The 144179-nt window shown below is 35.0% G+C and overlaps 1 protein-coding gene, 1 long non-coding RNA gene and 1 other non-coding gene across 3 annotated transcripts; all 3 read left to right on the top strand.

Annotated features, from left to right (window-relative positions):
• Nucleotides 1–59648: 59648 nt before the first annotated feature.
• On the top strand, nucleotides 59649–66091 carry LOC141553693 (uncharacterized). Its single transcript, XR_012485587.1, has 3 exons — nucleotides 59649–59730; nucleotides 60609–60814; nucleotides 65977–66091. It is a non-coding gene; the product is annotated as an uncharacterized LOC141553693 (long non-coding RNA).
• A 4366-nt stretch (nucleotides 66092–70457) lies between these two features.
• CYP19A1 (cytochrome P450 family 19 subfamily A member 1) lies at nucleotides 70458–132665 on the top strand. Its single transcript, XM_074294507.1, has 10 exons — nucleotides 70458–70567; nucleotides 109056–109235; nucleotides 112555–112705; nucleotides 117983–118137; nucleotides 120202–120378; nucleotides 122302–122416; nucleotides 126703–126817; nucleotides 128876–129038; nucleotides 129594–129835; nucleotides 131682–132665. Exons 2-10 carry the CDS (start codon nucleotides 109091–109093, stop codon nucleotides 131928–131930), a joined length of 1512 nt encoding a protein of 503 aa, XP_074150608.1. The 5' UTR covers nucleotides 70458–70567; nucleotides 109056–109090; the 3' UTR covers nucleotides 131931–132665.
• LOC141559218 (U6 spliceosomal RNA) lies at nucleotides 123941–124045 on the top strand. The gene has a single exon (XR_012487287.1). It is a non-coding gene; the product is annotated as a U6 spliceosomal RNA (small nuclear RNA).
• Nucleotides 132666–144179: the final 11514 nt, after the last annotated feature.

Raw genomic sequence — 144179 nt, 5'->3', positions numbered from 1 at the left:
ATTTTATACTATCAACCATTATTTTGAATGGAATTTCTCTTTGTATCTCTTGCTATTGGATTGTGTTGGTAATGTATAAAAATGCTGAGGATTTATGTGGATTTATTTTGTATCCTGCAACTTTGCTAAAAGTTCTGAATTATTTCTAATAGCTTTTTTAGCAGAGTCTTGGGGTTCTCTAAGTATACCATCATGTCATCTGCAAAGAGTGATAGTTTGATTTCCTCACTTACTCTAATTCCTTGAATCTCTTTCTCGGCTCTTATTGCCAAGGCTAGCATTTCTAGTATTATATTGAATAGTAATGGTGATAGTGGGCAACCTTGTTTCACTCCTGATCTTACAGGGAAAGGTTCCAGTTTATCGCCATTACATATGATGTTTACTCATGATTTTAAATATATGCTCCTTATTATTTTAAGGAATAGTCCATTTATTCCTATATTCTCAAGTGTTTTTAGTAGGAATGGATGTTGGATTTTATCAAATGCTTTTTCTGCATCTATTGAGATGATCATATGGTTTTTGTTAATTTGGTTATTGATATAGTCGATTATGCTAATAGTTTTCCTAATATTGAACCAGCCCTGCATTCCTGGTATAAATCCCACTTGGTCAGAGTGTATTATCCTGGGGATGATTTTCTGTAGTGTTTTTGCTAATATTTTATTTAAGATTTTAGCATCAATATTCATCAGGGAGATTGGTCTATAATTTTCTTTCTCAGTTTTCAGCCTACCTGGTTTAGGTACCATGTCTGTGTCATAAAAGGAATTTGGTAGGACTCCTTCACTCCCTATTTTTCAAATAGTTTATATAGCATTGGAGTTAGTTGTTCTTAAATGTTTGGTAGAATTCACATGTAAATCCATCTGGTCCTGGGGATTTTTTCATAGGGAGTTGGTTAATAGTTTGTTCTATTTCTTTTTTCTGAAATGGGACTATTTAGACTATTTACTTCTTCCTCTGTTAATCTGGGCAAGCTATATTTTTGAAGGTATTCTTCCATTTCATTTAAGTTATTGAATTTATTGGCATAAAGGTGAGCAAAGTAGCTCCTAACTATTGTTCTAATTTCCTCTTCATTAGTGGTGAATTCTCCCTTTTCATTTTCAAGACTAACAATTTGCTTTTCCTCTTTCCTTTTTTAATCAGATTTAATAAGGGTTTGTCTATTTTGTTGGTTTTTTTCATAGAACCAACTCTTAGTTTTATTAATCAATTCAATAGTATTTTTTTTACTTTCAATTTTATTAATCTCACCTTTTATTTTTAGAATTTCAAGTTTTGTGTTTGTCTGGGGGTTTTTAATTTGTTCTTTTTCTAGTAATTTTAGTTATAAGCCTGATTCATTGACCCTCTCTTTCTCTATTTTATGCAAGTAGGCCTCTAGAGATATAAAACTTCCCCTTATTACTGCTTTGGCTGTATCCCACACATTTTGGTATGATGTCTCATTATTGTCATTTTCTTGGATGAAGTTATTAATTATGTGTATGATTTGCTGTTTTACCCAATCATTCTTTAGTATAAGATTATTTAGTTTCCAAATATTTTTTGGTCTATTTTCTCCTGGCTTTTTATTAAATGTAATTTTAATTGCATTGTGGTCTGAAAAGGATCCATTTACTATTTCTACCTTACTGCATTTGATTTTGAGGTTTTTAATGTCCTAGTATATGATCATTTTTTGTAAAGGTTCCATGAACTCCTGAGAAGAAAGTGTACTCCTTTCTGTCTCCATTTAGCTTTCCAAAGATCTATCATATCAAACTTTTCTAGTATTCTATTTACCTCTTTGACTTCTTTCTTATTTATTTTGTGGTTTGATTTATCTAATTCTGAGAGTGCAAGGTTGTGATCTACCACTATTATAGTTTTGCTGTCTATTTCTTTTTGCAGTTACTCTTTTAAGAATTTGGATGCTGCACCACTTGGTGCATATATGTTTAATATTGATACTGCTTCATTATCTATGCTACCCTTTAGCAAGATAAAGTATCCTTCCTTATCTCTTTTAATTAGATCAATTTTTGTTTTTTCTTGATCTGAGATGAGGATGGCTACCCCTGCTTTTTTGGCTTCACCTGAAGCATAGTAGATTCTGCTCCACCCTTTTATTTTTATTTTGAATGTATCACCTTTTTTCAGGTGTGTTTCCTGTAAACAACATATAGTAGGATTCTGACATTTCATCCAGTCTGCCAACTGCTTCCTCTTTATGAGGGAGTTTACCTCATTCATATTTATGGTTAGAATGACTAATTCTATATTGCTCGCCATCCTGTTAACCCCTGCTTATACTTTTCTCCTTTCCTTCCCTCTTATCCCCCTACCCAGTATTAAACTTGTGAACACCACTTGCTTTTCACAGCCCTCCCTTTTTAGTATCCCTTCCCCACCTTAAAGTTCCTCTTCCTATTTTATCCCTTTTTCTTACAATTTCTGTATTCCCTTCCCTTAGCTTACTCCTTCCCTCTCACTTTTCAATGAAATGGAAGAAATTTCACCATAAATTGAATATGTCTATTTATACATACTATGTTCATCTCCCTCCTTTCTCTCAGATAAAATAGGTTATCTTTGCCTCTTCATGAGATGTAGTACCACCACTTTACCCTTTTTTATGATATAATTTCCTTTCCACCTCTAGTTTCTAGGACAAATTATACATGTGTTCTTTACATATCTTTATGGCAGAAATATAGTTTTCAAGATTTCTTTTTACCTTTTTAGAAATCTCTTGAGTTCTGTATTTGAAGATCCAATATTTTGTGTTGGTCTGGTTTTTTCATCAAGAATAGATGGAATTCATTTATTTTGTTAAATATCCATCTTCTCCCCTGGAAAACGATGCTCATTTTTGCTGGGTAAGTTATTCTTGGCTACATACCAAGTTCCTTAGCCTTTCAGAATATCATATTCCAGGCCCTTTGTTCCTTTGTTGTGGACGCTGCTAGATCCTGGGTTATACTTATTGTGGCTCCTCCATATCTGAATTGCTTTTTTCTAGCAGCTTCCAATATTTTTTCCTTCATCTGATGATTCTTGAACTTGGCCAGTATATTTCTTGGTGTTTTGATTTTAGGGTCCCTTTCAGTAGGTAATTGATGAATTTTTTCAATGTCTATTTTACCCTCTGTTTCCAAAATGTCTGGGCAGTTCTCTTTGATAATTTCCTGGAAAATAGTGTCCAGGCTCTTTTTTTCCTCACATTTTTCAGGGAGTCCGATTATTCTCAATTTGTCTCTCCTGGATCTGTTTTCCAGGTCTGTTGTCTTTCCAATAAGGTACTTGACATTCATTTCAATTGTTTCATTTTTCTGGTTTTACTTCACTACTTCTTGGTTTCTCCTTGAGTCATTCATTTCTACTTGTTCAAGTCTAATTTTCAATGATGTATTTTCTTCACTCACTTTTTTTATATCTTTTTGTAATTGTCCAACTGAGTTTTTAAGTGAGTTTTTTTCTTCTATGGAATCTTTTTCCATTTCATCCATTTTATTTTTTAGAGAGCTGTTTTCTTTTTCCAGCTCACTAATCCTGTTTTCCTTGGAGTTGTTTACCTTTTCTAATTCACTAATTTTATTTCTCAATGATTTGATCTTTTTATCCACTCTAGATGACTTCTCCAGTCTCTCTTGCCAAGCTTCCCTTTTCTTTTCCCATTTCTCTTCTAGCTCTCTTGTGAGAGCCTTTTTGATTTCCTCTATGAGATTCTTTTGTATTGAGGAGCAGATCATATCCCCCTTAGGGGATTCCTCTGGAGACAATCTGCTTTTAGTCTCCTCAGTATTTGAAGTCTGCTCTCTCTCCATACAGAAGCTGTCAATGGTTAGAGCCCTTTTAAATTTTTTATTCATTTTGTCAGAGCGGAATCGAAGATTGATGAGAGAAACATTTGGTGTTTCTGGGGGGGATGGGGCTGGATGGTGTTACCTGGCTTCCTCTACAGACTGAGGGAGACAGCAGCGAGGCACTAACAGAACAGCGATGGCTGTGCTGTATCTGTGCTCTGAGGCTCTGAGAATGCTGAGCCACTCCAGGTAGGGGTGGGGGTGGCCGGGTTCTGAGAGGCTAGCTTGCCGGGGTTTTATTCTTCACCTCTGGTGTTTACACCCTCTCTGCTGCTCCTGGCTTGCTGCCAAGACAGAATATACACACTGGGGTAAAAGTCTTTTTGCAGAAACAGAAGAGATCTCACCCCTCACCCCTCCAGTCAGAGCTATGTGAGCTGCCTGTCTTGCTCTCGCTGCCTGCCCTCAGTCTGCGCCCAGTCTGTTCAAACCTCCCCCAAGCAAACACAGACCTTCTCTGGTGAATTTCAAGGATGTCTTCTGTTGGTGATTATTTGTGGGTTTCTTTTCCAGTCAAGCATTAACTCCAAGGCTTCTCATGAAGTAAATTCTGAGAGAAAATACGGAGCTCAAATAGCTGTGTGCCTCCATGCCACCATTTTGGCCGGAAGTCCCGAAATTGACAGAATTTAATCACCTCCTGAAAGAGATCCTCAAATGAAACCTCCTAGGAATATTATAGCCAAATTATACTTATATGTATGTAAGTACATATGTATATGTATATTGACTATATCTATATCTATCTGTATGTGTATATACATATACACATGTGTGTATATATGTATGTGTATGTGTATCTGTGTGTTTCTCTGTGTGAATATACACACACACACACACACACACACACACACACACACACACACACATACATACAAGGAGAAAATCTGGAAAGCAACCAGGAAGAAATCATTCAAATCATATATAACATGGAGTTAGGAGAACACATTTCTGTGATAATATCTATCATTATAAAGGAGAAAATAGGTAACATCTATCATTATAAAGAAGCTTCAAATATGACATTCCAGAAGGAGAAGGAGTTAGGATTACAAGCAAGAATAACCTATTAAGCAAAAGTGAGTATAATCCTACAAAGGAAAAATGGATACTACATGAAACGATGATGAAAAACCAGCACAGAATAGAAAAACTGACATTCAAACACAAGATTCAAGAGAAGTATAAAAAAGTAAACATGAATGAGAAATTATAAGGAATTCAATAAGCTTAACCTGTTTATATTCCCAAACATAAAAATTGTATAAGAATTTTATCATCTTTTGAGCAGTTAGAATGAATCTATTTAGAGAGAATGAATGTGAGTCTATCTTGTTGGGATGTTCTCAAAAGAAAAAATAGAAGTATAAGAAAAAGGGATGTACTTGGCAAAGAAAAAGGAAGAATGAAAAAAATTATCTTACATAAAAGAAGTACAAAATTGAACCTTATTTTCATCTAAATTTATACAGAGAGGGAAATATGTATGTACACATGTACATATCTATATATAGATATCTTTGTTATAAATACACACAGAAAGAGTTGGGTATAGAAATTTATTTTACTCAACAGGGAAATATGATAAGAAGAGATTAAGAAAAGAAGAGATTATAGTGGACAAAAGGAAAATAAATTAAGGGAGGCAATAATTAAAAGATACATAGATTTTTGAGAAGGTTACAGGTTTTAAAAAGAGAAATATAGATATAAGCAGATAGGATAGAGTTAAAATTGTGAATGTAAATGAGATCAACTTACCATAAAATATAAACTGATAGTGGAATGTATTAGAAAGTAGAATTCAAAAATATGTTTACAAGCAACATCTGAAACGTAGACTCACACAGGGTTAAAATAAGGAACTGGAACGGAATCTATTGTTATTAAGCTGACAAAAAAAGAGTCTAGTTTGAATATAGTAATAAAAAGGCAGAAATAGATTGTCTGGCTCACTTTACTGATTTATCAGAATTATTGTTATTTTCCAAAAGCTAGATGTTCCAGAGGAATATCTTGCTGGAACTCTATCTTTCCAGAAATCAGCAGGAGTCAGGACCACTAAACGTCTTTATTCTAGATCTTTACCGTCGCCCCCAACGCCAGGTCACGAGTGCAAGTGAGCGTGAGTTCCACCACCCAAGTTTCTCTTGCTCCTCCCACACAAGTCACTTCCCTCTCTTTGTCTCACCAATCAAGTCAGCACATAACAGCTGGGGAGGGTCAACCTTAAACAAGTTAATAGGGAACCGTCCAATTGGCAATTAGTCTCACGTGCTTCATCATCCAAGTGCATTGCTCAGTTCTAGCCCTTTACAATATCTGATTTTTATTAATGGAGGGAGTTTTGTAGTACCAATGAAATCACAGGTTTCACAAAGAGTTCTCATTACAATGCTTTATATTTAAAGTGATCTTTTAGGAAATAAGGTGGATTAGGGACCTAAATCTTAGTAGCTCTTTTCTCTATTGCTGAAGAGTTTCCCAGGTCTATTGCAGGGGGAGGGGAGGGGAGGGAGAGGAAGAAAGGGGGAGGAGCAATGCATGATAGGCATAAATTACCTGTAGCATATTACCAATTATGACTTGTATACAAGTCTGCAAAAAAATATTGTCCAAGAAATTAACAATTTGAAAGGCCAGGAGGACAGTATACAGCAAGAGAAAGACATAAATAACAGATGGGCAGCTTAAATTTTTGACATTCTCCCTTCTCTTTTTCTATCTTTCTAGTGCTCCTTTCCCTTCAGACATTTTTCAACTCTATAATTCTCAGAAGAAGACTATATAACAAGTATTTATAAATATATATGGTTACAAAGTAACATTATCCCATGTGATCCTTACAAAAATCCTGAAAGGTAATGGAGACAATTATTATTTACACTTTGCAAATAAAGAAATGGAAGCAGAGACTCATTCGAGAGTCACACAGCTAGTTAGTGTCTGAGGCAGAATTTGAGCTGAAGTTTTCTGACTCTAAGTCTAGCATTCTAATCACCATGCCACATAGCTATCAAAAAGAAATTATAGAAACCCACTTAGGCATAATATTTTCGAAAGTGTTCCATCCTTCAAAATATGTCATTGAGGGGTAGCTGTGTGGCACAGTGGATAGAGCACCAGTCTTGAATTCAGGAAGACCCGAGTTCAAATCTGGTCTCAGACACTTAACACTTCCTAGCTATGTGACCCTGGGTAAGCCACTTAACCCCAGCCTCAGGAAAAAAAAATATATATATATCTCATTGGTAGATATATACTGCTATATTTCAATATCCACCCCCAAACTCCCACCTTACTCTCAACTCAATCTTTCAATGCTCACCAAGGCAAGTATTTACTCTTCTTATATATTTTGGGTTATAGCTTCTAAAAAGAAGAAATTCATTTTGCTTTGTTTGTGGAAGACTGTGGGCAGGGCTGACCCATGGAAAAAGTGAGAAGCCTTAAAATTTATCTTTAACACCTTGGTAAATAATTTGATAAAGCTCATTTTATTGAGGGGCATTATAGTGGCCAGAGGGTCAACTCTGGAGTCAGGAAAATTTGATTTTAAGTTCTATTTCTGGTATTTACTAATTGACAGTTAGCAGTTAACATGAATAAGACTCTTAACCTCTCAGTGAGTTAGCCAGTTAACACTTATAAGTTCCAAATAAATACATGGTTTTATTCATTTTATTCATAAGGAGTTTTATAGCACCAAGAAAAACATGGGCCTGACAAAAATATTCCTATTGCAATATTTTATTTCTGAAGTTCCCTTTTATGAAATAAACATTATATTTATATGTGATTGGGTTCTTTCCACAGCCTTCCATGAATCAAGAAAAATCTCTTGAGAAGACCCCCAAAATAAGAACATTGAATAATTTCCCTGGTTTGTAATGGAGCAAATGGTGCTATTTATGTGGGTTCATGTGGCACCATCTTTTAAGAAAATAGCCCCAAATAATTCAGGGTTTGTATGTATAAATAATTCAACATTAATGCATAAAATATACTCAGGATTCTTGAAGTAAATGTCATCATTAGTCATAGAAATGAAACATGATTAAACAAATAGAGTGTTGAACTTGGAAACAGGAAGACCTGAATCTCAAACCTTGCTTCTGATATTTATTATATTTAGGCACTCAGTCTACCTAGTGTTAGATTGGTCCATAGACATCCCAGGCAGTCATCCATTTTGCTTATCTTGCCAGGTGTCCTTCTAATGTTCCACTTCTTACCTAAAATAACACTCTCCAGAAATCATGCTTTTCCTTAGAGGAATTAATCCATTCAGTTCTGCCCAGAGCAGTTTTGAATGATGTGAGTACATAATCATTTGGTGCACACTTTCAATAGCCTCACACCAGGTTGTGTTTCCCACAGAGCCTTCCATCTAGAGAACTTACCCTCTATCCTGCTTCCACTCATATTCCAAATCCCTCTTTCCACATCTTTCTCTGGCCATAATAATCAATCAATATCACTATTGCCTTTGGAAAGATCATGTCAGTTGGCTGCCCTAGTGAAGAGATCAAAAGAGATAGCCCAAGACACAAATAATTAACAGAGAAATTCCTGTCTTAGAAGAGGTTAAAGAAGATAACCTGAGACACAAATGATTAATAGAATTTTACATCCTTAAGAGGAATTCCTGTCTTATTTATAAGTCTCTCAGGAACCTCTTTGATATACAAACATCTCTGTATCTGAAGGAAGCAGAAAAGTCCTTTTCAAATACACACTTTGTTTTATGATCCTTTTAGTATATAAAATGAACTTCCAAAATTCTATTCCTTGCACTATTCTTTTCTCTGCCTTGTGCCCCCTGACTTTGCTGCGGCTTCCCCTTTCAGGCAGTTTGGCCTTTCTCCCTGGAGGCCAATTGCCTGCCTATCCCTTTACTAACCAATAAAGATTTTGTTTTAACACAGTATTGAATAGCAAATTCATTCGCTAAACCCGGCCTTGGTACTTTGGGAAGGAGGAGGGACAGAGGTAATCAGACAGCCAGGAAGGACTGACCCATCTCTGCCTTAGAGCATCATTTTCATCCTCTATTTACCATCCCAAAGACTTCCCAGACAAAAATTTCTCTTCTCTACTTCCCCATACTTGCTATCACCTTGAAGCAAGGACTAATTCACTCTTATATACATATTCTCAGAGATTACACATAGCAAATAATAATTTATTTTTCACTCACAAATTTAGAGAACTTGAGCAAGTCAATTTATCTTTATGAGCCTCAGTATCTTCATTTGTAAAATGAAATAATAGTCTCCATGGCACCCATCTCACAGACTTGTGAGATTCAAATGGTACTTTGCAAACTTTAAAGTATTATGTTCATTTCAGGCATTTTTTTATTTTTTAGGTTTTAGGTTTTTTAGGTTGTGTATGCAAATTATTTTTTAAACTATTTTTTGACTCATGTTGGGAGAGAAAAATCAGAACAAATGTAAAAAACCATAAGAAAGAAAAAAAAGGCCAAAACAGTATGCTTTGATCCACAGTTAGTCTCTGTAGTTTTCTCTCTCTAGATATGGATGGCATTTTGCATCAAAAGTTTTTTGGACTTGCCTTGTATCACTGAATAGCTGAGAAGAGCTAAGTCTGTCATAGTTGATCATCACACAGTCTTGTTGTTGTGTACAATGTTTTACTGCTTACTTTACTCAACATCAGTTCATGTAAATCTTTCCAGGCTTTTCTAAAACCAGCTTGTTCACCATTTCTTATAGAACAATAATATTCTGTTGCTTTCATATACAATAACTTATTCAATAATTCCTCAATTGATGGACATCCACTCATTTTCCAATTCCTTACCACCACAAAAGAGTTGCCACAAATATTTGTGTGAATTCTTTTTCCTCTTTTGTGATCTTTTTGGGATACAGATCTAGCAATGGCACTGCTGGGTCAAAGGATATGCACAGTTTGATAGTCCTTTGGGCATAGTTCCAAATTGCTCTTCAGAATGGTTTTCATTTCACAACTCCACCAACAATGTATTAGTGTCCCAGTTTTCCCACATCCCCTCCAACATTTATCATTATCTTTTCCTGTCATCTTAGCCAATCTGATAGATGACAGATGGTACCTTAGAGTTGTTTTAATTTGCATTTCTCTAATCAATAATGACTTAATATAGTTTTTCATATAATTATACATGGCTTTAAATTCTTCTTCTGAAAATTATCTATTCATATTCTTTGATCATATATCAACTGGTAAACTATCCCTTACTCTCCTAATTTGCTTATAGTATCAACCTTTACACATGAATCATTTCAAACTTATCTTGGTATATAGGGTATGAGATATAGGTTTATGACTTTTTTTTTTTTTTTTTTTTTTACTGAGCCGGAGGGTTAAGTGACTTGCCCAGGGTCACACAGCTAGTGTTAAGTGTCTGAGACCAGATTTGAACTCAGGTCCTCTTGAATTCAAGGCTGGTGCTCTATCCACTGCACCACCTAGCTGCCCCCAGTTTATGCCTAATTTCTGACATACTATTTTCCAGTGTTCTTGGCAATTTTTGTCAATAGTGAATTCTTATCCCAGAAGCTAGAACCTTTAGTTTTATCAAAATAATAAATTACTTTTTTTTGAGTTTTTTTGAGTCTTGAATCAGATTGAATGTAAACAACAGTCATTTTGGCTTTGGCCAAAAAGCCTGAGGGTCTTTCCCTCCCAATTTCATTCATTCCTTTACTTTAGTTTTTTTTTTTTTTTTTTTTTGGACTAGGTGAAAGAGGAGATTCTTTGTCTCAATTGCTACCTAGCCTTAATAGCTGAAAAGGTGCAACCTCAATCAAACTGAGATGGGTTGAAAACCTTAGCTTAAAAACGCCAGTCTCCCCTTTCATTGAGGGCCATCTCCAGTCATCCTGATCCATATCTAATCACTGGATCCAGATGGCTCTAAAGGGGAAAGTGAGGCAGATGAGCTTGCATAGCCCTCTCTCACTTAAATCCAATTCATCTGCATGTCATGGCATCCTCTCCCTGATGTCATGGTCCTCTTTGAGAATGAAGGATAAACAACAACAGTCATTGATTATTGTGCCTTGAGTACCTAACCTATTCCACTGATCCATTACTGTATTTATTCTAATTCTCTTATTTTTCAAAAAAACAAAAACAAACAACAACAACAACAACAACAAAAAAAAAAAAAAAAAAAAAAAAAAAAAAAAAAAACTAAGGCTTACAAAAGTTAACCAACTTGTCCAAGATTACCCATAGTACATGGTAGAGTCAGTATTTGATCCTAGGCCCTCTGGCTTCATTGTATCACAGATTCATTGTATCACATAAAATATAAGTATGAAATGGAATAGGAATATAACCCAGTTTAAGTGCAGCCTACTCAAGATCTGGGATTGTAGCTCAATGAAATTATCATAACTTCATATAGAATAGATAGACCCTCATAACTCAATGTGCCATATATATACTGACTGACATAAACACTTTCCCCAATGTCTTTCCTTATGTGATTCTATTAGAAGGAATTTTGCAAAGTCTAGTAATCCTCAGTTTATAGGGTTATTTAATAAAGATAAGTATTAAAGCTTTCTAGGGCTAGCCAATGGAAGATAATTTACAACTTGCTGCTTTAGAACTTTGTACTTAGGCATTCTCTCTTGATAACAAAATTTTTATTTAAAGAATGTCTTTAAATGTTGGTGTATGTCTGCCTTCTAGTTCCAATATTATTAAAGTCCTGGCATCCATTGGAGAACAGAAGCCTTTTCAGGGTATTTCAATGAACTGATGTGACCAATTTTGATCTCATATACTCAAATCAGTCATGAACTAATTCTGTGAAAATGTCAATGTGAGCCTGTGTATAATTACATTCCTTTGTAAGGCAAAAGAGTTATCTATGGACTTGTTTGTGCACTACCAACATTATTATTACTATTCTTTTAGTTCCAGTACCATGCAAGTCTTGCCAAGTCCAGCAGTTGTTTTCACTATCTTCCCCCTTTAAATTCATCAAGTCCAGTTAATTTTTCCTTTGACACTCTCTCTTGCATTCATCTCTTGCAGTTTCCATTGCCACCGAACCAAACTTGTGCATTTGCAATAGTCTTCTTGTCTTCAGCTTCTCTCCCTCAAACCTAGAACTGCTAATAACAATGGTCAACAACTATGTACCAGGCACTGTGCTAAGCACTTTGCAGTTATTATCTCATTTGATACAATCCTGGGAGGGAGGTAATGTTGTGCCACAGTCTCCTTGAGCTGTTCTACCTCAATTTCCCTGCACTAGTTTCCCTCATTGTCCTGACTGAGTTTCCATGAAATGTTCTATCTCAGTTTCCTTAACTGTTCTGCCTCAGTCCCCTAAGTCATAAAACCCCCCCTGGTTCCTTAAGACTGAGGACCATTTGCTCTAAAGTTATAAATTGTCAATGGGAGATGAGGAGCAGATCAGACTTCCTGACTCCTAGCTCCTTCTGCCCCCAAGAATTTATGACACTGCCCCTCTAAGATATTCCAAAAGATAAGACTATCACGGATACTTCACTGACATCTTGACTTCTGTTATTCAAACATCCTGACTCTGGCTTTTAGTAAAAGTTTATAACTTCCCCCCATCCTGATTTTCCCGCTTTTTCCTCTCCTTTGTCTGAAGAGCTATAAAAGTGTTCATGGTTCCCCCATTCATTACTGGATACTTTGAGAAGAGAGTCCTGTCCAGTCAATTAAACTCTCCAATTAATAAAATATTAAAGAAAACTCTCTAATCTCTATCTTGCCTCAGTTTCTCCGGCATTACATTTTGGAGGCCCCAGCGAGATAATAGAAACTGAGACGGGATTAGAGATTAGAGATTACAGACCTTTTGGTCATCAAGGCCTGGGAAGGCTCAGGATCTGAGTCTATTCCTAGAAAATCAACCCTCTGGATTTCTCCAGAGTCTCCGGGAAAAGAAGCAGCTCTTCAGCCGTGGACACGTCTTCAGATCCATTGATTGATTCGGCTCCTGGGAGAGTAAGTTTTTGTGTCGTTTTAGACACTTGGTCTGTTCTGGTCTGGTCTGGTCTGGTTAATAGCATCTGGTAGCTCAGAATAATAATATGCCGACGGGCATCAGAATTCTGAGTAGGGTATCATTCTGGGACACTGGAAGATATCCTCTGGCTTGTTTTCTGTCTTCTATGTTGTTAATGTTGTGACTGCAGTCTGTGTGAGTTTTGTCCTGTGTCCCATGTGATGTTTGTTCTATGTTCTACATGATTTGTCTATTTTGTTCATGTAAGAGCTCTTTTAAGTTTTAGGAACTGTTGATCTTTTAAGTTGTAAGTTGTAAGTTGTAAGTTCTAAGAACTGTGATTGAGAAATTTGGTAATTGGATATAAGGGCAGAAAGGTTAGTTCTGTCAGAAACAGCAGTGTTAAATATAGTAGGAGTTTTTCCTCTGGTGGTATAGCCTTATATCTGTTAACTCAGCCACCTTATCATGGGAAACTGCTTCAAAATCAATAACTCCACTTGAATGTCTTCTTAGTCTTTTTTCTGAGACATTTAAACATCATGATTATGGAATATCGTGGAAAAAGGCTAAACTGAAATTGTTTTGCCAGAAGGAGTGGCCTTCTTTTGGGGTAGGATGGCCCCCTGAAGGCTCCTTTGATAGGGAAATAGCTTGGGCGGTGCACCGAGTAGTCACAGGTGAGCCTGGCTATCCGGTTCAGTACCCCTATATTGATGTTTGGCTGCAAGTTGTCTCTTACCCTCCTTCCTGGCTAAGGGCTGTGGCCATGACAAATGGTATTCGAGTTTTTGTCACACAGTCCCTGAGGCCAGACAAGGAAAGTTGCAAATTGCCAGCAGCTCAAACAAAAACAGAGAAAAAAGTTCTACAAGATTCTCCAGAAGACCCCTTAGATAATCTTCTTCCCCCACCCTATTTGAGTTCAGGTCTGTATCCCCCTTTGCCTGGAAATCCTGAACCCGGCCTTTCACCACCTGGGCCTTTATCCCCTTCTCTTTCTCTGCTACCGTCTTCCCCTGCCTCCCTTTCTTCCCCCACCTCTGTTTCTTCTCCTGCCGGCACACAGGGGCTTGGTATGGCCAGTACAGAAGTGCTGACTCCTGCCCCTTTACCGACTCATTCCCCCATTTCTCCGCCTGGCCCTCTGCAGCCTCTTTCTCTCTCACCTTCCTGTACTAGAGGTGGAGTTGAATACAATGCTTGGGGATCTGTCCAACCAACCTCGGTTCTCCCCAAACCTGTTCTGCCTCTAAGGGAGATGAGGGGGGCGGAAGGCGTTCCGTTCTTAGTCTATGTCCCGTTTTCTACGAATGATATTTATAATTGGAAAGCTCAAAATCTGCCTTTCTCTGAGAAACCTCAACCCTTGATTAATCTCCTTGAGTCTGTATTTCATACCCACCAGCCCACGTGGGATGATTGTCAACAGCTCCTTACCACCCTCTTTACTACAGAGGAAAGGGACAAAATTAAAAGGGAGGCCAGGAAAGCTGTATTGGGACCAGGAGGAGGATCTGTAGAAGAGCATCGTGCTCAGATTGAAGCCAGTTTTCCCTCTGAAAGACCTTCTTGGGACCCCAACTCCCAGCAGGGCGTACTGGGCTCTCTGCTTATCACAGATACCTTCTCCAGGGTCTTAAAGCTGCAGCCAGAAAGCCTATTAACATGACCAAGATTTCTGAAGTTACTCAGGGTGCAGAAGAATCCCCGGGAGCATTTTTAGAAAGGTTGTATGAAGCTTACCGAACTTATAGCACAATTGACCCAGAAGCTCCCGAGAACTATAGATCTGTGAATATTGCATTTGTTAGTCAATCTGCTCCAGACATACGCAGAAAATTACAGAAGCAGGAAGGATTTGAGGGCATGAATATATCTCGACTAGTCGAGATAGCTCTAAAAGGACATCTCAGAGCTTTAAAAATTCTCCTACGCTGTTTGGAGAAGCTCTCCATCTGGACCTCCAGCCCTTCTGCAAGGAGCATTCTTATTGCTCCCTGGTCCAATATGTAGATGACCTTCTCCTTGCAGCCCCTAATGAGTCTCTTTGCTTAAGGGCAACCCGTGCCTTTTTGCAACTCCTTCAATCCTTAGGTTACAGGGTCTCTGCTAAAAAGGCTCAACTCTGTCTTCTTGAAGTGTCTTATTTGGGGTATGTTCTCAAGTCTGGTCACCGGTCCCTGTCTTCTGAACGTATCCAGGCTATCCTATCTATTCCAGTCCCCACTACTAAGAAGCAGGTTAGAGAATTTTTGGGAACAGCTGGATATTGTCGCCTATGGATTCCTTCTTTTGCTGAAATAGCAAAACCTCTTTATTCTGTCACAGCTGGACAGGGTGCCCTGGTGTGGGGCTCTGAGGAACAAGCTGCCTTTGATTGTCTCAGGAGCGCCCTTATCAGGGCCCCTGCCCTAGCTCTTCCCGATATCACAAAGCCTTTTCATCTTTTTGTGGCAGAAGCTAGAGGTGTCGCTAAGGGTGTTTTGACTCAAACTCTTGGGCCCTGGCGACGACCTGTTGCATATCTCTCTAAGCGTTTGGATTCGGTAGCAGCTGGGTGGCCCCCCTGTCTTAGGGCCATAGCAGCCACTGCCCTCCTGGTAAAGGAAGCTGACAAGCTTTCCTTGGGCCAGTCTCTTTCTATCTCTGCCCCTCACTCTGTTGAGGCTCTGCTCAGGTCTGCCCCTGACAGGTGGCTCTCTAACGCTCGCATTACCCACTATCAGGCCCTGCTTCTCGACCACCCCCGCCTCACTTTTTCTAAATCGTCTGCCCTGAACCCTGCCACCTTGCTCCCAGATCCTAGTTCTGACCCAGTCCCCGTGCATGATTGCTTCCAGCTCCTTGAGGAGTCTCAGTCAGCAAGGCCTGACCTTTCGGACATCCCACTGAAAAACCCTGACCTGATCCTCTTTACTGACAGAAGCAGTTTTGTTGTGGGGGACACGTGTTTCTGGGGCAGCAGTGGTGGACTATCCTTCTCTCTCTACCCTTTGGTCTTCTTCCCTCCCCTCTGGATCATCTGCCCAGAAAGCGGAAATCGTGGCTTTAACTCAAGCCCTGTGCATAGCAAAAGGAAAATCAGCTAATATCTATACTGAAAGCCGCTATGCCTTTGCAACAGCTCATGTCCATGCCTCTCTTTACAAAGAAAGGGGCATGTTGACATCTGCTGGGAGGGAAATTAAGAATAAGGCAGAGATACTTTCCCTGCTCGATTCTATCTGGTTACCCTTCTCTGTCTCTATTATTCACTGCTCAGCTCACCAATCTGGTGAAACAATGGAAGCAGTGGGGAATCGGGCTGCGGATGCAGCAGCTCGCCAAGCCGCCATCTCCTCCCCCACCTCTTCCTTGCCTTTGGCAATCACTCCCCTTCCTCCGGTACCTGCGTACTCCCCTTCAGAGGATTCTTTCGCTTCTCAGAGGGGAGGGCAGAGGGAGGGAGCTTGGTGGTACATAAAGGACAAGATTTTTATTCCACAAGCATTAAGTAGAATGCTGGTGAAGGATTTGCATGATTTCACTCATTTGGGTGAAAAGAAAATGCATCAGTTATTGAGCAGATATTATATAAAGGATGTCAGCCAATTGATCAGAAGTTACATTCATAGATGTAACACTTGTGCTAGAGTAAATATGCAAAGAATTAAGGAAGCCCGTGTGGGAATCAGGCTTAAGGGACATGTCCCTGGGGAAAGATGGGAAGTAGATTATACTGAGATACAATCGTCAACAGCTGGGTACAAATACCTGTTAGTTTTTGTGGATACTTTTTCAGGTTGGACAGAAGCCTTCCCTACTCGAAATGAAACAGCTCTAACAATGGTCTAAAAGATACTAAATGAGTTACTGCCCCGCTTTGGTCTTCCAGTAGCCATAGGGTCTGATAACGGGCCTGCCTTTGTTGCCAAAATATCACAAGGCATAAGCAAGGAGGGCCCTGGGCATTGACTGGAAGCTCCACTGTGCTTACCGACCTCAGAGCTCTGGACAGGTAGAAAGAATGAATAAAACACTAAAAGAATACCTTACAAAGCTTGTTTTAGAGACTCAGAGCTCTTGGGTCTCGCTTCTGCCATTTGCATTACTGAGGAGTAGATGCACTCCCAACAGACTGGGTTTAACTCCGTTTGAAATTCTGTTTGGGAGACCACCTCCAATTTTACCCATGGTCAGGGAACATATAATGGCTGAAATTTCTAACTCCTCCCTTATCAAGTTTCTACAGGCCCTACAGAAAACCCAGAAGGACATCTCACACCTTGTTCGAGAAGCCCTTCCAGTTCCCCTCTCTGAACCAGCGCATCCATTCCAGCCTGGTGAAGCAGTGCTGATAAAGAAATTTTCTACCTCTGGCCTAGAACCCAAGTGGAAAGGACCTTATACTGTGATTCTCACCACGCCCACAGCTGTTAAAGTTGAATCAGTCCCCGCCTGGATTCACTACAGCCGAGTGAAACCCTCAGTCACCACAGAGTGGAAAACAGAGATTGGTGACAACCCCCTGAAATTGAGACTGATCCGTTCCTCCGGTCCTTGATTTCCCCCAAAGACACTGGGTGGGAAACCCTGGGAAGATTAATCCTTGTATTTACTCTGTTATTTTGTGAGTGCCCTAAATTGTCTGTATATCCCCCCCTACGGGCTGCTTTCCCCTTTCGCCGTTTCTTCTAGTCTGAAAGTGCTATTATGGGATTTTTCTTAATTTTCTTCCTCCTTCCTTTGTTTTCCAAAGCTCTGGGAAACCCACACGCCCCAAAGCCTGTATGGACAATGACTGTTAGAGACCTCACAAGAGGTCCCTCCTATTCTGCCACCACCATCCCTAGGGGTCTGTGGAGACCCCTGCTCTGACCCAAAGTTCTCCTATTATTTCTAACCCCTTAGTTCCAGTTGACAATCCCCCTGAATCCTTTGGTTCTCATTCCATGCTTGATTTGTTGCCCATAGTGCACTCCTATTTGAACTCCACAAATGCCCAGCTGGGCTATGATTGCTGGCTCTGCTTTAACTCTGAACCCCCTTATTTTGTTGGGATTGTTCTGACAGACTCCGTTACTGGAACCACTTCTCAGTCTAACTGTACCTGGGAGCAGCCTAAAATCACTCTTGGGAGTCTCCAAGGTATAGGAACCTGCCTGGTGACTGCTTCCACGAGTCTTTCTGACCCTCTCCTCCAGTTCTGTAACCCCAGTTCTTTGATTAATATTTCAGCTTCCTCATCAGATGTTGCAGTTTGGTATCAAGCCCCTGAAGGTTCATGGTTTGCCTGCAGGGATGGCCTGACCAGGTGTGCTTATTCTGCCCCTCTCCTCAGAAGGCCAGACTCGTTCTGTGTCCTGATAGCGGTATTCCCCAGCCTGTCTGTCCTTCCAGGAGGGGACGGATGGAGCCACTTCCGGTCTCATTCTTCCCCCATGGAGACAATCAGACAGAAACGGGCTCTGCCGTTCCTTCCCCTCATAGTAGGGCTCGGGTTGGCAGGCACCACCGCCCTCAGCACTGCAGCCCTCCTGAAGGGCAGTTCTGGGTATGCTGAGCTAAGTGCACAAATGACCACAGACCTGACTCAGATCGAGTCATCCATCTCCAAACTGGAAAGCCACGTTGACTCCCTGGCTGAGATGGTACTCCAAAACCGTAGGGGACTTGACCTACTATTTCTGCAACAGGGAGGCCTATGTGCTTCCCTAAACGAGGAATGCTGTTTTTATGCTAATAACTCTGGGGTGATCAGAGAAAGTCTAGCCCTGGTTCGTAAGAATCTTGAGACTAGACGACTGGAGCAGGCACAGGGAAAGAACTGGTACCAGTCACTGTTTAATTCTTCCCCCTGGCTAACAACACTTATTACATCTATTGCAGGACCTTTGATTCTCCTTCTTCTTGCCCTTGCCATAGGTCCTTGCATCTTTTCTACTCTAGTCCGCCTCATCCGCTCCCAAGTGGAGTCGGTCAAAATTATGGTACTAAGACCTCCTGGGTATCAAGAGGAAGGTGTTCAAAGATTTGAACATTTAGGAGAGAGAGTGTGGAATGTTGTGCCACAGTCTCCTTGAGCTGTTCTACCTCAATTTCCCTGCACTAGTTTCCCTCATTGTCCTGACTGAGTTTCCATGAAATGTTCTATCTCAGTTTCCTTAACTGTTCTGCCTCAGTCCCCTAAGTCATAAAACCCCCCTGGTTCCTTAAGACTGAGGACCATTTGCTCTAAAGTTATAAATTGTCAATGGGAGATGAGGAGCAGATCAGACTTCCTGACTCCTAGCTCCTTCTGCCCCCAAGAATTTATGACACTGCCCCTCTAAGATATTCCAAAAGATAAGACTATCACGGATACTTCACTGACATCTTGACTTCTGTTATTCAAACATCCTGACTCTGGCTTTTAGTAAAAGTTTATAACTTCCCCCCATCCTGATTTTCCCGCTTTTTCCTCTCCTTTGTCTGAAGAGCTATAAAAGTGTTCATGGTTCCCCCATTCATTACTGGATACTTTGAGACGAGAGTCCTGTCCAGTCAATTAAACTCTCCAATTAATAAAATATTAAAGAAAACTCTCTAATCTCTATCTTGCCTCAGTTTCTCCGGCATTACAGTACGATTATTATTCTTATACAGATAAGGAAACCAAAACTAATAGAAGTCAAATGACTTGCCCAAATAAATGTTTTGAGCTAGTTTTGAACTCAGATCTTCATGACTCCAGACCTGAAACTTTATGCTCTATGTCACCTAGTTGCTTTTCTGTGCATACATATATGTACAGGACTGCCACAGTCCTAGATATATTATGTTTCAGATCAAACACTTTCAAGGATCTGTCACAGCAAATCAGGCATATTATAGGAGGATTTTTTTTTTTAGGTAGGGCCTTTCATGTACCCTAGATTTCATGTGGACTGATTTCAGTGTGTGCCTTTTCAGTATTTTCCTTGTCTAGTGAAGTCCAGAGAAAGGATAGGACATGGAATTCATCCCTGGAAGAATTAGAAACTATCCAGAATAAAAATTTGAAAGAAAAGCAATTTTTAGGAAAATAAAAAAAAGGGGGGGCTTATCTAATAAGGTAGAAGTGAATGTGTTGGGGATGTGCAGGCTTTTGATGAGACAAGGCGCGAGTAAAGTAAAAGAATTTACTAAATTATAAGTAAAAGTAGAAGTAAAAGTTTATTATAAATCATCAAGAGATCTCAGTGGAGCAGAACTCTTGGATAGAATTAGAGTTCTGTCCGTTCTGCCCACCTGCCCATTCTTCCCAACCTTATATATGATTTGAGACAATACAGAGCTATTGGGTTTGAATAGGCTTCAGTAAGGCTATAGAAAGTTTGATTAGTGATAGTTCAAATTAGATAGAGCTTAAGTGGTGGTACTTAACATTAATTCAGTTCTATTGAAAGTTAAGTAGGGGTACTTAGCTTTAGTTCAGCTCTATAGAAAACTTGGGTAGTGTCAGCTGAACTCTATAGAAAGGTAAATTATGCTCTGTATATATTTTATTTATATCAAGTTACTCACATGTTGTTCTCCCAAATAGAACAGGAATAGTTTTGAATTTGTTTTTTGGGGTTTGGTTATTTTATTTATTCATTTATTTATTTGTTGTTGTTGTTTTGCCTTTCTTTGTGTCCTCAGAATTTATTTCTGTGCCTGGAATTTACCAAGAATTTGTTGAATGACTAATCTCAAAAGGCAGAACTAGAAGTAACAGAATAGAAGTTGCAAAGAGGCAAATTTAAGCTTGGTAAAGGTAAAATGACTGGCTTTCCAAAGTGAAATGGTCTATTTCAAGGAGAATGGGTTCCCTCTCCCTGGAGGTTTTTCAGCAAAGGTTTGATAATCATTTGTCATGTAAATTATAGAGGATTCTTATTCAAGTAGGGTTAGAACTATTTGACCACAGGAATCCCTTTCAGCTCTGAGGCACTGTTTCCTTCACCCCAGCATCTAGCAAAATGTCTTACAGAATAGGGACTTCATATGTGCTTGTTGAACCAAATTATCACAATTATAATCTATAATTAAAAGGTAAGTGTTGAGCTTCATGGTCTATGAAAATTGTACATTTTTTTTCTTAGCAAGAATCGCATAGTTGATATTTTTACTGCATGGCAAACTTTTTCCAAAGAACAAAGTCTTACTTCAATTTAGTCAGTTATTATCTCTTATAAGAATTGGATCATGGTGGAGTAGTCTTGGATTAAGAAAACCTGTATTCAGCTTCCACTGCTGACACATATTAGCTCTATGACCCTGGTCACTTGACCATTTGACCTAGTCATCAGACCTCTCAATATAGTAGGAAACCCTCTAAGACTATAAATAATAGAAAGGAAGTTTCTCACCAGAAGCTTCCCATAATGATGCAATCCAATATTTAATTTTTAAAAATACAAGCACAGATAGGTGCATGACCAAGAAATGAATCACTCTTCCATTCTTAAATTCATTACCATAATTCCTTTTTGGCTTCATAATACAGAAATATTCTAGAGGGGAGGTTTTTAAACTTCATTGTTGAATATGTTTGGTTGCTAGTGAATCAGAAGTTTAGAGATGAGAGGGACCTTAGAATCATCTACTCCTACTCTCATTATAAAAATAAGGAAACTTGAATCTAGAGTGAGTTTATTTGACTTGCTCAAAGTTATCCAGGATTGAAATTAGAATTCATGTCTTCTGACTCCCTTATCTAGCATTCTTCCCATTGTACCACGATCTTTCAAAATCTAGAGTCCTAATAGGACTCTAAACCAAATTTTACTTGACAAAAGGACTTAAAACAATGAGGTTTCACCTCACACCTATCAGACTGGCAAAGATGACAAGAGGGAAATGGTAACTGTTGGTTGGGCAGACTCATGCCTTGTTTGTGGGGCTGAGAATTGTTCCAGCCATTCTGGGAAGAAATTTGGAACTATCTCCCCAAAGTTATTAACTAAATATATTTTTTGATCTAGCAAAAACACTACTAGGTTTATAACACCAAAAAGAAGAAACAGGAAAAGTATCTATTTGAACGAAATTATTTATAATAGCACTTTTCAGAATAGCCTCAAACTGGAAACCATGAAGTTATTTACCCATTGGAGAATGGCTAAACAGATTGTGGTATTAAAATGCGACGAAATATTATTGTGCCAAAGAAATGACAAAATGAAGAATTTCAGGGAACACTGGGAAGAACTCCATGAACAAATAAGAGTAAAGTAAACAGAATTAGGACAATTTACACCATGATGACAATATAAAGAAAAATAACTTTGAAAAACTTGAGAATTTTGATCAACTAAATAACAAACCACAAATCCAGAGGACTGAAAATTGAATCCAAAATGGTTTTCAACTCTTGAGTGTAAAGTGATAGACTATTGAAACACATTTTGGGACATGTATATGGAATTTGTTTTTCAGGCCTATATATGTTCATTTTGAGGGTTTTGTTTCTTTGCTTTTCTTTTTAAAAAATTGTCCAATGATGGGACATGGAGAGAAGATAACAGTGCAAAGATGAGATAATAAATGCTTATTATAATTTTAACAAGGGAACCGGAAAGAGATTTCTTTGAAAATGATCAGTTATTATATTTTGAACAATGATTGTTATGAATCCTTAGCATTAATGTGATAATTCCTGACATTACAATTAAATGTATAATTAAATATCTGTGGAAAGCAGTCCCAAATGTCCTCCAGACATGGAAGCATATTCGATAAAGTCTTAGACTTAGAATCAGGAAGAAAGACTTGAATTGAAATCTAAACTCCGATGTTTATTAGCTATGTGAGCCTCAGCAAATCACTTACCTTGTCTGCCTCGGTTTCCTCATCTATAAGACTGAAACAATAATAACACCTTCCTCCTGTTAAGGGGATAAAATGAGATAATATTTGCAATGCTTTGCAAACTTTAAAACATTATATAAATGCTTGCTATTGTTTGTTTATATTATGATATATTTTCATAATTCAATTCAAGAAACACTTTCCAAGCACCTAAAATGTGCTAAGTACTATTCTGGATTCTGGGGATACAAAGACTAAAAATCCTTGTCCTCAAAGAACTTATATTCTAGTTTCCTGATCTTTATTACTGTACCAATCAAGCCTCATATAACTTCCATTGGCTCTCTTAATCAAAGAAACAGTGCAAATGACCAAATTTGCTGTAGAATGGAAAAGGTTGGTAAAGTAATAGTTTCCAACCTTTTTTGATCACACATCCAATTAGTAAAACATTTTAATCTTGTATTCATCAATAAATATTTATTAATCAAGCATATTTATTACTATACTAATATATATATTTGAGAACATATAGAACATTTTAAAATATGAAATAAATAATAGAATAATGAAAATGGAATAAATAATATTTGAAAATATTTTATTATTGGTGCAAAACGTTAATATTTTTAGAGAGCAATGTGTTTGAATATGCTTCATTATTTTTGAAAATTCTCTGGGAATAGAAACTATACAAGACAGAGTTGGGCTTGTAAATATTATTAATTTATTGGTAATTACCTTTTAAATTAATTTCATCAAAATAGCTAGGCAAGCAGGGAAGAATATTGTTTATTGTGATAGAATAGAAGCTCTTTGGTACAGGGACTTTCATTTTTGGTTTTATACAATCAGAACCTGGCTTAATGCATTGCAGGAATTTAATGTTAAATGCTTTGTGCTTTTTGCTAATTATCATTTAAGGGTATAATGTATATTTAAGTACACAAGAGGAAATTAACTTAATTATATGAGATAAGCACATAGAAATTTTATTTTAAGGATTCATAATCACTAAGAATCAATAACATGTTGAGCTCCCAGAATTTCAGTTGGAATGAATTTATGTCCTTCTAATCCAATCAGAACCTGAAAAAGAATCTTCCATCTTCTCCTTCCTCAGTCAGAGCTTCTTTACTTTTGTTTGTTTGTTTGTTTGTTTTGGTCATGGACCCACGTGACAATCTGGTGAAGCCTCTGGCTCCCTTGTCAGAATACTTTTTTTTTTTTAAACAAATAAAATAAAATACATAGGACCACTAAGGAAACCAATTATGTTAAATATAGTTATTAAAAAAAGTTTTGCAGCCCAGGTTAAGGAACTACTAGATAAAGAAGTGACCATTCCCTTTATTAAGACCAACTCCTCTACTTACATCCTTCATCTCAATTCCCCATATCTCCTTCAAGAGCTAACTCTGGATTACACTCTCTCTCATCTTCATGAAGCTTATCTTTTCTTATTGCTAATCCTTAGTGATAATCTTAAAACTATCACTGAGAATTTCCAGGCATCTGTTTTATAGCTAGTAAAAAGCTCGATGCAAGTGGTATAACTAAAATAAATTTAGCACATCTTTCTCAATGGAGAGATGCCGGATTCTTTGAACATATAGAGTCATAAAAGCTTATAGTTGAATGAGTCTTCAGAGGTCACCCTATCCAATTTCCTGAATAATGTATCAATCCATTTGATGATGTCCTAGAGATAGACTCTCTAGAAATAGGAAACTTGATACCTCCCATGATATTATATTCTGCTTGTGGGAAGTTTTTGATTGTTAGAATTTTTTTCTTATATTGAGCCAAAATCTATCTCTATAATTTCCATTCATTGCTACTAGTCCTTTGCTTTGGAGCCAAGCAGAATAAATCTAACTTTCTTTAGAATGGCAACTCCAGATATTTGAAGACAGTAGTCATTTCCTCTTAAGTCTTAATCTTCATCTGGCATGATTTCAAGATTCTAGCTGAATGAAGAGGCTCTCACTTGCCTTCCGAATTCTGAGGCTGCCAAAAGGAATTTATCATTGAAGTTCAAAGAATATAAAAAGGTCTCTTACGGATATTTTCTTTGAAAGTGAACACTTGAGTTTCCAGATGTTCGAATCTATTATAATTTAGCAGCTGCTACAAAACAGCTGTAGCTACATGCCCTGGATTTTCAAGTTTCTGGCCAAAATATGAAGGGAAGCTTTGGAAAAATATTGGTCCAAAGAGCAACTAAGTACTGTGGAGGCAGGAGTAGGGAGGAAAGGCAAAATGTCAAAATTCTTGGATGACACTGGAGAGAGATTGGCCAACTGGAGGATGGTGATGGGTTACAGAGCCTTTCACCTTTAGGTCACTGGTATACCCACTCAGCCTGTAGCATATGAAGGCTGAAACATCTGCCAGCTGGGTAATGGCTTATGTGAATGAATTGTCTTTGTCTTTGCAGGGGGGTGTCTGTTTATCTGTTTACCAGAAAAAGTTATGCAAGCTCAGGGTATTGAAGGCGCCCTTGTATTGGCAGGAAGCCTTGTTTTTGGTCAGACACAGAGAAGCTACCAAGAACAGTGGGTCTAATAATGGAGAGAAGTGTGTGGGGAGCAGGGAGGAAGGGTGGTCTTGGTTGGCAGCAGTCTCCTGGATCTTTCTAATGTTCCCTCCACAGCAGAGGATGGACACAGCCAGAAAATGCCTTTGCTGGCTCCAGGAAACCTGCAGAGCTGGCTCATGTGGGTCCTCACCACAGTGGCCTCCACCTCAGCACTTCCTGCTAACCACCACAGAAAAATACCTTCTTTGTGATCAGGATTTACTGGTCATCTTGTTGTTCTAGCTGGGTCGCTCCAGTTACCAGTCCTGAGCTGGATATTTACTACTTCTCTTTACTCTTCTCTCCTTATTCCTGCTCTGAGTCTTGCTGGCTCAGCCCAGCAACAGCTCAAGTGGGCCAATAGTCATTGGCTCTTGAGCAACATTTGGGTCAACAAAAAGTCACTTCCCTGGACAAATGGCCTTGCGGTGTTTCATAAACAAACTATCTGGAAGTTTTATACAAATGAATGAAGAAGGAATAACTTGCATGAATGAGCTTTCTTCATGGATGAAGTAAATAATTCAGTAAAGTATATATTCTAGTTCATATTTTCCCCTCATCGTGGCATAATGGAAAACTAGCTGCAGTTAGCAACTTTAGATATAGGAGTAATTCAATTTAGTGGAAAAAAATACCCTCCCGATGCTTCCTTTCCTCAAGCTAACAATGCTCCTTCTGAATGTCTCTGCAAATGTCACTGATCAGTCAATAAGAATTTATAAAGTGCTTACTATGTTCCAAGGACTGTATGGGTATTCAACAAGAACTAACACCTCTAGTAGAAGGGTCTGCCAAGCCCTTTTCAGAGCTGCTTGTCCACCTGGCCTTCAACACTCTTCTGGTGCTCCATGAAGATGGAACATGTGCATGATCATACCATGGTGCACAGTTGGGTTAAACCAAATGGAGGGTAAACAATGGGCCATAAATCAGTCAGTGAATTAGAGTGTTATCTATCCCAAGCATGTGAAGACTTACCCTGTTGGAATGGGTGGATAAAAGAAATTTGTTCCAACAATCATGAAGGCAGTTGGCCCTGTGGAGCACTCAAAGTTTAGTCAGATATCAAAGCTGCCAAGGTCATCTACTGCTTCCCAGGCCATCATCATTAGACATTCTGATTTCCAGACACTGGACTTCAGTGACTGGAAGAGAGAGTGAGGCTGACAATTTTATGCAGTTCTGTCTCATTTAAATCCAATTCACACAAAACATCATTGGTCCTCTTTGAAAACAAAGGACAGACAACAGCTGTGGGTTGTCAACAACACCATGCTAAGCATTGGGGATACAAATAAAGACAAAACTATCACCTCTGCCCTCAAGAAGCTCACATTTTAATGGGAGACATAATATTAAAATTACTAGATACATACAAGACATAAAGGTGTAGATGGAAGGTAATTTCAAAAAGCAAACACCAGCAAAGGTAGAAGGTGAAGAAAGAGTGAGGAAGGCTTCTACAACTAATCTTCTGAATCTATATAATCGAAGCTCATGGATTAGACAACACCTTTTTTTATGTCTAAAATTTGTTGTTGAATGCTCTTAGCCCTATCTGATGCTAGATAAAAAACATTTCAGACAATTACAATTTCAAATTTAATTCTTAAATTAGAGCCAAGGGGAATTGAATTCCATGTGCAAGGGAAATAAAGAAGTCACAATTCTAAGCAGATGCCTATACTTTTCATAACTACCATCTTTACCTGAATATAGATTGTTCCTAAATACAAGACACACCTTCAAAATAAGGTGTTTTTTTTTTAAAAGGAAAAAAGTAATATCTGGGTATTTAGTGGAAAATACCACTAATTATAGACCAAACTCAAGTTTTACTCAGGTCAGATTTTTTTTTGGAGTAAAAATTGCCACAACTTATATTTGGATCAATTCAGGAAGTCTGCTTAGTCAGACAGTCTTAAAACAGGTTCAAGGATAGTTTTGTGGCTTATTTTTTCATGGACTGGAAATAAAGATTGAAGCTGTACTAACAGGGAATGAAATGAAAAGTCTCAAGAGTAAAATGAGTGGTTTGAAATGCAACCACAAAACCTGATTCAATATTTGATTTTAGTTCTTAATTGTGTTGATCAAACTGGCTGAATGTTTTCTCCTGACCATCTGATTTGGCCTATTGTGACTATTTATTTAATTCAGATTCTCATGCCATTAGCCTACCTCTTCCACTTGCTATATGGAATATAAAGTCTGACTACCAGTCTACTAAAATCCTTAGGGTCTGTCTACTTCCTATATTTTCTATTACAGCATCATATTATTATGTTTTTCCTGCTTACCTCTCATCCCAATTTAATTTGGGCTGGTTATGGAGTTGGAGTGATCAAATTTTTTGGCTTGTTTAGAAACTCTTTGGATACTTCCAAAGCCTCTGTCATCTATTTCTGATTACCCCCAAGTTTAGTACTTTGAGTGCTTAGAGATCACACTAGAGTATCATAGCTTGGGGGCCTCTTCTACAGCCCTCTCCCTAGGATCTTTTTGGAATTTATGGGAGGCACACTCTCAGTCTTTTTTTCCTTTAATTGTATTTTAGTTTTCTCCAATTAAATTTCAAGACAATTTTTACCATTCATTTGTACAAAATTTTGAGTTCATTTTTTCTCTTCCTTTTTCCCCTTCCCCTTCTTAAAATAAGAGAGAATTTGATAAAGCTTATACATGTGTTATCATGTGAACATATTTCAATATTAGTCACAGTTATAAAAAAAGAAACAGACCAAAAGGGAGAAAATCAGAAAAAATGCTTCAGTATGCATTCAGAGTCCATTGATTTTTTAATCTGGACATAGATGGTATTTTCCTTCATGAATATTTTGTTCTTGTTCATTGTGTTGCTGAGAAGAGCTGAATCATTCGTAGTTGATCATCACACAGTGTTGCTGAAATTGTAAACAATATTCCTGGATCTTTCACTCTGCATCTGTTTGTATAAGTCTTTTCAGATTTTTTTGAAATCTGTCTGTTCATCATTTCTTATTGCACAATAGTTTTCCATTACATGCATATACCATAGCTTGATTCCAATATTTTGCTACCACAAAAAGAGCTGCTACAAATATTTTTTTGCACATATAGATCCTTTTAAAAATTATCTCTTTGGAATACAGGTATGCACAGTTCGATTGTCCTTTGGGCAGAGTTCAGAATTGTTCTCCATAATGGTTGCATCAATTCACAGTTCTAGCAACAATACATTAGTATGCCAATTTTCCCATATGCTCTCAAACATTTATCATTTCTCTTTTTTTGTCATGTTAGTTAATCTGATAGGTGTGGGGTGGTATCTCAGAGTTGCTTTAATTTGCATTTCTTTAATCAAAAGTGATTTTGAGCACTTCTTCATGTGTCTATACATAATTTTAATTTCTTCATCTGAAAACTGCCTGTTCATATCTTTTAATCATTTATCAATTGGAAAATGCTTTGTATTCTTGTAAATTTGACTCAATTCTGTATATATATTTATCAAAGACATTTGTCATAAAGATTGCTTCCCAGATTTCTGTTTTACTTCTAATTTTATTGCATTGGGTTTTTTGTACAAAAGCTTTTTAAATTTAATATAATCAAAATATCTATTTTTAATTTTGTAATGCTTTCTGTCTCTTTTTTGGTAATGAATTCATCCCCTTCCCACAGGTCTAACAGGTAGACTATTTCTTGTTCTTCTATTTTACTTATGATGTCATCCCTTATGTCTAAATCATGCACCCAACACAAGGTTTTATAGATTTAATGTTGAAAAATTATCCATGCTATGTTTTGAAAATAAAAAGCTTTAATAAAACAACACAAAAAAGGAATCATGCACCCATTTTGACCTTGTCTTGGTATATGGTTTGAGATGTTGATTTATACCTAGTTTGTGCCTGTTGTTTTCCATTTTCCCCTGAAGTTTTTGTCAAATAATGACAAAAAACTGGTTTCTTTGGTTTATCAAACACTAGATTACTATGGTCATTAACTACTGTGGTTTGTGTACTTAATCTATTCCATCAATCCACCATTCTATTTCTTAGCCATTTCCAGGTAGGTTTGATGATTACTGTTTTATAACATAATTCTAGATATGGTGTTGTTGGGGCACGTATTCCCAATCTTTGAAGTACTTGTTAGACCTGCTAAAACTTGCTAGGATGGAGTAAGTTTATGTAATCCATAAACTATGTTGTCAGGAACCTATCTATTCAAGGACCTTGATAATATTATAATTATACCAGATACCAGAGTGTTCTCTAGGTATAATAATCAGAAATATAGATGGATAGAAAGAACCATGTTTGGTGGAGTGGAGAGATGATATTCTGACTTCTTATAGAACCCTCCTCCACAATAAAGCTGTTAATGATTCCTGAAACTACCTTGTAATTACTATTTATACATTATATATATACTTATCTAGCCTTGAGGAACTACTGTAATTGAACCCACAGGGCCTAGGGTACTGGTTCACTCCCCATTTTGTATCAAGACATATGGTTTGGGGCAGCTAGGGGGCGCAGTGGATAGAGCACCAGCCTTGATTTCAGGAGGACCCGAGTTCAAATCTGGTCTCAGACACTTAACACTTCCTAGCTGTGTGATCCTTGGCAAATCACTTAACCCCAGCCTCAGGAAAAAAACAAAACAAAACAAAAACAAAAACAAAAAAAAAAAAACATATGATTTAACTGAGTTTAATCCTAATTAGAGGAATCAGGTTCTTTTTTTCCTAATATTCCACAGCTCATAAGTCCCCTACACTAACATAACTAGGGAAGATTTGTTTTATGTTTATATTATAGCTCACGTTTAGGGCCTTCTCAAAAAGAAGAGAAGGAAAAAGTACTCAATGAACAATATGAATTAGATGTGGGACAGGCAATTATACAAAAGGAATGATAAACACAGAACATTTACAAAGATATACTAACAGATTTTAGTAACACATTATAAGTACTGCTACAATCTGTTTGGAAGTTTACCATTAAAATTCCTGTGATAATTTTTGTATTTGCCAGATCCCATTAAATCTATTAGTAATCATTTATTAAGTGACTATTATGTGTCAAGTACTAGGCTAAAAATCTCGGTTTCTGTCTCTCTGTCACTTTGTTTCCTCCTCTTCTTTTTCATCTTCTTCCTCTTCCTTCTCTTTTTCTTGCTCTTTAATTTTTTCAATCCAACATACATCCCATAGACTATTAACAAAAAGATTCCAAATATATAAAGAGCACTGATTGATTCTAAAGAGACTGGGGTGTTGCAATTTGAATAACAGGATGCAGGTTTATGACAAGGATGCTTGGCCTAGTCAGATAACTATGTTATTTCTATAAAACAAATAGGGCTACCTATACATTGGTTTAATATATTGAATCTGTTCACAGTGGCTAATATATACAGAGAAAGCACTCAGCTAAGTTCTCCTAACATTGCCCTTCTAAGTAATTTAAAAATAATACCTCAAATCAAATCCTGGAGTGGCAGTGAAAATTTCTTCTAGACCAAGATAACTTAGGAGGTTAGAAAAAGAGATCTGTGACATAGGAATGGAGCTTAGCCTGAATCTTGAAATTAGTCAGAAAAAATACAGGAAAACCCTGTGCTGATACTACTTGGTAACTCCATTACCTATATCCACTTAAGGTTATGAATAAAAGATAAAGAAGACCACTTTCAATGAACAGGAAATGAGAACCCTGAGGGGCAGGATTACTTTTAGTCACAAGAGATCAGGTGTAGCGAGCTGTTGTCTCCAGAAGCTGCCGGATCGCTCTCTGGGAAGAAATCTGCTGTGTCTACTCAAATCTCTCAGACAGATTCTTCTTCCTGTAGAGAACCGTTGTCTCCAGGCAGTTACCGTTAACTCTTGTCCAGAGAAGTGACTTCCCTTCCTGCAGAGAGCCCCGTCAGGCCTGATGTAATGCAGAGACTTCTTCTATCTCTGGAGTGGTGTCCTCTTTTATCCTCCCAGAGAATGGGCGTGGGATAATGCAAGGGCTTCTGGGAAGAAGTACTCCAACCAATGAGCTTGATCCTCTAATCAAGTCAACCTGAGTTCTCACCTAACAACCTGAATTCTCACCTTGTCATTGTCCAGACAACCTGAGTTCTCACCTAGTAATCCTAACAATCAGGGACCTTGAGGAACAGGATCACTTCATATCTCAAGGGATCGGGATCCTTGAAAAGCAGTGTCATTTTTCAATTCCAAGTAATCTGGGTTTTTTACTCTGTAAAGACCAGACTGTGGATCAGGAAAATAGTGACCACACCTTTTCTCAGATCACATCACCTTTAAAAAAAACCAAAAACTTCCAAACCCCCCTAAACTAGCTCTGAAAACAGCTGTGTGAGAAAATCTGAAGCAAGATGGTTCTTCCCTCCTGCCCCATGATGGGAATAGAAACCAATCTTAACATAAAATTCAAAATCAAGAAATAGGATTTAGGAAAGAGCAAACTACAACAGCAAGAGAATCTGAACATCAAAAGATATTATGTTGACAGGAAAGATCAAGATATAAATTCAGAAGAAGACAATTAATTCAAAACAGTTACAAGCAAAGCCTCAAAGAAAAATATGAATTGAACAGAGTCCAACAAGAATTACTGGAAAAGCTAAAAATAATGAGTTTCAAAATCAAAAAAATAGTAATAGAAAAAATTATGTAAACAAATAAGCACAAAATAAAAAAATTATGAAAAGACAATAGTTTCACAAAAGACACACAAAATACATAATATAATAACTCCTTAAAAAATAAGAACTGGCCAAATGCAACAGAAGGTACAAAAGCTCACTGGAGAAGATAATTAAAAATCAGAATTGAAAAAGTGAAACTAGTGATTCCATGAGACATTAAGAAACAATAAAACAAAATTGAAAGAATGAAAAAAAACACAAGAAAATGTGAAATATCTTATTGCAAAAACAACTGATCTAGAAAATTGATTAAGGAGAAATAATTTAAGAATTCTTGGAAAACCTGACATCCATCATCAAAGAACTATTTTAGACATTGTATTTCAAAAATTATTAATGAAAACTTCCCTGATATCCTAGAACTAGTAGGTAAAATAAAAATGGAAAGAATGCACTGATCACCTCCTGATCCCAAGTGAAAACTTTCAGAAACATTACAGGCAAACTTCAGAGCTCCCAAGTCAAAGAGAAAATATTTCAAATGGCTAGGAAGAAATCATTCAAAAACTGTGAAACTACAGTCAGAATCACACATTAATTAGTAGCTGTTATGTAAAAGGAGCAAAAAGCTTGGGATATGTTATTCTGAAGACATAAGAGTTAGGATTACAAGCAAAATTAACATACCCAGCAAAACTGAATGTGAAACATTTGAGAAGGAAAATGGATATTTAATAAAATAGGGAACTTTCTAGCATTCCTAATGAAAACCTCAGAGTTGAATAGGAAATTTGATTTTTTAATACAAGATTCAAGAAGCATAAAAAGATAAACATGAAAGAAAACAGTGGTCAGACTTTAGAGAAGGAATACAATAAAAAAAGGAAAGAGAAGAATAAACAGAAGAAAATAAGATGAAGGAAAATTCAGAGTTAGTAACTGCAAATATGAGGATCAATTTATCTATAAAGCAGAAGTGGATAGCAGAATGGGTTAGAAACCAGAATCCAGCAATACACTGTTTACAGGGAAACATACTCTAAATAAGAGATACACATGAGTTGTAACAGAATTTTTTATTGTTTCATTTGAGGATTAAAAAATGCTGGAATAGTAATCATGGTCTTAGACAAAGTAAAAGTAAAAATATACATCATTAAAAGGAATAAGAAGAAAAATTATATATTTCTAAAAGTAACCATGAACAATGAGGTAATATCAATTATAAACATATGTACAGAAAATTACATAATCATATTCTAAAAGGAAAATTTAAATGAATTACAAAAAGAAATAGTAAAACCATACTAGTGAGACATCTTAATACTCTCCTCTCAATACTAGATAAATTTGACCATAAAATAAATAAGAAAGAAATTAAGGAGATGAATAGAATGTTTAAAAAGTTAGATATTATAGAAATCTTGAGAAAACTAAACTAATAGAAAGGAGTATACTCTTTTAGAAAAATTGAACATCTATTTATGCCAGCTATCATGGCATAAAAACCTCACAACCAAATGCAGAAAAGCAAAAATATTAAATGCATCTTTTCTATACCATAATGCAATAAAATGACATTCAAGAAAGGGCCATGGAAGAGTAAAAATTAATTTAAAAATTATCTAATCCTAAAGAAGAAATGGATCAATGAACAAATCATAGAAATTACTGATGATTTTATTAAAGACAATTACAGCAGTGAGACAATATAACAAAATTTATAGATTACAAAGTAGTAATGGAAAAATTATATCTCTAAATGCTTACATTAATAAAAGGGAGGAAAAGGACATTAATAATTGAATATGCACCTAAAAAGACTAGGAAAAAGAACAAATTAATAATCTTCAATTATATCAAAATAGACATCCTGAAAATCAAGTGAAAGAAAATTCTAAGTGTGAATAGTCCATCAAATAAAATTATTAAAGCAATTATTAGAACTCATTTTGTCCAATTATATGCTAGTAAAATGGACAACCTTAGTGAAATGGATTTAACAGAAAAGGAAACTATCTAAGAAAAAGAAATTGAACAAACCATCAATGATCTCTCTAAGAAAAAATTCCCAGATTTTTTTTACAAGTGGATGGATTTACGAGTGAATTCTACCAAACATTTAAGAAACAATTAATTCCAATATTATTATTTTTTAAACTTTAATAAGATTTTTTATTTATAAAACATATGCATGGGTAATTTTTCAACATTGACCCTTGCAAAACATTCTGTTGCAAATTTTCCCTCCTTCCCCCACACCCTCCCAGGTAGACCAATATGTGTTAAATATGTTAAAATATATGTTCAACCCAATATTTATATATATATATATATATATATATATATATATATATATATATATATATACATATATATATGTATATATATATATATATATACATATATATATGTATATATATATATATAGTTATACAGTTATCTTGCTGCATAAGAAAAATTGGATCAAAAAGGGGAAAAAAAACTGAGAAAGAAAACAAAATGCAAGCAAACTACAACAGAAAGAGTGAAAATGCTATGTTGTGGTCCACACTCAGTTCCTCTGAGGCAGTCCTCTCTCTGGTGTAGATGGCTGTCTTCCTCAGTGAACAGTTGGAACTGGTTTGCATCATCTCATTGTTGAAGAGAGCCACATCCATCAGAATTGATCATTGTATAGTCTTGTTGTTACCATGTATAATGATCTGTTGGTTTGCTCATTTCACTTAGCATCACTTCATGTAAGTCTCTCCAGGCCACTCTGAAATCATCCTGCTGATTGTTTCTTATAGAACAATAATATTTCATAACATTCACATAACATAATTATTCAGCCATTCTCCAATTGATGGGCATCCACTCAGTTTCCAACTTCTTGCCACTACAAAAAGGACTGCCACAAACATTTTTTGCAGTATGGGTCCTTTTCCCTCCTTTAATATAGTAGAAACACTGCTGGGTCAAGCAAAGGGTATGCACAGTTTGATAATTTTTTGAGCATGGTTCCAAATTGCTCTCCAGAATGGTTGGATCTGTTCACACTTCTACCAACAATGTATCAGTGTCCCAGTTTTCCGACATTCCCTCCAACATTCGTCATTATCTTTTCCTGTCACCTTAGCCAATCTGAGAAGTATATAGTGGTATCTCAAAGTTGTCTTAATTTGCATTTCTTTGATCAATAGTAATTTGGAGTATCTTTTCATATGACTAGAAATAGTTTCAATTTCTTCATCTGAAAATTGTTCATATCCTTTGACCATTTATCAATTGGAGAATGGCTTGATTTCTTATAAATTTGAGTCAATTCTCTATATATTTTTAAAATGAAGCCTTTATCAGAACCTTTGAATGTAAAAATGTTTTTCCAATTTCTTACTTTCCTTCTAATATTGTCTACATTAGTTTTGTTTGTATAAAACCTTTTTAACTTAATGTAATCAAAATTATCTATTTTGTAATCAATAATGATCTCTAGCTTTTCTTTGGTCACAAATTCCTTCCTCCTCCACAGATCTGAAAGGTAAACTATCTTATGTTCTTCTAATTTGTTTATAATATCATTCTTTATGTTTAGATTATGAACACACTTCAACTTTATCTTGTTATATGGTGTTATGTGTGGGTCAATGCCTAGTTTCTGCCATATTAGTTTCTACTTTTCCCAGCAGTTTTTGTCAAATAATGAATTCTTATCCCAAAAGCTGAATTCCAATATTATTTGAAAAAAATGGTTTTTGTTTTTATTTTATTTTTAAAGTTATGCATGTACATCCATTTTTATATGTTTCCATATGAATCATGTTAGAAGAGAAAAATCAGAACAAAAAGGAAAAACTATGGAAAAAAATCAGAAGAAAAAAAGGTGAAAATAGTATGCTTTGATATATATTCAGTCTCCATAGTTCCTTCTCTGTTTGAGGAGGGCATTTTCTATCCCAAGTTTATTGAAATTGTCTTGGATCACTGAATTTCTGAGAAGAACCAAGTCTACCATAGTTGATTATCACACAATCTAGCTGTTGCTATGTATAATGATTAGTTAGTTCTGCTCACTTCACTTAGAATCAGTTCATGTAAATCTTTCTAGGCTTTTCTAAAATCAATTTGTTCATCATTTCTTATAGAACAATAATATTCCCTTATTTTTATATGCTATAACTTATTCAGTAATTCCCCAATTGATGGCCATCGATTCATTTTCCAATTCTTTGCCACCACAGAAAGAGCTTCTACAAACATTTTTGCACATGTGGGTCCTTTCCCCTCTCTTTTGGTTTCTTTGCAATACAGATCCAGTAATGGCACTGTGGGATCAAAGGGTATACACAGTTTCATAACCCATTGGACATAATTGCTCTACAGAATGGTTGGATCAATTCACAACCCCACCAACAATGTATTAGTTTCCCAGTTTTCCCATATCCCTTCCAACAACAAATATGGTTTTGATACCTAAACTGAAGAGAGCAACAACAAAGAGAGAAAGCTATAGACCAATTTCCTTAATGAATATTGATGCAAAAAATGTAAATTAAATGCTAGCAAAGACATTACAATAATATATCACAAACATCATACACTATGACCAGTAGAATTTATATCAGAAATGCAGAGCTGGTTCAATATTAGGAAAACTATTAGCATAATTGACCATATCAATAACAAAAATAAGAAAAATCTTATGATTATATCAGTAGATGCAGAAAAAGCCTTTGAAAAAATAACAACATATATTAATATTAAAAACTCCAGGTGTCATAAGAATATATGTAGTCTTTTTAAAATAATAAATGTTATCTATCTAAAACCAATAGCAAACATTATGTGTAATAGGAATTAACTTGAATCTTTGTAACAGAGGTAAAGCAAGGTTCTGCCATCACTATTATTCAGTGTTGCACTAGGAATACTACCTGAAGCAGTGAGACAAGAAAAATAAATTAAACAAACAAAAATAGATAACAAGAAAACAAAACTATCATTTTTTTGCAAATGATATGATGGTATTCTTAGAGAATCCTCGAGAACCAATTAAAAAAAAACAGCTGAAACAATTAACAACAGTAAACTCACATTAATCATCATCATTTCTATATGCTAACAAAATCCAGTTTTCCTGGTACTCATTTCTAATCTTAGCAAAGACCAGCTGTGTCTGAAGAGGACATTTAATGAAGCATGTTACCCACCTTGTGATAGGAAGCAAGATGCAGAAAAAGACATATTTTGGAACATTGCTATTATGTGAGTTTATTTTGCTGTGATTTTATGGAAGGTACCTTTATTTGGACTGTTCAAGAATTATTGACCAATGAATTTGCCAAATGATCAATCATTAAGTACCTACCATGTACTAAGTGCTATGATGGGTGTCAGAGATACAAGTACAAAGAGTAAGCAATCCTTAAACACAATGAGCTTAAGAAGTAAAAATGTATAGAGAGTTAGCAGAACCAGAACAGAGTTAAAGAACACAGTTAAAGAAGGAACAGTCATCAGGTACCAAGGCAAACAGACAGATCATGCATTTGATAAGTGCTTAATCTGCAAATACTGTGCTAAATTGAGGGTACAGATAAAAGCAAACAAAGAAGAACCTTATATTTTAATGGGGAAAGAAAATCTAAAGGGAAGCTTTAAAGGAGGAGGGATAGATGTAGCCTAGCTGGAAATTCCTGGGATAAAGCACTGGAACAAAGCAAGATAAAGCCAAATGTTCTATCAAAGCTTAAGGTTCCACAGAGGGCATTTTTTCCTCAGGTGAGGAGAGAAGGGAAATGATAATTAACATTTATATAAAGCTCACTACACATTGTTTGGTAAATCCTCTGCATTTTACAATTATTATCTTATTTGATTCACACAACTGTGGGAAATTGGTCCAACTAGTATTCTTACTTTATGGTTGAGGAAAATAAGACAAATAGAAGTTAAATGACTTTCCCATTGTCACATAGCTAATAAGTATCAGAGACTGGGTTTGAACTCGAACCAACTATATACTATCATAAAAGCAATCTTCTGAAAAACTTCTTTTTCTCATTCTTGAAAATCCAAATAAGCTTTTGCTGCCTATAAACCCAAATATCTGTCTTTGACTATCAGGATCCACCACAACAATTTCTTATAAATTTTCTACTTGAACCATAGGAACGTATGATCACAGATCTAGAATTGAGGGAAGCTTTAAAAGGCACCTAGACCCCACTTCCCTCTTTTATAATTGAGAAAACTTTATTTTTATTAAAGCTTTTTCTTTTCAAAATACATACTTAGATAATTTTCAATTCTTGTCAAACTTTGTGTTCCAATTTTTCTCCCTCACTTCCTCCACTCCATCCCTAGAGGCAAGTAATCCAATATATAATATGTTAAACATATGCAATTCTATTCACGTTTCCACAATTATAATGCTGCACAAGAAAAATAAGATTAAAAAGAAAAAGAAAGCAAAATGCAAGCAAACAACAACAACCAAGTGAAAATATTATATTTCGATCCACACCCATAGTTCCCATAGTCCTCTCTCTGGGTAAAGATGGCTCTCTTCATCAGAACAAGAACTGTTGTGAGGATCAAATGAGATAACAATTCTAAAGCATTTAGCTCAGTGCCTAGACATAGTACACACTATTTAAATGCTAGTTATTATTTTTATTGTTGTTATTAGGAGAGTAGTGATGAAGATCTAATTAGTAACTGTTACCTCAACATCTTAAGTATGTGTTAATGGTCACACTGGCTGTTAACAATAAATCATTCTTGCAAATAAAATAAATATTAATAAATTTATATGTATAATATGATTTATGCAAATCCTGTGAGCGGTATGGCAAGATAAGTTTTGGAGGCAAAATGAATTCTTGTATTAGTGGTTTTTATACATGATTCTGTATAGGGCTGACAGGAGAGCTGAATGTTACATTATTCAAATATGGTCCAATAATATTTGCTGGCCTCTTCCAGTTATTGAATATTCACTATACATTACAGTTCTTTGTAAATACTTCTAAACTTAATATTTCCTATTTTTAAAAATAAGTTTTTTAGATCATTGATAATAATGAGTAAATAGTATAAGATTTTGGAAAGATTAAAGAAGTTAGTTTGTTGCTAGATGTGATTGAAATAATTGTCACAATATATTGGCAATTATTTCAATCACATCTGGCAACAAACTAACTTCATAACAATAACAAACTATATGTATATATATTATTGCATATTTTAATAGAAAAGCTCTTGAGAATTTGGAAACATTATTATCAGTTAGAAAAAATTTGCCAATTCTTTCCTCCATACCCTTATTATTGATGCTCCCTCCACTTAAACTTCCCAAACTGTTGTCTTTCCTGAATCTCAACTGTCTTTCACAGTTTGGCTTAAATTCTTCCTCCTCTATGAATTCTTCCCTTGATTCCTCATCTCTAATGGTGTCTCCTTTTGAAGTCAATATTACACACTTTAGTTCTAAGTTTTTCTATGATGATTTTATGTATGTTTGTCTCATCTCCAAAATGAGATATTGAATTTCATGAGGATAGGGGCTCTTGTAATATATTTCTTTATATATTTCTAATATTTTTCTTATATATACTTAACAGTTTACATAGTACTGAGCATGTAGGTATTTCATAAATATTTGTTAAGTGATTAAAAAAAACTGGGTTAGATATGATCATAGTTTATATGAATTTGTATCACTCCATAATTTTAGAATTAGAAGGGATGCTAGCAGATCATTGAAATCAGTCACCTCATTTTGAAGATGATGAAGATGAGGCAGAGATAAAATGATTTGCTGGGGGTTATACAGCTAGAAATGCCTCTGAAGTAGGTTTTGAACTCATCTCTATAACTCCAAGTCTAGCGTCATGTCACTTTACAATTCATTTAATTTGCTATATTTTTTATAACATTTAAAATAAGTATTTCTTTATTCTTTTCTACTACATCTGTCTATAATCCAATCTTGAGTCTTTGATTACCTTATATAACCAATTTTAATAACAAGTAGCATATACAGCCACAAGCTTTATTTCTCTTATATTTTATGAATTATATTTATCTTGTGTTTTTAGTTTGTGGAAATTTAATTATACATGCTGGAGTATTTGAGGCCATCCCCTTTTTGTGGAATTCTAAGCCCAGAAAATTTTCTTGTCCCACTAAATTCAGTAATTTACATTTTAGGTGCCATTCAATTATTTCTGAAATTTTAGTGATGTAAAATGGCCTCGGGTTACATCTACAAAATATCAAAAAACTGGTTCAAATCAGATTTTTTAAAAATCACTTCTAAATTGGGATGTCATATCTACATTATAGTTCTCATTTGAATGTTTCATAATAACCAGAATTGTTAGGGATTTTACCACTTTGAATTTTGTCTAGCATTTTTTCAGAAAGCCTTGGACTCTTCTGATTTTGAATTGTTTCTTGGAGAGATAATTGATTTGGGTTGAAGAGATAAAGACTAGGCTCTAAGAAAGATTCAGCTAACTTCGTAATTCTCTATCAAATAAGGAATCAAGTATCATCTTCCTCTACTAAAGGGGGAAAAAAACCATGCAGTATCTCTTTACAAAAAGTCTATTGTAAATTATTTGTGACCTGTTTCAATATTAAGGGTTCTTATCAAATAGAATGTTATTAATTCACTCTATGCCTACTCAGGCCCTGAAGAATTTTTAGTATTCAACTAGAGAGCTTTGTAATGAACAAGCAGCTCAATTATTCTAGTTTTATTATACAAAGTTCCGGAAATTCTTTGGCATGAGGGAATTAAAGTAGATTTTCTCTGGCAAATGGCAACAATATTTGATTTGAAGACATATCCCACACAAGTAGCTTTTGACTAAATGTAATTTATTTAGAAACAAAAGTTTTTGCATGTTTTAACCTCTTTCTATTCTGACCTTAATTGTCTTGCTAAAAGGGGCTTTTGTTCCAGGGTTGCTAATGTTCATATTTAAAAGATTTTATGTTCATATATAAAATATATATTTGTAATGTTGCAAAAATGAAACCAGACATTGAACCTAGAAACTTACTCCCTTCATGCAAAAGGGAGAAGAATGTCCTTATCTCCTACCAGATTCTGTCTTGGAACCCAGCCTACACCCAGTCTAGAGCAGGGGAGGAGTAAAAGGAGGGACAGAATTTCTCTAACCAAGTCAGCACTGTTTTTGGAGTTAATAACCAATTTTTGTCTGCACTGAGCAGCTGATCCTTGGTTACCATTTCTCTGTCCCTTAGAATAACTCCAATTTCACAAGTAAGTTTTAGAAGGATGAAAATTCTGAATAACTCCTCTGTTCATCCCTTTAAAATTTAAATAAATTTGTAGGAGATTTTAGACATAGAACTAGACCAAAGCTCATTCTTTTGAAATTTAAATAAATTTGTAGGAGGTTTTAGATATATAACTAGACCAAAGCTAGTTTCCTAAAATATATCTAGGACAAGCAACATGAAAGATATTCTTGAACTAACTTTTAAACATAAATTCACTTAAAGAAGAGGTACTGGAAGGATACAATATCCCGTGGGTAGGAATCCCAGATTATAATAAAGCAGCAGCTGAGAAACATGCTGGTGTATGGGTGAAGCTAGATAAGGATCATATCATTGCAAGAGTAAGAAAAGAAACATTCTTTCTGACAGTTTATTATTCTTATTTACAAGGTATAAAGTTTAGTTGTTTCAGTGTTGCTTGCTGAAGGAATGCTGACTCTTAAATAAATAAACTGGATGACTGCTAAAGTTCTTCCTACTTCCAAGATTCTATAACTTTATAATATTAATTGCTTCTTTTATTGAATATAGATTATATTGCAAATCAGTGAAAGATTTGGAAAAATAGATTCTTAAAATCTGTCAGTTTCTCCTAAAGCTTCATCTGTTGAGTACCAACAACTTGCCTAATTTGGAGCATGGATTCCTCAGTTGCTACCATGACTGAGAAATAAACAATTGAACTGATGAAATTCAGGTGTAAACCTGAACAAAAAAAAGATACTTTCTGGACCCTGCCACCAGTTAGTTCTCTCTTCTTCATCCCATCCTTCCTGTGTTATCTTTGGCAATCTTTTCTTCTCTTGTGATTTCAGCTAGTATGTGACAGTTGATTTTCTAATTCTTTCACTTATATGATTTTGCAACTAGATGATAAACTCCTTTAAAAGATAATAGGATCTTGCCTACATAAAATGAGCCTGAATAGATGTAGCTCTGAATTTATCTGGGGTGAATTTTCCCAATGAGTGTTCTGATGTGGTAATATATATATATATATATATATATATATATATATATATATATATATATATATATATATATATATATATCCTTCTTACTGGGATATTTAAAACATAGGTGCCATGCTGATTAGGCAACCAAGGGAAGACAGACAGACAGACATACAGACACACACACACACACACACACACAAAGAGATACAGATAGACAGACAAAGAGACAGAGGCAGAGGAGAGAGAGACAGAGACAGAGACAGAGACAGAGACAGAACTTAGTGAGCTACATGTTCTCTAGTCAAAATCAAGAAAAAAGTGCTCTTGCTCCTACACCTATGAGACTCTGAAGCAGCCTGGAGGAACTTCACTCTCATCTTGTAATCAGCTCAGCATAAGAAAAACAAAGAACAACCAAAGTCTTGAGACTGTATGAGACTTGCAGTTATCCAAACCCCTGTCAGCTATCTAAGTTCTTCCTGTGAGTAAGTACAAAACTTCTCCTCCCATGTCATGGAAGTAAGAAAAATGAATGTGAAAAGATAAGACTACAGCCTACGAATTGAGGAACTCAGAATTTGGAGAGATACCAGACTTTAGACTAGATAATTTAACTTTTACTTGACTATCTTTTGCACTATCTGTTTTTACTACTTGACATTTTCATGCTTCCCATAACCTAATTAAATCATTTTGATTCACTGCAATATGAATTTTAAGAAACTGTTAAAATATCTGGATTTAAGAAGAGGAAGCAATGGATGGGATAGGGGCTAAGCCAATGTACTTGCATAGTGAATCCAAGATCCAAGTACTATAGACTTAGACTTAACTGAAAAGGGAGATTACCCACTAATTCTTAAAGGAACTAGCACAGTGGTCTTTACCTAGTAAGGATTTAACAAACCTTTTAATTATATTATCTCTACAAATGGGTCTCAAATCTATTTAATCCTCTTGAGTCCCACTTCTACATTTCCAACTGGCTACCAAAGGTCTCCCACTTGAAGAATCCATCACCAAAGTACATCCAAAATCAAACTCATTAATACCTTGTTTCAAATAAGTTTTTCCTTATTTCATTTTCGATAACTCCATTTTTCTGGTCAACAAAATCTTAAAATAATTAAAAATGGAAGTTGAACAGGGAGGGAAGACAGAGCAAAGATACCTTAGTAGAGAAGCAATCAATTGAACTCTTCCAAATTTCCATTCAAACAACTGAAATTGAGTTCTAGATTAGCAAAATCAACAAAAGAGTGGATGAAACAATCTTGCATTCCAAGACAATTTAGAAAGCTCTGTTTTAAGAGGGCACTTTTATGAATAAAATAGAAAAAGAGCAGATCAATGACTTGAGTGTGCAATTTTAAAAACCTAGGGAAAAAAATTTAAAATCTCCAATTGAACACCAAATTAGAAATCCTAAAAATCAAAGAAAAGATTAGTAAAAGTGAAAGTAAGAAAGCCATTGAATTAATTGATTAAACTAGGAACTGTTTGGGAAAAAAAACAAAACCTAATGAAATAGATAAACCATTGGTTAATTTGACTTCAAAAAGAAGTAAAAAAAAATGTAAGTATAAAAGTATAAAAAATGAAAAGGGTTAATTTACCACCAATGAAAGTCTATTATAAAGATAATACATTACAACCGTGTAAAAATACAAACAACTAAATAAATAAATGTTTAACATGATTGCATATGTATAAACGTATCAGATTGCTTATTTACTTGAAAAGGGTGGGGGGAAGGGGGTATAATAAATTTGGAATTCAAAAATTAATTTAAAATGAAAAAATGATCTTTACAGATAATGGGAAAAATCATATGTTCAAATTATGTGTGTGTACATATGCATACACGATTGCATATCTACAAACACATTCAGAACAAGCTATATAGAAAATAATTAGAAAATAAACAGAGGGAAGAAAAAAGCACAAGAATTAAGAGAGGGTGGGAAAGACTTCCTATAGAAGATGGGGTATAGTTGGAACTTAAAAGGAAACCAGAGAAGTAAGTAGGCAGAGGTGAGGAGGAAAAGCATTTCAGGCACACAGTACAATTAGAAAAACTTCCCAAAGTCAAGGGAGGGAATGTCCTATTTTCTTTGCCTCTATTTCTACCTAGTCTTAATCACCACATGAGTGTAGCCTCAAACAAGCTGAGACCTATTGAAATCTTAGATTAAAAAAGTCCAAGGTCTCCCATCCAGAACCATCTCCTGTTGTCCTGATCTATATCTTGGCACTGGACTCAGATGACTCTGGAAGGGAATGAGGCAGATGCCCTTGCCCATCTCTCCCTCACTCAAATTCAACTCACTTGCATGTCATGGCATCACCTCCCTGATGTCATGGTCTTCTTTGAGAATGAAGGGACAAACAACAACAACAAAAGGTTTATAGCAGGAAAACAAGGCTGACTACATCAATAACAAAATCAACAAAAATCATATGATTATCTCAATAGATACTTTCAAAAAATACAATGGTCATGCCTTTAAAAAACACTGGAAAGTATAAGAATAAATGGCACTTTCCTTATAATGATAAGTTGTATGTCTCTAAAACCATCAGCAAGTGTTATCTGTAATTGAAATAAGTTGGAAGCCTTTCCAGTAAGATCAAGGGTGAAGCAAAGATGTTCATTATCATCACTATCATGCAATATTATTCTAGAAATCCTACCTATAGAAAGAAGACAAGAAAAAGAAATTGAAGGAATTAGAATAGCCAACGAGGAAGCAAAACTATCAATCTTTGCAGATGAAATGATGGTATACTAGAGAATCTTAGTGAAGCAATTAAAAAACTAGTTGAAATAATTAACAACTGAGCAAAGTTTTAAGATATAAAAGAAAACCACATAAATCATCAGCATTTCTATATGTTACCCACAAAGTCTACTGGCAAGAGATAGAAAGAGAAATTCCATTTAAAATAACTATAGACAATATAAAATACTTGCTAATCCTATATAATCTGACTTCAATTCTCAAATATTTAATTGAAATAGACCTCTGTGTACTTAGCAATGCTCCCTCAGTTGCCAAATCTGGTTAATTTTTCTCAGTTCTTACCTTACTTGGCCTTTCTGTAACATTTGGCACTGCTAACCACCCTTACCTGTTAGATACTCTCTTCTCTGCATTTCTGGTAACCTCTTGGTTTTCCTCTGTCTTTCCTCTTGAACAATTTTAGCTATCCTATTTCCATTCTCTTCCATTCTGACCATCATTTTCCTTTCCTGTTCACTTGAGAATGAACTTCACTAATGGAACTCTAAATTTTGACAATCCAGCTTTGGCTTTATTTTGCTCATTTCCAGTCCTCCTTAACACAGTAATTTCAATTATTCTTAAATTATCTCTCTGTGATCTGTTTTCCAGATCAGTTGTTTATATGAAATACTTCAGGTTTTTCATTTTTAAAATTATGTTGACTTTATTTTAAAATTTCCCATTTTCTACTAAAGAGCGGAAAGAGATATATATGTGCCAAAATGTTTGTGGCAGCTCTTTTTGTTGTAGCTGGAAACTGGAAGATGAATGGATGTCCATCAGTTGGAGAATGGTTGGGTAAATTGTGGTATATGAAGGTTATGGAATATTATTGCTCTGTAAGAAATGACCAGCAGGAGGAATACAGAGAGGCCTGGAGAGACTTAAATCAACTGATGCTGAGTGAAATGAGCAGAACCAGAAGATCACTGTACACTTCAACAACAATACTGTGTGAGGATGTATTCTGATGGAAGTGGAAATCTTCAACATAAAGAAGATCCAACTCACTTCCAGTTGATCAATGATGGACAGAGGTAGCTACACCCAGAGAAGAAACACTGGGAAGTGAATGTAAATTGTTAGCACTAATATCTGTCTGCCCAGGTTGCATGTACCTTCGGATTCTAATGTTTATTGTGCAACAAGAAAATGATATTCACACACATGTATTGTACCTAGACTATATTGTAACACATGTAAAATGTATGGGATTGCCTGTCATCGGGGGGAGGGAATAGAGGGAGGGGGGGTAATTTGGAAAAATGAATACAAGGGATAATATTATAAAAATATATATATATATATATATATATATATATATATATAATAATAAAAATTAAAAAAAATTTCCCATTTTCTCAATAACTTTTCTTAAGTCCATTCCAATTTTTAGGAAGTTTGTTACTTGAGTAAGATTTTGTACTTCTTGTCCTAAGCCATAAATTCTCTTTCAAATTCTATCCTTGATATTTTTATTTCTTTTCCAATTTTTTTTCCTCCAGCATTCTCATTTAACTTATAACATAATTTAAAATTATTTTTTAAAAACTCTTGTTTCATTTTTTCTAGGAATTCTAATGTAGCTTGTGGCTAAAGTATGTTTTTCTTTAAGCCTTTGCTTGGAGGCATTTTTGAGTTATTCTCTTCTGGTTTTATTTCTTGAGCACTTCTGTCACCATAATACTTCTTTTCCTTTTTGATTTGATTTTGATTTCTTCTAGTTATCCTTCCTAGAATGGGACTTTTGTGACAGGGATTAGCTTTGTGCACTTCTTGTGTACAATGTAGTGACTTTCTATGAACCTGGTAGTTCTTGTCTGGTATTTTGATGTGATAATGTTGTGATGCTATTCTTTGTCTGGATGCTGAGTTCAAATTCCCTTTTTCTGAGATTCTAACATCCTCTTTAGGGCCAGAGCAACAGTATTATGGCTCTGTTCTGCTTCAGGGTTTTGCTTCTGAGAACCCACTCTACTTTTGATCCTGCCCTGGTCACTAGCCTATGGGTAAAATTTGTGATCTTGGCCTGGAAAAATGACCCACTGTGGTTTGTTAGTTTTTCAAATCAGAAAAATGGCCTGGCCATTGTCTAAGATCTCTGTAAGAGTTTTTGTCACGAGAACTGGGTTGCACTGTTTCCTCCTTTGCCACAATGTTAGCTGATCCTGGGCACTGCATTCTAGGATAGATGTTGATGAGTATCCATATAAGATCAAGTAGGATGATAAAAAAAAAACAAAACTATAGATTACACTATATGAAAAATAGTTGAAATAACTCAGGTGAATTAGCCTGGAGGAAAGATTAAGAACTATCATGACTTCTACCTTCAAGCATTTAAGCATTTAAAGTCTCTCTCTCTCTCTCTCTCTCTCTCTCTCTCTCTCTCTCTCTCTCTCTCTCTCTCTCTCTCTCTCTCTCTCTGTGTGTGTGTGTGTGTGTGTGTGTGTGTGTGTGAAATGGAAATCAGATTGTCCTATTTAACCCTGAAGATAGAATTAGCAACATTGGATGAAAGTTGCAAATTTCTGTTTCAGGTAAGGGAAAATTTTCTTTAATAAATGGCTTTCCCAGTTTCATGAAAAGGAGAGCAAAGGGATCTTGGAGTGGTTATCAGAATCATGTCTTTCTCTGAGTCAGAGGGAAGACAGGAAGCAGGGGGAGGGGAGATGGGAAGTCTCACTACTCATCACTCAGGCTACTTCTAGTCTGTTTGCATGGCCACAGCCCAACTGGTGTTTCAGCCACAGCTGTAATCAGGCTCTAAATGGCAGGAATCAGTCTCTGTAAAGAGGGCAGAGGCAGTAGTGTGCTATGTAAATGTTTAACAACTACCTCTTGGGGGGGGGGATATATTCAGAACACACTTTTAAGTTTACATTATTAAACATTTTCTCCTTCACTTTTTAAATTAAGACAATCAACAAAATATTTAAAAACTGTCTTGATTTGCAATTGCCCTCCCTCTCAAATCAACTTTTATTGAACTATTTTGCATTTATTCATGTTTACTTTTTTTCATGTTATACTGTTTACATATCTCCTTGTTCTCTTCCCTATTTTTAGGGAATGTTTCATTCATTTTATTTGTATCATCTTTGTCTAGCACGGTGCCTATGTATCAGTAACTATGTGTCAGTAGGTACTTAAAAATACTTGTTTATTCATTGGCTTTCTTAAAACTGTAAGTAAATATTTTCTTCTTTGAACTTTGTGAAATACATTCTTACAAGAAAAACAAAGTTGCAGTACATTTGTGAATATCATATAATGAAATCTTCAAATTTGGGAAGTGGAAGTGATGAAAGTGAGCAGAAGAAAGGGAGGTGAGAAATCCTTCAAAATGTATCCTCCTTGTCATGAAAGCCTCTGACACAAAGGTTGCAGTTGCATATATTTAGATGTGTGGTATCATTACCTTATCAGATTGTATGCTCCTTGAGGGTAGGATCTATAATTTGTCTCAATAATTTAAACATTCTCAGCACTTACAATAGGGTTCTGTACACAGTGAATGCTTATTAAATGTGCTGATTAGCTAAATTGAAAAATACTTGGAACAAAAACATAACTGACTCTAAGTGGTCAACAATTATTGTATATTCTCCCTCTGGGGAGACATATACACAATTTAGAAGTATCACATTATCACAATGGTTAGTGATTTAGTCTAGGTCAATTAAGTTTTTTCAGTTATGTGATGGATTTCAAAGGTTAATGACGCTTCATAATGGATGGATGCATGCATACACCCTGTGCAGCTGGCAGGAAGTACTTTTGTTTGGAAGTTTGTCTGCTCACAAATATTTTGCTACAAGCAATTCCTTGGACTGCTTCATGGAATTCTAGGGTCCTTGGGAACACATATTGCAAATTGCTGGTATTGACCTTTTCAACATTTTTGTATACTTCTCATTTTGGATTCTGATGTTTGATTCTGATGCCAGCCTTTTAGTAGTTGGATACTTTAGATAAAATGAGTTAACAATATAAACTGTAGTTTCCTCATCCATAAAATTGTTATAATAAGACTTGTACTAACTAAGGTTTATAGGAAGGAAAAAACAGGGGAAAAAATGAGATAATGCATATAAAGTGTTTGTAAACTTTAATTGTCCATTAGAATTTTGAGAGGCAACATGGTAGTAGTGTACTGTATACTTGACTTGAGAGGGAAGAACTAAGTTTGAATCTGTCAGACTACTGGTTGTATCCCTGACTCCATAGACTTTTCTATTTCCTCCTCAGCAGCCCATCCTACCTCCTCTTTACAGCTCCCATTTATATATTGTTTTCTTTCCCTCATTGAACTATATAATCTTCTCAAAAGTAGGGACTATCTTTTAAAATCATATTTGTATTCCCAGTACTTAGGGCACAGTCCTTAACCTTATAGTAAATGCTTAATAAATGCTAAATCTATCCACCTATTTCTATCTCAATATTTATTCATGTCTTTATCTTTTCTCTTTCTCTTTTTCTCTTTTTCTAACTATATTTCTCTCTCTTTTTCTGTCTCTATCTCTCTGTGTGTTTTTGTCTCTGTCTTTGTTTCTCTCTCTGTCTTTCTCTCTCTCTAATACTTTCTAGCTATATGACTGAGCAAATTAAACCTGCTCTCAGCATTTGTTCCCTCATATGGAAAAAAGTACAGATAATAACAACACTAGGTTGTTACTAGGATCAATTGAGATAACACAATTATGCTTTACAAAACTCAAAGTACTATGTAAATATGAACAATTATTGTTATCATTATTATTATTATTTTGAACAGGACTTTTGGTTTTATTTCTATAGGGAACTCCAATTAGAAACTACCTCTCCCAAGACAGATTGGTACCTACTCTGCAACTTAGAACCTTGAAGAGTTTGCTGGGACACTGGAAATTTAAGTGACATGCCTATGGTCCCACTGTGAGAACTTAATCCCTGTGCAATATTACTTTACTTCTCAGGGATCTTTATTAGGTAAAATATTATCTATTCAATTACTTCCCAACTATTCGATAGTTTATTTGTTTACAGTATTTTATTATTAAGACTGTTTATACCTGTTTTACAATTTTGATTCTACCTCCTCTCTGCTTCTTTTGTAATCTCTCTTTCTTCAAGTTGTTTTGTATTTATTGATCTGTTACATGTGATATTTTTCCTTCCCTTGTAGAAGGGAAGGAATATAATATCTACCTCACAAGCAGGGCTTTTGTGAGGATAAAATGAAATAATATATGTAAAGTTTTTAGCAAACAAAATGACATATATATGCAAGGTACTATTTTTATTTTATCATGATCGTAGTTGTTATTCCTTTAACCATGAATGAGGTTGCACTGTTTATTTCCTATTTTTCTTCCTCTTTAGTGAGCTGTCTTTACCTTTTTTGTCTCTGGACAGTTTACTTTAGGGATTGAGAGCCTCCCTTAATCTCCCACCCTATCAAGGGTTTCAACCACTTTGCCAATCACCAAGCATGCTTTGGGATTAATTCCAAAGGGTGGGAACTGCTGGATTAAAATGGCAGCCCTTTAACAGTATGTTCTTGGGTGTTGGTTGTCTCTTCTTGAAATCTGCATCCGATTTGCTTCCCACAGCCAACAATACTCATGTGGCTTCCTCAGTGGAATTGCACAGGCTTCATAGCCAAGACAAATTGGGTCTACTAAATGAGAAGTCGTTAAGTAAGTGTGAATGAGAAGCAAGTTGCACCTTGCTGGCCACTGATGGTAGGCCTAGCATTAATATGTGGGGAAAAAATCACTACCAGAACAAATGCTTGAAACCATAGTATCTAATTTCATGTTTAAGAGACATTTCCAATTCCCAAGACATTCACAGTTCTGTACCCCTGCCAGAGGTCACTGGAGGGTGAGTAGGATCAGAGTTAAAACTAGGGTGGAGTGATAGAGCCTTTAGAGGCCATTGCCAACACTTATTTCTTTGTAGAAACAACTGAGCTTAGTCTTTAGCAAGAATAATTAAATAAGGAAGCTATCAGGTGGGCAAACCTCTTCACACCCTCCCCCCAAACAAAACATTCATCTCAATGCTCCCATGAAATCTTTCCCCTCTTGACTTCTCTTCCCAGGATTCTCAACAGTATTTGAGGACATATTTTATTTTACTTTTTTTCCCAGATGGAAAAAATTGCTAGTTTCAGCTCTGAAGAGTATTAGAAAGGGGAAAAGGGTATTCATTTTAGCATGAAAATTAGCTGGAGGAAAAAAAAAAACTAGAAGAGGCATATAGGACTAGTGGATCCCAAAAATCTAATTTAATTTGTAAGCGAGAACATTGATGAGATTCTTTGCTAAAGTAATATTATTAGCTATAACAAGGTTGCAATTAGTATGTTTTCCATTTCTTGGAGAGACTTAAAAATAGCTCCCTGTTGAAAACTGTATCTGCAAAGTCACCAACATGCCAATATTTTAACTAGAACCTTGGAACTAATTTATTCTACAAGTTTCTGCCTAGTGACCTACCCTTTGCTCTGTGAATAACAAATTCTATCTCCTGCTCTCCTAGTCTCTATTTATTCAACATCCTTAGCTTCCTCATTGGAAATGAGGAGATGGGTTAAAATCTTAGGTAAGTAACTTTACCATGTTTGGAAAATGAGTAGGTTTAACCTTTAACCTGGCACTCTTTAACCTGGCTCCCTAACCTGGGGTAGCCAAGGCAAGCCAAGCTGATGGATAGCCGAGAGAGGTAAGGAGTTTGGTAGTGAACACGTGGGTCTTCAGACCAGGTGTTCACTAGGGAACTGACCAGTCAGGGTATCAAGTCAGGGCATTATGTGAGTAGGTATAATAAAGACTTTTAAGATTACACATGGCTGCTCTTGAGCGTGCTACTGGTTATTAAACTATAGATTCAAGAAATCGTGGCCAGAGACCTTTGAAGGCTTCAGAGGAGGCGAGCTGGGTAGAATTAACACTGTGAAGGTCAGTGGTCAAAGGTACTCTGTTGGGCCTAGGGCAGACTAGTAATTGTTACTGCCAGGAGGGCATGTCAGAGCTTCTTAAATTGTGGGTTGTGACCCTATATAGGATCATGTAAATGAATTTGGAGGGCATGAAAAATTTGGCAGTATTAAAAAGGCATCAAATATTCTACCAAGATTTAATTATTTATGTAAAAATGAACACCCATCTTATTAGTATGCAAATTTTCTTTTGTCTTTAATAAATGGTATATGTATACCAAAGAATTGTTTTAAATAAATTTCTTTATAATTTAATACATAAATGTTTGATTTAATCTATTTTATATACCTAAAAACTTGGGGTTACATGACAATTTCTCAGGTGAAAAGGGATGATGCATGAATCTAGATAACCTCTGAGGTTCTTTCAAGTCCAGATCTAAAAGCCTATGATTCTATAACTGACTTTCTCACTCTTATCCATATTATTTCTCTCATCCTTATCCATATCAATCTTTCTTCTCAGCCATTATTTTATTTGTCCTTTCTGTGGTGCAACTAAAGTAACTTCTCTAAGTTCAGATCTGGATGTGTAGCTTCCTTCCTTAATAAACTCCAATAGCTTCTTGTTCCTATAGTCTTTAAGATAAAATACAGACTCTGTTTGGCTTTTAAAGTTTTCACAGCCTGGCACAACCCTACCTTCCTAGCCCCATTATACATTTCTTACTTTCCAATATTCTTCAGTTCATTCAAATCTTCACACACTGTACACCATTTCATATCCCCTTGCTTCTGCAAAGACTGCCTCCATGCTTGGAATGCACTCTCTTTTCACCTCTGCATTGTAAAGTCTCTCTTTTCCTTCAAAATGCAGCTCAAACACCATTTTCTCCAACAAAAGCCTTTTCTGATTCCCTTGTCCCTCTTATTCCCAGCTGCTAGGGGCCTTCCTCTCTAACTACCTTTTATATAATTCTTTGTGTTTATTTTGTATTTAATCTGCATGCTTATTTTGTTTATATTCATGTAAGATGTCTCTGAACTCTTAGTACAGTTTTAAGCTACTGAAGCTTGAGCTCTAGTAAAAAATAAGCCATTAAAATTTAAAACTGCACTAAGACTTTTGGGACACTACATACAAATATATGTTATAATATATATGTACACATATATATTATACATGTATACACATATATGCATACATATATACATATATATATATGTATGTGTATGTCATCTTCCTCAATAGAATGTAAACTTCTTGAGAGTAGAAACTGTTTCATCTTATCTTTGTCTCTTTGTACAATTGCTGGTACATAGTAGATACCTGATAAATTCTTGTTGAACTATGAATTAGAAACCTGCTCTGTTGCTAACAAATTCTTCTTCATTCTCAAACTCTTCCTTTTGTAGTCCATCCACTTCAAATATGTTCTTTTTTCAAGGTACTCTAACCTATTTCTCAGGTTGGGTGCTTTTCCTCTTCTGACCCATCCTTCCTGAATCAGATGAGGAGAAGGAGGGGAAAGAGGAGGAACGGTCAGAGTGCTTCTGTTCTTAAATGTCCATTCCAGACACTTAATCTGACATCTCTCTCTCTTCTAAAATAAAATATGTCCTCAAATACTCTTGGGGATCCTGGGAAGAGAATCTTTCTCACACATTCTCTTAAGGGAGCAAAAAATGGGATCAATCAGACAACTAGCAAGCATTCATTTATATATATATATATATATATTATTATATATATATATATATTATATATATTCATTTATATATCTGATATATTCCAGGCACTATTTAAAGTTCATAGACTGGTAGGATTTAAAGCCAGATGATTTTTATCGTGGCTAGAGTTTTAGTGGCTTAGAGTCAAGGCTTAGAAGACTTGAGTTCAAATCTGGATTCAGACACTTTCTGTATGTATGACTTTAGGCAAGTCACCTAATCTGTTTCTGTCAGTTTCTTCTTCAGCAAAATGAGGATAATAAGAACATCTGCCTCCTAGGATTGTTGAGGATAAAATAATATTTATGAATTGCCTTGAAAATCTAAAAATCCAGGTAATGCTAGCTATCATCATTATCATCATCATCATCATCGTTATCATCTGGTATAAACCCCTTCATTTTAGAGATGAGAAAACTGATATTCAGAGAACTTCAAGTGATTTGCCAAAGCTACAGAGTTAGTAATACTAGAGCCTCAATTTAAACCCATATCCTCTGTCTTTCTCTGTTTTTTCTAAACATAACCACCTTTCTTTACTCTCTCCATCTACATCCCTTGTCACTTTTCAAGTTTTACCTGTGGCTCTAGAAGCTGTAACATGCCCAGGGGACACAACCCTGTAAGTCATCTCAGCAGATGGGCTAAACCAGGACTCAAATCTGCCTGTGAATTAGGGAAATTTCTTCTCCAAGCATGGGAAGACTTCCGCTTAATCTGGAAAGATGGAAACAATTTGTTCCAATGCCCATAAAGTCAGCTATAGCAGGAACTGTGGAGGGCTTAGAGTTTGGTCAGACATCCAAGATGTCAAGGTCATTAATTGTATCCACTGTCTGTTGCCCTGACCTTTGTCTTGCCACTGGACCTTCATGACTCAGGAAGATAACTTTGTACAACTCTGTCTTACTTAAATTCAATTCATGCATAAGTCAAAAATATCACCCCAAGATGGCATTGGTCCTCTTTGAAAAATGAAGGACGAACAATTGCCTTGTCCATGTCCTTGCTGTTATCATCTTTTATCCTCTAGGACAAACTCATCTTTCTCAGTGACCAGCACCCACCTCACAATCTCCTCCTATAATCCAATGCACTTTCAAAGTTACATTGATGATCTCTGACTTCATCAAACTCAGTTCCCAGTTTTACTTTCTCAGCTAAAGACAGATGTGGTCAGAGTTCAGATATCACCTTTATCCTGTCTCTGTTCACTGTCTCATCCCATTTTTTCTACTATCTCCTGAACCAGCTCATACTCTTATTTTGATCTTTGATCTCTTGATCCCTCTTTTTCTCCCAGTTCATTGCCCTCATTAATTTTGATGGCATAATTTCAACAATTCATAGACATCTGCCCTCCAGTCTCTTGGTCTTTTGTTTGTTTTTCCTATGTTACTTCTTTGTTAAGTCACTACTCTGGGGTGCTGTTTTCTGGGTTCTCTTTCTTCCTACTTTGGGGACAATGAGTTCTGCTAAAGGAAATCATGAAGAACTCATGGAAATACTATAAGTCTGATTCTGAGAAGTAAATATGATACAGTCAGGTCAGAAAGGAATTTATCTGAGGAAGGTTTCCAGTTAGGTTTCCCTTACAACAATGGGTATCTCAGTTTATGCTCCAAACCTTTGGTCCTCTTAACTCCCTTCAGACTCTTATTTTTTCCTCCTTTCCCCTCAATTTTGCTATAATAATTCATGCCCTCTTAGACAGTTTACTAATAATGAAGCTTTGAAACTATTCTTATCCTATTTGTATCTTTTATCTCTTGGGCTGGTATTTAGGAGGTTATTTGGAATATTTTTTGAAACTCTTCTGGAAATCTTTATCCTATACATATCTTCTATCTCTTGGGCTGGTATTTAAGAGATTGTTTAGAATGATTTTTTTTGGAAATAGAGTTTAGTTCATAGCTTGAGCTCATTAGGAGACAGTAATAAGTTTCACACCTTAGATAGCTCTTCTCCCCAAGTCAGTTCACTTACAGTGGCATAAAAGATAAAACTAATTGAGCTGTAAAGTCTGGAGAAAAATCTTTAGGCCTGTCACCTATAATGATGTGAATTATTAACATAATTTCTTTCCTGAGTCTAGGCTTCCAAAAAGGTCTTATTCTGAGGTCTATTTTTTAATTTAGCATTTTAAAATTTTATTTAAAAAATGACCTACAAAAACTGAAAAAGGGAGAAAATAACATCAAAGGATGTTGGACTCAAAGCTGGGAATATTCTTTGAAGCCATTTAATCCACCTGAGGAAACGAAGGTCCAGCTAGATTAAGTGTCTTTTCTACCAAGATTATGTAAAGGTATTCATGGCACCAAAAGAACTAGAAGGGGGAAGCCAAAGGTAAGTGGATTAGAAAATAGAAGAAGAATGTCTTTGGTAGGATAGTGGTATTTTCTTGATAACACTAACTAGATTGTGACTCTTGGAAAAAGTGATGCCTGCCTAAATTTTGGTGCCTGGGAAAATGTTCCCACTCTAGTTCCAGCTCTGCTATCTACTATAAATGGAGTCCTTACTGCTTCTTGACAATCTTCCATTCTGATTGATTTCCAATCACACATATCATAGAGAATGTCTCAAGTGGTCTCCTCTCCCCTAATTCCCTTTTCTTCTTCAACAGATGACTTTATGAGTTTACTGGGAAATTTAAGATCATGTATTGAAAGTTATTTCCATTAATTAAAGCCATTTATAGTCATATGAAAAAAATGCTCTAAATCACTTCTGATTAGAGAAATACAAATTAAAACAATTCTGAGGTATCACCTTTCACTTATTAGATTAGATGATAGGAAAAGATGATGATAAATGTTGGAGGGAATGTGGGAAAACTGAGACATTATTGCATGTTGGTGGAGTTTTTTAACTTATCCAGCCATTCTGGAGGACAATTTGGAACTATGCCCAAAGGGCTATAAAACTGACAATCTTTTGATCCAGTGGTGTTTCTACTGAGTCTGTATCCCAAAGAGATTGTAAAAGAGGGAAAAGTACCCACATGTGCAAAAATGTTTGTAGTAACTCTTATTGTGGTGACAAGGATCTGGAAATTGACTGGACCCATCATTTGGGGAATGGCTGAATAAGTTATGGTATATGAATGTAATGGAATATTACTGTTCTATAAAAAATTAATGAGGAGGCTGATTTCAGAAAGTCCTGGAAAGACTTACATGAACTGAAGCTAAGTGAAGTGAGCAAAAGCAGAACATTGTATACAGTAATAACAATATTATATGATGATCAACTATGATAGATTTAGCCTTTCTCAGTAATACAGTAAATCAAGACAGTTCCAATAGACTTGGAATGGAAAATGTTATCCTCATCCAGAAAGAACTATGGAGACTGGATGAGAATTGAAACATACTGTTTTTTCCTTTTGTTTGTTTGTTTGCTTGCTTTGTCTTTCCTGTGGTTTTTCCCTTTTGTTTTGATTTTTCTTTCACAACATGACAAATATGGAACTGTATCTAAAATGATGGTACATAGATAACCTATATCAGATTGCTTGATGTCTTGAGATAGGGAGATAGAGGAGAGAAGAAGAAAAAAATCTGGAACTCAAAATCTTACAAAAATGAATGTTGAAAAGTACCTTTACAAGTAAATGGAAAATGAACTACTATTGGTTTAAAAAAGAAAGAAAAGAAAAAAGGAAGAAAGAAAGCTCTATCATCTTTCCTTCCCTGTGTCTCAAATCCTTATTGTACTTTCATTCATTCTTCTTTCATTCCCTCTAGTTGCTGAGCAAGATGTGGCTGTATTCCTTGCCAAGGCTGACTTTTCCATTTGTGATCCCTTGACCATATCATCACCGTTTCCTCTAGTACTTTTTAGCTCTGTCATTTCCCTTTCTTTCTCTTGTCTTCAGAATCTCTTTGTCTCTACCTTTTCTTTCTCTGCCTACTAATTAGCTCAGGTTTCCCCAGCCTAAACAAATTTTCCCATAAATTATTTTTATCTTGAGACTTCTATTTCCATAAATTATCTCTAACCTTTTGTTGAAATATAAAACTTGCTGAATTTCTAAAAACAAAAGCATTCAAAGCTTCTGCTTCTTGACTGTACTCTGAAGAGTTGGTAGTATCATGATCCTTCTATATTCAACTCAACAGACACGTAATAAATACAACATGCGTGGAACCAAGATTGATATAGGACATACAAAGACAGAAAAAAAAAATAATCCCTGACTACAAGGAACTAACATTCCAAGTGGGATAAAGGGGATGATTTGGAGGGAGAAAGGAAAGAATTTCTAACATGAATTCTCCAGTCTCTTTTCTTAATTCTTCTTCCTTCTCATGTTCCTCAAGACTTTGTTCTCATCCATCTTTCTTTTTCCTTTCTTTTCTTCCTTGCAAATCTCATATGCTTTATGACTTCAAATAGCACCTCTAATAATTACTAGATTTATTCATTCATTCATACCTCCACTGAATCACAGTTCCACATTTTTCAACCATTTTTCTTGTCTATCTCCCCTTTGGTCTTATTAAAATCCTTCATGTATTATACTAATTTGTGTAAATGTCTATGCCCCTTATTAGATTACAGTCTTTTAGGATAAAGTCTGAATGGTAGATTCAGCTTTGCATCCCCAATACTGAACTCAGAGCCTTGCATATAGTAGACACTTAATAAATGCTTGTTGAATTGATTGAATTTCCCTCTCCCTCCTCTATTGACTCTCAGCCCATCATAGTGATTGACCAAGGAGTAGGCTCCCTCTATTAGAGGAAACTATGACAATATCTACCAGTGAATATTCAATACCAATTCAAGGCACACTGTACAAACAGATATCAGTAGGCTTAAGTGCCTGCTGCTTTCTAATAAAAGCAGTGAAATTGGTTTCTGTGAAGCTGACCTTGTTAAACTGTTCATTTTGTTGAGGTTAATTACTGTGCTTGCTCAGACTAAAGTACTTCCATTCTAAAGAGTGTTTTCTCTGGAGTCTGAGGACTAGAGTTCAAATTCTTCAGGCTTATTTCCTCAATTATAACATGAGAGAGTTGAAAGAGATGGACTCGAGATCTATCCCGACCCCAATTATGACCTTAGGGTCTTAAAATAAATTCTGCTTTGGATATGTGAAGTTATATTTCTACAGAACATCTGGTTGTGTCCAATAGGAGCCGTTGCTGTGGGACTAGAACTCGGAGATACTTGACCTCTCTAAGCCTGAATTACCTCATCCACATACTGAAAGGTTTGATTAGCCAAAATCCAAATTTTCTCCCAGCTCTACAGTGAGGCTGCATCTGGCAAACTGTCCCTTGTTCTGTGTTTTAACTTGTCATTTTAGCCTTGTAATCTGTCCCCCTATGGAATATTCACATAACTGATTTGATTAAACTGCCTTTATTGCCCCAGCCTCTGTTCTGTCTGATTCTTTTTCTTTCTTCCTTCCTTCCTTCCTCTTCCTTCCTTCCTTCCTTCCTTCCTTCTTCCTTCCTTCCTTCCTTCCTTCCTTCCTTCCTTCCTTTCCTTCCTTCATCCCTCCCATCCTCCCTCCCTCCCTCCCTTCCTTTTTCCTCCCTCCCTTCCTTCTTTCCTCCCTCCTTTCCTTCTTTCCTCCCTTCTTTCCTTCTTTCCTTCCTTCTTTCTTTCTTTCCTTCTTTCCTTCCTTCCTTCCTTCCTTCCTTCCTTCCTTCCTTCCTTCCTTCCTTCCTTCCTTCCTTCCTTCCTTCCTTCCTTCCTTCCTTCCTTCCTTCCTTCCTTCCTTTCTTTCTTTCTTTTCTTTCTTTCTTTTCTTTCTTTCTTTCTTTCTTTCTTTCTTTCTTTCTTTCTTTCTTTCTTTCTTTCTTTCTTTCTTTCTTTCTTTCTTTCTTTCTTTCTTTCTTTTCTTTCTTTCTTTCTTCTTTCTTTCTTTCTTTCTTTCTTTCTCTGAGGCAATTGGGGTTAAGTGATTTGCCCAGGGTCACACAGCTAAGAAGTGTTCTGTCTGATTTTCACATCCTATAGAATACCTTTTTTTCCCCCCTTGCTCTTAGTTTACTGGAGAAGTTGCTAAACAGTCTTTTTACCTGTACCTCAGATCTACATTGTCCCTCCTGAAGAGTTCTGAAGAGTCCTTCCTGACAGTCTGGAGTATGCATTTGAAATCAGAGACTTCTGGTTAGTCCCTTTTTGCACCCCTCCACTCTCACAATGGGACCCTGTGTCAAAGAGGATTGACCCCTGAGGAGGCATAATTGACCATTTAGTATACTTTAAAGGAAAATGCAATTTTCCCTGGAGATAGTTTGATGGTGAAGTGGATAGAGCATTGGACAGGGAATCAGGAAGAGCTGAATTCAATTTCTGCCATAGACTTTCACTAGATGTGAAATGCTGGTTAAGTCCATTAACTTTTCTGGGCTTCCATTTTCTCATCAGTATGGGTATAAATGGATAAAATAATAGCACTTATTTCTCAGGGTTAACATGAGAATCAGACTAGAGAATAAATGTAAAAACATTGCCCAGCACACAGCAAGTATTATATAAATGCTAATTGTTATGATAATCCATCTTCATCATCTGGTGTCAGAACCATTGTTCTTTCCACTGTACCATCGGGATAAGAAAACACATTCCAGGCAGAGGGAAAGACTGTCTTGAATAAAGGCAGAGGGGAAAAAAAAAAAAAAAAAAAAAAGAACAAGGGCTGGTTCAGCGGATATTGAGCAAACTCATTTGGCTTTGATTCCAGTAGGCAGCCAGAGGGGTGGTAATGGGTTTTATATATTCAAAATTAGAGTAGCATTTGGGAGATTTCCATTCTAGGATGGAGTTGTTAGCCACAATAATAGTTTTCCAAGTCCTTGCCTGATGTCAAAGTCTAAAGCATTCTAGTGAAAACTTCTGGAAACTTCATGGACTTCCCCCTACTCTTTGAAGCTCTGGTGGCTGTATATGGCCATTTGTGCTTGCCTCACTGACCCAAGATTGGATCTCAAAGTCCTAACTGCCTCATCTGCCTTTTTTTTGTGATTTTTTTTCTCTATGCCTAGGTGAAAAAAATCCAGCAATCCCAAACTTCATGCTCCAAGCCTTGGGTCTACTTTGTGGACTTGAGAGTTTTGAAGTTGTTGAGAAGTGAGCTTCAGCAACCCACTGCCAGCCACTAAAATGCTTTTTGGAAAAGATAATCACCACCAGGAGGATGAGCCTGAATCATGCTTTGACTTTCCAGAAGATACAGACAAGCAGATCTGAGGTACAGGTGAAAAGACTATTTAGCAACTTCACAAAATATTTCATGTTTAATGATTTAAAGTATAAGAGGACATGGATTATTGGGAAAGTATAGGAGTTGTAAGTTACTGTATCATGTATTTAGTCTTTTTAGTTAGTTTTTTTTTCAGTGAACAAGCATTTATTTTTCTCTCTTTCAACCCCTCAAACCCTGACCCAAAATAAAAATAAAATTCTTGTAATAAATATATATTGCCAGTATAAAATGCAAATAAAACATTTACATTTCAAAGTTTTTATACATTTGTAGCATTTTATTTCTGAACTTATCAAAACTCAAGATTGCACTAACACTTATAGAAATTATATTGTACTAATACAAGGACATATATATAGTACCTTATTTTTGTACTAATACAAGAACATATATATAGTACCTTATTTTTGTTTTATTTTTATAAACAAATTTCTAGCTTTATTAAGTTAATGATGTTTTTGTTTTCACTTTTATTATTCTCTTGTTTGGTATTTCTTTTCTCTGAAAATATTTAGAGAAGGAAATTTCCCCTGAATGATTGCTTTAGCTACATCTTCAAAATTTTTGGTGTGTTGGCTTATTGTAATTACTTCTAATTCCCTGTCATTTCTAAGCTTTCTTCTTTGACCTAACAAATCTTTAGTATTGTTACTTTGTCTCCACTTAAGTTTTAATATTTTTACATTAGTCTTTTATTGAATATGATTTTTGTTTCATTATTGTCAATGTCTTTTAATATTTCTGCTTTTCAAAATTTATGAGGCTTTTATAATCTAATATATGTTCAATTTTTAAAGGATGTCATGCTCAATGGAGAAAAATATTTTTCTTTCTATTTCCATTCAATAATTGTCTAATAACACATATAATATAACACAATATAATATAGATATTTAACCTTTCTAAAATTCTATTCAGGTCCTTAAATTCTTGTTTATTTCTTATTAGATTTTTCTATATCTGCAAGGGAACATTGAGATCTTCCACTGTTTATAGCTTTATTTTCCATTTCTCCCAGTAATCCAGTTAGCTTTTTCTTCAAGTATTTAAATGCTATTCCATTAGGTGCATATATATTATGTTTTTATATTAATTCATTGTTTATGATACCTTCAGGATAATGTCAATTCCTTATTTTAGCTTAATTTATTTTTGTTCTTCTCTTGTCTAAGATCATGATTACTCCTCTGCTTTTTCATTTTAGCTGAGGAATAATAGAGGTTTTTCTCAGTCTCATATTAATCCTCTTTGATTTTATGTCTCAAGTGTGTTTCTTGTAAGCAACATACATCAGATTTCACTTTATTTTGCCATCCTCTTCTATTTTGTGGTTAAGTTCATCTTATTCACACCCAGTTATAATCATTAATTGCGCAATTTCCTGCTGTCCTATCTTTTATATTTTTTCCTTTCTTTGCTTCCCACCTCATATTTACAAAGAAGAAAATGCTGTCATTTCTCTGTGCTTGATGAAATTCTCTCTTTTTTTTCTTCCCTCCCTTTTTTCTTCCCTTATTTTTAAATTCCTCTTCATGATCCTTTTTTCACACTTAGAATTTGTTTTGCTTATGATTAATCTCTTCTCAAATTAGATCTCCCCTCCCTCTTAATTTCTTTACCATATCCTTCTTCCCTTTGTTTCCCTATTGAGTTGATTGTATTTCTGTGTTTGTTGTTCTCTCCCTTAACCAGTTCAGATGAAATTGGGGTTTAAATGATTCCTCCTCCATTAATTTTTTTCTCATGTGTATAGACTTATACTTGAGTACTGATTATGTGAGATAATATGTTCTGCTACATTGGCTCCCCATTTTCAATAAATCAGTAACTTCAGTAAGTTTAATCTTATCGAAAGTTTAAATCTTGTGCTAGGTTGTTAATTTTTCCCAAGTCTTTCCTTCAAAACTTTCATTTCTTTTCCAATTCTTTCCTCTGGAACTCTCATTCATTATAAAGTCAAATTTTACATAACCAATTTTTAAAAATAATTTTAATGTTTTTTCCATCACAATTATTTCTATAATCCCCAAATATATAACACTTTCCAAGAGCATTAGAATTTACTAGGAAAACCTGAATTCAAATGCTATCTCAGATACCACTAAATCATTTGATTCTGGGCAAATCATTTAATTTCTCTTAGTCTCAGTTTCCTCATTTGTAAAATGGGAATAATAATAGCACCTATTTTAGACTTGTGAAAATCAAATGAGATAAAATAAGTACAATGCTTTGCAAACCTTTAAGTATTATATTAATGTTATCAATCATTATTATTAGGGGCAGGGCCATTGCATCTTTATATCATTCTAATGTGTATATATATATATATATATATATATATATATATATATATATATATATACACACACAAACACACACACACATATACATACATATCATCAAAGGAAGCAATTGCTCTATTCTTTTAGAAAGCACTTAAGTATATAAAAATGCTAATTAAAATGAAAATTATCTTTTCAAAAACAGTATTTGGAAAGATTTTATCATATATATATATATATATATACATATATGTAGCTTAACTGAAATAAATATAAATAGCTACATTAAAGACTTCAGTTCTGAAAACTGGAAAATACAAATGCTAGTAATGACATATAAGCCATTTCCATGATAGGCATCACATTTTTTACACCAAAAAATGGAATGGAAAGTGCACAATGCATTTCTAGAGTATAGCAGCATGGAAGTCTCCCACAAAGCTTTTATTGTCTTTGGAGTTCACAAGAAATAAACCAGGATCAGGTTATCCATGAAATTCTAAAATCAGCATCACATTTAATGTCTCTTAATAAAAGAAGTCAGGAAGTCTACTACTGAATTTATGAATTGTACTCTTAATCTGTAGATATAATACTTTGCACATAATAGATATTTCATTGAAGTTTATTGATTTGAAAAAAAAAAGTAAACAGACTGACTCTTCATGGCCCCATTTGGGGTTTCTTGGCAAAGATACTGAAGTGGTTTTCCTCCTCCAGCTCCACACAGATAAGAAAACTGAGACAAGAAGGGTTAATGGTCTTACCTAGGGTCACACAGCTAGCAAGTGTCTGAGACCAGCCTTGAACTCATGAAGGTCCTCCTGAATCCATGTTCAACATTCAACTATGTCATCCAGCTGCCCAGTTTACCTAAACCTGCCTATTCATGAATTTTTTCTTATGTAATTTTTTCTTTTCCTCTGCAATTCCTTCACAGGATCTCCATCCAACATACTGAAGTGAATTCATATCTCTTTGATATTCTGTGCATACTAATAAAGCACATGAAATATCAGTTTTCTCATACTCTCGATATGTCCAGTCCATCTTTTTGTCCATTTATACATCTCTTAGAAGATATCTTTTACATTGGTTCTCCTATGCAAATTTTCCCCAGTAATACAATTTTCTAAGACTTGCTATATCAATACAATGTTACTCATAAATAGGGGTATCCAGAGATCCTCATAATTTATCTGGAATCTCTTTTAAATTAAGCCTTGGTACTAAATGAACATAATCTATCTCTAGGAAGCATGGTATTTTGTATCTTGCTTGCTTCATGGAGAATGCTTTTAAAAAAAAGATATTTGAACATGTTTGGGTTTGAACCTCTGGTATCATTGGTGTAGGGAACTTTATAGAAATTATTTCTAACAATACAAATGAGCAATTTAGGGCATTTGAGAACTGTCTGAGGTCCATAGAGCATATGGCCTGCTGAGGGTCTCACAATTAGTAGTGCCAAAGTAGAACCCGAACTCAGGTCTTCCTGACTCTGAGATTGAATCTCTGTTCACCACCAAATGATTCTTTGCATTGCAGTCCCTACAAATGGAAAATCTTCCACATCCATCAATGGTTAATAAAAAGAAACTGATTCAAGCATTGCCATAATTGTCATAATAAAGCATTATCTTTAGGTAAGACAAGTCACTAGGGTAAAAAGCCCTAATCTTTCAAAGAAAAATAAAACCATTGACAACTTTATTAACAGGGTCTTTCCCCTAGGACTGATGAATCTCTAAGATTCCAAAATTAATTCCTAAAAATGCTAAATTCGTTCTTTCACATACAGAACAGAAGCCTTCAGAGTTCCCCAAGAAAATAAACCTCTATTTTTCAAAAAAACATTTGAGGTTTGAATACAACAGATTTATTCCTTGGAAATGATGTTTAGTTAGTCTGGAAGGAATATTTAAAGTTAAGAATCTTTTCTCAGGTTCCCCCATAATATTTGTGTAGAAAGAATGAGAGACAACAACAGATGGATAGCCTAAGTGGTGCATTAATAAAAATATTAATAACACATTTAAGTTTCTAAAACACTTTCCTCAAAACAACTCTGTGAGACAGGCAAAATAAGCATAGTATAGTAACAGGAAATTGTATTGAAATCTTTCATAGAAATTTTTTAAATGATTTTTATTTCTGTCCCTAAAATATTTTCAGATTCAGAGGAGTACAAAGAAAACTACTTCTTAAGATGCTCTGCTGTTCTAAATCCTAGAATAACCAAGAGAATTATTTATAGTGTTTATTCAAGTTTATTTCAGGGGGATATATAGACAAAATGATAAAGTAAATTCATTTCTTTTGAGCATTCCTGTCAAGTTCAAGTTGCTTCATCACCTTGCCTTTATTCTTTCATCCCACCTCTAGTTAAATAAAAAGGAAATCATAGAATCATATTTTAGGGCTAGAAAGGACTCTAGAGGGCACAAATCCATTCTTTTACATATGAGGAAACTAAGGCACAGTGATTTGTTCAGGGCCTCACACCTAGTAATAGTCTGAAGTGGAATTTGAACATATTTTTCTGATGTCAAGTCCACTATACTGTTCTAAAAAAAATTCTAACGTTCTTTTCTATTTGATTTTAATTTCCTAGAGAAAATATAGCAGAAAGCATAGCACCCACAACAATTCACTATCTTATAATTTTATTCTTTCTTCATCTCCCTTGGGTATTTTTCTTTCCCTCCATTTTCTGACCTTTTTCCTTTCTTTCCTTTTCTTTAATTAATATACAAAAGCACTTAAAATGTGATTGCTACTGTGTTGGGCATTCTCTTCTCTTGATTCCTTTTCCCTCCTGAATTGCTCAGTCTGTGATGACTTCCCTTACTATCTTTTCAGAGGTTTGCACAGTGCCTGGCACATAAGAGGAGCTTAATAATTATCATATAATAAATATACCAGAAGACATATCAATCTGGAAGATGAGTAAAGAGGGAGGCAAAGACAGAGGAAAATAAAAGGTAAAGATGGGGCTTATAAAGTGGTCCTGGGCATCTCTTTTTGTTAAATACTTTGATTATCCTTCTAGAAGATTCTTTGATTCATTAAAAAAAAAAAAGCATTTTCTCTTTTTGAATAAACTTTTGTAGAATCAGAGTGGTCAGAGCAGACATCCAGTTCTATGTAGGTTTGGGACTTAATTTTTTTTTACTTTGTATATACTATGTGCTGGAATTCTTTTTTTTTTTCGTTTTTTTTATTTATAATTTTTTTCACAGTATATATGCATGAGTAATTTTTTAATAATATTATCCCTTGTATTCATTTTTCCAAATTATCCCCTCCCTCCCTCTACTCCCTACCCTTGATGACAGGCAATCACATACATTTTACATATGTTACAATATAACCTAGATACAATATATGTGTGTAAATAGCTGGAATTCTTCTAGTGTGGTCTTATATTTGCTTTATTTTGCAAATAGGAATGGAGGACAAGCCAGTGAGTTTGGAACCAAGAAAACAAAGAAATAATCATCACGACAGACTTGTTGGAGACCTCCAATGTTCCCCTCAAATTATACCATGCAAGAGATTGCCTGTTGTGACTCTCCTTTGAGGTAGCAAGGTAGTCTTTTTTCATCTCCTCTGCAATGAGATTTCCTGTGGCAACATTTTTTTCCTTGCCAGCAGATAGAGCATAAAATCACAGAAATTTCAAAGCAAATTACATCCAATTTGCTCCTTTTACAGAGAGGGAAACCAAGGTTGAGAAGTTGAAAAGAGTTCAGTGACTTGCTTAAAGTCACCCACTAGTAAGTGTCTGAAGTAGGATTTGAACTCAGGTCTTGATGACTCAAGGCCAGTGCTCTATTTACTCTACTACTTGCACTGTCTCATCTGTTGCCCCAATCTTATTCACTTCAGAGACCAATGAAATCTTGTTCATCAGAGCAACCAAAGAATGAAACCATCCCCATTGTATTCTGCATCTTTAAAAACAAATCTCCATGTGTACACTCAATTGCACTTTCATGATGTCATTCATACACACATATACATTTGTAAACATGTGGACTACATGTCCTAAATGTTTCAAATATAGAGCTTGTAAATAGGGATTGTTTTATTTTTGTACTAGCACCCTCAGTACTGAGCACAGTGCCTGACACAAAAGAAACCTTTAATAAATGCTTATTGATTAATTGAACTATCTTCCCAGGGGAGCTTACTTATTTATCTACCTATAAATGAATTTCACCTTCTATTCCATTTTCCTTCCTTTTATTTCCTTAACTCAGTTTCTTGGCTTTCTCTGACTGGTCTAATAAACTGTTTATCTTTGCCATCCATTCTATTTTTAGTTTAATGCTCTTCCCTTCCTTCTTTTCCTCTTTCTCTTCCTTTTCCATTCCTCTCCTTCACCTATTTCTTTCTTTCCCCTTCCCTTCCTAACTTCTTTTTTCCTCCACTTCCTTATTTTCCCTTCACTTTGCTTTTCCTCCCTTCTTTCCCTTCCTTCCCTTCCCTTCCTTTCTCTTCCCCCTTTCCCTTTCCTTCCCACTCCTTACTTTCTTCCCCTTCCTCCCCTTTGTTCTGTTCTCTTCCCTTTCCCATCCCCACTCCTTCCTCTTCCTTTCTCTTCCCTTTTCCTTCACTTTCATCTTCTTCTCTCCTCTCCTCTCCTCTCATCTCTTCTCCTCTCATTTTCTCTTCTCTTCTCTTCCCTCCTCTTTTCTTATCTTCCTTCCACATCTTTCCTTTTCACATTTTCTATGCTCAGTATCTAGTTTAGCAAATTGTGCTAGATCTAGATAATTGACATGTACATTAATTAGATTGAATTACTATGCACTAAAAAGAAGCCACTAGACTTGGAACATAAGGATCTGAGTTTTAATTCTGCCTTTGCCATTCTGTAGAATTCAGTTTCTTCATCTGTGAAGTGATGAGGATATACTGGATTAACTTTGAGATCTCCCAGCTCTAATATTCTATAAAACTTTTATAACTTTTTATTTCCCTGGCCTTTTCCAGTCAGCCAAAGCCATGTGAAAATTTATTAGGGAGGGTAAAGTCAAAAGAAAGAGTGGAGAGGATAACAGGAAGGTGTGAAGAAAAAAATAATAGAAGACCAATTTACCTGTAGCACCAGCACTGGGAGGGGAGCCCTAGAATTGGGAAGTAATGGACAGACAAAATGAAAAATGTGATAATAATAGCTAAAATTAGGAAATGCTTTCTTTTTACAAATGTTACCTTTGTTGGATCCTCACAACAATTTTATGAGATGTATCCACTTTGCAGATGAAGAAACTAGGCCTTAGAAATGGAAGCTGATTTGCCCACTGTTACATAACTTGTAAGTATAGGAAATAAAATTTGAATCCAGGAGTCTCTCTCCTAAGTCCAAGTCTAGTCTTTTCCCATGATCCACCCTAGTAGAAAAGTTCTGAGTAATAAGAAAATCAGGGGAAATCCCTGGCCTAGGGAAGAGTTGCCAGAAACTGTGCCCAACTGTTGGAATAGCCTTGGTGTCTTGATACTATACTCCTAGTGGATGCTCTAGGAAGTACTGGCTTTATGGTTAGCAAGGACATGGTTTTATTTGTTTTTGTTGTTGTTGTTGTTGTTTTTTTATCCTAAGTGACCTATTCTTTAGGCCCTGAAATTTTTTATGTCTTTCAGAATTTCCAATTAAAATACAAATGCCACTTAAGAAGATAAAACCATGAGTTTTCAGTCAACAGCATATCAGGATCCATTGATAGCTAACCAAGAAAAAGAGCAAGTGGAGGGAGTGAAGATGGATGGGAGAGAGAAGCTCAGAAAGGGAAGATGGAAAGGCATCAAAGTTAAGCACAAATTTGTCTGACTTCATTTTATCTGGGACTAGTTCTGATATGCCCCTAATAAAATTCCTAAGATAATGGCTATGATCAGGCAATGAGAAAAAGAGAAGAGGGCTGGAAGAAGGCTTTTATCCCTTGGCACCTGGATAGAGTGCTGTTGGAGAAGGGAGAGTTGTTCACATAACATTCACCTTCCAAAATTGACTGAAACCCCAGTAGATAAACTGTCAAAAGATATGAATATGAAACAGATTTGTTAACTAAAAATGACCACAGGAAAACAAATTCTAAACCATTGCCATTAATAAAAAGGAAAATTCAGAAGAACTCTAAGGTTTTATCTCACTCTATGCAAATTGACAAAAAAGAAATAAGAATGTTGGAGAGGTTATGGAAAGACAGGCACATTGATGCCCTGTTGGTGGTACTGTGACATGATTGAGTATTCTGCATTTCCATTGGGGAATTTTGCATTTCCAATTTTGCATTTCCAAAATTGCATTTCCAATGGGGAATTCCATTATAATGAAAATGACTTATCTCTTTGACCTAGAAATTCTAGTACCAGTTATATAGTCCAAAGAAGGGAAAAGCAGAAATAAAATTTATCAAAATATTCATAGTAGAATATTATTATTCAGTAAGAAATGACAAATATAAAGAATTTAGAGAAATGTGGAAAGCTTCACATGAATTGATGCATAAGGAAATAAGTAGAGTTAACAGGACACTATATAGGATTATAGTAATATGAAACTAGCGGAAATCCCTAAGAACAATTAATGAAATATCCCTTCTACTTCTTGTCAGAAAAGTGGGGGATGGAAAGGATAGAATACATTGTCAGACAGAGTTTGTCTATCCAAGGTTTTTGCTTAGTTGTTTTTCTTTGTCATAAGAAGGGTTCATCCTAGATGTGGGCAGAAAATAACTGAGGCAAAGGCAAAAAAGCAATAATAAAAAGTATTTTAAAATAAATGAATGAAATTAACTAAAAACTAACTTATGCCAGACTTCCCACTTAGGACATGTTCCTGCTTGGAACATTTTGAAAAACACTCTAAAGTGGCTCCCTTACAGTTCACTTGCATCTCCCTACTCTGAGGATGAAGGGAAGATGTGTGTTCACCTATGAGCATATAGTTAATCACTATACACACATAAAACATGTTGCATAAGCATATAAATGCCCCAAAAGAAAGAGAAGTTTTGAGAGAAGCTCAGGAACTGACTTACTCCTTCCCAGGAAATCCTTAGCATCCCTCTTTGTCCATGTGCGAGTGCGCACACATCATTTTCTTTTCCACAGTCAGGTTTCTCTTTGTGTTTGATAATTGGCTTCCCTCTAGGTATGTTATTATCTATTTCAAAAGCCGGAGCGCTTCGAGGGAGAGCTGAAATGATCAAAGTGGGTTGTAATTTATGTTGGCCCCTGACATACATATAAATATATATATATATTTAAATGATTTGGTCTCTTAGCAACTGATCTCTTAGCAACAAGAAGCACCTTTATAAAAGATGGCACACAAAGAGTGATTGCCCAGAAAATCCATCCGGTCCTTAAGAAGCGGTGCATCCTTAGCGAATCGATCATCTTCCAGAGTCCAAAAACTAGAAGTAAGGAGCTGACCCAGGTAACATTCAAATTTGCACGTTTTTTCCTGAAAAGCTAATACAACTCTCTTAAAGAATAAATTTTCTTGTTGAGTTGATTTTCCTTCTCTGTCTCAATGGTAGTGGATAGTGGATAACTTTTAACTTAATGTCTTAGAATTGTTTCTTAATTTTTATTCTTTCTGATGGTAAGAGGAAAGAAATTTTCATTTTGATCAAGGATAAAAATCTTACTGAAATAGACTTCATAAAATCTCCCAAGAAATAGAAAAACAGCTATTGCTTTCCTACTTTTCTTTCTTTAGGGTTTTAATATAAAGGGGGGAAAACTCTTATCATATAGATCAAGAAAAGGAGTATGTAGGATAGCTACAATATTGAGTAGACTTGTGTGTTCCGAAGGGCTTAAATGTTTAAAGAGCACTGAGATCATTTTACTTCCAAACTTTAATTCAATGCCAATTTCAGTGACAAGTTAAGATTTTTTATAGTAAAGCCATTCATTCTCATATGTTTGAGGACTTCTGACTGTTTCTCCCCCCCCCCACTTTCCTATATACAAAACAGTCATTTTTCTATCCATACTTCTTGTTATTAAGGAAAAAAAATCACTCTAAAACTAAATATAGAAGGGAACCTATCTAATGACACTATTTCTTTCAGATACCTAGAAACTTAAAAAGTTAAAATATGCTTAGAAATTTGGATCGGGGGATAAGAAATAATTGTTATATCATCAATACCTAGTTAGACAAGAAAATGTTATCACAAACACAAGTAGAAGTGGAAGCAAAGAGTTAACCTTTTATTGGGGTGCTGTGAAAATCTATAACTGAACCCTGGAGCTTAGTAGTATTTTGGATAGAGTTCAACAGCAAAAAGATGCAGTTTTCTGAAAACAAATTGGGATAGGAAAGCTTTGTTTCCTAGTGCCTAAAAATGTCTACAGTTGACTTTTTGCTTATCTCTCTCTGAAATTAAACTTCATTAGTTCAAGTTTAGCCCAACACAAGAAATTTGATCAGAAAACCCACTTTCAGTGTATATATCTCTAAGTATTGCTAGCTTTGTTTTACAGCTTACTGGTTCATGTGGGAGCTAGCCACATTGCTGTTAAAGTTTGAACTGCAGAAACTTAAAAATCCAACAACGCCCAGGTCTAGGGAATTCAAATGAATTTAATTTAATTAGATTTTATTAATCACTTACTATGTGCAAGATAGTGCTAGGTGCTGAGGATATAAGCAGTAAGGCAGTAAAGACAAATTTTTATTACATGGGTTTTTTATTTATTTATTCTTTTTGGTAATTTCTATGCAAACAATTTTGGGAAGGGTCTTGAAATAGAGTAGTTCTTTTGGGCATTTTACCAGGAAAATGCTGCAAACATGAAGTTTGATGATTTATATCCAAACTGACATTGATTTTTTATTTCCTGAAGAAAAAAAATCAATTTTTAAAGAGACTTTAAATTTGAGTGGACTCATCTAAAATGTAACCTAAGAGTTTGATATGACTTTAAAGAGATTAAAAATCTGAATGGACTTTCATTTAAAACATAGCTTAAGACTTTGATATGATTCTTAAGGATTGCAGAATTTAAATCAGGTCCTCTTTGAAGTTCATTTCTGTCTCTGTCTCTTGTTTGTGTGCTATGAATCAGGTAGACCCTAAAATACACAACACCAATGATTCTGATTCTCCTTTCAAATTCTTAAAAATTCAATTGGATTGGCACTCATTATGGACAACTGAGTCAATCCAGACCCATTCTATTGTGCTGTGAATGGTGATTTCTGTTTATAAAGGCACAATCCTGATATAATTTATTTAGGAAGTTAGTAGTCAAGATGATCCCTTCTTTCTTCCAGTAAAGGCTCTCTATAAGAACAACCTAAATTTTTTTTTCAGTATCTCATCATAAAAATTCATTTGAGGATTAAATGTAGTTTTGAGTCTTGTGATAGCATAGGCTTAAGTCCATGTTGCTGATCTAATCAATCAGCCAGTTACATGTCAATTGCAATTTGAAAGAATTTTTCCAACCTAGCTATACTGCAGAAGTCCATTAGTTTTAGCTTTTTAAGTGACTGAAGTGTATTGACCACGCAGCAATTCATCTGTAGACTCTTAGATTAAAAGTGGTTTGGTCTAGAAGGTGTACTAGAAACCATTTAATTTAATCTTCTCATATTCCAAATAAAGAAAATGATGTTCAGAAAAGGGGAAAAACATGCTCAACACCTAGTTTGTACCAGAGTCAGGATTAGAATCCAGTTCTTCTGATTCCATTTACAATATATTTTCTATTGTATTAGGCAGCTTCTCTGATTTTTTCTCCATTTATTGACCTTATTGACAGGTAAAAAAGTCAAACTGATCATTCTGGAGTAAATTTTGTCTCTACTTTAAAAGGTACCTAAATACCTTATGGGCAAACTCTGAATAACATTTCACAATTTAAAACATTGCTATCTTATGCACTATCTTCTCATTATATGTAGTTCTTTAAAATTCACAAAACTCCTCACACAAATCTCAAGAGAGAGGCAATATAAAGATTAATATTCCCATTTTGTGAGTGGGAAAACTGAAATTAAGAGAGACTATGTGAGTTATTCCGAGTCATATTGCTTGTAACCCTCAGAGTCAGGATTAAAACTTACACTTTTGGCTCCCAATTCAGGGATCTTTCCATAATGCTATACCATTTCATCCTACCACAATATTGCAAACACAGTGTAATTTCATTTGATCAATCCTCAGGGATACAGATTAAATGAATCATCAGCTACAATCTGAGCTAATTGCTTAGTGTAATATTATTTGCTGGACAATATATTTTCCAGGTTTCAATTATTGATAATAGGAGGGATATACCTTTATTTATTTAGTCAAAATAGATGAGTAAGGTAAAGGACAATTTACTGGGATTAGGAAGGTATGGTGTTGAATGGGGCAGAAGTTATAAGGAGATATGAGTGAATGAGTTAGAGAGCTTCATTCTTTCATTTGGGGGGAAAATGACACATTTTAATAATTTTCCACTCCCTGGCTAAGCCTATACAAAATAAAGACTTACCAAATGATTCAGTATTTTCATTTTGCCACAGACCCATGAGTTCTAGGACAGGGTTGGCTTTATGAATAGGCAAAGTAGGTGGTGGCCTATGTGGTAAGACTGGAAGGACACCAGGAACCAACCTCCCAACCCACAAAAGAAAATTCCTCATGTCTGAAATTCTTTCATAAAGAAATTAGTGCTTTGGGCTTAACATTTTGTGTCTTATTAAGATGACAGTTTTCCTGGGTGAAATGTAGTCACTATTAGTCAACTAACTTAGCAAAATTTTTCCTGAAAGCAGGTTTTGATAACAGGGGAAGAGAGAAAATACTCAAGACAATGTGGTAGGGTAGAAAGTTCAGTGAACTAGAAGCAAAAGAATTGAATTTCAGTCTCTATTTGGCTACTCATTAACTCTGTGATCCTGGGGAAATTATTTAACTTTTTCTCTCCTCAATTTCTTTTTTTTTTGTAAACTGTGCATAGCACTACCATAGGTTTAGAGAATCATAGAGTTTAGAGATGGAATAATAGCTTCAAGGTCATGTATTTCAACCCCTTGTTCTACAGTTGAGAAAAGTCAGGTTTACGTGGGTCATGGGTCACACAATGAGTAGGCAGAAATTAAACACAGATCTTCCTGACTCCAAATCCAGCATTTTCTGCACTGTGCCTTCTAGCTCTCTATACTGGAAGTTACTCCTAGAAATTAAATGGGGGAAAGTCAGAGGAAGGGAGAAAAAAGAAATTCAAGGGATCTAGGAGTAGCTCCTCTTCTCTTCCAGTATCCTCTCAGCCCACAGGTAAAAGGAAAGCAATTCTCTTTGATGAAAATCATTGTTGTCTTGTCGTGTCCAATTCTTTTTAACCCTATAGACGCAACATGCCAATAGTGTCCATGGGATTTTCTTGGCAGTTACTGGAATGGTTTTGCCATTTTCTTCTCCAGTGAATTAAAGCAAACAGAGGTAAAGTGACATGTCCATCTAGTCAATCAGATTTGAACTCAGATTTTCCTTACTCCAGCCCTGTCTCTCTACCACCTAGATATATTGTTGATGAAGAGTGTGAAGGGAAATTATAGGTTTGTTCAAGGATTTGCAGGTAGTTTGATTCAACTGTATGCTAAAATAAATGTACAATATATCCCATTTGGTACACAAAAAGGCTATCTTACTCAAGGAACTTTCTAAAGGAGAAACAAATCCTCTGCATTCTTCCTGTGTTCTTGGCTGCATTCAAACATTTGCCTTTTTAGGGCTACATGCTTTCCAAAAAACCCAAGTAGCAAAAGTTGATTCAAAAGCCCCAATTCTTCCCCTCACTATCACAAGATGCCATAAATTACCCTTACCATAGGGTTCCCAACTACTTTACATCTATCATCTTAACTGAGAGAATTAACTCATAATAATATTATAGATATCAATTTTCCTGAAGAGAAAACTAAAGCACAGAGAGATGAAATGATTTGCCCTTGACCATACAGCTAAGTATCAGAGAGAAGATTTGAACTCAGGTATCTCCTGACTCTAAGTCAAGTGCACTTTCCACAACTATAACAGCCCGCCTCTCTAGGGAACAATACAGTTTGATAGTTGATTTAAAAGAAAGATTTCATAGAGGGAGAAAGTTAAGCTTAGTAATGTCCCTAGCTGAATATCATTGAACAATGGGTAAGTGGAATGGAAAAGTATTTGTTAAGCTCTTACTATATGCCACGGACTGTGCTAAGGACCAGAAACCCAAAATTAAAAGTGAAACAGTTTCTGCTCATGTAGTAAATGGGGAAGAAAACAAGTATGAGAATTCAACTGCAAGGCAGAAGGAAAGAGTTGGTGGTCTTTAGGGTTGCAGCATTAGGACAGATGGCAAAGTAGATGGTGCCATTTTAAGGAAAGAGGGATATGTAACAGAGAAAAAAAAGATTGAAGGGAGCAGGGAGGAACTTGGGCATGGTAATTGTTTTCAAGCATCTAAATATCTGTCTTGTGGAAAGTAGATGGTTTAGTCTTCTTGTCCCTCAGAAAATAAAACTAGTACCAATTAATGGAAGTTGTGAAGAGGACACTTTAGGTTATGGAACATAGTGATGGATGCATCTAGGCTGCTTTTCTTTCCCATTCCTGGTTAGCCAGGATGTTTCTGCATCCCAGGTGAGTGAAATGTAAGAGAGCACTTAGGTAGTGTCTTGACCAATAGGTCTTGACCAATCAGACAAGAATATTTAGCTCCAACTCCCCTGTAGGCAAAGCTAGTTAGAAAACATATTGTTCATCCTTATCCAAAAGTGTATAATATAATATAAGAAACAATACATGTGCATGAAATGATTATAAATGCTTACAGAACAATATGTTAGTATATGAAATACAATACTGGCTATTAATTTTCTTCATCTCAGAAAATAACAGAATATTCTCAAGGAGTGGATTATTACAACTCTTTCAACATTATTATTAGATTATTACAACTCAAGTCAACTTGAGCTTTAGCCCAGAAGACATTTCTAAAGTTGTTAAGTATGAATTAAAACCTTTACAAGCACTTCTATTTGAGACCACTAGAGTAATCTCAGTTGTTTATGTAGGAACCTCCATTTCTTCTTCAGAGCTTGCATTAGAACATATAATTTATTTTCTAACTCTTGCTAAGAAAGAGACAAAATGAGGTTAGTGGACAGAGAGCTGGCCTTGGAGACAGGACATCTTGTCTATAGCTCTAGAAGAGTTGTTTAACTTTTTGATTACCTCAGGAAATTCTCTTAGGCTATAAGTTCCAGAGAAAGTGCCAACCTTGCTGGTAGAAGAAGTTCTGTACCAGAAATTCCCTGTACCATGGATACAATTAGTTCAATGCCTGTTTTTTTTTCTAAAACAAACAAATAAATAATATATACAAGTTACAGGAAAGTAAATTTCAGAAACAACATCTTACTCATAGAAGAAAGGTACTGTGTTTCAAAAAAAAAAAAGGCATAAAACATAATATAACCTGATCCCCAAAGCCCATTCTTATGGGACTCACTTCTGTCTTGTGGAAGATGAATGTCCCATCTGTAGGTGTGTGTGTGTGTGTGTGTGTGTGTGTGTGTGTGTGTGTGTGTGTGAGAGAGAGAGAGAGAGAGAGAGAGAGGAGAGAGAGAGAGTGAGAGAGAGAGAGGAGAGAGAGAAGGGAGGGAAGGAGGGAGGGAGAGGAGAGAGAGAGAGAGAGAGAGAGAGAGAGAGGAGAAGAGGAGAGGAGAGAGAGAGAGAGAAGAGAGAGAGAGAGAGAGAGAGAAGAGAGAGGAGAGAGAGAGAGAGAGACGAGAGAGAGAGATGAGAGAGAGAGAGAGAGAGAGAGAGAGAGAGAGAGAAAGGAGAGGGAAGGGAGGGAGAGAGAGAGAGAGAGAGAGAGAGAGAGAGAGAGAGAGAGAGAGAGAGAGAGAGAGAGAGAGAGAGGGAGGGAGGGAAGGAGGGAGAGAGAGAGAGTTGATAAGAGCAGGGGAGATTGACTTTTGCAGTTTCCTTGGGTTCTTCAGTCTTTGGGAGGTTTTTTGGCTCCAGCTTCAAGAGAGAATAAATGATACCAACCTCATTTCAAATTTCTGAAGGAAGAATAAGAGTGGGAAGAAAATGACATGAGATGAATTGGCAATCTATATCATGTACCTATTTTCAGAATGCTATACTAGAGATTCTGGAGAATTTTCCTCTTTGGAGGAGTTTGGGGTCAAATGCACGATTCTCTTGGTTAAGCTGAATTACCTCACTTCTAATAGGACAGCTCTTTCACTCTGTCTTGTCTAGTATATATTTTCCTGTGAATATTTCCACTGGTTTCTATTTTGCTACTGACTTGGATAAATTGTTTTTTTTGTTTTTCATTTTTGCTATTTGCTACATGTGTGTTTATTGTAGAACTAGTATTTGTTGGGAAGGGAATTAAGGCTTGAATTATAAGCTTGGGGTTTTCCTTTCCCTGTTAATGAATAGCCATCAGTTTAACTTGAACCTGAAAACTACATACCCTAGATTACTATTTAAGGGAGAAGACAGATATAATTCAAGCCCGCTACCTCTTCTGTCTGGGGAGAGCAGATGATAAGTCTTTGCTCTTCACCTCTTGCTTCTTCCTCTGTTACAGATTAGTCTCCCTTGGAGAAATGTTGGGGGTTATTGTTTACATTGTCTCTATATGTGTCATACATGATTCCCCATGATCCAGCTAGCTAAAAAGGGATTCTGTAGTATAATCACAGAATCATCAACCCTCAAAGTTAGAAGAAAACAAAGAGACCATACAGCCCAGTCCATATCTGAACAAGAATGCTTTGTACAGCATGCTAGCATGGGATCATTCAGCCATTCCTTAAAGACCTCCAGTGAAAAAAGGGAAAGCACCATCTCCTGGATAAGTTCATTCTCTAATTGTTTCTCCTTTCAGGGCCAAACTTGCCTTTTTGAAACTTCAACTCTTTGCTATAGGTTCTGCTTTCTGGGGCCAAACATAAAAAGCCTTATTCTTCTTCTACAAACCAGCCCTCATTTCTCTTCTTGAGGCTAAATAGCCCTACTTTCTTTAAATAATTCTCAAATGACATGATCTCAAAGGTCCTTCACCATCTTGGTCATCCTTCTCATGATGCTCTCCAGTTTATCAATGTTTTTCAAGAAATTTGGTGCAGAAAACTAATTAAGGAATTCTGGATATACTTGGAACAAAAGAGCAGGAATATATAGAATCATAGATTGCTTAGATCTGAATACAACACCTCTCTTAATGCAGCTTAACCTAGCATTAATTTTTTTTTTTGATTTCCACAATAGAATTTTGGCTCTTTTTTACTTTGACTCTTAATGTGTTTACATTGTGCTAATCCTATCCTCCTCCCCAGTCTTTTCCAGATAAACTACGGTCTAGCCATCTATATAGCCATCCATATTCTGCCTTAAGAAAAACAAGGATGCAGGAGGATTTAGAGAGGGATTAATTAAAGAAAACTCTCTGGAAAAGGTGAGCTTGGAGTATGGTTTTGAAGGTAAGGATCTGAGTAAAAGAGAGATATTTGAAGAAGACAATGATGTAGAAAAGCATTAAGTTAGGATTTAGAGCTGAAATTTTCTAGTCCAAATTTCATTTCACAGATGAGGAAACTGAGGCTTCTATTAAGTAAAATGACTTGCCTAAGGTCATAAAGGGAATGATACAGAATGGGGAGGGCAAAGTAAGTTTCATGTTTTATTCTTGGTTTGCTGCAATGTTGTTGCTCTGAGAAGATGAGTGTTGCACTAGTGAGATTTATTTCCTATAGAATCTAGATGCAAACCTCCTTGTTCCCTGATTTCCTCCACTCTGAGGAATAGGGCGAAGGTCCCAATTTTGTGTTTTGAAAAAAAGTAACCATGACAACAGCAAAGTCCATGTAGAGGTAGTAAAATACTTATAAAGCTCACTTTCATAACCTTGCTTTTTTCTTCCAGAATGAATGTTCCTCTCCAGACAATGATATGGCAGTAACAAAGGAGAAACAAATAGGAGGATGATATCTAGCCAACCTGCATGTTCTCCCTGTGCCCTTCAAAGAAATACATGGATCGATGATATGCTAGTTCTTTGCCCTTTGGGTTCCCCCATCCTCACCCCAACCCCACTCACCTAGCTAGTTCAACTGTAGAACATAATCTAAAAAGGCAAGAACAGATGTATGCTCTGTGAAGGGCAAGTGCTCTACAACTTGAATGAATCCATGTATTTAGAAGTAATAATAAACATAAGAATTACTGAAAAGATGTCACAAAAGACAACTTTGAACCCCATTCTTTGATCCATGGGTCAGAGAGTTGGCTATGAGAAACTTAAAAAGAGCTTTCCCCAAGTAGTTTATGATGAAAGTTCTCTTTTCCCTATGTGTCCTTGCAGTCACTTTTCTTCTAGTAGGTGCCCATTCTCTGAGAGCGCGTTCGAATAAGAAACATGGTGTAATGGAAAGTGAATCGGACCTAATTTATAGGTCTAGCTCTGTTAAGGAGACACATAGAATCAGAATATACCCTGTTTTTATGACTGTAGCTACTAAATCTCTTATCTTCCCTAGTGTCAGTTTCCTCACTTGTCAAGTGGATTTATTGAAAGAAACAAGTAAAATTACACCATTTATTTAAAAAAAGTTTTAAAAGGCACAAAGTTCTGCATAAGTATAGGGTAGTTTTATTGTAAGTACTCCTCTGCATGGCCATGTGGAAAGTGCAATGACTAGGGAAGTCAGAAGACTTGCATTCAAATCTCATCTCTGATAATTACTATCTGTATAATCTCAGTCATGTTACTTAAACTTTCTTAGCCTCAGTTTCCTTATCTGAAAATCAAAGATAATAACTAGGTGGCTTCTGATGTCCTTTTAGCTCTAGACCTATGATCCCCTAATCTGGCATACTTCAGGAAAGTAGAGAAAAGTATTGGGGCTGGCCATTACTAATGATTTGCTATTTTTCTAGGAGATACTTGTGCTACATTTAGCAATAAACTGGGCATCAAGTAGATGAAAAGTGGAAAAGGCTATTTTTCTTTTTTCTTTTTTTTTTTTTTGGTATTAAAATAAGATGTTATCTCCATAAATTTTGGGGGGATAACTTGTGAAGGTCCTCTGAAGGGCTCAGAATAAGTCCTTGTCAGGATAAGCAAAAGTCCATGCCCCACATTGGGCACCAAAACTGTAATGTTCTGTTGTCTCCAGAAACTGCTGATCACTCTCTGGGAGGAGATTGAGTTGAGACAGTAGATCTGCCGTCTCAGCTCAATCTCCTGGCCAGACTAACTCCTTGCTCTCTTGCCCTCCTCTTTTATCCTAGTGGAGATTGTAGTAAGAACTCAAAGGGGCTTGTGAGAAAATACTTCAACCAATGAACTTGCTCCTCCCAAAGATTGTGTAAAGTCCTTTTCAGAATTTCAAAGGTGCAAACACCCCCTAAAGGCCCAAATCAAAGTTGTGAATTCTGAGCTAGAGAATTGTTTAGACAACCTGAGTTCTCACCTTGTAATCCTAACAAAAACTAACATATACATTTCTGTGTTTATTATGTATGTAATATATACACTCATATATACATGTATACAGATATATGCATATATGCATACATAAAGAACTAGGTGGATTGATTCAGGAAGAGTTGAGTTCAAATTTGGCCTTTTTTTGTTTTATCCTGGGGAAATCACTTAAGCTTTGCCTCAGTTTCATCATCTATAAAATGGGGGTAATAATAGCAACTAATTTCCAGGGTTATCATTAGGATCACATAAGATATTTGTAAAATGCTTAGCATCATATAAGGCACATAGTAGGTGCTATATAAATATTAACTATTATTATTTATTACTAGAATAACCTGTGATTTCAATGATGTAGAAAACTCTTTGAAGCAATATAGATTAGCATGAGTTCTGCAGTGTTTAGTATTAGAGAGTTCCCTGAAGCACTGAGAAGTCAGGAATTTGTCCCACATCGTGTTGCCTGTATTAAATGCTGCTGGGTAATGCAATGGAAAGAGTACTAGATTTGGAGTCAGGAAGATCTGCATTCAAATACTGACATGAAAACTTGATTATAATGGCTCTCTTCATACATTGGAGACATTGTAAAAGAAAGAAACTTGTTTTCTTTAGTCCTAGAATTCCACATAACAATCAGTAGAAAATGAAAAAAGGCAGATTTCTGTCTTCTATAAATTCACGTTTTCTAGCCATTAAACCTGCCCAAAAGTATGATGGGCTACCTTTTAAGCTAGTGAATTTTTTGATCATCGGAGGTTTTCAACTGGAGGCTGTCTGATCACTTTCCAAGAGCACTATAAAGAAAATTCCTGCAAGGAATTAAGTTAGATGAAGCCTGAGATGTCTTTGCATCTCAGATTCTGTGTTTCTTAATTTGCAACTGGAAAGCATGGGACTATAGTATAATGCATTACATGAGAAGAGCTGAGTTTCAGTCTTAGATCTGACACTTATTCTTCTTATTCTGAGCAAATCACAGACACTTAGAGCCATTAAGGAATAATAGTTGTCCTTTTTACGTTTGTGTTATACAATGGGAATCTCTGTAAAGGTCATAAGCGATCATATGAATGTATTATATTATATGAATGTAAAATACTTCATAATTATCCAAAAGTTATGCAAATATAAGTGATTATTATTTTGTCTCTGAGTTTTTGAGTTGTCCTTAAATCCTTCAGTCTGTGAAGGATATCATTGTTTCCATTGAAAAGCCAGGCTTATTTTTCTTATTTATACTCAATATGTTTTTAACCAAACATAAGTTGGTGATAATAATGCCAGTTGTTCTGCTAAATCTTATGATTGAAGGGGCACATAGGGCTGATATCTTCCAATAATAATCTAATAATAATTATTACATATCCATGACTCTTTGAAAACAAATGACACATTTTTAATTCCAAGCTGTATTAATAACATTTTCTCCATCACTTTCTTAAGTCTATAAATCAACAAGTCTGTTTTATAGCATTAGTAATGACTTAGAGCAGCTCTTAACATGACATACATGTATCTTTTATTGATCATTATTAATTCATTAGATAATTACTAATAGTTCAGAACCTTAATGGAATTTAGATCCTTCCCTTTTCCTCTCTCTCTTCCTGTTTCTCCCTCACCCCATATCCAATATCTTTGCACTCGATCATTGTCTGAGCTCCAGATAAACAGAGATAATTAACTTCAACATTTCATTTCACCTCAACAAATATTTATTAAGTAACTACTGTCTGCAAACAGTGACAAAGAAGTTAGAGGAGTGTTCTCAAATTCAGGAAAACCTGATCTTAAGTCCTGACTCCAGCCTAAATCTTATGACTCTCAGTGCCAGAGTGAGAATTTTCTCACAGATATGCCCCAATGTGCCTCACGTTTGCCCTCACTAAAAAGAGAGAGAGATAGAGAGAGAGAGACAGAGAGACAGAGAGACACAGAGAGACACAGAGAGAGACAGACAGAGAGACAAACAGAGAGAGAGAGAGAGAGAGAGAGAGAGAGAGAGAGAGAGAGAGAGAGAGAGAGAGAGAGAGAGAGAACCCTGGATTTAATGCTGTACAGTGATCCAAAATGTAGACACTTTAGCATAATAATAATGTAAGACACTATGCTAAGTACTCTGGACATGAGAAAAAAAAAACAAACAAACAATAACTTGAGTTTGCACTCGAGGAGCTTAAACTCTCCCTGCAAGATCTGGGCAGTAAGGAACATGCCAATTCAGTTAGTTGTGGTATACATATTAAGCACCTACTGTTTGCAAGGCACCTGGGGATACAAATGTATGAAAAGAACAACCCCTATTCTCAAGGAACTTACTTTATACTGGGAGAAAGAATGTTGAACTAGATGGCAGGTTGACATTGATCAACTCTGGATATGGATGATTTCAATTCTTAGATTTTATATTATGGGATTCTAGCATAAAGACCAAAGTACAAGGGCAAAACTCATTAGTCTTCTAGGTTGGATGAACCAATGAATGGAGAAAAAAGGGTCCAAAACAAAGGAAGGTTGGTCCTTTTTCCTCATTGAGATGAATTTACAAGGAGATCATGGACAATAATGGATATCAATCAAATAAACCATTCTTAGATTGTTGACAACTTCTGGATGTTCTTCAAGGAGAGATGAGGTGTGTTGATGAAGATTTTTAGGAAAGCATGGCTAATAATGAAGTGATTGAGTATTTCCCTTGCATAAGTAAATTGCCTTGATCCTTAAGGGAGGATGAGAAGGGTCTCTCTAAGATTCTAGTATATAACCTTTCCTTTGCAGCTATGGGAGGTCCAATTGTCTGATTTCTACTATACTAGAAGGCCAAAAACTCAGACCCTGACTCACAGAAATGAATTTGCCACTTTTCTGATTTCTTCAGTTTATCTCCTAGTTTCAGTATCCTAAGGAGCTTAGTATCATTAGCAAACTTAGAGATTTCACAGTGTACTCCCTCTTTCAGACCATTTATCAAATTTTAAAAATAAGACTAGATCCTAGCTTCTATCAATGTTAACACTTCTCCATTTAAATAACCCTTTTATACCTGTTCTTCTTTGTTTCCATCTTCAGGCCAGCTTTCTATCCATGACAAAAGAGTTCCTTAATCTATGGTAACTTAATTTTTTCAATAATCTTTGGTGGAGAGCCTTTTCAAAAGAACTAGAACACCTTGAGCCAGAGAAAATAGCTCACAAAGTCTCAGATTCAATCCCTTGAAATTGGCTTCAGAGGCTACTTCTCTATTGAAACTCTCTTGAATGTCACCTATACTCTTCTTTTCAAATCTGACAATTTCTTCTTTAACTTCATTTTTCTTGGTCCTTGGGATATATGACACTATTGACCATTACCTTCTTGAAAGCTCTCCTTATTTGGTGTTGTTACATTGTGAAATGTTGGTTTTTTTGCCCTAATTTCCTTTCCATTCCTCTAGTTTCTATTTTCTCTCCTATCTCCCATAACTCAATCTTCAGTCCTAAGTCTTTATGTCTTGATGCCTTCTCCTTTGGTGGGCTCATCTAGGCTCCCAATTTCAGCTATTTTCTCTACTTCAAAGATAAACCTAGTCCTGAACTTTCCCTCGTAGTCCAATTCTGTGTCTCCAATGTCCTATAGGAGAGATTCTCTCCTGTCACTTTTATACTTAATTACCTACATCTTCTAAATAATCAACCACAAAGTAGTTGACTATTTCATATTCATATCCATATTTGTAATTTTGCTCATGTTATTTCTCTGCCTAGTATAGTTTCCATCACATCTGAAATGCTTTCTCTCTTCTCCATTTATTCGAACTATGCATATCCTTTGCTGTCTTCTGCATTCCCAATTACCTGCTATATATTTTTGATATTTTTTATTACATTTTCCTTAACACTTTTTCATAAAGTCTTCTTTATGTACAATCACATTTGGATAGCCTCTAAAGAATGGCAAAGCTCTCTCCCTACAGGTCTCTGTGAAGTAAGAAGTATTATAGATGAGGAAATTCAATGAAGGAAAATGCTTAAGATCACAGAAACTGAAAATTGGAAGAGAGCTGAAAAGTTATCTAATCTAATTGATGCTGAATGGAAAATAATCCTCTGTACAATAACCCCAACTTTGATTCCTGATAAAATTTTGAGAAGTGACTATTCAAAGGATACATTCAAAAGATATTCGAAGATGGTAATAAGAACCAAGAACCATTAAGAATAAATCATTCCAGATTACGCTCATTTCCTTTTTTTTCACAGAGATATTACACTGGTAATGTCAGGGAATAAATGCCATTTTTTACAGGTCATGTACCAGTATTTGTGCTAAGTGCTTTACAGATACTATCTTACTTGACTGACTAGAAAAAAAAATCCAGAGATAGATGATTTCAGGAATTTTTAAAAAATAAAGTGTTTTATCAAATTCCAAGGACAAGATAGATAGGTAGACAGACAGACAGACAGACAGATAGATAGATAGTTGTTGCTATTAAGTGATGTCTAACTCTTCATGACCCTAATAGGGGTTTTCTTGGAAAAGATTCTGGAGTGTCTTGTTCTTTCCTTCTCCTGCTAACTTTACAGATAAGGAAACTTAAGCAAATAAGATTAAGTGACTTATCTTGGGTTATATAGCTAGTAATTGAGGTCAAATTTGAACTTCTTCCTGACTCCAGGTCTGGAGTTCTATCCATTGTACCACCAGCTGCCTCACAGAGCTAGATGATAATAGTCAGATAGATTTGGAATTGGTCAAATGATAAAAACAAAATGCAGTGATCCATTGTCACTCAGGAATCAGTTCTTCAGTTGAATGCTCAGTAGATCAAGGCTATAAAACATTTTCTACCAAACCTGATGTTTCTATTTTCTTTTAAATAATTAACATCATGTAACCAGATGGTCTCAGGAGACTCAACTCTGAAATTCTATGATTTTTAATACAAAAAAGACAAAGTTAAATAGAAACAGATCTCTCCCATCTCACATATTCTCTGAACACTTTTTGAATGGTCATTAATTTCTTTTATTTAAAGGGGTAACAACAAAAAAGGTGAAAATACTATCTTTGATTGAATAACTTATTACATTCATATACCATAACATTCAGCCATTCCCCAACTGATAAGCATCCATTCAATTTTCAGTTCCTTGCCACAAATGAAATATAGAAAGGAAGGATAGGTTTAATGCACTGGATTTAATAGAGGCCAAAGTCAGACATTCTTAATTGTAGAAGCAGAAATGACTTTCTCTTCTTGATCTCCTTTCTCAGAGAAGGCACTCAATTTCTAGGGTCATATCCTTCCCAATTCAGATGCAGAGGACAAAGGACAAGAGGGTAAGGGGTAAAAAGTAGATCTTATTAATTAAAAACAGTCTGTAGCAGTCTCTCTACATACAACAACCTTTGCTGACATTCTAAAAGCAACTGAAATGGCAGTTATTATATGAATAGCAATTCTAGGGAGAAGCAGGGGATTACATACACAACTACATACATATATACACAACTGTGGAAAATCTACATGGATCAGGATGGTGGTATAATTCCCAAATCTCTACTTATTGATCTCACTTCACCTTCTTCCAGAATTCTCTGTGAACAGTTCCAGGTAGACAAGTCAGTGGCAAAATCTTGGGAAAGCATCTCCATCTTAAATATTCACAGTGTACATGGATTTTGGAGCATGAACAAATATTCTTTAACTTGCTCTGGCCCACTAACCATATAGTAAAAAGAGGAACTTTTTAAATTGTCTGCTGAATAGAACTAGAAAGCATTGAAAAGACACTAACCAGCCAAAACAAGCCCCTTTATCTTTCCTTCTTGATTGTATTTAAAGGAGAGACATACATACCATAACTTTTTAAATAGAGGGAAGGTTTGAACCCTCCCCACCCAGGGTATCTATGTGGCAAGTGAAGATAAGCCTCTATTCTTTGTCTCTTGGCATTTGTTCATTCCCACTTTTAGGCAAAGAAATTGGAATGGCAAGCCACAAGGGGTCTAGAAACCAGTCTATGCCAGATTTTGTAGCCAGTCAAGAGAAGCCTAGAGTAAACTTTTTAATTCAGCATAACTGATAGGTAGCTAAGAAGGAGCCACAATGTGTCACTGTGTTTCCTGATTTTGATACCTGTAGCATTTGTTGGTTATTCCTCATTTAGAAGTAAACTTGGTGGGGTGAATGCCTTGTATAACAACCACTTTAAATCTGAATCTATACCAAGATGATAAAGGGGAGAGTGTGACTCCAGATATTGGGGAGAAATATTTTAATTCTCTTCTTGCTATAGCTTTTTCAGCAAGTATCTCTTTTTAAGAGATGTTAATTGGTTAAATGATACCACAGAACTAATTACTGACAATTGATATTGAAGAACTGATAGCATTTGAAAAAGATAACTCTGTCCTCAGTTGATAAATGGTCAAAGGATATGAACAGACAATTTTCAGATGAAGAAATTAAAGCCATTTCTAGTCATATGAAAAAATGCTCCAAAGCACTATTAATTAGATAAATACAAATTAAGATAATTCTGAGATACCATTTCAAACCTTTCAGGTTGGTGAAGATAACAGGATAAGAAAATGATGAATGTTGGAGGTGATATGGGAAAAATGAGACACTAATATATTATTAGTGGAGTTGTGAAATGATCCAACTATTCTGGAGAACAATTTGGAACTATGCTCAAAGTGCTACAAAACTGTACAAACTCTTTGATCCAGCAGTGTCTCTACAGAGTCTGTACACCAAATAGATCATAAACGATGGAAAAGGACCCACATGTACAAAAATACTTGTACATTTAGCAGCCCATTTGTTGTGGCAAGGAACTGAAAATTGAATGGATGCTTATCAGTTGGAGAATGGCTGAATGTTATGGTATATGAATGTAATAAGTTATTCAAACAAAGATAGTATTTTCACCTTTTTTGTTGTTATTTGCTTGCTTGTTTTTTCTTATGTTTTTTTCTCTTTTAATCTGATTTTGTGTGTGTGTGTGTGTGTGTGTGTGTGTGTGTATGTGCAACATTACAAATATGGAAATATGTTTAGAAGAATTGCACATGTTTTACCTACATTTGATTGCTTGCTGTCTTGGGGAGGAGGCAGGAGAAAGGAGAGGGAGAAAATTTTGGAACACAAGGTTTGGCAAAGTTGAATGTTGAAAACTATCTTTGCATGTATTTGGAAAAATAGAATACTATTAAAATGAAAATATATAAAAAATCAACTCTGGACCCTTAAGAATACCCTAGAACCTTGAAGGGGAGATATAGCTTTGTTTAGGCACAGTGAATCCAGAGTATGGCTACAAAAGGATGAATAAAGAATAATGAAATATAGGTTGTTTGGGAGAGAGGATAGTTAACATTTAGAGGTAGGTGGGATGAGAAAAGGCTTCATGTAGAAGGTGGAAATTGAGCTGCATCTTGAAGTCAAAGACAAATTTTATGAGATGGCAGTGAAAACAGAGTACATTTCCCATTAGTCTTTAGAGTATATTAATTTTTTTTGTGTACATGTAGTATTTGCATTCCTCCCACTCTAACCAGAAGAATATAGACTACTTGAGGGACAGATTTCATCTTTATATGATATCCTGCAATATTCTCATATCCCATCGGATCTGTGCTTTCATCAATATGCATCTCTTTTGAGTAATGCAAATCACAAACCATCTAGTCCATTTGTCCTATGTAACTTTTGTCATATTTTATCACATTCAACAATGTTCATACAAAAAAAACTTTCTCAAATAATCTTAACATCCCAAATGCCAATGGAAGTAGTGAATTATATATTGGTTATCTCCTTATTTTGCCATATATTAGTTCATCTTTTTTGATCATGAATATCCCCGAATAAATCTTTTTTTAACCACTTTTTCTTCATAATTCCTTGAGATTATACTCCAATCCAACCCCTGCTACATAGCAAAATTCTATCAAGTGCCTATTCTATATATGACTTCATTTCAAACCATTAAACAGATATGAATTTGTTTAATTTGAACAATAAAGACAATAACGTAAGAGGAACACAGAACAGTACATCATGAATTGCAAGGTGAATGGTATAAACAATGACTTCTCTGAGAATAAAATGAGAGACCAATTTAGTTGGGAATTATCTCAGAAAATTTCATGGAAGAAGGACTTGAATTGGACCTTGAAAGATGGATAGGATTTTGCTAATAGAAGACAGGAAAACAAATGAAGGAAAATGTTCCCATTTTAGGGAGCATCTTTAGTTTTTTTCCAGCTTCTTATTCTAATCCTCAAGGTAAATCTATAATTCAAAAAGTAATATACACACACAAAATACAACAAAGCATACACAGTCAGGGAAGGGGAGTGTTATTGCTTTATCACTGATTCTTTACTAGGGTATAAGTGATATCTTCTTTTATTGAGCATCAAAATAACTTTAAAGAAAGGGCTTTATTTGTTTTAAAAAAACTATTTCCATATATGAAAGAAAGGTTAGTTTAATTGTGTTTCTGTCAAATCTAAAAACAAATCAAAATTCACATGTAAAGAAAAAAGTGTCTTTAATTGAGACCAAGAGAGTGACAAGCTGGGACACTTCACAGGAAGGAGTACAAAAGATTTTTAATACACTCAGGAGGGAAGGAGAGGAAGATAAATTAACAGGACATTGAATAATTAGCTATTTATTACTTTGGATAAACTGATGGGTCAGCAAATGAGCATAGGGTCATTTGAAAAACTGGAGAGTTAGGAGGAGAGAGAGTCTATATGATGTGGTTGTTAGTCTTTTGTTCTCAAAGATGATCAATGACACCATGACTTAACACCTGAATTAGATTTGAGTAAGACAGAACTGCACAAAGTCATAAAATTCATCACTCCAGAGTCTTAGCCTTTAGTCATTGAATGGCCATTGCCGCAGACAAACTGAGATTTGGGGAAAGCTTTAATTTAGAAAGGCTAAAACCTATATGATGGGTCAGCAGAAGAAGTGGTGGTTTCTGAAAGCAGATTTAACCCAGTTCTATTAGGTCTAAACAGGTCCTGATAGTACAGTCAGGATTTGAACACTAGTGTCACAGTAGCATTGGTGTAAATGTTACATCATTATCAGGTTTACTGAGCGAATAGGGCAATTCAGAGTCATAAAAGGGAGAGATAGTTCAGTTTAGCTTCACGTTTTTCACATCCCTTCCATGTCAATCTCATAGGTTAAGGCAAGTGTTTGGTGGTAGCTATATTTGGATTTTTATATTTTCTATGATGGACAGCAAATAATAATTAGTGACGATATAGTGGAAAGAGCTGGATCTAAAATCAGAGGACCAGCATTCTAATCCCAGATATGCATACACTTATTCTGTGAAATTAAATGAGTTCTCTGAGCTTCAGATCCCTTGGCTATAAAATGAGGAATTACGGGATACCTCTTTAGAAAGATTTCTAGGGGTGTGCCATTGTTCACGGGTAAGTGTGTAGAAACTGGCCACCTGAGCCATACCTTAAAGCAAAGGAAACTTTCTCCTTTGGGGAGTGGAGTGTGGAGCAAAAATTCTGGGAGGAAGAACCTGAAGAGGATGCAGATTTTGAAGAAAAAAAAAAAGAAAGAAAAGAAAAGAAAAAGACCTGTGGTTTAAAAACATAAAGTCCACTCCTAATATCTCACACATAAGAAAACAAATACAAACAAAAATAAACAAACAAAAAACCCACCCACCTTTAGCAAACTGAGAAACTGAACCTCTCCCCCTTCCAAACACAATCCCCCTCAGGCTGAATGTTGAGTTTGTTTGTGGGTTTTGTGTTTGTTTATTTGGTTTGGTTTTGCTTTTGTGATTTTCCCTTCCAGGCTTCTAATCTGGATGTTTCCTTTCACCTGATTTCAATGGAATCAAAATGTTAACAGGTGGAACACAATGTGATTTTTGGAACACAATGTGATTTTGACAGAGGTCCCCTCCACCTGAAGTCCTCCCATCTAGAGACAGCCCTGAAGCCTGTTAGGTAAGAGTGTCAGTGCAAATTCTCTTCCCATTCACAAAGAATTGGGCTGAACGAGTTACATGGATTTTGAGATTTTGAACCCTCAGAAATGGGAGGTTCATACGCTCTTAAGATCTTCTGTGTGTTCTTTTTTTTCCTGTCTGCTTTTTGCCCTCTGGTACTCACTCATTACATACTGTAATGTACTGTAATTATTTGTGTACATGTGTGATTTCTTTTACAGAATGAGTGTGGTCTGAATTGACCCTGACTTCAGTTTTTAGAGAGATTTAATGTAATTCAGTGGTTTTCTGCATAATATAAATGCAAGTCTATAAGCCTCCAACAGAATTCAATTAAATTCAATTTAGCTAACATTTCTTTAGCACTGACTATGTGCTTGACGCTGTTCTCAGCAATGAAGATACAATAATACAAAACAAACCTGCCCACTATGAGCTTCCAGTCTAATTATATTCACAGAAGTATAAAAAGGATACTGTGATTGAGACAAAAGAAAGATTCAAAAAATTTTGTGGATGTTTAACATATATTAGATTACTTGCCATTTAGGGGAGGAGATGGGAAATTTTGGAACACAAGGTTTTGCAATGGTTAATGTTGAAAAATAATCTGTGCATATGTTTTAGAAATAAGAAGCTTTAATATTTTTAAATAAAATAAATATTTGTAGAGATGAGATAGGATAGAAAGGATTTGGGGAATCCAGCATTGTAGGTCAGGAAACTTTCAGGTGTCCAAATTTTCTTTACAAAGAAACAGAACATCACTTCAGAGTGGCAAAAATAAACACAGATTAAAGCACTTGTTCTCCTAAGACAATTTGAGAAGACCCCTAAAAAGACCTGACCTCCAAAGAAGGAAGTTTGGCCTGACTAAAGTGTAAACTCCTCAGGTTGACTCTGAAAAAAATCAACAAACAATAAGCCCTGGGGGTAGTTAAGTTGAAAGGCAGCTTCAGCCTTAGAAATTTTCATCTTGCAGACAGCTTTGGGTCTGACAGGTTGGGTTGGAGAAGATTGAAGGACTTTCCACTGTCATGGGATGCCAAGAACAGCTATGCTAGAAAGACATTTGGTGAGTACAGTAGTGAGGGGCAGAGATCCTGTTGGCTCTGGGCACTTGCAAGAGAGTTCAGTCCTTGGTTTCAATTCTGAAGCATATGTAGTTTGTAGCCACAGGAGCAAGATCATTTGCTGGACAGAATGACTGGGAGCTCTTTCTGTGACTTAGGAGTAGAGAGGACTATCCAAGGTTGGGTCCTAATAAGATAATAAGAAGGACCTGAGGCTTGGGCATCATTCCCCATATCTTGGAACTACAACTTGATTAAACTAGTAGCTGCTAAAATCAAAATAAATAAATAAAAATTAGTAAGTAAAGGAAAAAGAACCCAATCACAGATAGTTACTATAGGGATAGAGAACTGGGTTCATATTCTAAGGAAGATAATAAAGCTTTCTTTAAAAAAAAAAAGCCATTGATTTTTCAACGAAAAATGTCAAATTATCCCAAACACAAATAGAGTACTTGGAAGAACTTAAAAAGGACTTGACAAATCAAATGAGAGATCAAAGAAAAATTTGGGGAAAAAAAAGATAAAAAATAATCCAAGAAAATCAAGACAATTATGAAAAGAAAGTCAACCAACTAAAAATTGGGCATCAAAAACTTAAGGAAGAATATAATTCCTTGAAAATTTGGGCAAGAGGAATCTAATGACATTTCAAGACACCAAGAAATCATAAAACAAAATCAAAAGAATGAAAAATAGAAGAGAAAGTGAAGCATTTCATCATAAAAATAATTTGGAAAATAGATAAAAAAGAAATAACATAAAAAGACTACCTAAAATTATGATTAAAAATTAATTTTGACATAATAATATAAGAAATTATCAAAGAAAATTGCCCTGAAGTTCTAGAACAAGAAGGCAAAGTAGAAAAAGAAAGGATTCAATGATCAACACCTGAAAGAGATCCCAAGAGGAAAACTTAGAGTAATACCATAGTCAAGTTTCAAAGATTCCAGAGTAAGGAGAAAATATTGGAAGCAACAATAACAACAAAAATTAAATATCAATTTATCTACAATAAGAATTACATAAGACCTATCAACTACTATGTGGAAAGATTGTAGATCTTAGAGTACTGTAATCTGTAGAACTAAGATCTGGAGTTATGACCAAGGGTAATTTACCTAGCAAAGTTAAGGATAATTCTGAATTTTAAAAATGGATATTAAACAAACTCAAAGACTTGCAGGTTTTTGTTGCAAAAACCCCAGAACTTAAAGGAAAATGTAACATATAATATCCAAGAAAAATATAAGGTAAACATTGAAGACAAATTATAAGGGATTCAAATTGTTTATTTCATATATGTGAAAATATTAGCGGTACTTTTATGATTGTCATCTTTATTTGCATAGTTTGAAAAAGTCACAGACTGAGCTGAGTATGATGGGGTGATTTTAAAAACTTGTATATGGAGAGATAAAGAGGGGTAATGATCTCATGCAAATGAGGCATAAAAGGAAAAACTGATACAGAAGGAGCTAGTAGAGGGGAGGGCAAGCTTTCATCAAGCAAGGGTGAAAGAGGAAAAAACATATACATATAGAGGAAAGAATATAAAACCCTTCTAAATTCTGAAAGAATTAAGAGGGAAAGGGTTGAAGGAAAGGTTAAGGGAGGGACTTTTAGAGGGATGGGTAGATTTAGAAATAGAAAGGCAATGTAGTAAGTAGAACTAAAAGAGAGGAGTGAGAAGGAATAGAGTAAATAGGCTAAGAAGGATAGTGAGGAAAAATAGGGAGGAAAATACACAAGTAGTTGCAACTAAGAATGTAAATGGCATGAATTTGCCCATAAAATGAAAACAGATAGTAGATTAAAAATATGAATTCAACATGTTGCTTTCAAGAAATATTATAAAAATGAAAGATACACACATAGGGATAAAATAAAGGTCAGCAGTAGAATTTAGTATGGTTAAAAAAAAAAACAGGAGTAGTAATCATGATCTTAGATAAAATTAAAATTTAAATAGATTTGACCAAAAGTGAAAAGTAGAGAAACCACATTATGTGGCAGCAGTATTATTTAATATTACTTTAGCCCATTTTAGATACTTAGACAGTAAAAAAAATACCTGAGCACATAACTGCTAATATAGGAATTATATGAACATAAACATAAAATCACTTTTTATACCAAAAAAACCGAAATAGTATATCTTCTTCCTGGGTAGATAAAGCCAATATAATTTTTAAATGAAAATTTTATATAATTCATTAATTTAATATTATCCCAATTAGATTTCTAAAAAAAGTATTTTAATGAATTAGAAAAAATAATACCTAAGTCATTTGAAAGAACAAAGTCTAGGAACTTCAAAAAAAAAACCACACACACAGGGGAAAAAGACAAAAGGAAATAGATTCAGATTTTACATTTCAACAATGCTCTCACCTCATAATGTAGTTTAAAGTCTAATACTATTTTAAATTTAAATTTTTTCTTATATAAATAAAACCTATACAATCAAGAATAGAGGGAATGCAAAAAATTAGGGGGGAAACTTTCATACACAATCTTTCAGAAAGGATGTGATTGGGTTGGAATATTGCTGAAGTGTAGGAAATGATGAGCTAGTTTATGTATTAAAATATGAAAAAACTTGGACTTATGAAGAAGATGCTATTCATCTTCAGAGAAACAGATTGTAGAAGCAAATAAGCATAGTATGTTCTTACACATGAGTATATAGATATATGATTATAGCTATCTATGTGTGTATACATACATACACACACACACACACACACACACACACACACATATATATATATATATATATATGTATATACACACACACTAATTCTAGCCTTCATTAAGTGGAGGGGAGAAGAGAAAAAATAAAAAGTGCAAAGCAGAGAACAAAAGAAAATCAATATGGAAGCAAAGAAAACATTGAAAACAATGTGTAGTATTTACTGTATAGGTTTTCTTGAAATGAAAGTTTGTTTTATGTCAAATTCTTGTATTGTATTGTGTTTGTAGCATTTTTTTTCTTTTAACACTTTGTATTTAAATTTAAAACAAAAAAAATTTGCAGAAAGAGGCAGGAAGGGAGGGAGGGAGAGAGAGATTGAGGAAGGGAGGGAAAGAAAGACAGAGCAAGGGAGGGAGAGAAAGAGAGACAGAGGAAGGGTGGGAGGGACAGAAGGAGGGAGGTAGAAAGAAGGGAGGGAAGGAGGGACCAGTCGATAAATTTCATATAAACCCAGTTTCATACTTTCCCCAATATCTATGGTGATTGGGGAGTAGTGAGGGAGAAAGCAGAGAATCCGGGCAATCCCAATTTGAGGATTAGCAAGGTGAAAACAATGGAATCACTGGGGACCAGGGATTTGAGGGTGAAGGGTGTGCCTCAAGGAAACCACTAATTACTAGGTCAAGACTGTGAAGGGAAGACAGTGAAGTCAGAGGAGGAGTGATAATTGGATAGGAAGACTACTGGATCAGAATTGAACACAATGATTCAATCATTCCAGTTTTCCCAAAAGTTGTGAGTGGCAGGATTAGAATTTTTGCATCCACACAAACACATGCACTTCAGAGGGCTATTCTAAAGTGAGCTTCACAGAATTGAAGCAAGCCTGTTGTTCAGTCAGTTTTGATTGATCAAAGTCATAAAGATACTAGTTCTTGACTATAGTTAGGCACTAAATAAATATTTGATCCACAATAATCAGCTAATATTTATATAATACTTTAAAGTTTATAATGCATATCAAATACAACATCTCATTTGATCCTCACTACGCTCTTGGGAGGTGGGTTCTGTTATTATTCTTATTTTATGGATAAGGTACTGAGAGAAGGTGTGACTTGCTCAGAACTATATAGCTATTAAGTGTCTGAAATAAAATTGGAAGTCCAATCTTCTTCATTCCAAATTCACTCTTGCAACCAGCTGCTTCTGTCTATTGACAAAAGGGACTGAGAATCTGAAGGAGGAAGGGGGGGAAAGGAAGAGCCAAAGCTTGGAAAGCTAAGAAGAGGTCAACATAAAAACCAGAGACTAAAGCAGTTGAACTCTACCAAGCTTTATGCAGAGCATTGTTTTATCATCCCTAGGACCATAATTTTCAATAACATAGTTCCTGCCGTGAAAAAAATAACTATTTTCCAGAGAATCCATGTGTGTGAATAGAGAGCTCGCTGGTAATCACACCACTGCTCATTAAATAGAATTTCGCCTCCAGGGTACTTTGCTATGAAATCATTACAGATATCCCATCTCAGCAAACTGTAGGTTAACCCTCTGTTTTCCTCAGTGATTTTCTAAGACTTCTTAGGAAGGTACAATGTAAAAATTGATGTGACTGCAATAGCTATATCAGAACTTTTCTCTAGCCAAGGTTGAGAGTAAATTATGGTTCCATATCACAGGTAGGCTACCTTTCAGAAGTCAAGATAGACTGCTGACCTCTATTCTTCTGCCTGTCCCCCAGTGGAAATAAGCAAAGTTTTCTGAATCATACTAAAACCAGTGATTTTTTTTTTTTTGGCTTGTGCTTGGGTTTGGAACTTTGCTATCTGGCTCAGGTTTCATAGTCCCCAAAGCAGCTGCTTATTTCCAGAGCCCTGGAAATGGAGGAGAGAAAAGTTCTGACCCAGTTCCTCTGCTTTCAGGAAGTAAGTATTACTCAGTTGTAGGGCTGAAGTTTGTTTTCAGACTTCTTGAAGAGCCGATAAACCAGATTTTAGCCAAAACTACACTTAGAAATCACTTCCTGGTAGTATATAGTCCTGTCCTGTGACCTTCTAAGTTCAACCCTGACTCAAGTGTGTCTGAAAGCAGAGAGGACAATCACAACCACAAAGGGAAGACAAGAAGGGCCGGTCCTGGGCAAAAGCCTGAATTCTGGTATTCCCCCAACATTTTTTTTTTGCATCTACCCAAGACACCCTTCTATTGGTGAAAATATCTGCTCTGACAGGTTAGTGGGAAAGGGCAATGTGGGATAAAGGGACATTGTGGTGTTTTGGAAGGAATGTTTAATTGGGAGTCAGGAATCTTGGATTTGGGACCCAGGTCAGTGACTACATCACTTAACCATTTTGAGCCTCAGTTTCCTCATATGTAAAATGATGAAAGGGGGACTATATAATTTCTAAAATATCTTCCAATTCTGACATTCTATTATTCTATGAATGCATATCATATACATTTTCCATATTGCTTTCCCATGAGCAAGACAATTAAGCTATTGTATTATATTGGTCTATTCAAATCAACAAACTTTGATGAGTATTTACTAAGAATAAGTCACAGAGATATAGACTAGGGATACAAAGATGAAAAAAGAAAATACCCTGGTTTCTGTCCTTAAACATATTTACAATCTAATAAGAAGCATGACACATGCAGAAATAAGTAAGATATAGTACAATGAAATATTTTTGATGGGGTTTAAGGGGTCAGGGTTCAACCTTTCTTCATGTCAAAAACATTTATTAAGCACCTACCATGTAATGTGCATACTGTGTGAGAGGCATTATGGTATAATAGCAAGTTAACCTCAAAGTCTGGATAAAATGTCTCTTATTTATAATGGCCATGTGATCATCAGCAAGTCATTTAACCTATCCCAAATATCCCTAAGACCATAACTTACAGGTCTTTCTGTCAAAGTTGTACACTCTATTCACTACTTTTCTGTTACCTTTCTGGCAATAAGTTCATATGATAAGAGAAGGGGTACAGAAATGGGAATATAGGGGTTGAGGTGAGTCTTTTGACATAGATGGTGGAAGGAATACAGTTTTGAGCTAGAAATGAATTCTGTGGAGCCTACTAGGTTGAGTTTTATAACTTCTTCCCCTAGCAATCTAAGTTTCAGCAGGTAATGGAATTGGCTCCAGGTTGGGGAATATCACAATAGAAATATTGGAGGACAAGGAAATCTAGGAAGGGGGGAAGGAGGACAGTGTATAGAAATGGCTGAGTAAACACTCAGACCTCTGAGGGAAGATAATTGAATACAGTACAGGCATGACAAATTATGAGAAGATTGAGTAAATTGGAGTTTCCAATGATACCGAACATCAGGTTCAGGAGTGAAATGGCAGGAAATTATATTCAGAAAGAAGAATGCCATTGTTCAGGATCTTGGATCTGAAACAATGAGTCTTCTACAAGTCTCAATAAAAACCATTAAAGATTTCTTTCTTTTTTTGCAATGTGGGCAAGGACTCTCATACTACCTGTGATGCTGGTACTTATAATCTCTCTAGGTTTCAGATTTCCCACCTCAAAAATGGGGGGCTGGATTATGACTCTGGGGTCCTTTCTAAATTAAGATCTATGATCCTATATCATTATGAAGAGAGGTAGTTCTGTTTCTTTCAAGTACTAAGGTTGAGCATAAAATAATTTAACTGGTACAAACAACTCTTTCATCTTCTAAGGGAGGAAACTAAGAAATGTTAAATGAGTTTCCCAATATCATAGGAGTAGTAATTAACAGAACCAGGTTTCAGATCCAAGTCTTCTTACTCTTACAGCTTACTCTTATAGCTCTTTCCACTATACTACACAGCACTAAATAATTAAATTCAGGTCTATTAGTAGTTTCTTCAGAATTTTTAAGAAGGAGAGAGAGTATGTATATTAATCAAAGAAACTTATAAAACAAATTATTTACTTTCTTTTAAAATATAGATTGTGTTGTATACAAATTCATATATGTGTGTATAAGTATCAGTTGCCAAAATTATATATGAAAACCTGATTAGAATGTCTATTAAAGGGCTATTAAATTTCCAACCTCTCTTTAAGATCTTCCTCAGACCCTAGCTCCTCAAAGTTCAAGGAGGATATGGTGATTCCCTTATCAAACCCCTCAAATTCTTCATCACTCAGATGTTTCACAGTGACTGAAACTCTATCAGGTGGTCCCATGCTTTCAATCTTTTCAGACTTTTCCTTCATTTTCCCTTCCAAATTCTTTGTTCAAGTCAGTCTCATTCCACCTTTTTTCTACATGACATGTTCATTCCTGCCTCCTTAGTTTTGCTCATGCTGTTTATTATAAGGCTATTCCTTTTCAGCTGTGAATATTAAATAATATATTATTTTATCATGTGCTTTGTATAAAAATTTGTAAGTACGAGTGCCTATAATTAACAAGATAATAAAAATTCTATGGATAGGAAAGTGACTTAACAATAGTTCTTAAAAGTATTTTTCATTTTGTCATTCTTCCCTAAAGACTTAAAACCACCCTTTACATATAGACACATCACTTGAACTCTCATAAGTCAATTTTAAAATTTTCAGTGAGTAATTTACATCTCAGAAATCAGCAAACACTACAAGCCTGAGTTTGACATCGTTTTGTTGATTTTCTCAACACAAGAAAGTGATAATAATAATGCATATTAAACTTAAAAGAGTATCAAAGGGTACATTTCCTCACCTAGGGATCTGGTTATTAAGCATTTATCATCTCTTTACAGACATCTCTTCAGAAATATTCTTTTGTTTGGACTAATAAGTTAATAGAAAGTAGGAATGGGAATGAAATTAAATGTTAGAAAATTAGAATTCAATTAGACTTTAGAGATGCTCTTCTCTATTTTACAGATGAGGAAACTGAAACAAAGGTTAAGTGATTTGCTCTTAGCTAATTTGAGATAGAACTAGAAGCCAGGTCTCCCAACTCTTCAAGTACTACACTCTTCACTATTTGCCTCATTTCTTCCTTATATTTTATACATGTGGAATGCTGGATGGCATAGCGGAAAAAACACTAGGTTTGAAGTCCGGGTTCAAATTCCAGTTCCATGACTTATTGTTAATGTGTCTATGAGAAGTTGATTTTTCCTCACTGGGCACCAGTTCCCTCATCTATTAAAATGATAATGTTGGTCTAGGTGACCTCTATGTCTATGACCCCATGATCAATGCTTAGAGGAACAAGAGAGATCACTTGGACCTGAGATGATAAGGGAAAGCTTCACAGGAAAAATACTATCTAACCTGGGTCTTGACATGTGGAATGTCAGTTGCACAGATAGCAGGGGAGAGGCATTTCCAATCTAGGGAACTGTAGGAACAAAGGTTAACGTTAATTAAGGAAATATGTGTGTTCTGTGAGCAATTGGTAAACTGGAGCCCAAGGGGTCAATAGTAGAGACAAGCCTAAAAAGTGTGCTTAGAATTAGATTATTGATAGTCATCAATGCCAGATAAAGGAATCAGATCTTTAAAATATGTGTTTTAAATCCACTGAAAGGCTTTTATTAAAGAATTTTAATTCTTTTAATTCATGATTAAAGTTGCACACTAGGAAAATTTATCTGTCATTTGTGAGTTGGATTGAAGAAGGGAAAAGATGGAGGTGGAGAGAATGCTAAAGAATTTAGTGTAGTTGTCTACATTTGACTGGTGGCTTCAAGAATGCTAAAGTTTTAATTTAGAAGAGTATATTGTGAATTGTTCAGTTGTTTCCATTTTTGTGAGCAAATTTGGGTTTGGTGTTTTTTTTTTGGTTTTTTTGGGGGGGGGTTTGGGAAAGATACTGGAGTGGTTCTGCCATTTCTTTCTTCATCTCATTTGACAGATGAGGAAACTGAAGCAAATAGAGTTAAGTAACTTGCCCAGCATCACCCAACTAATAAGTATCTAAAGCCAGATTTGACAAGAAAATGAGTTTCCCTGACTCCAGGCCCAGTACTCTAGCCCTATGTGTGCTGTCTACTGGCTTATATCACATGTAGGCAGTTCTTTTATTCCTGATGTGAGCCATCAGGAATTGAAAAATGGCTTTGGGCCACCATTTGTAGCCCTCCAGACCTAACTTCAGAGGACTTGAAATCTATTCTCCCCCTGCTAGATTATACCTCAACTTGGATAACACAGGGACTTCTTCCTTATAATATGAGGCTTGGATTCCTATTAAAATATAAATTTCCCTTGGAGAATTTGTTAATCTATTATCAGTTCTGTAGATTTCATTCAACTTTCAGATCCTTTTTGGGATAGATTTTTTAAAATCTGAGATCTCTGTACATATGAAAGGAGGTGGTCATATAATGGGAAGAGTTGGGAGTATAAAGCTAAATCTTGTTTATTTAACAGTTAATTTAGTTGCCTTCAGAAGCAGTTAGGTGGTACAGTGGATAGAGTCCTGGACTTGGAGTCAACAAGACACGAGTTTCAAATCTGGCCACAGACACTTATTAACTGTCTTATTTTGTCTTTGTCATATTTTCCTCAATTATAAAATAGGATAATAGCACCCACTTCCCAAAGTTATTGAGAAGATCAAACTCGATAATTTTTAAGAGTGCCTGATACATAGGTAATTAACATATATTTCTTTCCTTCCTTGGGCTAAAGATATCTATAGAGATTATTGAGAGATAGAAAACATAGGAATGGGGAGCAGGTAAAAGGAAAATAAGAGAAAGGCAAGTAGAGTTAGAAGCAAAGAAAAAAAAAAGGTGGGAGAAGATAAGAGAATAGAGGACTGGAGATATGATTTAGGGACATAGAGAAACCAGCATGAGAAAATTCCCTCTACCACTGCAAACTGTAACTTTATCTGCAGTTTAATTTTTAAAGAATTGCCTAGAATTTCCTAGAGCAGAGGGAAGTTAAGGTGTATGCTCTGCTTCATATAACCAGTATGAACAGGGAGGACTCAAACTCAGGTCTTCTTGGTTCTGGCACCAGTTTTCTATCCACTATACTTCACTGTCTTTCAGTGGGGGAGAGAAGGAGCCAGATACAGAGATACAGAAACGGAGAGGAGAGATAAATGTGGCAAATGGTGAGGTACCCTGAACACTTGCATTGTCTCTTTAGTCAATGGATGCCATGGATTGTCTACTTATCCTTTGCTCTAATGCAGCTATCTAGTCTCACACTGTTCATTAAACAACAGATAAATCAGCAAGGAAAGGCTGGAAATATTTACAATTTTATCTTACTGTTTGGGTGGTGGCATTGAGGCAATTGCATTTCTAGGACTCAGGATTTGTAATGTCAGATAGAATGGGGGAAACATTTATCTGAGGGAATGTGTCTGTATTTAATGTCTTTAATGATGAGAAATTATCATTTGAAATGCTATATCCTTGCCTTTTAGAACTGCATATATATATATACACATACATACACACATAGAGAGCATATATATGTATATATATACATATATACATACACAATATGTATTTTTTAAATAAACCAACAAAATCTTATAAGAACAGTAACCCAATTATTGCAAAAAAGATGAGTTGGGCCAAAATTTATCCTTAGTAGTATAACTGAGATTCCTGTACACAATAAAATTAAACAAGTATAGATTAAACACTGTGGCTACAGTACCAGAGACAGAGAGAGGGAAAGAGGGAAGAGACAGAGCAGAGACAGAGAGAGACAAAGAAACACAGAGAGAAACAGAGAGACAGAAAGAGAAACAAAAAATCTCTGCCCTCAAGGAGTTTATATTCTAATAGAAAAGACAGTATAAGATTATATAAGGGAGATGGTTGGACTATAAGCCTTTTAAAGGCCATATCTATAACTGCTTTAGGTATGTATAATCATGTACCTAGATGGGAGACCTGCCAGTATGACTGACAGCTGGGGCCTTGGGGTAAAGAAAATCTAAGTTTAGATTTTGCCTCAGACACTTATTAGCTATGTGACCCTGAGTGAATTTCAATCTCTCTTTGACCATTTCCCAACCTGTATAATGGGGATAATAATTACCCCTACCTTATATTTTAGGGGTTGTTGAAATAATCAAATGAGATTATATATGTTTTTCATACCTTAAAGTATTATATAAATATCATCCCTTACTTATCGTACTCCTCCTTCCTTCTTTTCCTCCAATCAACAATTGAAAAGCTGCTTTTTAAATCTCTATCACTTATTGCTCCAAGAAAGGCCATCTCAAAAGAATTACAGGTATTATGGTATACTTATATATAAGTTCTCTTTTACCTATCTACCCACATGCCCAAAATCTACTTATCATTGCTCCGGCTACTTTATGAATTTGGTAGCATTGACCAAGAGTGAAGTAGGAATAGCAGGTGCTGTATTAGGAACAGTGGGAACTTTAGGTGCTGGACTAGCATAATAAGACAGCAGCTGCCTACCCTATGATCTGAGAGGCAATGTGTAGGGTAGCCCCATATAATCTCCAAAAATCATCCTTCCCCTTATAATAGATGGCTTTACATACTGCCATTGATTTTATTCCTTTGAGTCTTGGATATAAATTCCTTTGAAGTAGTGATCATTTCACTATCCCAAGTACCTAGCAAGTTTTCTGGCATATAGTAGTTATTTAATAAATATTAAATGATTAATTTATTGAAAACTTTTCAGTATTTAAGAGAACCTCTATTAAAACATAGATGCTGCTAGGCGTGGGGGAGGATACCCTTAAGCTTGAATTTCTCAAATGGTGTTAACCAGAACCCTGTTCTACAAAATCCTAATAGGACATTTATGAAAACACTCATATATATAAAATGATCACATTTTATGTTAATCTAGTTTCCTGTATAAAATATTAATTGTGAAATTATGTCTCAAAAAGTACTACTGCAGCAACGTTAAAATATGGAAATAAGACTAATTTCTTTCATATTGTTCAAGAGTTTTCCCAATCTATTTTTTATCTCTTTTATTCCATATCCTCAGGTCCCCTGAACTGGCATTTATTGGTTCCATAAATAGACGTTATGCCTCAAAATAACTTTGTGTGGCAAAGTCAGTTTGGGAAACACTTTCTTAAGCTATTATCAGCTAAGTTCATCAGTTGATTACCTGGAGGAAAAAGAAAGGCACCAGAACAGGGAGAAAGAACTGAAAGAATAAATGTAAGGAGAGAGGTGGTAAAAAGAAATTTCCTTGCTGAGGTGGTTAGCCAGGGAGGTTTGAGAAGAGAGAGAGAGAGAAAGAGACAGAGAGAGAGAGAGAGAGAGAGAGAGAGAGAGAGAGAGAGAGAGAGAGAGAGAGAGAGAGAGAGAGAGAGAGAGAGAGAGAGAGAGAGAGAGAGAGAGAGAGAGAGAGAGAGAGAGGCTTTAGCTTACTCTTAAAGATGCAATGTTCAGTTTTATCAGAAATGGTTCATCAATCTAATTCAACCTACACTTGGGTAACTATCAATTATACAATATACCCAAAAAGTACTTGCACATAATATTTATTTTTATTTTGAACTTAAGAAAGAAGCCAAAAAGAACAGATATTTGTATATACATAGAACAGGAGGGAAAAAAGAGGATTGAATATTAAATTACAGGTCTCTATTATATACAGTTTGCTTTGCTTCTTAATTAAATAATAAAATTCACCTGTAGCCACAAGTGATCATTTAGTCTGTTCTTGAACATCCCAATGAGGAGGACTCACAAAGCCATCCTTTCTACTTTGGGGTAGCTCTCTAGTTGTTGGGGTAGCTCTCCTTATATCAAAACTAAATTTGCTTTTCTGCAGCTCTTACTTATTATTACTCCTAGTTTTGATAATAAGGGAAAAGAAAAAAAAGTGTTTTCATTCTTTCACATGAAAATTCTTAAAAATTTTGAAAAACAGTTATTATGAACCCTCTAGTTCTCTTCTCTAGGCTAACCCCACTCCAATTCTTTCAAGAAAATTCTGACATATCTTCCAGTCTTCTCACCATTCTGGTTGCCCACTTTGGGATATACTTCAGTTTGTATATATCTTTCATAAATGTGGTCCCCAGAATTACACACAGTGTTCCATATGTGGTTTGAACTGAGAGCATACAATAGGATTATCATTCTCTTTGTATGGTCCCATCTTATTGAAAATAGCATTAGTTTTTAGCTGAATCACACTGTTGATTCATATTGAGGTTGAATTCTATGAAGGCTGTGAGATATTGTTTCATGGGAACTGTTATCTGGCCACATCTCTTCCATTTTGTATTATACTATTTTTTTTAATCTAGCTATATAACTTTACATTTGTCGCTATAGAATTTCATTCATTCAATCTTTTACACAACAAAGCCCCTTAGTAAATATATGCTTCTAAAAGATAATTGTCTGGCTGGCTAATTGATGTCAATTCACAGTCATTACATAATGGTGAGAATCATAAAAAATTAGGAAACTACCCTGAACCCCTCAAAATGATCCCTGATCTTTCCTTTCTAAATGCTCACCAAAAAATAAAAATTCTCTTAAAAACATGTTTTAGATATTTAGAAATAAAATATGCTATAATTTAAAAATCTACACTCTTCTTTTTTGAAAGTTGACATTTGCTCTTCTCCAGTCATATGCACTTCCATTATTCTCCTAATATTGTTCAAAGATGTTCAACAATGTCTTAACTATCTTTCAGTTTCCTAGGATGATGTTCAACAGGATTTGTGAATTAAACTCTCTTATCTTTGGTTTCTGTTCTCTATTAGTCCTTTTTGCTCTATCCTCCCCAGTGCAAAGATCATTCTCCTTGGAAAAATGAAACAAGAATAGATCAGCCTTCCAACTATCATCTATAATCATTATTCCACCTTCTCCAAGCATTAGTCTTATTCTTTCTTTGACCCTTCTTGCACCCCCCCAAACAAAGCTTATTCATCCACATATTTATTCATTTCATTCTATTCTTATCATTCAGCATTAATATCAGATCATTCTGGGCTTCCACAATCTTGTCATAATGCCTCTAGCATCATGTGACTCTTTTGTATTCATACTCCATAACTTGCTCTTGCTTCCTTCTCTTACATCTTTTTTAAAATGAGTTTTCTATGCAAATACTTTGTCTATGTAGGTAGCCCTTCTTTTTCCTCCTTATCTGAATCCTGTCTCTGTGTAACTTCATTTCTTTCTTGAGAACGTCCCAACCCCCTTTAGGCAATTTCCTTTTCAAAACATTAACCATTGAATCTTTTTTTTTTTTTTCTGAACCATTTAAAATCTGTTTTCTCCAAACCTAGGATAGAAGTCAAATATCATTATGACTTTTCTCTCCTCTTTCATAAATACTCTAGTGGAGTAGTTTGCTTGTCCTCAAAGTTCCTGTTGTTTCCAGATTTTGAAACATCACAAGGTTGCCAGTTCTTCTTTCTGGTCAGAACCAGGGTCAGGATTATGGTTCCCTTTGTCACTTTCTTCAGCTTTTGAAGGAAGAACATCACAATTCATTGTGATGAGATGAAACACATTTAACAGCAGCGCTGATTATGCAAATTGCTAAACCCCTTAGACCTCAGTTTCCATATCTGCAAAGCAATAGGGTGGGAGAGGGACTATTCAATGTGCTTTGGGGTTCTTCCAGCTCTAAATCTTGTGATGCTAAGTAAAGCTGGAGAAAGAGCTCTGAACTTGGTTGCAATCGAAAGACTCCAAGTCACAATGAAAAACATGCTGAATATGAAGGACCTGGATGTGAATTGTATCTCTATCATTTAATTAGCTGGGAGGATGGTCCTGGACCGAAAGCATAATGGCCCATTAGTAAACTGAAGGCTTGCCAGGCCCTAGGGTCTCTTCTAGATCTAAGCCCCAGGAGCAGCGGAGGGCAGGCCACAGTTTCTTTCCTGCCACCGTGAGAGTGCAGATCAGGGGCTGCGCTACAGAGCCGGAGCTCCGCATGGACTCATCCCGACAGCACAGACACCAGACCCTCCAGATCTTGTTTTCAAGGAGCTCACATTCTAATGGATACAACATGTAAACCACCATGTATATACATTTACAGTGTAAATGGAAGATGTTCTTCAGGTAGACTGGGAGTATGAATATAGACTAGAAATAAAGGCTTCCCACAGAAGGTGGGTTTCAAGCTGACTTATGAGCTAGTTGGAGAAGCTGAGTTGGGAATAAGGATGGAGAGCATTCCAGTTATGGCAGAGAACCGGTAAAAATGCACAGAAGTGGAAGATGGGATGTTACAGGTGAGGAACAGCAAATAAACTGGCATAGACAAGTTGGAGCATACTCTATTGGAAAGGAGAAAAGTGTAAAAAGATTTAAAACATAGGAAGAAGGCACCAGATTGTGAGGGGCTTTAAATGCCCCTCAGGATTTTATATTTTATTCTAGAGATAATAGAGAGCTAATAGCATTTACTGAGGTTGACATGGTCAGACCTGACTTTTAGGAAAGTCCCTTTGGCAGTTGAATAGGAGAATGAATTAGAGAAGCAAAGAAACTTGAGGGGAGAGAAACTAACTAGAAGTCTACTGAAATTTCTTAGGCATGAGCCAATGAGGACCTTACCGGGGAGGTGGCAATGTCAGAGAAAGAGTTACTGTGAAAATAAAGCTAAAAAGATTTGGCAATAGATTGGATGGTGAGTTTGCATGAGGAGCCTAGCATAACACCAATTCTGAGTGACTAGTTGGATGGATGGTGTATTCAACAGTAATCAGAAAGTTGAAAAGAGAAAAATTTGGATTAGAGAGATGTCAAAAAACCCACATATTCCCTCATAATCCTGCCTTTAAGACTGACACCAAACAGACACCTTGATGAAGTGAGACAGAATATAGAAATATTACAGGAAAGGAGGAAAAAATCCACTTGTACCTATCTCTCTTCCTGGAACTAAAATTGAAATTTGTATGATGTCAATGACACAAGTAGGAACCTAACACTATTGTTCCTAGCCCCCTGTTTGTCTTCCCTCTCCCAACTTGTTGCATTTTAATCCATTTTAAAAGAGATATCAACAAAAGCCATACCATCATAGTGCCATAAAGAAATTATTCCAAATCAGCTACAATTTCACCTTGGAAATTAAAACATAAAAACAAAAGAAAACAACCACAAAAACTAAACCTTAATTAAATAAGCATTCCACTATCTTTGCAAAGAAAATCCCAACTGCAGTTATAAAAAGTCATACATGGTTGAAAGGCCTGAACAACAGCAGCATACCATGTAACTGTGATGAACTTCAGTGAGGTCTCAGTGGGAGAAAAAAAAGTATCCTGCCTTGTACTATGAAAATTATGCTGGATTTAAAGTTAAATGGCATGAGTTTGAATGCCAACTCTGCCAACTGCATGATCTTAACCTCTCTGGATCTTAGAATCTTCTTTGTAAAATGAAGAGCCTAGATCAGATGTCTAAGATCCTTTCCAGCACTGCCTGTGAGCCTAGAATAAAGTACATCACAGTGCCTTGTTCATAATAAGTACAAAATACATGTTCATAGAATGAATGAATGAAAAACAGATTGATTTTTAAAATCTTTATATTTTAAGCAATCAGGATGGTTTACAGCTCATAGATAATTGAGATTTCATCAATATTTTTGATATTTCATAGACATTACCTAACTCTACTCTAAAGTTACTTTTAATTACCCAAGCTGAGACAATTCCTAAATGAGGCTAAATATCATGGAATATGACATATGCCATTTTAGAAAAGCTACAGATCTTAATTTTGTATCTTTCCTCAGTACACAGATCTATCTGAGCAGCTGAGCCTCTTAGACCTAGACCTGTAACATTATATTCTCATAGCACAGATGGCATAAATCTCTATTGAAAATACAGATTGAGTAGTATACTGATAAATAACACGGGATAACCAGAAAGTAAAAATAAAATGTGATTGCTATAGTAGAGAAGGCATGCACCATCAATTTCATTGAGGGGCATATTATTGGCCATCTACCATTTTCTAGAATATAATCAGCCTTTTCTCATCCCTCTCTTCTACTCCCCCCCCCTCTTTTGTTTCTCCCTTTTAAAAAAATTTCTTTAATCTATGTTTTAGGCCTACTAGTGGCTCCCATTGGTATTGTTTAAGAGATTTTTCTGAGTGAGAACTATAGAATTGAGTTTAAATTAAATAAACTGAGTACCCTGAAAAAAACCCTTCAGCACCCTGAGAAGCAATATCTTATCTTGGAAGCTCACAGTTTATAGACCTGAGTTTGGACAAGGGGCTGGGGGAAAGGGTTTGATTTTTGTTTTGAAAGGCAGATTTCAATAGGAATAGGAACTTCAGCTTATGTGATGATTCAGTCTCTGGAATAAACTTCTTTTATTTTGATTAGAAATTTGGTGCCCTAGCTGGTGTGCACATACGTCACTTTTCTAACTCAAGGGCAATTTTAAAGATATCCAAATCTTATCAGGTCAAGTGTCTTAAAGAACCTGAGAGCAACTACCAAGGTCAGAAATTATTTCAAGTCAAGGAGTCTATCTTCTATTCTCTTGTTTTGACTTGTAACCATAAATGTGTCTTCTCTAAATGTCCAATCATATTATAAATCAAAGCTTGCATTTGGTGGGGGGATATCTATACGATAAGATACTTTGCAGGGAGGGATATAAGTTGCAGCTTAAAAGTTATATTGGACGAATCCATTATTTCTACCATTCTGTAGGTGTTTAAACTGTATTCCCTTGAAGAAAGATCAAGATGATCCTGGAAATTCTCAACCCAGTGCATTACAACTTCACAGGCATGGTACCTGAGGCAATGCCAGCTGCTACTATGCCAATCCTCCTCATTACCTGCTTTCTCCTCTTGATTTGGAGTTACGAAGATACTTCCTTAATACCAGGTAAAATAGAGTTGGAAAGTATTTATTTTTGTAACTTAGCAGAAAATTTATTTGGGCTTTCAGGCACTTGAGAAAAAGAAAATTTTGCACATTCACATAAAGGCACAATAAAAGGCCACTAGCATAATGTGATACCTATAACCAGGGTTCTACTAGTGAACTGTAGAACTGAAGTAGTTTTCTAGATACTCCAAGCCAAAATTTTGTTTTTAAATCACTTACCAGGACACTTAAAGTTTATTTAACTCTTTAAAACTATCTATAAAAATGCCTCAGTTCTATACTTTATTTCCTAAGATATACTCAGCAAGAGTATTTTAAACTGAGGTTTGAAATGAGGTAGAGTTGAGGGGATGTTAAGAGACTTAATTTCAATTCTTTTTTTTTAATCACAGGCTTTCATTTCATTCCACTTTTTCTAGGCACTAGGCACTAGTTTTCTAGGCACTCGGGACAGCCTTCAGCAGTTCTTTCAATTTCCCCTCCCATTTTGTCTCCAGCCTCCCTCCCCTCCTTTCCCTCTACCCTATAGTTTCTCCCCTTTTTTTTCTTTCTCAAGAAAGTCAAGCATAGTGGTCAAGGCTGGATGGGCACTGTGGTAGAGAAGGGAGGGAAGCATCTACATTCATTTAATTTTCCACCTTAAATTCTTCTATAAACCATCACAATGAAATTCATAGGAGGAGAAAACTAGGAAATTGAGATGATTTTCCTCATTTTGCAAGTAACAAGCCCTACAAAACTTGTTTTGGGAATTGCTCAGATGATTACCTGTGAGTAATTTATGTCTTTGGTTTTCAGCTAAAATTTCTCATGTTAGGACTCTCAAAACTTGTGTCAAGTATTGCGCATAATTGTGTTTCATAATCAGGTTTATTAAGCTTTTGAAAATCTGGTCTGCAGAGTCAAGATAACTAGGTAAGTTAAGGTAAAACAAAAGCCTAGTTTTGGCAGAGTAGCTAAATAATTATGTACTTGCACTGGTGTAACAGCTGATTTTAACAAGAGCACAATTTGATTAGTTGACATAAAATTAATCATAAAAATGATGAAAAAAATCTTAATCAGCTGTCTTATATTTCTGTAAAACTATGAGCAAATTAAACTTCATTATAATTTTTAGTTTCACAGTCTATGAATTCCTTGTGCTTTATTTGGTTTGCTGAATCAAAGTATGGTTTTTATTAGCTATGTATCTCCATTAAAAAATTTAAGTAATTTTTCTAAGTATATTATTAAGGTTATCTTGACACAATGCCAAATAGTATGAAAAGCAAAAAATTTAAGATTTTAATCATTTTTCCATATCTCCATCAATCATATAGATTAAAATATCCAGGTATTTGAATGGATTTTTGTTTTCATCCAGATGTTTAGTACCATGTATCTAAAATAGGCTCCCTAAAGAGTAAATACATGGAAATCTAATCTCTTAGGACATATGCATAAATCTAATTATAAAAATGCCTTTGGAATTTTTTATTGTTCATGTTACAAACTAATTACCCATCTGAAAAATTAATGAAAAATGATTGGTCAATTCTTTGCTAGAACTGTGTGGGATGGTTTAAATATAAATGTTGGTTACTAACTTCAAAGATCTGTGCTATTTAAAAGAAAAGAAAACTTCTATAGGAAACAATCATATATTGTTTTCTTAATTTAAAAATTAAAAAAATTATTATATGTATGTATATGTACATATATAAAATTATCATTTTATTTCCTTGTTTTTCATCTGATATAAAATTACAGCCATCTTCTTAGGAAGTAAGAGGGAGGCTGTCTGTAAAACTAAATATTGATAATTATGTAGTGAATTTAGAACTAGAGAACCCTATCACAAGATAATTTAGAACAAAGCTTAAAAGTTTATATTATTAAGATTGTTTAAACATGAAAAGAGAAAGAAAGGAGAGAGAGGGAGGAAGGAAGGAAGGAAGGAAGGAAGGAAGGAAGGAAGGAAGGAAGGAAGGAAGGAAGGAAGGAAGGAAGGAAGGAAGGAAGGAAGGAAGGAAGGAAGGAAGGAAGGAAGGAAGGAAGACCAAAATTAGAAAGAAAAAAAAAAGGAACACCAAAATTAGAATCAAACAACCTGGATTCTAATATCAGATCTGCCACCAGCTACATGTTTGACCTTGGGCAGGGAAATTAAACTGAAAGATCTTCTGTTTCCTCATTTACTACATAAAGAGAACTAAATAGTCATCTAGCTTCAAAATTTTGATTTTATGATTGTACATTTAATTCTATAAAGCTCAAGTCCACTTGTTCTAGGATGTAAGGATGTAACATCATTAACATCATTAATTCTGAGATTAAAAAGAAGAAAATTAGAAAGAATATTTTATAATAAAATCACAAAACTTTTTCAAATTAAAAATTTTATATTTTATAATAAAATCATGAAACTATCTCAAAATTTAAAATATTAATACTCTACAGCTAGTTAAATTCAGATTACCTTTTTTGGTACTTTGAGATGAGCAGATTACCTCTTTTGGTGCTTTGAGATGAGCAGTACATGAATTTTTTTCATAGTTTGATGAATTAAATGCCTTTGCATATCTACATATATTTGTATAAGTACTGTGAAGTCATTAATTCAATTTAGAGAACTGAGTCACTTATTTGAATTCATTCAACCAAAATATTTGTTCTTGAGGGAAAAGGAAGGATGGACTGTTGTACCCAGATTATACAGATTGGCTGACATTAATATTGGCATTAATCAAGCATTAGATAATCATTTAATTCTTAATCTTACTTCGTTTAGCCTAAGATTTTCCTTTTCCAATGAAGTAGTATTTAAAAGTGAAATTATATGCTTTGATAGACATTATCATTAGAAAGTTGTATTACTTATCTGATCTGTCAGTTTAATAATCTATAAAATGGTTCCTCCAAGATAACCATTCAGACTAATCTTGATTCAGTCACCTTTTTTAATATAAAAGCGAGATCTTATGTATTATGAAATAATTAAAATTTTTTTTTAATCTTTCACTAAGATTTTTGTGTTTGCTACCTGACCAGATAAAAGACAAAATTATTTAGAATGAGAAATCAACATTTGACACAAACCTCTAGTTCATTTAGGCTTTGGTACGACTGATACTAAACTGAACTGCTTCATCTACTTAATTATCTCTTAGTTATGAAAGGAGGAAATTCTTTAAAGTAATATTGCTTAAATTATTTTCATGGGAATTCAAGAATTTGCATTAGAATTAAGAAGTAAAATATTTGCATAATAAAAACCGCATCTGATTTTTAATGCAGGCTAAGATGGTGATTATATTTTGAATATTTTTTCTAGGTCCTGGTTATTGTATGGGAATTGGACCCCTCCTTTCACATGGTAGATTCTTGTGGATGGGAATTGGCAGTGCCTGTAACTATTACAACAAGATGTATGGCGAATTTATGAGAGTATGGATCTGTGGAGAAGAGACACTCATTATAAGCAAGTAAGTATTTTTTTTGATATTTTAAGAAATAACATTACAATGTTCTAATTTGTGCTTTTATTAAGAATAATAGTTATTTCATTATCTCAAGATTTTTCAATGCCTGTGTAATCACAAGTAAAGTAAGGTGCATAGGTGAACAGTTTACCTGAAAAAATTCAACAGTACAGACTAAATAATTTAGATTTTGCTCCAGTCAAGACCTTCATAGGCAAAAGAATTGGTAAGTTGAGTAGTTCTCTAAAAAAATCTTGACAGAGGATTTGTAGATATATAATACAAATATTAATGAGGGTTTTAAAAGACACTTTTAAAAGCTGAATTAACTGTATTGTTGTATTATAACAAAAACAACTCTGGCTGGTCCAGTTTGCTTGAGGGAGTAGCTTAATGTATTTCCAATTCTGTACTATTCTGTTCTGCCAAAAGGACTGATCACAGAAAAACAAGTCAGTTGCATTTTATTGCTTAAGTTGTTTATGTGGAAAACAAGATTGCACATGGTCCAAATGATGGGTAGAAGAAATCAATTTCTGAATAAATCTAGGAAAAAAATAAATTATTGAGGAAAAAAAGTTTTAATAGACAGAACTGTCCAAATTGCCTTTCTAAATGGTCTTCTTTTGGTTGTGTTTCAGAGGCTAAAATAAATTAATATGATTTGAGGCTGCATTAAGAGAGGCACAGTGTTCTTCCTGACCCCAGAGAACAGAACTAGGAATAGTAGAAACTTCAGGCTACTTATAAGGAAAATTTTTTTAACATTTGTAACTGTCCAAAGTAGAAATAGTCAAAGGATGTGGATAGTTTTCAAAAGAATTGCATTCTATGATTGGCCATTTGAAAATGTGCTCTAAGCCACTAAGAATAAGGAAAGAGCAAATGTTTAAGACTGAGATTTCATTTCATGCTCTAGAAAGCAGCAAAACAAAAACAAAAACAAAAACAAAAAACACAGGAAAAAGGGTGATGCAGTGGATAGAATAGCAAGATTTGGTATCAGGAAGACCTGGGTTCAAATTTGTCTTCACGTACTTGTTAGCTGTGTGACAGTGGGCAAATGACTTGACTTTTGTCTGGCCCAATTTCTTTATCTGTAAAATATTGCTGATATTGAAGTGGTCCAACCTTTCTAGATTTCATTATAAAATTAGGCAAACAAATTATCTAAGCTATCCATATTCTTTGATCCAACATTCCTCATACTCAACACATACCATCAAAATATCAGACAAAAATGATTGAATATATACCAAAATATTCATAGAAGCAATCTTTGTTGTAGCAAAGAATTGGAAGCAAAGTAGGGAGCTATCACTAAGGCAAACCATGGTGAAATAAAACATGGTATATGAATATAATTTAATATTATGGTATAGTATGAAATTATGCATGAGGAATTTAGAGAAGCATAGTAACATTTGTGTGTGTGTATGACTATGATCGTGTATGTGGAAAGATCACTCAAAGGAAGAAGATCCTGGATAATAAGAAAAGCAAGGAAAGTTCTATGGAAAATAGAAATGAAATTTATTTCCTCCTTCCTTGAGGGTTGGGAAGGAAAAACTACCAGGGAAGAGTATTATATTTCAGAACATTGCCAGGCCTGATTTCTATTATCAGATACTTTTACTTGATTGTTTTTCTTTGTTTCAATGGAAGGTTCAATTTGAAGCTAGGGGCTGGTAAGTGAATGTGATATAAAAAATAAAAATGACGGATAGATGGAAAACTAGAAGGGACCTTAAATACCATCTACTCCAAGAGTAAGATCTTAACTTGGAGTCTCTTTTGATAACTTTATTTCAATATAATTTGTTTCCTTTGTTATATAGTTTATTCATTTTTAAAATTTCATGGCAGCTAAGTTGCAAATTGTCTTACTTCAGGTCAAGACTATCAATTAATAAATAGCTGCTTAAATGTAATAAATAAGACCTTTAAAGTCTAAATGGATTACCAAATGTTAGAATTATAGTTTAATATATTTTCCTTGAACTAGTTGTTTGGAGAAAAACTGGGGAAGGCGCGAGGGTAGGGGGTGGGAGTTAATAGACAGATATTTGAACTTAGTCTACAAGAATTTGACTATTTGGATTCTTTTCTTTTCTTTCAAGTGTTGTTGTAGAGCTTCCAGAAATGTTCACTAGATAATTTGGATATGATTTAATACAAATAGTCATCCTAAAGCACCTTAATAGCCAAAACATACTTTTTGATTTGAGCATTGGATGTGAGGTTAGAAGACTTCAGCTCAAATAGGGATTCATTCCATTACTTATAATCCTCATGATCTTGGACAAGCTTTTTCCCTAAACTAGGCCGCAATTTCTTTATCTGTGAAATAAGGAGCCTCGACTATAGTATCTCTAACATCGAGCTTCAATTCTGAATCTGTAATCTACAATCTCTTTGTTCTTTATTTTTAAGGTTTGGTTTCTGGCTCAGCATTTATAAGGTGTTAGCTCCCTCTATTGGATATTTTTTTCAGCCAACAGCACAATTTACCTACCCAAGGAAACATACAGATGACAAAACAAAAAGAAATTATCAACAAATCCCTAAGAGTTCCACTGAACAATTTAGTTTAAGCAAGTGTAAAATTTACAGAGCCCCCCAAAAGTTTATATACATTTATATATATATATATATATATATATATATATATATATATATATATATATATATATATATATATATATATATATATATATATATATATATATATATATATATATATATATATATATATATATATTTGGATAGCAGGAAATTTGCCAGAAAATTTATGCTTTAATTATAAGAGATATTGGGGCAGATAGCAAGTATATCTGGGATCTCTGATCTCTGTGTTTGGGGGTTTCCAACTCCCCTGGAGGTTGGCTTTTCTATCTGAGACAATGGTTATTATTATAAATAGCTATTTATTGCACTGTCTACATTGAAGGAAGACCCTAGAATGAAATGGAATTTTTTTGTCATTTTTGTTAAAGAGAAGGGAAAACTTTACAAGACTCTGTATTGTTTAATGCATTGGGTTATTTGTGATAAAGGAAGGAAAATATTATCTTTTGAATTGACTGCTTTGATTTAAAGATGAAATTTTTTTTCTGAAAGATTTTTGGTTTAGATTTTAAATTACCTATGTTTTCAATACTTACATTAAAAAAATCTTGTTTTCCTTTATTTGTTTTGCTATTGATTCACATGTTTTATCAACTGAAACATTTTAGTATGCTTAATTAAATAGAATGAAATTGTTAAGGCTTACAACCCCTACTTAAGTTGAGGTTTAGATTAGTCAATAAATCAACAAGCATTTATTAATTACTATATGTTAAGTACTGTATTAAGACAAGGGGATGTAAATACAAAGAATGAAGTAAATACTACTCTCAAAGAGTTTACTTCTTAGACTATCTCTTGCACATAGTATTTTATTTTCATTCTCAATTTCTTCATCATGCAAGACGATTGACTTTAAACACTGCTAGTTGGCAAAAGCTGGCACTTTAGGTTTGGAAAATAATGGGACTATATGGGTCTAGCTTTAAAATTACCTGAGTTATTGCCCTCGCTATTTTACTTTTAGTTTGCTACAACTGAGTGATCATTCAAGTTCTCATTGCTATAAAGGACATGAGCACCACTATCATGAACCACCTACTGAACATTGGGAGAATATAACCAATGGGTCACAAAAGGAATCTTGACACTTTATCCTTGTCAAGCCTAGCTCATGAGAAAGATCCTCCAGATATAATTCTAGCTCAGTTTGTGAGCCACCAGATATGGCAAATTGCCAAGGAAACAGAAAAACATTCCTCAACTATCCTTCAAAGCTAAAATATGATGGCTACTATTGCAACATTGACAAAGCCTCCCCACCCCACTTCCTGCCTCTTACTCTCTCTATCTTTATCATTCTTTAAAACCTATCTCAAAACTGAACAAAAGAAGCCAAATTTGACTAGGAATTATGAGTGGTGTAGTGGTATTAGGGGGACAACTTTTGGTAAAAGATTAAGACAATGAGGCCTTAACCACACTAGCATCTGCTTACTATCTCTTCCATTCTTATAGAAGAATATTTAGGAATGGGGGAGTGGGGAGAAGGTAAGTATAGGTGTTAGTGGTTATACGATGTGGGAAAGGTTAGAGGCCCATCAATCTGGTAGAATTTAGTTTTAGGTTCTTGTCTTTATTTGAGGTGAGTATTTAAATTGTTGGATCAGTGATCAATTATGAAAGGAAGAAATGAGAAGAAATAAAAATAATAAGAAAGGATAGAGAATATTCTGAGTTGTCTTAATATATAGATCTCTAATTTGTCAAAAAGCATAAAGGAAGGGCAGGACACCATCTTGAACATAGCAGAGAGGATTCTGAGAGTTTTGGTTTGGTTTAGTTTGCTTTTTTTGTCTAATAAAATGTGCTGGGATAAGTTCAAGGCTCTTTTGCATTCTATTTCATTATTCTTTTCACCAAACTCTTTCCCCAACTCTTAACATCTCTTCACGATTATCCAGCATCATAGAACATTTTCCTGGTGTGTCCTAAAAGAAAGCTAACTGAACTTCCAGTATCAATCAAGAGCATTTATTAAGAATCTATTATGATCCAGACACCATGCTAGCTGTTGGATATACAGATTTTTTAAAAATGAAATCATTCTTGTATTCATTGCTATTTTCTCAGAGGGAAGTAATATGTAAACATATAACTATTTACTAAATAAATGCATGCTAACTAAACACAGGATTCTTAGATAAAGAGGTCACTAGAAAGTAGAAGGGATCAGGAAGGGCTCTATGTAGAAAGTAATATTTGAGCTATGCCCAGAAGGAAGAACAGGAATCCATGATATGGAGATAAGAATGGAATCCATTCCAGATAGGGGTGACAGACAGTAAAAAGTCATGGAGATGGGAAATAAATTGCTATATCTGATTGTAAAAGAGAGAAAGACAATTTGGCTGGACCATAAAGTAGAAGAAGAAAGTAATGTATAATAAGTATGAGAAGATGGGTTAAGACTAGGTTGGGAAGTGGCAAACAGAGGAGTTTAAATTTTATTACTGAAGTTAATAAAAAGTCACTGGAGTTTGTTGAGTAAGGAAGTAGCATGTTCAGACTTATTGCTTAAGGAAAATCACTTAAACAGCTGTGTAAAAGATGGAAAGCATATGTGTATATCGGTTTATAGCTATAAGATTGTTATATTTGTTAAAGAGTATTTCCTAATAAAAACTTTCTATATACTTTCTATCTTTTCAGATCTTCAAGTATGTTCCATATAATGAAACATAGTCACTATATTTCTAGATTTGGAAGCAAACTTGGGTTACAGTGTATTGGAATGCACGAAAATGGTGTCATATTTAATAATAACCCAGATCTCTGGAAAGTTATTCGACCTTTCTTTACAAAAGGTAATCAAGTTATTCTATACTTACATCCTTACTTTCTTTTTTCCCTCTGTGGTTGAATTTTGGCAATTCTGTTCAACCCTCTAATTTTGTGGACTGAGGTACCTTTTCTGAGTTTTAGTCTTCTCTTTGGATCAGAATGACTCCTTCATGGGACAAAAAGAGAGAATCTCTGCATGTTTAGTTAGTTCAATTTAGAACACTATCACTAAAAGGTTTTCTCTATGTGGTGCCAAATAACAGGCTTGATCAAATTGATCAGATCTTTTAATAGTGATAGATTCAGGGACATCAAGGAATTCACAGGGCTTAGGGACATTACAGTGATATAATCTAACTTCCTTATGTTACATAGGACAAAACTGAGAAACAAAGAGGTTAAGAGATATGTTCCTTTTAGGTTCAAATGTTGTCTCTGAGCATCTTGGTCATATGATTCTGGGCAAAACACTGATCATCCCAATGCCCCAGGCAAATGTTTTAAGACTATAAGTTGTGAAAATGTTCTTTGCACTGGGAAAGTTCTTCACCAAGAGTTCCTAGTATCTGGGAAATCACAAACATACTATCTTTCCTGCAAAAACCTCCACTATGGTGCAGCTACCTGAGCCCAGACCTAGGAATTCCCAATCCAGGGCTTATGCCATGGGACCACATGAGGGTTCAGAGTAAACTGAGATGTCTTAAGGATACATTACTAATTTTGAAGTGTATATTAAAGAAGCTAGGAATGAATCTGTATTACTCATTTCTCAATGCCCAAGACAGAAGAGTGTTCTGGATAGACTGTAGATTTGTGCTCATATGATTATTTCCATATTCAGATGTTGTATAAGCATAGCTGGAGTGTACTGTACCCAGTGGTTATCTCCCTTTTCACTAACCTATATAGTAGAAAAGACCCCCATGGCTGCTAAAATAAGAGAAAAGTATGCAAGTGTCAAGCAGCCCCTCACCCAAATGTTCATCTGCTTGGTTATTAAATTATAAGATTACTACAGCTATCCTGAAGAAAACCCAGACTTAACATATATTGGGGAAAATGGTTGACTAGACTGATCTAAGGAAACATATAGACTATGGAGGAGAGGGCATATTTCTTGTATTTTCAAAAAAAGAATCAAGGGCTATTAGACTACCAAGTCTAAAACCTTCATTTTCAAGATGAGGAAACTGAGAGTCAGAAACTTTAAGTAATTTGCTTAAAATCATATCTATAATAAATGACAGCTGGGATTTTCAAATTCAGGTCTCTGATTCCAAATTCAATGTTCTTGGCTCAGACTTATTAAGAGCAATTATCCTTCACCAACAATTTTCCTGAGGTAATAGGATTTTAAGTTAATTATCAAGCTCCTTTTGACCTATGTTAGGCCTATAAGAAGCTTTAAGAGAGACATAGATTATTAACAATCCACAAAACTGTATCTCACCTGCCTTATAAGATAAAGTGAATTTGCATTGCCTATTGAAATTAAACTGATGCATTAGTATTTTTAAATAATCACTGAGGATCACCTGCATTTCTGGATGAAACTATCTTTCAGCCCCCAAGGCAACAGTTTCATGATTATTCTCTGCCCCAGCAGAACATTCATTTGTGGCAGATCTATCAGCTATTTGGCTATGTCTTTTTTAATGATAGTGAAGGGTAGCTGAGGGAGTATTTCAGGAAATTGGATCAAAATTCTTGCTTCTGAGGAATTTTTCCCCTGAAAGTCTAGATATCTATCTACATTGATAGAATGTACCATTTCCTTGTTCTACTCTCAACTTCCTTCTGTTTATGTTGATCCAATCTTTTGTAGCAAATAATAAGCATTTTAACAACTTCTTCTTAAATCCATGTCTGCCCCCAACTACTGTTTGTAAATAAATCCAAAATTTGTCTTAAACACTATTTCAAGCTCCTTAACAGAGAGACAAAATTCTAAATGCTAGATGTACTCAAGTCATTGAATAATTGAGAGTCTTTACTTCTACTTCTGGACTGTGGACATCATCTAACTGAATTATTTTGATTCTAATATTGGTTTACTGACTGTTTTATATATGTGTGCTTTTTAGCTTTGTCTGGCCCAGGCCTTGTGCGCATGGTGGCTATTTGTGTTAACTCAACTATAATTCATCTGGACAAACTGGAGGATGTCACCAATGAATTGGGTTATATCAATGTGCTGAACCTCATGAGACGCATTATGTTGGATACCTCCAATATCCTCTTCTTGGGGATCCCTCTGGATGGTACTGAAAATCTTCTTGTCACATTATATTTTTTCTTTTTATTGATAAGAAAGACAGAATCTTCCCTCTACAAGCAGAAGGGAGAGAGACTCCTGTAAACACTTTCTATTTTTCAATTTGTCCTTGATTATATATTTAACTGAATTTTTTGGTTTTGTTTTTTCAAGTGTGTTTGCTTTACTTCCTATATGACTGTGAGCTGTTTTAGGATGGAAACTATGTCTTCTGTTTATTTTATAATTCTATTCAGGTCTATAATATTGCTCTGTACATAATAGAAGTTCAATTCATGTGATACTATTTTGACCAAAGGTTAAAAACAAACAAGTGTGTTCTACTTATTAGTTGAGACAGCCTGCTGCCAACCAAGTTGAACTTTTATATATTCCCATTATTTGGGGCTTGTATATGTGCAAATATCTACTCCCCAGTTCCTCTAAGATATATACAAACTTTATCTGTATTATATGAAATGGCAAGTAGCTTACATTTATGTAGCAACATATCATTTTAGCAAAAGCAAAAACCTGCATCAATCATAGGTTGCAGTAACAGAAGCAGGGGTCAGAATGATGAGGATGATGGTATTGTCTGCTCTTTTTGTATCACATTCAAACTATTGTGTTCAGTATGGGACACCACATTTCAGAAAGGATTTTGACAAATCAAAGTATGTACAAGTATATGTAAGTGGCCAAAATACTAAGGGGGTTCAAACCAGAGGATCATTTGAAGGAACTGGGAGTATTTAGTCTGGAAGAGAGAAGAAGAGAAAAAAGAAGGATGGTAGTTATTTGAAAAGATTTGAAGGAGCTGTAATATAGAAAAGTAATTATACTTATTCTGCTTTGCACTAGAAATCAGAACTAAGACCTATTAAATTTACAAGGAAGTAGATTTCAATTAAATATAACTAAAATCTTCTTAATTATAGAGCTGATCCTGTATGGAAAGAGCTGCCTCAGGTATCCTTTCGCTAGAAACCTTCAGAGCAGAGCCAGATTTTGCTGTGAATAGAGGCTGTGCTAGATGGCCACTGAGATTCTGTCCAGATTTAAGAGTTTGAATTCTATAAGCTATTCTCCCATTCAAACTTCCTTTCAATAGGGAATACCATACCCAGTTTGCCTGTATTATATAGAAATTATCTAATTCTGAATAGCCTTTGATCTAATAAGTATCTGATAATTAAGTCAGGCAAAAGCTTCATTTTGTAGAGGATATTTAAAAGGAAATGAAGCGATTATAATATTATTATGAATTTAGGAAGCCTAAATAATATCAAATAGATTATTTACATTCCTTTGTCTTCTCAGGTATTTCATCAAATAAACATCAACTCCACATTTCAGCCTGTGTTGAAGAGACCAGGTGTAATTGAGAAAATTATGTTCTTTCTCCATATATTATTGTGTAATTTGGGCTGTGTAGATCTAGCTACCTCGTGGTTATGTTTACCCAACAGCATCAAGTGAAGTGAAGATTTTACAGTTACTCAACAGCAGAAGGAATGGTGATTCTTTGCCCTTCCTATTACTAGGTACCATTCCTCATACAAGTACTGATTTCCATCTTCTCCTAGAGAATAGTTTAGATTTAAATTGTGTGACCATGGAGGTTTGCCCTGTGGTATATGCTAAACTCTGGCCTTTGTCAATAAAAGTCAAAGTGAAGAGCTGGCAATTATTTAATTGTTTTGGCCAATGCAGAGATATAGATAGGCAAACTGAATAATTGAAAGCCTGAATTATGTAGTCATTCTGACTTGGCTAAATCTCCGATTGAAATTGTCATTGTTTTGCTTCATAAAGAATCACAGGTAGCTAAAAGCCTATTTGAGAGTCTTTGGGGAATATGCTCTGTTCAAAGTAGCCTTCTTTGGTTCACATATTACCTAAACTGATTTCTCATTTTTATTTTCAGAAAATGCAATTGTGATCAAAATACAGAACTATTTTAATGCTTGGCAAGCTCTCCTTCTCAAACCAGACATCTACTTTAAGATATCTTGGCTATACAAAAAGTATGAAAAGTCTGTGTAAGTAACATTACTTTGAAAATTTGGGAGATAGTAGGATTTCTTCTTTTCTAATTGTGCTTTGTTTTCCTTTTAATAAATTTTCTCTTATGATTTGAGAACTATGGTTTAAATAGGTTATATCATTTTAGCTGTCTTAGACCAGATCACAACGCAAAGGAAGAATATTCTTGATGGGTGTTTTTTACATGGAACTAACTCTATGATTTGTATGCTCTGGAATTTCAGGTTAGCACCACATTGATTAGCTGGAGAGAAAGATTGGCTGACCCCATTTCTATTGTTTCATAACAACCTTTTTTTCCTCCTCTAAAGGAGGGGTTCATAATCTTTTGTCATGAACTCCTTTCACAGTTTGCTGAAGCCTATAGAACACTTGCCAGAATAAAAAGAATTAAAAAAGGAAGTCAATTATATGAAATAAACTCATCAAAATATAAAAAACTCCAGATTATAAACACCCCAATCTTGTGGATAATCTCTGCACTAGAACAATGTTTTTGGTTGGGATTTTTTTTATTTTTGTTTTTGTTTTTTACTCTCAGAAATGGAGCTACTCAGTCAAGTTACAATTCTGTTACTCCAGAATTAATTTTCATTAACTAAATTTGAAGAGATTTATAATACTTTTGAAGATGAAATATTTCAAGTTAAAAGAAAATGACTGAATGGTTGCTGCGGCAGGACATATACTAAAAGAAGATGACTGAAACTCTATCTATGAAGGAAATATTATATTGTGTGTTTGGTATTTTTTGGTAGGATTTGAAAATATAAATAAATAGAATGTATATAGTTAGCAGTTTTGATTGTGCCCAATCATTTACACTAGCCTAGCCAATTAGAAATTTGAGCAGTTGCAGATCATAGACTATGTAGCACATATTCATATGAGAGAAAATATATCCAACTCATGATTAAGAATCAAAGATATACATAGGTAGGAAGGGAATAAGCAAATATTTTTGTATCTTACTATGTACCAAGCACTGTGCTAAGAACTTCACAAATGTTATTCCATCTGTTTCTTACAACAACCCTACAAGGTAGATCTTGTCATTATCCCCATTTTACAGATGAGAAAACTGAGGCAGGCAGTGGTTAAGTGACTGACCCAGAACTACACAGCTTATAAGTATCTGTGGCTGGTTTTGATCCCAAGTTTTGCTGACTCCAGACCTACAACTCTATTTACTGTGCCACTTACCCACCTCATATAGAGACAAATCAAAATACTATATGAAAAAATAATAATTACTATTTTGTTTTGGAAGGAATTACATTTTAATATGGGAATCTTTAGTGGAATGGGATTTACAGTAATCTCAAAAAATATAATAGCTACGTTAGAAAAATCTTAGTAACTGCCTATTTTCTCCATCTTATTCACCATTTCATGTGGCAAATCAAAAGTATTCTATTTCAAAAAAAAAGTTCATCTGAAGCCTACAAAAAAGTTTTCTCAATTTTTTAATTTTTTCGTGGTCTTCAATGGGAATAAATGTAAATATTCCTGTAAGCATTATTTTTTAAGCAAAATATATACTAACAGAGCAATAAAAAAAAGATTAGCATGAGCCCTGAAAAAAAAAGGATGACATGCAATTTTGTGAACCATTCTATATTTTTAAGTTCATAATAATAAAAAAGAAAATTCCTAAATTAAAAAAAAATATTTAAATATGTTGAAAGAAACATATAGATAGATAGATAGAATCTTCCTCCTGAGCTCTAGTTTTATATCACCAATTTCCTATTAAATATTTCAAACTAGATTTTCTATAAGCATCTTAAACTCTGCATGCCCAAAGCAAAACTCATTATCTTTTCTCTCCCTTCCCTCCTAATCTATATATTTTCCTAACTTCCTTCTTTTTGTTAAGAGCATTACTATCATTTTAATCCCCCAACTCTCAACCACAGTGTATCATCTTTGACTTTTCATTGTCTCTTACCACTCATAACCAGACAGTTGCCAAATCACATCTTTTCTGATTCTATAACATCTCTTATAATTGACCTCCCCTTCACTCACATGGCACTTCAGTTCAAGTTCCCCAAAGCTCTTGTTGACTATTACAATAGCTGCCTAATTGTTCTATTTGCCTCGGTCTTCTCCCCACTCCAATCTATCCTCCACCTCCAAAATGATTTCCTAAAATTTGGTAGAATCACATCATTTTCCTAATTAATCAACTCTATTAGCTCCCTATTACAACTTCTAGGATCAAATATTAACTACTCTGCTCCTTCACAATATGGTCCCATCCTTCCTTTAGTCTTCTTCACAAACACTGCAGTACACCCAAATTGGCCCTCTTACTGCTTCTCACACCTGGAATTTCGTGCCCTTCTCCAGGACTTTGCATTAGTTGTCTTATCTGGAATTCATCCCTTCTCTCCTCTGCCTCTTTCAATCCCTATCTTCCATCAAGGCTCAGCACAAGTGCTACTTTCTAAAGTCTTTCCTGATCACCCCAAATGCTAATGCCTTCCCAAAAATATAATTTGTGTTTTTTGTACTTGCCATATATACGTAGTGTTGTCTCTCCTTGGCGAATTATAAAATCCTTGGGAGCTAGACTTTTGTCTTTATATCCCCAGCTCATGACTTTATAAGTATGATTTACCCAAAGATGATTTCATCCTGAAGGCAGATAGATAGATCCAAAAAGAATATTACATATAATTTAGTTCAACACATTCATTTTACAGATAATAAAGCCAAGAGAAGTTTTAGGACCTACTCAAGCATATATAATTATTTCATTAGTAACAAAAATAAGATTAGTACCTAAGTCTCTTAAATCTTAATCTATTTCTCAATCTACTTTATCACCATGAATATTATACATGTGTATTCATACATGATGTATATGTCTGGATATATATGTACACATGCTTATCTGTGTGACCTGTGCATGTATATGTGGCAGCAAGGAAGTCCAGTGGATAGAGATCTGGTTCTAGAGTCAGGAAGACTCATCTTCCTGAGTTTAAATCCTGCTTCAGATAATTACTCGCTGGGTGATCCTGGTCAAGTCACTTAACCATGTTTGCCTCAGTTTCTTCATTTCTAAAATGATTTGGAAAAGGAAATGGCAAACCACTCCAGTATCTCTGCCATGAAAATACCAAATGGGGTCATGAAGAATTTGACATGATTGAAAAATGAATACCAACAAATTATGTGTGTGTATTTTATAGTTTAATTACCTGCAATTTCATCAATATGAGTATTCACTCCTCCAACGTATTTCAACCCCTACTACAAAATAGCCTTCAAGAATGGCTGTGGTTGAAAAATTAATTAGCCATCATCTAATCTGTTAAAGAGTATTTCTTAATGCAGCTAAGGTGTTCTTTATGCACTATATATACTTTCATTCACCTGGCCTCTACTTAAAACTTTTCCAAAATGTGCTCCAATAGTGTGCCATTGAGAATCCAGAACCATTTTTGTGTGTATATGAATATACTTAAGCATGTGTATAGGCTGGGGTTGGGATGAAGGTGTATGCATAAGTATATACATACATATACTTATTATGGAAGGGATGTGTGTGTACATATATATATATATACTTATAGCTATATAAACCTTATATTCCCTATCATGTATATGTGTTTATATATTGTACATATGTATTATATGTATATAACTTAACCTCTCATTTCTCTAGGCCAGAAATGTATTACCTTGGAGGCTGAGTTGTGAAACTCTCCTAAGAAAGGCCAAAACTAGATTATAATGGAAAATATTTAACAAAATAAAAATAAAATAGAGCATAGAAATGTTAATGTACTCTTCTAAGTCAATATGCTATCAGATCATTTCTAATTAGTTTGATTGCATTGCTTTAGGGAATTTTCTAGGATTATACATACATAAATATATAAACTTACATACACATTATAGATATGTGTGTATATGTTAGTTTCATAAATGATAGATCATAGTAGTCATTTATACAAATTCAAACATATATGTGTTTCAGTGTTCTGAAATTTTAATGATGTTTTAAGCTATTAAAGTTACACTAAAACATTTGAGACACCCTATCCATAGTTTTTGCACATTAAAAAAGTGTCAATTGATCCTAAATCAGTATTAGGAAATGCAAGATATATGGAATTCAAACATATTTGTAAGAATTCAATTTCATTTATTTAGTGATACAAATGGTATTAACCAAGATTGAACCCCTTATTTAAACAAATGACAGATAAATTGCCCAGAACTGAGATGAACCAGGGTAGATTAATTTTATTTATTTTTATTTCAGCAAGGATTTGAAGGATGCCATAGAAATTTTAATAGAAGAAAAAAGACACAGACTTTCCAAAGATGACAAACTGGAAGACTGCATGGATTTTGCTTCACAATTAATTTTTGCCCAGGTACAGTCAACAATTTAACATAGAAATAGCATAGACTCTTGTACTTGTTCTTATTATTTGTGTCTACTTAGTTAAAGTGAAATGATGGATAGACTTACTATCCTAAGTTTGTTAGAGGGAAGTTCATGATCTATATAATTCAAACTAAAATACTTTTTTCCTCAATAGATTTTTTAAAAATCTAAACTATCCAAGTAACTATACAAACCCTACATTTTGGTAAACTGCAATTTTTATATCATCAGTAATTGCTTTTGTAGAATATATATGTGTAGAGAATATAGAAAGAAATATGTCCATATGTATATACATATCTGTTTACATATATGCATATAATATATATCCATTAAAAAACCAGATAATTATGAACATTAGATGTAGTCTTGTTGGAAATCCTTAACCATATGCTAGTCTCTTCTCAAATCAAATTTCAAAATACATTGTCTTCTAAATAGTACAAATCACTTCATTTCTGTAACAAAGCAAGGAAGCAAGCTGATTTACCCATTCAACAAGTGGGCTGGAAAAATTCTTTAGTTGCTTTTTCAGAATGATTTTTTTTCTAAAAAATATTGATCTCAGTTAACAATTTGGATAATTGTTACAGTTGCAGTCTGATGGCTATATGAGAGAATTTTGCTCTATTGGTCAGGGAAAAAAAGTGAAAATCTGATTGTTTCTTAATTTAACCAGCAAGGCTTAATGATTATGGCAAGATATGGATGTGAAAACTTGTCATGCATGTAAAGTTACATTGGTGGTCATGAGAATGTTTAAAACAAAAATATTGCTGAAATTTTGTCCCACCATCAAAACATTTATGCCATTAGTAAAATGTTCCCTGTGAGTGAATGGCTATTCTGACAGGATGTATAATACCATATCTTTGATTGACTTGTTAAAGAGAGAAGGGTACAAATTTAAAGAAGTGTCTTTTGTGAAGTAACAGAAATTTATCTACTAAGAAAATCTGAGTTCAAACTTTTTGCTTATTTTTGATTGAGATAAGAAAATTTTGATTTGGACTGATATCCAATTATGAGGTTATGGCTGTATAATGCTTCAAAAACTGGTTAAAAAGTGAACATTTCATTTACCAGCTGTGTCTTATACACTATTCCAAACATTTAATTGGACTGCTTTTCATTGAATTGGCAGGTGATAGGAATTGACTCAATTGACTGTATGCTTCAGCATTATCCAGATACAATCTGAAACCAGACTAGATATATGATAAATACATAGAGAGCAAAGATTAACTCACAGATAATAATGCAATAGAAGCAAGGTCTGAATTCAAGTAGCCTCTCTCCAGAACCATTGTATTTTTCACTACTAATATAGCGTAAGATCAGAAAACGTTGTGTCCATTAGTCTGGTTACTTTTAGTTACTCTTAAAAGCCAAGCTTTAGGGTATACAACAATTGTTAACTTTGACCCTGTTCCCAACCACTATTAAGACATGTTTTGCACTGGGAGTTGTAAAGCCTTCAGTGAATAATCCCATAACCTCTGGATGTGGTTACTTTAGAGATGCTACATATCCTCATTTTATTATTGCAATAGTATCCCTTTACCCCAGGGTTAGCACCTTCGTGTAACACACACACACACACACACACACACACACACACACACATACACACACATACACACACACACACACACACACACACACACACACACACACACCCCTATCTTCTATTCCAGGATTGAAATTATAACAAACAGAACAAACAGAATATATGTAGCTATAACAAAAAGAAGAAAGGCAAATGTTTAAGCTAGACATTCAGGTATCTGAACAATAGCAAATAGTCAGATACTTGGAAGTAAAAGGCTGGAAGGCTGAATTTTTCAGGTCTCTTCTAAATCCTTAGTTTCTGGTAAATATTTATGACTGTTTAATTACAGTGAAAATATGGATTTTTTATTTTTTAAACCATTCCTAAATACTTTCCAGATTCTTATTCTGAATATTAAATCTCCTCCTTTCTTCAGCACTTTGATTTTTTACTGTCACTTTCTTTTTTAAAAAATGTCTTTACATTTTCCAGGGGCGTGGAGACTTGACAGGGGAGAATGTGAACCAATGCATCCTGGAAATGTTGATTGCTGGCCCTGACACTCTGTCTGTCACTGTGTACTTCATGTTATTGTTGATTGCAAAGCATCCAAACGTTGAAGAAGCAGTAATGAATGAAATACAAACTGTTATTGGTAAGGATTTAAAAGAAAGCCTCAGTTAAATCAGTGCCTCTCAAAAACAGTTTAGTCAGAGAGTCCTCTTATAGCCAGAGTACTTGAAATTAAACATAAGGTTTAAATAACTTTTTTTTTCCAGAGAATAAAGTAATGAAATAATCTTTTTTGCTACCTGATATTCAAACCCTTTAGGGATATCTTGGGATATTGGAATTTAGGTGTGTGTGTTTTTTTTTTTACCAGACAGAATGGAATTATGTGTATGATAAAAAAAATTATATTAGAATTCCCAGCTGTAAAGTAGGTGGCATGTAAAACCATGAAGGCCAAATATCTACAAGATTCAAGAATAAGACAGACATTTATCTTTTAGATGGTTTACATTCTTGTAATGGAACAATATACTTTGAAACCTAGGTTTTACATACAATGTATTGTTATTATAAAATTTCAAAATTATTAAACTAAGTCCTTCAAAAACTGATCTGTATAATTGAAATAGCTCAAGTGGTTTCTATTACAATGAAGATAACATTAACTTCCTTTATTCTTTTTGTAATATTCCTATAGGTGAGAGAGACATTAAGATCGATGATGTGCAAAAATTAAAAGTGGTTGAAAGTTTCATTTATGAGAGCATGAGATACCAACCTGTTGTGGACTTGGTCATGCGCAAGGCTTTGCAAGATGATGTGATTGATGGTTATCCAGTGAAAAGGGGAACTAACATTATCTTGAATATTGGAAGGATGCATAAACTTGAGTTTTTTCCCAAGCCGAATGAATTTACTCTTGAAAACTTTGCAAAGAATGTAAGAGATCTTTTTTGGGCATTTAATAAACTAACATGTACCTCTCTTTTAAATTGAAAACAAAATTAAAATGCTGAATATTCTGAGTAGGTATTTTTTTCCCTAAGACAATTGGGGTTAAGTGACTTGCCTAGTCACACAGCTAGGAAGTATTAAGTGTCTGAGACCAGATTTGAACTCAGTTTCTCCTGACTTCAGGACTGGTACTCTATCCACTGCATCACCCAGCTGCCCTCTGAATAGGTATTTTTACACCAAATCTGAAATCATCTTTTTGACTCCTCTTTTCCCTACAAGAAATGCACATTTTCCCTTCTTTGGAGTAGCATCTGATCTACCCTATTCTTACATTCCATCCCAAACCAGCAACCTTGTCACACATTAGAAAAAGGAAAGGGAATGGGGAAGGAGGGTGGAAAAAAAGAACAGAAAAAGAATTAAGTCCTTACTATGTGCCAGGTACCATTATGCTAAGTACTTTACAAATATCTCATTTGATCGTCACACAAACCCTGAGAAGTAAGTGCTATTATTATCCTCTTTTTACTGTTGAAGGAACTGAAGCAGACAAAGGTTATGTGACTTGACCAAGACCCCCGGGTTTTAGCCCTGTTGCTTATTACCTCCTCTATGGCTCCTAAAAAGTAACAGTTAACCTTTTAGACTAGATACAAGGTGTCACACTCACTGCCCAGAGAAATTCCTGAGTGTTACTGGAATCAAGATTAAAAATGTAATTGGGGAGATAGTTAACAAAGTAAACTAAAATAGAGTATGACATAGATAATATGAATTTGTGGTTTTATTAGTCATATAACTGGAAGATATCAGTTGCCATTTGAATTTGACACCATTAAACTAAGATGACTTAAAAGATCCCTTCTAGCTGTGATTCTCTGATATATGAGTAGAAATGGTTTAATAGTTTAAAAAATCTAATCAATGCATTGTTTTGTTTATATTATGCCAAACCAATGTTTTGACTATCTTTTTACACAGAAGTAATTGATTGGCTTCACTTTCTACTTATATGGCAGATCATTAAACCCCTTTAAATATTAGTTTCTTGCTTATTCTATAAAAAGAAACACTTTCAGCAAATAATATTCAAGTTCCCATCTAGATCCCAAAATCCAATGATTCTATGAATCGTGCAAGTTTGACATTATATAGATCAAAATTCTACATATTTAATTTTTAAAAATTATCCAGGTATCTGGTATCTTAGAATATTCATTTAGAAATTGATATGAATGGTTAATTGTACACTATTTCAAAGTCCAATTCTTTTGTACAGCAAAATAACTGTTTGGACATGTAGACGTATATTGTATTTGACTTTAACATATTTAACATGTATTGGTCAACCTGCCATCTGGGGGAAGGAGGTGGGAGGAGGGAGGGGAAATATTGGAACAAAAGATTTTGCAATTGTCAATGCTGAACACCATGCATATATCTTATAAATAATATATATATATATGTATATATATATATATATAAAGAAATTGATGTGAATCTGAGATAGCTTCCATATTGTTAGGAAATGACCTATGCTGTCTTTCTTTAAAATACATTTACCTGAAAAAAAATTGGATGGCAAGAACCATCCAATACTGAAGCTATTATTAGATAAATCAAACTCAACTGTAAAAACTTTTTCAGCTTGATTCACTGTAATTTATCTTCTAAGGAGCTATTAGGTTAAATGACTGGAACCCTGAATCAGTGGTCTTGATGCTTGCATTAAGATTTGATTAATAAATCAGACCAACCAAATTTTTAATGTTAGATAAATACTACTTGCCTTTCACAAACTTCTTCAATTTTCTGTTTATTCTTATAGGTTCCTCATCGTTATTTTCAACCATTTGGTTTTGGGCCCCGTGGCTGTGCAGGAAAATACATTGCCATGGTAATGATGAAAGTCATCCTTGTTACAATTCTGAAGAGGTTTCACGTGCAGACATTGGCAGGATGCTGTCTTGAAAGTATTCAGAAAAAAAATGACTTGTCTTTGCATCCAGATGAAACTAGGGACTTTCTGGAAATGATTTTTATTCCAAGAAATAAAGAAAAATGCCTAGAACAATAAAGAAGATTATTCAGCATCTTCTTGAGAACATTCCTCATCTGTAGTCCATCTGACAAACCCTTCCCAGGTAGTATCATTCTTATGATGAATATTTAGCTGCCTATAATGTTTTGCAGGCCCAGAATCTATGGGTTATCAACAAATTGGAATTCTATAATCTTCAAATCAGGATAACAGACTGCAAGAAAAAGACATTTTTTGTTTGGGGTGAAACTGTTAACCAAGAAAAACTGTAGCCTTTTTAAGGACCCAGTTCCACAGATGTAATTTGCAAAGGATGGGTCCCCAGTAAATCTCAGTTCTGAATTGTCATGGGATCTCTGGTGACCTATCTTTAAGAGCATTTGAATGGATATTGCAGATATTATTTAAGGCTGTATGTACCAAAACAGCATGAATTGGAGAACTCAAACAACTATACAAGTGATTTGGGCAAAAGAAATCTGTTGTGGATAAAAAAAAGAATTGGGGGCATGACTCATCCAGCTTTTCCTACATAGATTAAATTTAATGGGAAAATGCTTAGAAATGCAGCATTTCACTTTGTGTATAATAGCCAGAAACTATACACAGTTAACTCTTGATTATCTGTTGTAGAAGGTAAATCAATTTGGGGGAGGAGGGCGGGAATCCAAAGTTGAATATGAAAACCTTAAAAATTATCTAAATCTTATATCACTAGTATGAATTTTGGAGAGTTGAGTATGAAATATTAAAATTGTAATTATATTGAAATCACTTAGCTTATGTCTCCATACTCATTGCTTGAAGTTGGAAAGGAGACAGGAGAAATGAATTTTAATTCTTCAATATCCTGGCTCTTGAGATAATACAAAACCATTCTGGAATCTGTCTCCCACACTCTTCATCCATCATTTTTTATCCTCCTTTTCTTCATGTCTCATTTTTTCCCAAGCTTCTTCATGCTTTCTCTCAATACTCCCCAAATCTAAGGTGGCAAATGAATGGGGAACAGAATTAAAGTGGAAGCTATTCCAGTCTTTTTTTTTCTACCTCATTAAAGAATAAACTAGAGAGTTGGCAGTTATGTGGTTTATTTCATCACTGCATAGCCACGAACAAGATTAGTAGTTAGAATGTAGAGACTAGTTGTCCACAGTAATCAAACTGAGTAATTACTGAAAATCCACTTGAATCTCCCCCTGCAGACATTGTGGCTACAGCTAAATAATACCAAACATAACTATAAAACTGAAAATTTTCACTATTATCTAGACATTTGTAAATATCCAGAATTTGGCATCAAATAGACCAACCATTTTGATATTTGACTGAATTTTCAGTTTTCATCCTGAAGTTTGGCATTGTACAGATCTAATGTAGGTAAAGGAAAAAGATTGTAAGCTCCTAGAGGGCAGGGACTATGCTGCATATTTTTATTTTGTATCCTTCATGCAGCATCTAGTACAGGGTGTGGAAAATATTACACACAATGAGTACTCAATCAGCATCTTTGATACAAAATAAAAATTTACCCTAAATTCACTAGATAATTGCCCAACCATTCACTTACTTATGCCTGTATGAACATGGGTATATCTGAAGCCAGAGTCATACAATCACAGTTAACTAAATAATTCAAACCCTCAAAAGAAACACTGGTGTTTTAGGTTTGCCTTATTCATTGTTTGCCATGCTTAGATTCACTCAGTGCTTACTGCCCTCATCTTTTCTTAGCTTCTTTCTAGATCTACATAATGCAGGCTAGGCAAGATTGGAGCCAAATTACTACTGTTTTTTGCCACAAAGTAGAGCTTTAGAGGCCAGCCATGGTAAATCAGATGTACCAGATGTGTTGATGCTTTATAATCTAGAAAGAACTTATGTTTACACATCCATTTATAATGGAAAGTTGAGGCAACTTTATGGATAATGTAGTCAAAAGCCTACTGAGGAAAAAAGTATGAAGTTTCCATCTTAGCATTGACTCTGTAAAAACCAAATAATCTGAATGACTGCATTAATTCTACTGTGCAACATAGCACATGTGGGCAATGATTTTCTGTCTCATTTAATAATTTACTAGAAATTCCCACTTTAGGCCATACCCATGCTCTTTCACCCAGAAGAATTCCTGTGAAATTCCTGCTAGCATTTTCTAAGAAATAACTTTTCTATTTCATGGCCCTATTATCTACCTTTGGCACATGGGATTGATCCACTTGTAAGAATACAGTGCATGGATTTATAGCACATTAAAGGGTACATAGGACTTTCTTCACAATAATCCTGTGAAATAGTGTCTTGTCCATGGTCACATCATTATTAAGTCTGAGGTATGTGTTGAATCCAGATCTTTTCCCAGTTAGTTCAATGCCTCTTCATTGCTGCCTCCTTTTACTCTATAGAATCTGAGTGTGCTAAATAGGCTCTCCTTATCCAGTATGGGATCACAGTCTTAGAGGTGGTATAACCTTGAAAGATTTCCTAGTCCTATACTTTCATATCACAAATAAGAAAATTGAGACCCAAAGAGTAGAAAGGCAAAGAGGTGAATTAAATGGCAGAGTCACATTTGAGCCTATGTCTCATGCCTCCGAAATAGCGATCTTTCCATTGTACCTATATCCTAACTCTATGGTACTTCATACCTTTTTGTTGTTTCCAGAGAGCAACTCCAAATTAGATTTGACACAAATAATGAATTTCTTGGTTTTGATATGGTATTTTTAATTGGATTTATTTCAAAGAAACTCAGTCAATGGCTAAACATAAAAATCAAATTTTATCCTTATCCTAATTCCTTCATGTTCATCAAAAGCTTTCACATGTATTATGAGCAGATGAAGTTTCTTTAACAACAATATGATTGATATATGGTGCATTCTGATCAATCCTTTAAAAGTTTGGGGTTTTTCTCTGAACTAAGAGTTCAGAAGACCCAAGTTTTAGTATAATGCTAATACTTGTTAGCTTTTTGATCTTAAGTTCCGTGATTCTGTTTTTCTCATATGTAAAACAGAAATAATAATTTCTCTGTTACCACTATGCAGAGTCATTGTGATGATCAAAGGATCTCAAATAAAATCTTATGTGTGAAAATGCTATGCCAATGTTAGTGATTTTATTAATTTGAAAAAACCTGTTTTCAGAAGTGAATTATCAGGTTCAGTTCAGCTATTACCTAACAACTACAGAAATTCTCAATTGTTAATGATTTTTAGAAGTCATAATACAGGGGAAAATTGTACTTTTAATATCCCAACATCTAGTCAGCAAACTAGGCCACAAAACAATGCAGTCCCTAGTGACGGCACCAATCCATCATATCAGTAGTTAATATAGCCAAGATAACTGGGTCAACAATGACATCATTTTTTTTTTTACCAGGATACTAAACAGCTTGGTAAAACCTAAAATGTTCAGTTATTAATCAAACAAAATTTTCCAGTATTATCCAGGTATTTGTCATCAAGTAAACACAATCAGATACCTACTTTTTTTCCCCTATAAAACTGTATGTTAAAATCACTTCTATCCATACACCCATTCCTTGAAGTTTTGTACAAATTAATAAATTAAAAGAGCACAAGCAGCTGAGTATGGATTATTTCTTTCTATTTTGTATCTCTAACAGCTAATAAAGTGCTGTCACAGAACTGGCACTTAAATAAGTGCTTGTTGGCCAATTATAGATTTATGTATCTCCATTATGTGATATTTTATTACTAGTAAGCTGGAAAATTAGGGTAAGGCATTTAATTGTTTCAGATCTTGGTCAAAAATTGGGAAATTTGCTTTATGCACTCTTTACAAACCACTTATTTGTTCAATCCACTGCCTTGTATATAACCCTTTATCCCATCACTCAGATTATCAAAGTTGCTTTTCCTCCCTCTAATTAAGAGCAGTAAAAATTTCATTGATAATAAAGTATAAATAATGTGTTATCTCTCCTATTGATGTTTCCTCTCCCATTTTTGAGTTCAAAAAAATCAATTGTTGAAGATATAGTTCCTATGAAAACAAAAAACTTAAGGGATTTTAGTAGATTATAAATTCCATATGAAACAACAGTAATATATGGCAATCATATGTGATCTTAGGCTTAATTCAAGAGGCATAATGTCTAGAAAAAGAGAGGAAAATTTAAACATACTATATTCTTCCTCATTATTATGTTCATTGAGGTCATCATATATCAGGAAGGATAGTGACTGAAAAGTTGTAGCTTGCCCACAGTAAAATCAACTAGACTGGTGAAGGGAAGATATCAGGAATAAGTTAGATGTTTTCAATTATTGGGAAAAATCGTCATGTAGAAGACAAATTATGATTCTCTGCTTGGCATTAAAGGGCAGATTAAGAGCAATGAGTGAAAGTTATAGAGGGACAGGTTTTAGCCAAATACAAAGACAATAGTCCTAAGAATTAGCTGGCAAGAAGTGAAATTCCCTGAGGCTATTTAGGGAAGTACTGAGCACTAGAAGTCTTCGTGCAGAGAATAAATGACCACTTTAAAAATATTATTAAGGAAATTTTTGCTTATTTATGAGTTGAAGTAGATTATCTGATATTCTCTGACTCTAAGCTTGAAAGTTAAAGCAATGATTTATGCAATTCTATATATCCCTTAACTTGCTAATGCTGGGTGATGTTAGTCAGAGTTACATAACATAAACATTTGCTTATGAGACATTTCAGATGGTACTTCATCTGCCTAGTAGCCTAGTAGCAAGGAAAATGGGAAGGAGGAAGATAAAGGGCAAGCACGTAGTTTGAATTAATCTGGAGCAAATAAGGAATGATACAGATGACCCTCACTTCCATGGTCAAACCATCTAAATCACCAAGATGTGAGTCTCCCCTCTTTCTGCTGGCACTAATGCGAACCCTATCAACAGGCTCCTCTAGATATTTTCATTTCAAAATCCTTTCCTACTTCTAGAATAGATGCTTATATACTCTTCAAAAACCCAGACACAAAGTGGGGAAAAGCCATGACTTCCAGGGAAAAAAAAGTCAAGGCAACAGGGATAGAGGATTCATAAACCTGGCACTGTGTATAACATTCTAGAGCAAGTGCAAAGAAAAGACAAATGCCATTTTCAATTGTTGTGATGCTAGTAGAGTAGAATGAAGATTGGGCTGGGAGTCAGAGGACTTGGGTTCAAATTCTGACACTATAACTACCTTTGTGTTCTTTAGTGAGCTATTTTCATTTTTCTGGATCACCACTTCCTTGTTGTCTATAAAACATAGCTGAGTTCCCTTCTACCTCTTCATATATCACACTATGGTCATGAGTCCCCTGAGAAATATATCTGTTCTATTTAGCATAATGAATCAGAATAAAAATTTTGAAAATGATTGCAGCCCCCATTGAAAAGATTGATGAATTCTGGCTCCCATCTTGAGCCAGGTTTGCTAACCTTACATGAAAATAACATGGAAAAAGACTATTGAAAGGAAAGGGATTAAAATCCTGTGTAACAGGAGGTGGGTACTAAGCTAATCATATTCATCTATGCTAAAGAATCTCAAGTTCAGCTGTTCTTGACTAAGGAATGGGGAAGACACATCTGATTTTGTCATCTGGCAACACTTTAAGCCAAATCTAAATATAAACACCGACAACTTAGGTTTGGCTGTCTTAATGACTATTTGTCAACATTCTATAATCAAACTTCAGCCAATTTTTTTTGACACACACATATACACCTCCTGCTAGATCTCTGATCTTTTATCTGCCATCTTTTAGTAGTCATGATGTCATAGCAATTATCCCTTACAGTACCTGGCACATAGTAAGCACTTAATAAATGCTTTTTGACTAATTGACTGAAATTTATATGGTATTTTACATTTTTCAAAGTACTTCCATAAGCTCATGAGCTTCACAGGTTTTTAAAAATTGGATAAGATATTGTTGTTTGTCCTTCATTCTCAAAGAGGACCATGACTTCAGGGAGGTGATTCTATGACATGCAAGTGAATTGGATTTAAGTGAGGGAAAGCTGTTCAAGGTAACCTGCCTCATTTTGCCCTGTAGAGCCATTTGTTTCTAGTGGCCAGATGTAGATCTAGAAGACTGGAGATGGTCCTAGAAGCAATGAGAGACCTTAACCTTTTTAAGCTATGGTCTTCAATAGATCTATTTGCTTGAGGCCACACTCATTCTGGGTTTAAGGCTAAGGGCCATAGTATAACACTGTAGATTTTGGTTACAAAGCTATAGGTGAGAAAGTGTATTATGTATATTTAGAGGGGTTCTAGATCTCAACCAAGATGTACCTCAATGATTCCCAGGTAATTTAAAGTCTTCTACATCAGGCTGAGAAGCACTAAAAAATCAGATAAATTGCCTATGACCTCACCACTATTAATGACTTGAGTTTTGAACTCAGAGAGTTGGCTCCAAAGCCAATTCTCTATTCCCCTATAGACAGTGCTCAACATATTTACTGTTCTTCCCTTTAAAAATATAAATAAATGGTTTTTTTTTAACATTTACATATTTAATCACATTTCAATCTTTATCAATGTACAAACATCTTTAAATTTTCCTTCCCTTCTCCTACTTTTCCAGTTCTTTATTTACAGTTTTATAGGCTTCCTTCTATATTCTCATGCAAATCATATTACTTGTTACTATTTCTATTTGTGCTTTATATCATTAGTTCTTCAAGACTTTATTAAAATATTTTTCTTTCTCCTTCCATTTGTCTCTATGTCTAAACTATCCCAGCGTCAAGCATAATACCTGACTTTGACTTGGCTGACTTGACTTCCCACCTAGTATATTCTACTTTTTAGAATTTTTCTTGGTTTCCTTCTATAAGATTTTAAACTTATCTTTGGTCTTTATCGTCTTCTCAATTTCAATCTCCATCTACACTGTCATTTAGTAGGTTCTTAATAAATATTTGTTAAATGAATAAACGATAGCATCTCAGGCAAGGCCTTTTTCTCTGAAGCAGGCCTGTTCTATATCCTCTACTTAGCAAAAGTGATCATCTCCTGATGTTATCCTGTTGTACCTGTTATTCAACTCTAACCATCTTTTGTCATTTCTTCCCCTCTCTCCTATCATGAAGTGAAACCTATCTTTCTATGAAATACAGTATAATACATACAATCAAGAGTGTTAGTTTTGGACTGAGATTGAAACTATCTTTATGCTATTACCTACATGATTTTATGCACTAAATCTGTCTGGGTCTCAAATTCCTCATATATAAAAAGAGAGGATTGACCTCTTTGGTCCTTTCTGGCTATAAGACCTTTCTCTATTTCTTCCCAGAAGTCCTCACTTACCATTCTTTCTTATAGCACCAGGTAATTTCCCTTATGTGTTTTGTGTGGATCCTGCTGGTCTTTTATCTTTGGTTTTTGTGCTGACCCAAAAGTACCAAATAAGATCAATTTGTAAAGTACTTAGCACAAGACTTGACACAAAGCAGATGCTATAAAATGCTAATTATTATTATTATTATTATATTACCTCTTTCCTTTTGATTAATATAGAATAGTGGGAATTTTGCACAGTTATGTGCTTCCTCCCCACAGAGTCCAAATTTTATAAGAAGTAATTATGGCTAGGATTCCAAAGATTTTATAGAATCTATTCCCATTGTCTTTCAAGAAACCTTTCCATACTCTCTATTTATTATGAAAAGAAAAAAATTCTAAAGTTTGCAATGCATCTGCACATAGGAAATAAAATAAATATATTTTTCATAAAGAAAAAAGTGTATTTGGTACATAACTGCATTTGTCACTAATAGTACTACTTTGATAAAATTTCAGTAGGATGCTATCATTATTTGCCAAAAGTTCCCCATGCCTCCTTGACAAGTTTCTTGTATCCCTCAGGAGTAAGCATATTAACATGTTGGGAACCATGCTTCTATTTCTTTATTCTCTAAACATGGAACACTTTTCTTGACAATACATTAACCTCTGATAATTTAGCTGTTATTTGGATAGAATTATTAAAAACCAGATTTAACTCATCTTCATAAAATGATCCTGAGCCACAACTACTTATATGATTCAAAGGAGAAATTAACAAAATCTTTTTTATCTAGTTATATAGAAAAAATGGGATTTTCAGCTCGAATTTCCTAGTTGGTTAGTATAATTACCAATCCTCCCCTTCTCTTGATACTGAGGGAGTTAGCCTCAATATCTGATATGGGATCTGAAATAAGCAGAATCCAATATGGCAAATTACTCTGTTCACTTCCTTATGATATACCATGATCTTAGAGTACTAAGAGATCTTGTCATTTTCTTTGCTTTCTCATAATCACCTACTTTTCTTGTCCCATAATTGTAAATAGCTATAGTCACCTTTAAAATCTCCAAAAAGAGATTTTACAAAGTTTCTGAGCTTTGCATTCATTCATTCCATAGTACTCAGAGCTGGGAATTCTTTTCCAACAATCAATCTTCAAAGGTAAATCTCCTAAACTGAAATATATCTTCTCCAGTTTCTTCTTGCTCTGTTATGCTAAGTCCCTTGAAATATTTGAAGGTCCTATAAAGCATAGTGGTCAGAGTTTTCTGGATTGATATAGAATGATCAATTTAATGAGACTGAGAATATTTGAACCACCAGATCTTTTGTCTTGATCTGAAGTTGCTTAAGTTGTAAAGATCTTCTGAGAGCCTCAGTTTTCTGAGAATAATAACACTGTCATTATCTACCTCAAAAGGTGACCTGCAAACATTAAAGCACTCCACAAATAAGAGTTGTTGTAACCTAAGGTTAAAAATGTTTAATAGCTGGGCTTGGTGGATTGTGCCTATATACCAGATACCAGGGAGATTTTACCTGAGGATCTTTTGAGTTTGGAGTTCCGAACTACAGTGACTGGCTTTTGCATGAAGTTTGGCATTAATATATTGAACCTCCTGGAATGGGGAAAGGGGGCAATAGCTTGGCTAAAGAGAGACAAACTAGCCCAGATTGAAAACAGAGCATGTGAAACCTCTTATGCCAGTCAGTAATAGCATCAGACCAGGGAGTAGTCTGATCTTACATTAAATAATGTCAGACTGAAATGAATCACTTACTTGGGTTTTTTCTGTGTCATAGAGATGAATCATCAATCCTTATTTTTCTAAAGTTATAGTGTGTTATGAATGATATTTATTCACAATTCAATAAAATACCCAGCAAAAATGGGTGTAGTAATTTTTAAAGGGTGATATCAATAAGGATACATTTTTAAAAATTATATAATTCTCAACTTCCACCTCCAAAATAATTTCACTTATAATGAAATAGGATTTATAAGTAAAATAAGACACTTAATTAAAATATAACAAGTGTGTCTTTTTTGTTACTATCAACATTCTCAGAAATTTTAGTTGCAGTGATATGGTTTAATAGAATTTTAGAGTTGGGAAGGAACCTTGGATGTGATACATTTTGTTACTAATAGGAGACAAGTGTAATACTGGATAGAATGTTAGACCTAGAATCATGAGAGCAGACTGGGTTCAAATTTTGACTATCATTTACCAGCTGATTAATCTTTTTAAGCCTCAGTTTCCTCAACACTAAAATAACAATAATAATACTTGTGTTATCTACCTCACTAGGTTGTTGTGAGAAAAATTGTTTTTAAACTATTAATGTAAGTTATTTTGGAAAAGTCAACTGGGTGTTTGTCCCTACTTTGCCATTAACTCACTGTTTATTCTAATTTTTCTGCCCTCCATTTCTTTAACCCCTAAAATGAGATGGTTGGACTAGCTTTCTTCCAACTTTAATAATAATCTATCAATATAGGTATAAAGCTGCATGGGTAGAAAGAGTTTCTTGGATCAATAAAATCACAGATAAAAAAAAATAATAATAACTTCTCATCCCTCTGGGCCCAGAATGACAGATCTATCAACTTCCAGAGCCCAGATAGAAGAATTAACATTTTACACTATCTACTCAGTCAAAATGATAATGGTCTCTTACTTTATTGTACTCCTAAATTATCCAACTAATCCAGTTCATTTCACTATGAAGTATCATTTGTGTCTAGACTTGGCATATGGAAAGAGGCTCTAGTTTTAACTAAAGTAGTTTTAACTTTAGCCTCTTGGTTTATTTTTATATGTGTATATGTCTGTGGGGGAGTGTGGGGGTGTATACATATTCATATAAATACTTCTTTAATAACAGAAACATGGTGAGCAAGGATTTAAACAACACTTTGAGTTTCTGAATGATTACTATTCATTTTACTGGACTTTATATGATCATAGTAATTTTCATAGCTATATCAGGTAGCTAAATAGTGATGAATTAGAGATGCCATTTCAATCAATATTCTCTAGTTGGATTCACAGAAAAAAATTCCATCTTAGAAACATAATCATAATCTTTAAGAGGAAAAGGAAACAGGAGATCTGAGTTCTCCTAATTTGGATTCCGTTGTATAGATATCATTAATTTATTCGAGCAATTCAAGTAGTGATCCTTTCCCAGTCACTCTTTTCTTCAGGAGCTGGTGATTTTGCTATCACTGCATTACTGCCTCACTTCTGCCTTTCACTTTCATAATAAATGCATATGTTTGAGCCACACCTACAAGAGGAGAACTATATAAGGGTCCTAAGTGAGTTTCTCTCTAAATAAAATCCAGGTACAATATTTAAATTCTATAACCAGTGATTCTCAAACTTTTTGACTTTAGCTCTTTACAGCCTTAGCAATTTTTGAGGACTCCCTTCCAAGAGACCTTTTGCTTACATAATTTATATCTAGGCATTTAGAAATTAAAATATCTTAATACTATTATGAAAATACTTTTGACCTTGTGAACCCCTTGAAAGGGTCACAGGACCTCTTAAGGGTTCTTAGACCACAAATCCAGACAATTTCTTTCACCCTTGTTTGAATGAATGTGTTCCATGTATGGTTCTCAAATTAGAGTTATTTTCACTTTATTTGTCTCAAGAGGTGGGAGTTTGAGTCCTTGACATAAATAAGTAAATAATGAAAAGACCTATTGAAAATGCATATTATCATCAAAGTTGGGTGAGAAACTGGCTTTAATTATGGTAGGCAGCTAGACCAGACTTATGTTTCTTTGTTCTATACCAGGTGTTTTACTAAAAAGGAAATTTGTGCCAAACAACAATATGTGAAAAAAAAAAAAAAAGAGTTTTGGGTTCAAGACTATTTCTGTACAGGCATCAGTATCAAAGAGATTCACACTTTCATGGACTGGTGTGTCTCTGGGGTAAGTTGATATATAGACAAACCCAAAGGTTCATCATTAATCTGTACAATATAAACCAATCTCATATTGTTTCCTTTTTATAAAAAGCAAACAAACAAATAAACAAACAAACAAAAACTTATTGTGTTCTTGGTCCCCTAAGCAGTCTATAAATGCTTTAACATTGTTTTGAAGATTTAGGATAGGTTACCTAAAAATATGGTGTTCTACTGTAGTTACTGTGATTTTATGATTAAGTATTGTGAAAATGTTTGAATTTGGAATGAAAAAAAATAGTAGTTTTAGTATGTTAAAATACAGTGCCATTTTTTGGAGTTCAGTGATTATCAATGTACATGATCATTGTATTTTCTGTGAATGTATTTTGACTGATGTAAAGAACTATTGACAAATAAAAGGTTTTGGCTTTGCCTCTTCCATTCTCATTAAAGCTGCCTTGGTTTTTTTTTTACTCTTTTCTGGTCCCCTACAAGTCCCTCTATACTTACAGCTTAAAAAAAAAAAATCTCAGATTCATAAAGCACTTCAGAGGCGAACTAATTCAAACCACACCTGAACAAAAATATCATCTCGCAATATATCTGAAAACTGATCTTTGCTTGAAAACCTCCTATTAGAGGGAACCGACTGCCTCCAAAGTGCACCCAATGCACTTTGAGATAGTTCTGATTGTTTGGAATAATGTTCTTAAATAAAACTTAAACTTAGTTCTTTACCCCTTCTACTCATTTTTTTCCAAATTCATCCCTCTGGACCAACCCAACTAATTCACTGAACAGTTTTGTCTTGAAGACAGATATGAAGGTCTTCTCTTCTCCAGTCTACAGATCCCCAGTTCCTTTAACCTATTTTTATATGACATATGACCTTCACCAAACTGGTTAGCTTTTATGGTTATTATAAACAGAACAGAGAACTCCCTAGATTCTAAATATGCCAAATATTTTCTAGCCACCCCATCTTTCATCAGTAATACTGTTCCCTCCACCCATAATGCCCAATCTTTGCATCTCTGCCAATCAAAATTCCATCCCTT

The sequence above is a fragment of the Sminthopsis crassicaudata genome, chromosome 2 (genome assembly GCF_048593235.1).
Source record: "Sminthopsis crassicaudata isolate SCR6 chromosome 2, ASM4859323v1, whole genome shotgun sequence".
Classification (NCBI taxonomy): Eukaryota; Metazoa; Chordata; class Mammalia; order Dasyuromorphia; family Dasyuridae; genus Sminthopsis; species Sminthopsis crassicaudata.
Note: the sequence above shows the minus strand (reverse complement) of the source record. Positions and strands in the feature narration are given on the sequence as shown.

Coding starts and splice junctions, on each gene's coding strand:
- CYP19A1 (XM_074294507.1), top strand. CDS start 109,091: ATGATCCTGGAAATTCTCAACCCAGTGCATTACAACTTCACAGGCATG. Junction 118,138..120,201: donor TCGACCTTTCTTTACAAAAG/GTAATCAAGTTA, acceptor TGTGCTTTTTAG/CTTTGTCTGGCCCAGGCCTT. Junction 126,818..128,875: donor CACAATTAATTTTTGCCCAG/GTACAGTCAACA, acceptor TACATTTTCCAG/GGGCGTGGAGACTTGACAGG.